This window comes from Bufo gargarizans, chromosome 3 (genome assembly GCF_014858855.1).
Source record: "Bufo gargarizans isolate SCDJY-AF-19 chromosome 3, ASM1485885v1, whole genome shotgun sequence".
In the NCBI taxonomy this organism is placed as follows: Eukaryota; Metazoa; Chordata; class Amphibia; order Anura; family Bufonidae; genus Bufo; species Bufo gargarizans.
The window spans coordinates 180,154-316,756 of NC_058082.1; the positions used below are offsets into that span (position 1 = coordinate 180,154).

A 136,603-nucleotide genomic window follows, 5' to 3' on the forward strand; every position below is an offset into this window, starting at 1 on the left:
TTACATAGCTCGCAGAGCCGTTCAAACTGAACCAGAGATACCTTCAGTCAGAAGATCAACCACAACCAATAAAGGTGCTTCAGCTGAACGTCTATCTTACATAGCTCGCAGAGCCGTTCAAACTGAACCAGAGATACCTTCAGTCAGCAGATCAACCACAACCAATATAGGTGTTCCAGCTGAACATCTATCTTACATAGCTCGCAGAGCCGTTCAAACTGAACCAGAGATACCTTCAGTCAGAAGATCAACCAGAACCAATAAAGGTGCTTCAGCTGAACGTCTATCTTACATAGCTCGCAGAGCCGTTCAAACTGAACCAGAGATACCTTCAGTCAGCAGATCAACCAGTAGCAATAAAGGTGTTCCAGCTGAACGTCTATCTTACATAGCCCGCAGAGCCGTTCAAACTGAACCAGAGATACCTTCAGTCAGAAGATCAACCAGAACCAATAAAGGTGTTCCAGCTGAACGTCTATCTTACATAGCTCGCAGAGCCGTTCAAACTGAACCAGAGATACCTTCAGTCAGAAGATCAACCACAACCAATAAAGGTGCTCCAGCTGAACGTCTATCTTACATAGCTCGCAGAGCCATTCAAACGGAACCAGAGATACCTTCAGTCAGAAGATCAACCAGAACCAATAAAGGTGTTCCAGCTGAACGTATCTTACATAGCTCGCAGAGCCGTTCAAACTGAACCAGAGATACCTTCAGTCAGAAGATCAACCACAACCAATAAAGGTGCTCCAGCTGAACGTCTATCTTACATAGCTCGCAGAGCCGTTCAAACTGAACCAGAGATACCTTCAGTCAGAAGATCAACCAGAAGCAATAAAGGTGCTCCAGCTGAACGTCTATCTTACATAGCTCGCAGAGCCATTCAAACGGAACCAGAGATACCTTCAGTCAGAAGATCAACCACAACCAATAAAGGTGCTCCAGCTGAACGTCTATCTTACATAGCTCGTAGAGCCGTTCAAACTGAACCAGAGCCAGAGATACCTTCAGTCAGAAGATCAACCAGAAGCAATAAAGGTGTTCCAGCTGAACGTTTATCTTACATAGCTCGCAGAGCCGTTCAAACTGAACCAGAGATACCTTCAGTCAGAAGATCAACCAGAACCAATAAAGGTGTTCCAGCTGAACGTCTATCTTACATAGCTCGCAGAGCCGTTCAAACTGAACCAGAGATACCTTCAGTCAGAAGATCAACCAGAAGCAATAAAGGTGCTCCAGCTGAACGTCTGTCTTGCATAGCTCACAGAGCCGTTCAAACTGAACCAGAGATACCTTCAGTCAGAAGATCAACCACAACCAGTATTAAGGCTGGTTACAGCCTGCATTTGTGGGAGGGGCTGCTGACTATATGTTCCCCACGCGTCCTCACCTTGAGGTCGGTTGCTTCATGCAGCTTCCTCGATCCGTCCCGTCACTTCCGGTTCGCAGCGCGTCACTTCCGGGGCTCCTCCGAGCGGCGGTCACGTGCTCCTTGCACTCTGGACCCGAGCGCTCTGCCTCCCCCACGCGTCGGCGGGACGGGTAGGGTCCGGCCTGCGGGCTACCCCCTCCTCTGGGTCTCACCCATCCTCTGGCTTGGGCGCTGTCCCAGGCCGGCGTGCGTTCCGGCGGGGGACGCGCGCCGGAGCTTCTCGGCCGGGCCTGGGCTTCCGGTCACGTGATCGGCGTGCGTTCCAGCTTGGAGCGCACGCCGGAATCCGGCCGGGCCCGGGCCCTCGGTCACCTGCTCGGAGTGCGTTCCGGCGTGGAGCGCGCGCCGGATCCCTCACTCAGGCCAGACGATTCCAGGGCAGCGGCCCCAGGGCAGGTAAGCTCTGTCCCCACCGGGTCCCTCCTCACCGCAACTCCCTGTCCGGGCCCCCTTCCGGGCTTCTTGTGGTCGGATAGGCGTGCGTTCCAGCGCGGAACGCACGCCGATACCTGCTCAAGCATGGTTTTATTATGCATACATACCATGTTCACAGGAAAGGCAATTATGGACGCGCTTGTAACCTCAGTTGGTCCCTGTGATGTGTGCCTAGTGAACTAATGTTTAGGAGACTGCAATATTTCATTAGAAAATAGTCACATGCCTACAATAGAGAGCACATTTTGAATGTTCTATCTGTACGTAGGGTTTTCCTTCCAGTGCCTGTGTTTACCAGAATGGTTAACTACAATATTGGCATGATGTTCCTGAAGAGAATTGCAATGATCCCTTATCAATATTTTACATCTGTACTTTCTTGCTGCCCAGAACTATCGAGTTGACATTGCTTCAAATAATCAATTATAGTGCAGCATAATCATGCTTCAACACTCCTCTAGTCCATATATCATATGCGTGATATACCCAGGATAACACGCGATACACATGATAGATACGTTCTATCCACTGCTTTTTCGAATTCCACCCTTGTTCCGTGCTCGTGCTTCTCACCATATGTCTTCCGCCCCCAACATCAGACAATGCTCCGCACTGTTTTTCATAGGTTGTCATTTTTTACAATGTTTGTTTCCACAATGTCCTCTGAGAGATGTGGATATTTTCTTAAGCAGGTGGCCCCGGTGCATTTGTTTATGGCGCAGCGGCGTTGGGGCCGCCGTCCTGTGCACACGGGTCTGGCGGCCGTGTCTGCCGCCCTCCTGGGCGCATGCGTCTGGCACCATCGTAGTGCCGTCCTCGCATGCTCAGGTTTGGCACGGCTGTCCCGTGCGGCCCTCCTGGGCACATGCGTGTGGCACCGCCGTGTTACACCTAGGTGCTGATTATTGCTTGTTGTCTATACTTGGGTCTGTTTTCCATGCTTCTTATCTCGCTCGCACACATCATCCGTAGTCTTCCTGGATCACCCAGGCTCGTTCCGCCTCTGTCATCCTGGATCGCCCAGGCCCGTTCCTGTCTCTGTCATCCTGGTTCGCCCAGGCCCTCTCTGCCTCTGTCATCCTGGATCACCCAGGCCCACACTGCCTCCGTTATCCTTCCTTGCTCCCCGCCCGGTCCTCCGGTCCCGCATCCTCTTTCTCTTCCCTGCTCTCCTAAAGCGATGTTTAAGAACAATGATAATATTAAAGCCAATTGGTATAAGTTCTTCTTTGGTACACCGGACCTGGGGGTATCTACAACTGTAATCAGGTATAATTGCATGTATTGTTTCATAATTGCATGTATTGTTTCTATGTTTCATTTATTTTGCAGTACATTCCAGCCGAGAAGCCGTGGTTAGCAGGCACGGGGCTGGCCGGTCTGTTTCTCCATTTCGATTAAAAAAAAAAAAAAAAAAAAGAGAGAAAAGAAGCTTCAGGAACGCAGCAGAGACCAGACGCCGGTGTGATCATTAAGGCGCTGCCTTGCGGTCGCTGCCGCAGGGGTCTGGAACTGCGATTCTGGTTCCCATCGTCTAGGCTACCGCTGGCCCAGGTTAAGTAAGTTCGAACCTCCAGTGGACCCCTATGCCCACAAAGGCCTTTTAATCCCTCCAGTGGACCCCTATTTCCACAAAGGCCTTTTAATCGCTGCACAATCGCTCTCTGCCTCCTCGACCGGAACCAGAAACTGCACCTTCCACTGCTGCTACCAGATGTGACACAGGTTATCCCCTCCGGGGTAGCTAACTCCATGGATGTCATTTTAGTCGTGGGGTTTTTGTTACTGTGCCATTTTTCCGGTTTCCTAATGTACCATTTTGGGCAATCTTTTCTATAACAAACAGGGCTGCGGTGCTGTCGTTTATTCAGCCCTCCCGATCAGAAGTAGCGGCTCATCAGCTTCCCGAATTCTTCAGGTATCAGGTATACGCCTTTTGTCTGTCTTCCCTGTCGTCCTGGATCACCCAGGCTCTCTCTGCTCCTGTCATCCTGGTTCGCCCAGGCTCTCTCTGCTCCTGTCGTCCTGGATCGCCCAGGCTCGCTCTGCTCCTATCGTCCTGGATCGCCCAGGCTCGCTCTGCTCCTGTCGCCCTGGATCGCCCAGGCTCGCTCTGCTCCTGTCGCCCTGGATCGCCCAGGCTCGCTCTGCTCCTGTCGCCCTGGATCGCCCAGGCTCGCTCTGCTCCTGTCGCCCTGGATCGCCCAGGCTCGCTCTGCTCCTGTCGCCCTGGATCGCCCAGGCTCGCTCTGCTCCTGTCGCCCTGGATCGCCCAGGCTCGCTCTGCTCCTGTCGCCCTGGATCGCCCAGGCTCGCTCTGCTCCTGTCGTCCTGGATCGCCCAGGCTCGCTCTGCTCCTGTCATCCTGGATCGCCCAGACTCGCTCTGCTCCTGTCTTCCTGGATCGCCCAGGCTCGCTCTGCTCCTGTCGTCCTGGATCGCCCAGGCTCGCTCTGCTCCTGTCGTCCTGGATCGCCCAGGCTCGCTCTGCTCCTGTCATCCTGGATCGCCCAGGCTCGCTCTGCTCCTGTCATCCTGGATCGCCCAGGCTCGCTCTGCTCCTGTCGTCCTGGATCGCCCAGGCTCGCTCTGCTCCTGTCATCCTGGATCGCCCAGGCTCGCTCTGCTCCTGTCGTCCTGGATCGCCCAGGCTCGCTCTGCTCCTGTCGTCCTGGATCGCCCAGGCTCGCTCTTCTCCTGTCGTCCTGGATCGCCCAGGCTCGCTCTGCTCCTGTCGTCCTGGATCGCCCAGGCTCGCTCTGCTCCTGTTATCCTGGATCTCCAGTCTCCCTGGATTGCCCAGGCTCGCTCTGCTCCTGTCATCCTGGATCTCCAGTCTCCCTGGATCGCCCAGACTCGCTCTGCTCCAGTCTCCCTGGATCTCCAGTCTCCCTGGATCGCCCAGACTCGCTCTGCTCCAGTCTCCCTGGATCGCCCAGGCTCGCTCTGCTCCAGTCTCCCCGGATCGCCCAGGCTCGCTCTGCTCCAGTCTCCCTGGATCGCCCAGGCTCGCTCTGCTCCAGTCTCCCTGGGTCGCCCAGGCTCGCTCTGCTCCAGTCTCCCTGGGTCGCCCAGGCTCGCTCTGCTCCTGTCTCCCTGGATCGCCCAGGCTCGATCTGCTCCTGTCTCCCTGGATCGCCCGGGCTCGCTCTGCTCCCCCTAGGCTCGCCCTACCCCGGTCATGCTGGATCGCCCAGGCTCGCTCTGTCTCTGTCATTCTGGATCACCTCTCTCATCCTGGGTCGCCCAGGCCCATGTTGCTTCTCACATCCTGAATCGCCCAGCTTGCTCTTCCGCCGTCACCTGGACCGTCACGTCACTAACTACCCACTGCCTTCCCGGTTCGCTCAGGTCATTTAACAGCCCAGCTCCGGCCTGAATCACTCGTGCCCTTGTTACCTCCCGTGTCGGTCGGTTCAATCAACATTTCCCTCCTACAGCGTGGGTAGTCTTCTTGCCCACTTATCCAGGCCTACCCCGCACTGGCTCCAGGCACAGTTCAGCCAGACTGATCTTGGAGGGTGATAGGCATCCCTCCCGGCTCCACGCCAATGTACACCTCAGCCCCTACCACAAGTATTAAGGCTGGTTACAGCCTGCATTTGTGGGAGGGGCTGCTGACTATATGTTCCCCACGCGTCCTCACCTTGAGGTCGGTTGCTTCATGCCCCACCCTCCCGACCCTTCTTTCTTTCATTCCACTCTCTTGGGTGGCCCACTTATCCAGGCCTACCCCGCACTGGCTCCAGGCACAGTTCAGCCAGACTGATCTTGGAGGGTGATAGGCATCCCTCCCGGCTCCACGCCAATGTACACCTCAGCCCCTACCACAAATAAAGGTGTTCCAGCTGAACATCTATCTTACATAGCTCGCCGAGCCGTTCAAACTGAACCAGAGATACCTTTAGTCAGAAGATCAACTACAACCAATAAAGGTGTTCCAGCTGAACATCTATCTTACATAGCTCGCAGAACCGTTCAAACTGAACCAGAGATACCTTCAGTCAGAAGATCAACCAGAAGCAATGAAGGTGTTCCAGATGAACGTCTATCTTACATAGCTCACAGAGCCGTTCAAACTGAACCAGAGATACCTTCAGTCAGAAGATCAACCAGAAGCAATAAAGGTGTTCCAGCTGAACATCTTTCTTCCATAGCTCGCCGAGCCGTTCAAACTGAACCAGAGATACCTTCAGTCAGAAGATCAACCACAACCAATAAAGGTGTTCCAGCTGAACGTCTATCTTACATAGCTCGCAGAGCCGTTCAAACTGAACCAGAGATAACTTCAGTCAGAAGATCAACCAAGACCAATAAAGGTGCTCCAGCTGAACGTCTATCTTACATAGCTCGCAGAGCCGTTCAAATTGAACCAGAGATACCTTCAGTCAGAAGATCAACCAGAAGCAATGAAGGTGTTCCAGATGAACGTCTATCTTACATAGCTCACAGAGCCGTTCAAACTGAACCAGAGATACCTTCAGTCAGAAGATCAACCAGAAGCAATGAAGGTGTTCCAGCTGAACGTTTATCTTACATAGCTCGCAGAGCCGTTCAAACTGAACCAGAGATACCTTCAGTCAGAAGATCAACCAGAAGCAATGAAGGTGTTCCAGCTGAACGTCTATCTTACATAGCCCGCAGAGCCGTTCAAACTGAACCAGAGATACCTTCAGTCAGAAGATCAACCACAACCAATAAAGGTGTTCCAGCTGAACATCTATCTTACATAGCCCGCAGAGCCGTTCAAACTGAACCAGAGATACCTTCAGTCAGAAGATCAACCAGAAGCAATAAAGGTGTTCCAGCTGAACGTATCTTACATAGCTCGCAGAGCCGTTCAAACTGAACCAGAGATACCTTCAGTCAGAAGATCAACCACAACCAATAAAGGTGCTTCAGCTGAACGTCTATCTTACATAGCTCGCAGAGCCGTTCAAACTGAACCAGAGATACCTTCAGTCAGCAGATCAACCACAACCAATAAAGGTGTTCCAGCTGAACATCTATCTTACATAGCTCGCAGAGCCGTTCAAACTGAACCAGAGATACCTTCAGTCAGAAGATCAACCAGAACCAATAAAGGTGCTTCAGCTGAACGTCTATCTTACATAGCTCGCAGAGCCGTTCAAACTGAACCAGAGATACCTTCAGTCAGCAGATCAACCAGTAGCAATAAAGGTGTTCCAGCTGAACGTCTATCTTACATAGCCCGCAGAGCCGTTCAAACTGAACCAGAGATACCTTCAGTCAGAAGATCAACCAGAACCAATAAAGGTGTTCCAGCTGAACGTCTATCTTACATAGCTCGCAGAGCCGTTCAAACTGAACCAGAGATACCTTCAGTCAGAAGATCAACCACAACCAATAAAGGTGCTCCAGCTGAACGTCTATCTTACATAGCTCGCAGAGCCATTCAAACGGAACCAGAGATACCTTCAGTCAGAAGATCAACCAGAACCAATAAAGGTGTTCCAGCTGAACGTATCTTACATAGCTCGCAGAGCCGTTCAAACTGAACCAGAGATACCTTCAGTCAGAAGATCAACCACAACCAATAAAGGTGCTCCAGCTGAACGTCTATCTTACATAGCTCGCAGAGCCGTTCAAACTGAACCAGAGATACCTTCAGTCAGAAGATCAACCAGAAGCAATAAAGGTGCTCCAGCTGAACGTCTATCTTACATAGCTCGCAGAGCCATTCAAACGGAACCAGAGATACCTTCAGTCAGAAGATCAACCACAACCAATAAAGGTGCTCCAGCTGAACGTCTATCTTACATAGCTCGTAGAGCCGTTCAAACTGAACCAGAGCCAGAGATACCTTCAGTCAGAAGATCAACCAGAAGCAATAAAGGTGTTCCAGCTGAACGTTTATCTTACATAGCTCGCAGAGCCGTTCAAACTGAACCAGAGATACCTTCAGTCAGAAGATCAACCAGAACCAATAAAGGTGTTCCAGCTGAACGTCTATCTTACATAGCTCGCAGAGCCGTTCAAACTGAACCAGAGATACCTTCAGTCAGAAGATCAACCAGAAGCAATAAAGGTGCTCCAGCTGAACGTCTGTCTTGCATAGCTCACAGAGCCGTTCAAACTGAACCAGAGATACCTTCAGTCAGAAGATCAACCACAACCAATAAAGGTGTTCCAGCTGAACATCTATCTTACATAGCTCGCCGAGCCGTTCAAACTGAACCAGAGATACCTTTAGTCAGAAGATCAACTACAACCAATAAAGGTGTTCCAGCTGAACATCTATCTTACATAGCTCGCAGAACCGTTCAAACTGAACCAGAGATACCTTCAGTCAGAAGATCAACCAGAAGCAATGAAGGTGTTCCAGATGAACGTCTATCTTACATAGCTCACAGAGCCGTTCAAACTGAACCAGAGATACCTTCAGTCAGAAGATCAACCAGAAGCAATAAAGGTGTTCCAGCTGAACATCTTTCTTCCATAGCTCGCCGAGCCGTTCAAACTGAACCAGAGATACCTTCAGTCAGAAGATCAACCACAACCAATAAAGGTGTTCCAGCTGAACGTCTATCTTACATAGCTCGCAGAGCCGTTCAAACTGAACCAGAGATAACTTCAGTCAGAAGATCAACCAAGACCAATAAAGGTGCTCCAGCTGAACGTCTATCTTACATAGCTCGCAGAGCCGTTCAAATTGAACCAGAGATACCTTCAGTCAGAAGATCAACCAGAAGCAATGAAGGTGTTCCAGATGAACGTCTATCTTACATAGCTCACAGAGCCGTTCAAACTGAACCAGAGATACCTTCAGTCAGAAGATCAACCAGAAGCAATGAAGGTGTTCCAGCTGAACGTTTATCTTACATAGCTCGCAGAGCCGTTCAAACTGAACCAGAGATACCTTCAGTCAGAAGATCAACCAGAAGCAATGAAGGTGTTCCAGCTGAACGTCTATCTTACATAGCTCACAGAGCCGTTCAAACTGAACCAGAGATACCTTCAGTCAGAAGATCAACCAGAAGCAATAAAGGTGTTCCAGCTGAACATCTATCTTACATAGCTCGCAGAGCCGTTCAAACTGAACCAGAGATACCTTCAGTCAGAAGATCAACCACAACCAATAAAGGTGCTCCAGCTGAACATCTATCTTACATAGCTCGCAGAGCCGTTCAAACTGAACCAGAGATACCTTCAGTCAGAAGATCAACCAGAAGCAATAAAGGTGCTCCAGCTGAACATCTATCTTACATAGCTCGCAGAGCCGTTCAAACTGAACCAGAGATACCTTCAGTCAGAAGATCAACCAGAAGCAATAAAGGTGCTCCAGCTGAACATCTATCTTACATAGCTCGCAGAGCCGTTCAAACTGAACCAGAGATACCTTCAGTCAGAAGATCAACCACAACCAATAAAGGTGTTCCAGCTGAACATCTATCTTACATAGCTCGCCGAGCCGTTCAAACTGAACCAGAGATACCTTCAGTCAGAAGATCAACCACAACCAATAAAGGTGTTCCAGCTGAACATCTATCTTACATAGCTCGCCGAGCCGTTCAAACTGAACCAGAGATACCTTCAGTCAGAAGATCAACCACAACCAATAAAGGTGTTCCAGCTGAACATCTATCTTACATAGCTCGCAGAGCCGTTCAAACTGAACCAGAGATACCTTCAGTCAGAAGATCAACCACAACCAATAAAGGTGTTCCAGCTGAACGTCTATCTTACATAGCTCGCAGAGCCGTTCAAACTGAACCAGAGATACCTTCAGTCAGAAGATCAACCACAACCAATAAAGGTGCTCCAGCTGAACGTCTATCTTACATAGCTCGCAGAGCCATTCAAACTGAACCAGAGATACCTTCAGTCAGAAGATCAACCACAACCAATAAAGGTGTTCCAGCTGAACGTCTATCTTACATAGCTCGCAGAGCCGTTCAAAGTGATCCAGAGATACCTTTAGTCAGAAGATCAACCAGAAGCAATAAAGGTGTTCCAGCTGAACGTCTATCTTACATAGCTCACAGAACCATTCAAACTGAACCAGAGATACCTTCAGTCAGAAGATCAACCAGAAGCAATAAAGGTGTTCCAGCTGAACGTCTATCTTACATAGCTTGCAGAGTCGTTCAAACTGAACCAGGTTCATGGAAAGAGATGCAGAAACTGCCAATGCATGAGAAACAAATGTGGAATAAAGCTGCTGATGAAGAAATGACATCACTCAATGATCTCCAGTCATGGACACTTTTAGAGCTCCCTCACGGTAAACATGCCATAGGATGTAAATGGGTTTTTAAAACCAAATGTAACTCTGAAGGGAAAGTCTGTCGGTACAAGGCAAGGCTGGCTGCTAAAGGTTACTCACAGACGTTCGGTGAGGACTATGATGCTACTTTTGCTCCAGTTGCTAAACAAAGTACTTTCAGAACACTTATGACAGTGGCTGCCATGCGTACAGTGATTGTGAGACATCACGATATTAAGACAGCTTTTCTTAATGTGATATTGAAGAAGACATTTACATGTCTCAGCCAGAAGGATATGTGAAAAAGGGACAAGAGCACCTTGTCTGCAGGTTGAAAAAAATCCCTTTACGGCCTTAAACAAAAAGCTCGAGCAAGGAACTTGAAGATTAATCAAGTTCTACTAGATGAAGGATTTACAAGAAGCAAAGCTGATCTGTGCCTATACGCTAAACAAGTAGACGCTGAATGGATGTATCTGCTAATTTATGTGGATGACCTGATCATTGCTCACAAGAACAGCGATGAAATTGCAAAGTTGACAGGAATACTCAATAAGCACTTCGAAACTAAAGACCTAGGTGAAGGGACATATTATCTTGGAATTGACATCCAGCGTGAGAAAGATGGACGTTTCCTGTTAAACCAGAGTGCAAAAATGGAATCTATTCTTCAGCAATTCAACATGACAGAGGCCAAAGGAACAAGCACACCTACGGATACAGCCTATCCAAAGTTAGAAGGAGAAGATGATCTTCTCACATCCAATGTACATACAAGCAGTGGGGGCACTTCTTTACATTGCCACCACTACACGTCCAGACATTGCAGCTGCCGTGTCTCTTCTATGCAGGCAAGTTGATAAACCACGTCAAAGAGATTGGAATGCAATTAAAAGAGTTATGAGATATCTGAAACAGACAAAAGACTTAAGTTTGAAACTGTCAGCAAGTGGTGACTTAAACCTCAAGGGATACATCTTCAAACCGCCCTCTTCTTGCATGCGCTGTGGGATTGGTACCTGCTACTGTTTCTCTGTTGGTGGAAATTCCTCTGCCAGCGCCTGCAACAGCAGAATGCAGCATATCTCGCAGCAAGGCCTGGAAATGCTGCATTCTGTCAGCCCTCTGTGATGCTGGTAACATGTCCACCATTTTGTGTTTGTACCGGGGGTCTAAGTACGTTGCCACCCAGTACTAGTCCTTGCTCTTTATGCTTTTTATACGGGGTCCCTCTTCAAAGACTGGAGCATGAAGACCCCCATTTGCACTAAATTAGAAGCGGTGGAGCGGCCTGGCTCCTGCTCATTGCCCAGGAGAATGTCTTCCTTGGTCTCCTCCCCATCCATGGGCAAGCCTGTTCTTCTTGATCCTCCTCTGATTCCTCTTCAGACTCCTGCTGACGTGTCTCAGATGGAGTAGCCCCCCTGGACCGCAATGTTCGGTAAGACCCGGTGTTTACGACATCTTCTGTACACCAGGTCTGCCTCAGAATCTTTGTATTGCAATATCTTTTCGGGTATTCACCCCAGAGATTTCATCTTCCCGCCATCCACTTCGTCCTAATGTCCCGCACACGTGCAAATTAAACATGGCGGAGGTATCGGCAGGATGGCGGGAGTTATCTGATTGCTCTTTGTTACTGAGCTGAGATCTTTTTGACTTTGATACTGAGAAAGCACGTGGACCAAATATGGATTAGGCCACGTATTTCTTTGATGTATATCGCAAAATAGGGGTTTCATGTGTGACCTCTGCTGGAGAGGATGCGAGCCTTCTCCTGACCCCTCTGATTCTGGTCTGTGTAAGGTTTGTGTCTGATCCTGGAGCTTTCTTCGGGTTTTATAAGGGACTCTGTGAAGTGGTTCCATCTTACTCATTTTATGGCTATTCTTGACCTAGCTTTGAGCAGGGGTCATAGATGAGGCAATGATCAGTACTGGAATATGAAGGGAGCCTACTCCTAAAAATAATTTTGATATCTGTATACCTCTATCACCACACCTCCCTTTAATACTGAGGCACAGTAATTCTACATATAAACGAACAGATTAATTGGGATGGTGTCAGCAGTAAAATGGAGATATATTAGACTGCACTTTAATACTGAGGCACAGTAATTCTATATATTAATTAACAGATTAACTGGGATTGTGTCAGCAGGTGAACAAGATGCACATGGCGATTACACTCAATCTGCACTGTCCCTGCATTCTCTCTATGCTCCCCCAACAATGTCCCTGCACTCTCCCTGCACTGTCCCTGCACTCTCCCTGCACTGTCCCTGCACTGTCCCTGCACTGTCCCTGCACTCTCCCTGCACTGTCCCTGCACTGTCCCTGCACTCTCCCTGCACTGTCCCTGCAGTCTCTTTATGCTCCCCCTGCACTGTCCCTGCACTGTCCCTGCACTGTCCCTGCACTGTCCCTGCACTGTCCCTGCACTCTCCCTGCACTGTCCCTGCAGTCTCTTTATGCTCCCCCAACACTGTCCCTGCACTGTCCCTGCACTGTCCCTGCACTGTCCCTGCACTCTCCCTGCACTGTCCCTGCACTCTCCCTGCACTGTCCCTGCAGTCTCTTTATGCTCCCCCAACACTGTCCCTGCACTGTCCCTGCACTGTCCCTGCACTCTCCCTGCACTGTCCCTGCACTGTCCCTGCACTGTCCCTGCACTCTCCCTGCACTCTCCCTCTCCAATATTTAACAATGAATAGCTTTCTGTAACGCTGTCCCTAGTGTATTAGCACTTGTTACCTCTCTCCTTATGCTCAGCTCACTGTGAAATGATGAGGCTTTTAAAGGGCTGTGACATCACAGGGGACGGCTATCTGCAGATTTGCTGGCTGCACGGTATTATGGGTCATATTGCATTCCCGGGCTTCTTACTTTCACTTCGTAACACATGCAGCAACCATTTTAGAAAAAATCCAATTCATTACAACGAAGCACGAGAAAATTCAGCTTTGTGGCCAATGGAATTTTTCCAAACTTCAGATCGAATTCCGCTTCAAATGTTTTGATTCGCTCAACACTAGTCATGATCAATTCTTTATTCATGTCTCTTGGTTGGTTCTTCACTTGTGTCTCTTGGTAAGTCCTTCACTGATGTCTCTTAGTTAGTCCTTCACTGATGTATCTTGGTTAGTCCTTCACTGATGTATCTTGGTTAGTTCTTTGCTCATGTCTCTTGGTTATCCTTCACTGGTGTCTCTTGGTTAGGCCTCATGCACACGACTGCATGCATTTTGCGGTCCGCAAAAAAACGGATCTGCAAAAAATATGGATGTGTAACAGGGTGCCGAAGGCGCACTCAGTCTCCCATCAGCCGCAGACCTGCTGCTTAGCTTTGGGAGCGAGGATCTGTGTTTGACCTCGTTCCCAGGGAGACTCCCTGCTCCTAGGTCTGCCTTAAGCGCCGAGCTGATCACTCGGTGCTCGACTGGTTGGTCTGTCGGTCATGTGATGCTGGCCCACGTCACATGACCCTCACTCCCCACTATAAATACAGGCAGCCTGCTGGCTACAGGTTGCCTGTTAATTCTAGGTTCCTGGCATTTTGTTGGACTACTGAATACTCGCCTGATCCTGTTCCCTGACGATCCTCGGCCTGCTCCTCCTCTACTGCGCGTCTCTCCTGATATTCTGACCCCGGCTTCCACCTGACGATTCTTTGCAGACTCCTGTTGTACTTCGTTTCTATCCTGGTATTTGACCTCGGCTTTTCCTGACTATTGTCTGCTCATTCCTTAGTACTGCGTAGCTCTCTAGGTATTGACCCGGTCCGTTCACGTTCCGTTATTTGTCTTGTCTGTCTTCCCAGCACGTATCCTAAGTTAGGGACGGCCGTCTAGTTGTCCTCTGTCATTAGGACTTGCAACATGTAGAAAAAGAGTAGCATCCCTCTGCGCAACGAACCAACCAAAGGCGGATGATGAATCTTCAGGAATTTTTATTGCAATCACACAACGCGTTTTGGGGAAAGGGTCCCCTTCATCAGGTGAAGAATATTGCATTAGGACTTGCGAGGCAAGTAGGCAGGGCCAGGGGTGAGGGTGGAGAACAGTGGTCACTATCCTCCCCCCTGTGTGTAGTGTACAGGATGACGTCTCTTGGTTAGTCCTTCGCTCGTGTCTCTTGGCTAGTCCTTCACTGGTATCTTTGGATTAGTCCCTCACTAATGTCTCTTGGTTAGTGCTTCACTGGTATCTCTTGGTTAGTCCTTCGTTCCTGTCTCTTGGTTAGTGCTTCACTGGTATCTCTTGGTTAGTCCTTCGTTCCTGTCTCTTGGTTAGTCCCTCACTGGGGTCGGTTGGTTAGTCCTTCACTGGCATCTCTTCTTTAGTACTCCGCTTGTGAATCTTGGTTAGCTCTTCACTCTTGTCTCTTGGTTAGTTCTTTCTTCTTGTCTCTTAATTAGTCCTTCATTTGCGTCTCCAGTTAAGTTCTTCACTTGTTTACCTTTGCAACTCCTTATCTGTTGTGTTTTGGACTCTTCACTCTTGTATGTTTATATTTCCTTCACTTTAGCACCCGGGTCACTACTTTATTCTTGTGACTTGCCGATTCCGGTTGGGGCAGTGACTTTGTCAAAGAATATAAATTAAACAATGACTGTGGTATGTTTTTACACAGAATCCATTTGTCTTTTCATAGGGTGTGGAATATGAAGTAGTAATACATGGTATATTATTTTTCACTACGCTCTCCCACACCGCAGGGATGTGCTTACAATATATACAGTCTATGAAGTTTCAAATAAGCCCAGTTGGTAAAGGTGGTCACATTCATAAGACATTATAGCTGTCTGAAGACATGAATTTCATGACTGCAATTACTGGAAGATCAGCAGCAGCATAAGGGCGTATGCTTTAATGAGAAAACGGAGAACAAGAGGTCTGTATACTGTTCATGTGCTGGGGCCCAGCAGGTAACAATAGTTAATGTCATTTTTTTTATTTCAGATTACATGTTATAACTACATTTACTGGGGGAGACATTCGCGGGTGCTCAGTGTGTCCACCCTTGTCATGATTATCTGATGTATAGTAAATCAACTCTTTCTATATAATAATTGGGCAGCCCTGCACTGTGTCCAGGATGTTGGCACCCAAGACTCTTCACCCAGGAAATTCGAGGAGGCCACTGCACACAACCAGGATGTCACACAATCAGTCAATCTTCCGCTTGGCACAGATTAATCTGAGTCGTGTTGTGTTCTGACTGTAGGAAGCTGAAGACTTCATTTGCATCTTAGATCTTCCTGAAGCTTCTTCTCTAGGTACATAAATATTCACAATCTCTTCCATCTGCACCCACAGACAGAGCGACCCAAAGACACCACAGCCTACAAGGTACAGTATATTCTTCTGTAGATGATGTGTGGTGGGGCAGAAGGTCAGGGTTATAGACATCACAGCCTATAAGATACAGTATATTCTTCTGTAGATGATGTGTGGTGGGGCAGAAGATTATGGTTAGAGACATTACAGCCTATAAGGTACAGTATATTCTACTGTAGATGGTGTGTAATGGGGCAGAAGGTCAGGGTTATAGACATCACAGCCTATAAGATACAGTATATTCTTCTGTAGATGATGTGTGGTGGTGCAGAAGGTCAGGGTTATAGACATCACAGCCTATAAGATACAGTATATTCTTCTGTAGATGATGTGTGGTGGGGCAGAAGGTCAGGGTTATAGACATCACAGCCTATAAGATACAGTATATTCTTCTGTAGATAATGTGTGGTGGGGCAGAAGGTCAGGGTTAGAGACATCACAGCCTATAAGATACAGTATATTCTTCTGTAGATGATGTGTGGTGGGGCAGAAGGTCAGGGTTAGAGACATCACAGCCTATAAGATACAGTATATTCTTCTGTAGATGGTGTGTGGTGGTGCAGAAGGTCAGGGTTATAGACATCACAGCCTATAAGATACAGTATATTCTTCTGTAGATGGTGTGTGGTGGGGCAGAAGGTCAGGGTTAGAGACATCACAGCCTATAAGATACAGTATATTCTTCTGTAGATGGTGTGTGGTGGTGCAGAAGGTCAGGGTTATAGACATCACAGCCTATAAGATACAGTATATTCTTCTGTAGATGGTGTGTGGTGGGGCAGAAGGTCAGGGTTAGAGACATCACAGCCTATAAGATACAGTATATTCTTCTGTAGATGGTGTGTAATGGGGCAGAAGATTAGGGTTATAGACATCACAGCCTATAAGGTACAGTATATTCTTCTGTAGATGGTGTGTGGTGGGGCAGAAGGTCAGGGTTATAGACATCACAGCCTATAAGGTACAGTATATTCTTCTGTAGATGATGTGTGGTGGGGCAGAAGGTCAGGGTTAGAGACATCACAGCCTATAAGATACAGTATATTCTTCTGTAGATGGTGTGTAATGGGGCAGAAGATTAGGGTTATAGACATCACAGCCTATAAGGTACAGTATATTCTTCTGTAGATGATGTGTGGTGGGGCAGAAGGTCAGGGTTAGAGACATCACAGCCTATAAGATACAGTATATTCTTCTGTAGATGGTGTGTGGTGGTGCAGAAGGTCAGGGTTATAGACATCACAGCCTATAAGATACAGTATATTCTTCTGTAGATGGTGTGTGGTGGGGCAGAAGGTCAGGGTTAGAGACATCACAGCCTATAAGATACAGTATATTCTTCTGTAGATGGTGTGTGGTGGTGCAGAAGGTCAGGGTTATAGACATCACAGCCTATAAGATACAGTATATTCTTCTGTAGATGGTGTGTGGTGGGGCAGAAGGTCAGGGTTAGAGACATCACAGCCTATAAGATACAGTATATTCTTCTGTAGATGGTGTGTAATGGGGCAGAAGATTAGGGTTATAGACATCACAGCCTATAAGGTACAGTATATTCTTCTGTAGATGGTGTGTGGTGGGGCAGAAGGTCAGGGTTATAGACATCACAGCCTATAAGGTACAGTATATTCTTCTGTAGATGATGTGTGGTGGGGCAGAAGGTCAGGGTTAGAGACATCACAGCCTATAAGATACAGTATATTCTTCTGTAGATGGTGTGTAATGGGGCAGAAGATTAGGGTTATAGACATCACAGCCTATAAGGTACAGTATATTCTTCTGTAGATGATGTGTGGTGGGGCAGAAGGTCAGGGTTAGAGACATCACAGCCTATAAGATACAGTATATTCTTCTGTAGATGATGTGTAATGGGGCAGAAGATTAGGGTTATAGACATCACAGCCTATAAGGTACAGTATATTCTTCTGTAGATGGTGTGTGGTGGGGCAGAAGGTCAGGGTTATAGACATCACAACCTATAAGGTACAGTATATTCTTCTGTAGATGGTGTGTGGTGGGGCAGAAGGTCAGGGTTATAGACATCACAACCTATAAGGTACAGTATACTCTTCTGTAGATGGTGTGTGGTGGGGCAGAAGGTCAGGGTTATAGACATCACAGCCTATAAGATACAGTATATTCTTCTGTAGATGGTGTGTGGTTGTGCAGAAGGTCAGGGTTAGAGACATCACAGCCTATAAGATACAGTATATTCTTCTGTAGATGATGTGTGGTGGGGCAGAAGGTCAGGGTTAGAGACATCACAGCCAATAAGATACAGTATATTCTTCTGTAGATGATGTGTGGTGGGGCAGAAGGTCAGGGTTAGAGACATCACAGCCTACAAGGTACAGTATATTCTTCTGTAGTTGATGTGTGGTGGGGCAGAAGGTCAGGGTTAGAGACATCACAGCCTATAAGGTACAGTATATTCTTCTGTAGATGATGTATGGTGGGGCAGAAGGTCAGGGTTAGAGACATCACAGCCTATAAGGTACATTATATTCTTCTGTAGATGGTGTGTGGTGGGGCAGAAGGTCAGGGTTATAGACATCACAGCCTATAAGATACATTATATTCTTCTGTAGATGGTGTGTGGTGGGGCAGAAGGTCAGGGTTATAGACATCACAGCCTATAAGGTACAGTATATTCTTCTGTAGATGATGTGTGGTGGGGCAGAAGGTCAGGGTTAGAGACATCACAGCCTATAAGATACAATATATTCTTCTGTAGATGGTGTGTGGTGGGGCAGAAGATTAGGGTTATAGACATCACAGCCTATAAGATACAGTATATTCTTCTGTAGATGGTGTGTGGTGGGGCAGAAGGTCAGGGTTATAGACATCACAGCCTATAAGATACAGTATATTCTTCTGTAGATGATGTGTGGTGGTGCAGAAGGTCAGGGTTTGAGACCTCACAGCCTATAAGATACAGTATATTCTTCTGTAGATGGTGTGTAATGGGGCAGAAGGTCAGGGTTATAGACATCACAGCCTATAAGATACAGTATATTCTTCTGTAGATGATGTGTGGTGGGGCAGAAGGTCAGGGTTATAGACATCACAGCATATAAGATACAGTATATTCTTCTGTAGATGATGTGTGGTGGGGCAGAAGATCAGGGTTTGAGACATCACAGCCTATAAGATACAGTATATTCTTCTATAGATGATGTGTGGTGGGGCAGAAGGTCAGGGTTAGAGACATTACAGCCTATAAGATACAGTATATTCTTCTGTAGATGGTGTGTGGTGGGGCAGAAGGTCAGGGTTATAGACATCACAGCCTATAAGATACAGTATATTCTTCTGTAGATGGTGTGTGGTGGGGCAGAAGGTCAGGGTTATAGACATCACAGCCTATAAGATACAGTATATTCTTCTGTAGATGGTGTGTGGTGGGGCAGAAGGTCAGGGTTAGAGACATCACAGCCTATAAGATACAGTATATTCTTCTGTAGATGGTGTGTGGTGGTGCAGAAGGTCAGGGTTATAGACATCACAGCCTATAAGATACAGTATATTCTTCTGTAGATGGTGTGTGGTGGGGCAGAAGGTCAGGGTTAGAGACATCACAGCCTATAAGATACAGTATATTCTTCTGTAGATGGTGTGTAATGGGGCAGAAGATTAGGGTTATAGACATCACAGCCTATAAGGTACAGTATATTCTTCTGTAGATGGTGTGTGGTGGGGCAGAAGGTCAGGGTTATAGACATCACAGCCTATAAGGTACAGTATATTCTTCTGTAGATGATGTGTGGTGGGGCAGAAGGTCAGGGTTAGAGACATCACAGCCTATAAGATACAGTATATTCTTCTGTAGATGGTGTGTAATGGGGCAGAAGATTAGGGTTATAGACATCACAGCCTATAAGGTACAGTATATTCTTCTGTAGATGATGTGTGGTGGGGCAGAAGGTCAGGGTTAGAGACATCACAGCCTATAAGATACAGTATATTCTTCTGTAGATGATGTGTAATGGGGCAGAAGATTAGGGTTATAGACATCACAGCCTATAAGGTACAGTATATTCTTCTGTAGATGGTGTGTGGTGGGGCAGAAGGTCAGGGTTATAGACATCACAACCTATAAGGTACAGTATATTCTTCTGTAGATGGTGTGTGGTGGGGCAGAAGGTCAGGGTTATAGACATCACAGCCTATAAGGTACAGTATATTCTTCTGTAGATGATGTGTGGTTGTGCAGAAGGTCAGGGTTAGAGACATCACAGCCTATAAGATACAGTATATTCTTCTGTAGATGATGTGTGGTGGGGCAGAAGGTCAGGGTTAGAGACATCACAGCCTATAAGATACAGTATATTCTTCTGTAGATGATGTGTGGTGGGGCAGAAGGTCAGGGTTAGAGACATCACAGCCTACAAGGTACAGTATATTCTTCTGTAGTTGATGTGTGGTGGGGCAGAAGGTCAGGGTTAGAGACATCACAGCCTATAAGGTACAGTATATTCTTCTGTAGATGATGTATGGTGGGGCAGAAGGTCAGGGTTAGAGACATCACAGCCTATAAGGTACATATATTCTTCTGTAGATGGTGTGTGGTGGGGCAGAAGGTCAGGGTTATAGACATCACAGCCTATAAGATACATTATATTCTTCTGTAGATGGTGTGTGGTGGGGCAGAAGGTCAGGGTTATAGACATCACAGCCTATAAGGTACAGTATATTTTTTGTATGGTGGGGCAGAAGGTCAGGGTTAGAGACATCACAGCCTATAAGATACAGTATATTCTTCTGTAGATGGTGTGTGGTGGGGCAGAAGATTAGGGTTATAGACATCACAGCCTATAAGATACAGTATATTCTTCTGTAGATGTGTGTGGTGGGGCAGAAGGTCAGGGTTATAGACATCACAGCCTATAAGATACAGTATATTCTTCTGTAGATGATGTGTGGTGGTGCAGAAGGTCAGGGTTGAGACCTCACAGCCTATAAGATACAGTATATTCTTCTGTAGATGGTGTGTAATGGGGCAGAAGGTCAGGGTTATAGACATCACAGCCTATAAGATACAGTATATTCTTCTGTAGATGATGTGTGGTGGGGCAGAAGGTCAGGGTTATAGACATCACAGCATATAAGATACAGTATATTCTTCTGTAGATGATGTGTGGTGGGGCAGAAGATCAGGGTTTGAGACATCACAGCCTATAAGATACAGTATATTCTTCTATAGATGATGTGTGGTGGGGCAGAAGGTCAGGGTTAGAGACATTACAGCCTATAAGATACAGTATATTCTTCTGTAGATGGTGTGTGGTGGGGCAGAAGGTCAGGGTTATAGACATCACAGCCTATAAGATACAGTATATTCTTCTGTAGATGGTGTGTGGTGGGGCAGAAGGTCAGGGTTATAGACATCACAGCCTATAAGATACAGTATATTCTTCTGTAGATGATGTGTGGTGGTGCAGAAGGTCAGGGTTTGAGACCTCACAGCCTATAAGATACAGTATATTCTTCTGTAGATGGTGTGTAATGGGGCAGAAGGTCAGGGTTATAGACATCACAGCCTATAAGATACAGTATATTCTTCTGTAGATGATGTGTGGTGGGGCAGAAGGTCAGGGTTATAGACATCACAGCATATAAGATACAGTATATTCTTCTGTAGATGATGTGTGGTGGGGCAGAAGATCAGGGTTTGAGACATCACAGCCTATAAGATACAGTATATTCTTCTATAGATGATGTGTGGTGGGGCAGAAGGTCAGGGTTAGAGACATTACAGCCTATAAGATACAGTATATTCTTCTGTAGATGGTGTGTGGTGGGGCAGAAGGTCAGGGTTATAGACATCACAGCCTATAAGATACAGTATATTCTTCTGTAGATGATGTGTGGTGGGGCAGAAGATTAGGGTTATAGACATCACAGCCTATAAGATACAGTATATTCTTCTATAGATTATGTGTGGTGGGGCAGAAGGTCAGGGTTATAGACATCACAGCCTATAAGATACAGTATATTCTTCTGTAGATAATGTGTGGTGGGGCAGAAGGTCAGGGTTATAGACATCACAGCCTATAAGATACAGTATATTCTACTCTAGATGATGTGTGGTTGTGCAGAAGGTCAGGGTTATAGACATCACAGCCTATAAGATACAGTATATTCTTCTGTAGATGGTGTGTGGTGGGGCAGAAGGTCAGGGTTATAAACATCACAGCCTATAAGGTACATTATATTCTTCTGTAGATGGTGTGTGGTGGGGCAGAAGGTCAGGGTTATAAACATCACAGCCTATAAGATACAGTATATTCTTCTGTAGATGATGTGTGGTGGGGCAGAAGGTCAGGGTTATAGACATCACAGCCTATAAGATACAGTATATTCTTCTGTAGATGGTGTGTGGTTGTGCAGAAGGTCAGGGTTTGAGACATCACAGCCTATAAGGTACAGTATATTCTTCTGTAGATGGTGTGTGGTGGGGCAGAAGGTCAGGGTTAGAGACATCACAGCCTATAAGGTACAGTATATTCTTCTGTAGATGATGTGTGGTGGGGCAGAAGGTCAGGGTTATAGACATCACAGCCTATAAGGTACAGTATATTCTTCTGTAGATGATGTGTGGTGGGGCAGAAGGTCAGGGTTAGACATCACAGCCTACAAGGTACAGTATATTCTTCTGTAGATGATGTGTGGTGGGGCAGAAGGTCAGGGTTATAGACATCACAGCCTATAAGGTACAGTATATTCTTCTCTAGATGGTGTGTGGTGGTGCAGAAGGTCAGGGTTTGAGACATTACAGCCTATAAGATACAGTATATTCTTCTGTAGATGGTGTGTAATGGGGCAGAAGGTCAGGGTTAGAGACATCACAGCCTATAAGATACAGTATATTCTTCTGTAGATGTGTGGTGGGGCAGAAGGTCAGGGTTAGACATCACAGCCTATAAGATACAGTATATTCTTCTGTAGATGGTGTGTGGTGGGGCAGAAGGTCAGGGTTATAGACATCACAGCATATAAGATACAGTATATTCTTCTGTAGATGATGTGTGGTGGGGCAGAAGGTCAGGGTTTGAGACATCACAGCCTATAAGATACAGTATATTCTTCTGTAGATGATGTGTAATGGGGCAGAAGGTCAGGGTTAGAGACATTACAGCCTATAAGGTACAGTATATTCTTCTGTAGATGATGTGTGGTGGGGCAGAAGGTCAGGGTTAGAGACATCACAGCCTATAAGATACAGTATATTCTTCTGTAGATGGTGTGTGGTGGGGCAGAAGGTCAGGGTTAGAGACATCACAGCCTATAAGATACAGTATATTCTTCTGTAGATGATGTGTGGTGGGGCAGAAGGTCAGGGTTAGAGACATCACAGCCTATAAGATACAGTATATTCTTCTGTAGATGATGTGTGGTGGGGCAGAAGGTCAGGGTTAGAGACATCACAGCCTATAAGGTACAGTATATTCTTCTGTAGATGATGTGTGGTGGGGCAGAAGGTCAGGGTTAGAGACATCACGGCCTATAAGATACAGTATATTCTTCTGTAGATGGTGTGTGGTGGGGCAGAAGGTCAGGGTTATAGACATCACAGCCTATAAGATACAGTATATTCTTCTGTAGATGATGTGTGGTGGGGCAGAAGGTCAGGGTTAGAGACATTACAGCCTATAAGATACAGTATATTCTTCTGTAGATGGTGTGTGGTGGGGCAGAAGGTCAGGGTTATAGACATCACAGCCTATAAGATACAGTATATTCTTCTGTAGATGATGTGTGGTGGGGCAGAAGGTCAGGGTTATAGACATCACAGCCTATAAGATACAGTATATTCTTCTGTAGATGGTGTGTGGTGGGGCAGAAGGTCAGGGTTATAGACATCACAGCCTATAAGGTACAGTATATTCTACTGTAGATGATGTGTGGTGGTGCAGAAGGTCAGGGTTATAAACATCACAGCCTATAAGGTACAGTATATTCTGTAGATGGTGTGTGGTTGTGCAGAAGGTCAGGGTTTGAGACATCACAGCCTATAAGGTACAGTATATTCTTCTGTAGATGATGTGTGGTGGGGCAGAAGGTCAGGGTTATAAACATCACAGCCTATAAGATACAGTATATTCTTCTGTAGATGGTGTGTGGTTGTGCAGAAGGTCAGGGTTAGAGACATCACAGCCTATAAGATACATTATATTCTTCTATAGATGGTGTGTGGTGGGGCAGAAGGTCAGGGTTATAGACACCACAGCCTACAAGATACAGTATATTCTTCTTTAGATGATGTGTGGTGGGGCAGAAGGTCAGGGTTATAGACATCACAGCCTATAAGATACAGTATATTCTTCTGTAGATGATGTGTGGTGGGGCAGAAGGTCAGGGTTTGAGACATCACAGCCTACAAGATACAGTATATTCTTCTGTAGATGATGTGTGGTGGGGCAGAAGGTCAGGGTTAGAGACATCACAGCCTACAAGGTACATTATATTCTTCTGTAGATGGTGTGTGGTGGGGCAGAAGGTCAGGGTTATAGACATCACAGCCTATAAGATACAGTATATTCTAATCTAGATGATGTGTGGTGGGGCAGAAGGTCAGGGTTAGAGACATCACAGCCTATAAGATACAGTATATTCTTCTGTAGATGATGTGTGGTGGGGCAGAAGGTCAGGGTTAGAGACATCACAGCCTATAAGATACAGTATACTCTTCTGTAGATGATGTGTGGTGGGGCAGAAGGTCAGGGTTATAAACATCACAGCCTATAAGGTACATTATATTCTTCTGTAGATGGTGTGTGGTGGGGCAGAAGGTCAGGGTTATAGACATCACAGCCTATAAGGTACATTATATTCTTCTGTAGATGGTGTGTGGTGGGGCAGAAGGTCAGGGTTATAAACATCACAGCCTATAAGGTACAGTATATTCTTCTGTAGATGATGTGTGGTGGGGCAGAAGGTCAGGGTTACAGACATCATCGCCTATAAGGTACACTATGTTCTTCTCTAGATGGTGTGTGATGGTGCAAAAAGTCAGGGTTAGAGACATCATAGCCTATAAGGTACAGCATATTCTTCTCTAGATGGTGTGTGATGGGGCAGAAGCTCAGGGTTAGAGCCATCACAGCCTATAAGGTACAGTCTGTTCTTCTGTAGATGATGTGTGGTGGGGCAGAAGGTCCGGGTTAGAGACATCACGGCCTATAAGATACAGTATATTCTTCTCTACATGGTGTGTGATGGACCAGAATGTCAGGGTTAGAGACATCACAACCTATAAGGTACACTATATTTTCAGTAGATGGCGTTTAGTGGGGCAGAAAGTCAGGGTAACAGACATCATAGCATATAAGGTACAGTATGTTCTTCTCTAGATGATGTGTGATGGGACAGAAGTTTAGGGTAGAGACATCACCGCCTATAACATACAGTATTTTCTTCTGTAGATGGTGTCTGATGGGGCAGAAAGTCAGGGTTATAGACATCACAGCCTATAAGGTACAGTATATTCTTCTGTAGATGATGTGTGGTGGGGCAGAAGGTCAGGGTTATAGACATCACAGCCTATAAGGTACAGTATATTCTTCTGTAGATGGTGTGTGGTTGTGCAGAAGGTCAGGGTTATAGACATCACAGCCTATAAGATACAGTATATTCTTCTGTAGATGGTGTGTGGTGGGGCAGAAGGTCAGGGTTATAAACATCACAGCCTATAAGGTACATTATATTCTTCTGTAGATGGTGTGTGGTGGGGCAGAAGGTCAGGGTTATAAACATCACAGCCTATAAGATACAGTATATTCTTCTGTAGATGATGTGTGGTGGGGCAGAAGGTCAGGGTTAGAGACATCACAGCCTATAAGATACAGTATATTCTAATCTAGATGATGTGTGGTGGGGCAGAAGGTCAGGGTTATAGACATCACAGCCTATAAGGTACATTATATTCTTCTGTAGATGGTGTGTGGTGGGGCAGAAGGTCAGGGTTATAGACATCACAGCCTATAAGATACAGTATATTCTTCTGAAGATGGTGTGTGGTGGGGCAGAAGGTCAGGGTTATAAACATCACAGCCTATAAGGTACAGTATATTCTTCTGTAGATGATGTGTGGTGGGGCAGAAGGTCAGGGTTACAGACATCATCGCCTATAAGGTACACTATGTTCTTCTCTAGATGGTGTGTGATGGTGCAAAAAGTCAGGGTTAGAGACATCATAGCCTATAAGGTACAGCATATTCTTCTCTAGATGGTGTGTGATGGGGCAGAAGCTCAGGGTTAGAGCCATCACAGCCTATAAGGTACAGTCTGTTCTTCTGTAGATGATGTGTGGTGGGGCAGAAGGTCCGGGTTAGAGACATCACGGCCTATAAGATACAGTATATTCTTCTCTACATGGTGTGTGATGGACCAGAATGTCAGGGTTAGAGACATCACAACCTATAAGGTACACTATATTTTCAGTAGATGGCGTTTAGTGGGGCAGAAAGTCAGGGTAACAGACATCATAGCATATAAGGTACAGTATGTTCTTCTCTAGATGGTGTGTGATGGTGCAAAAAGTCAGGGTTAGAGACATCATAGCCTATAAGGTACAGCATATTCTTCTCTAGATGGTGTGTGGTTGTGCAGAAGGTCAGGGTTTGAGACATCACAGCCTATAAGGTACAGTCTGTTCTTCTGTAGATGGTGTGTGGTGGGGCAGAAGGTCAGGGTTATAAACATCACAGCCTATAAGGTACATTATATTCTTCTGTAGATGGTGTGTGGTGGGGCAGAAGGTCAGGGTTAGAGACATCACAGCCTACAAGGTACAGTATATTCTTCTGTAGATGATGTGTGGTGGGGCAGAAGGTCAGGGTTATAGACATCACAGCCTACAAGGTACAGTATATTCTACTCTAGATGATGTGTGGTGGGGCAGAAGGTCAGGGTTATAAACATCACAGCCTATAAGATACAGTATATTCTTCTCTACATGGTGTGTGATGGACCAGAATGTCAGGGTTAGAGACATCACAACCTATAAGGTACAATATAGTTTCAGTAGATGGCGTTTAGTGGGGCAGAAAGTCAGGGTAACAGACATCATAGCATATAAGGTACAGTATGTTCTTCTCTAGATGATGTGTGATGGGACAGAAGTTTAGGGTAGAGACATCACCGCCTATAACATACAGTATTTTCTTCTGTAGATGGTGTCTGATGGGGCAGAAAGTCAGGGTTATAGACATCACAGCCTATAAGATAAGGTATGTTCTTCTGTAGATGATGTGTGATGGGGATAAAGTCAGGGTTAGAGACATCATAGCCTATAAGGTACAGTATGTTATTCTGTATCTTGTGGTCTGATGGGGCCAAAATTCAGGGTTAGATACACATTAAAGCCTATAAGGTACAGTATAGTCTTCTCTAGATGGTGTGTGGTGGCGTAGAAAGTCAGGGTTATAGACATCACAGCCTATAAGGCACAGTGTGTTCTTCTGTAGATGATGTGTGATGGGGGATAAAGTCAGGGTTAGAGAAATCACAATTTATAAGCTACAGTATGTTCTTCTGTAGATGATGTGTGAAGGGGCAGAAGGTCAGGGTTAGAGACACCACAACCTAGAAGGTACAGTATGTTCTTCTGTAGATGATGTGTGCTGGGGCAGAAGGTCAGGGTTATAGACATCACAACCTATAAGATACAGTATGTTCTTCTGTAGATGGTGTGTGATGGGGCAGAAAGTCAGGGTTAGATGTTCTTCTCTAGATGTTGTATCATTTACAAAATGTAACAAAGCTACTGGGTGCTGAGACAAGCAGGGGTTACATTGTGTATGAATGTACGAAAGCTGCATCACACAAGAAATTAGAGAATATAGAATAAAGAATGGAGGTAGGCCATAAGAGTTACAAACTACAAAGAGGGAGGAAGACAGACTAGTAGCAATGATGGTGTATACAGAGGTAGTGGAGAGGAGGTAGATGATAAGCGTGTCTGAAAAGATGGTAATAGTGAACAGATGTTGTTAACATGTCTGGAGAGATGGTGGTAGCAGAAAGGTGGTAAGTCCTAGGGTGCAAAATGTAGAGATACAAAAAGAGGATTACGGTACAATTTGAACTCCCTGGTCTTAAAAACGGACCAGGAGTCACAAAGTGAGTACCTAGAGTAGAGGTTATCAGAGGCGCCAGGGGGCGGAGGTGAGTTCTATGTATATAGGAGTTATGCTCGTCTGCAATTATGGAACAAGATAGGCAGCTCAAGTGTTTCAGAGGGATTACCCTTGCCCACGTTTAAAGAGATATAGGCGGTGTAGAGAGGACAAAGAAAGAGAAGCCCTTTACACCCGTGGAGAAAAAGTTTGAAACACGTACCAGGCGCCACATCACTTAGTCATTAGTCGTGATGAGGATACAGATTAGTTCTTATTTGTGTATAAGATATAGAGAAGACCTTCACCGGGGTCTGTTAAGAGATCTCAGAGTTTAGAAAAAACACCTCAGCTCTATAGCGGTGATGTTGGAGATCATAAAATAATGATAATATTAAAATCTAATTCACTCACTTCACAGGGGGGGCAGTCGCCAGGATAAGCTCAAGACACCTGGGACTATCCCCCCCGGCCAGGATCGCATGTAGAGATGTAAATAATTGAACGCCGCCTACACACGTGGCTTCTGGTCAATCATTTTATTAGTGGAACGCATCGCAAATAGAAACATTTAATTTGTTTTATAAAATAATGATTTTAGACTTAAAACAAGGGAACTAGGGACTACTATGGTTCTGTGGATTACAGACTAGATATCTATTAGATGACTCCAGAGGAAGATTTGATTCGATCCATACAAACAGGAAGTGGGAGGTTCCAGAGACCACAAACGAAACACACGTGCAAACCATAAATACTTCACTGGAATAATCCATCCCATTGACTCCCGACTGGTCTCAGAACCTGTTAAAACACTCCTGAAGGTGTGGAACAACCTAATCTTCTTTGGACGTATTATTATAGAAGTATACATCATTTTATTTTAGGCCTTTTCCATGTAGATTCTATGTATTAGCATTTTTTATCTATACCCGTGTTTTGGTTGGACAGCATAGATGTCTTCATCATTATACATATGAATATTTATATATCACCATCTAGTATTTATTATGTTTTATTTTCTGCAAAGGTCCCATTGGGTTTTTCTTTATTTATCATATTGGGGTATGTGTTCATATACTTTGAATAGACTTAATGTATATTATATATCATACATATACATATTTTTATGATTCATTCTATGTACTTAATGAAGAATTTCAGGAAAAGTACTCCTTATATAAAAGGGTTGTGTAGCTGTGTGTGTATACAGTTACGCATACTTAGGCCCCCTGAACACACGGCCGTGTTTCACAGCCGTGTGCGGGCCGTGGAACCGCGGCCTGGATCCCTCCTGAGAGCAGGAGCGCACGGCGTCACTGGTTGCTATGACGCCGTGCGCTCCCTGCTGCCGGCACAGTACAGTAATACACTGGTATAGATCATACCAGTGTATTACTGTATTGTGCCGGCAGCAGGGAGCGCACGGCGTCATAGCAACCAGTGACGCCGTGCGCTCCTGCTCTCAGGAGGGATCCAGGCCGCGGTTCCACGGCCCGCACACGGCTGTGAAACACGGCCGTGTGCAGGGGGCCTTAGACACATTTTTACATATATATGTACTTATACAACAACTGTAGAAATGTTTTATGTCATTTGTCATTTTATATTTTATTCTATTTTAGTTTATATATATATATATATATATATATATATATATATATAATTATATTTTTTTTTTCCTTTTTCTGTTGTAACCAAATTTATTTATTTCTCCTGAAGAAGAGGGCTTCAGACCCTCGAAACGCGTTAAGTCCTAGGGTGCTCATTGTGAAAATCAGAGAAACAGGGAAGCAGGGAGGGCAGATGCACATGTGATCATCATTACCCTCTATGAACAAGCAAATAGGAGAACAAAAACATGTTGTTAAGGTATCCAAAAGGAAGCCAACATTCAGAAACCAGAGTCAATGTCATCTCTAGGCATCGGGCTTGTGAGACTGGGCAGACAGATGGTTCTCGTAAGGATGGTTGCTGTAAGAGTGGCAAGATTATAATCAGGAAGCCAGATTTCCTAGACCAAAGGTGTAGATAAAGGAGAGAAATTAAAGGGCAGAGTCTTAAGGAACACCAACAGAACAAGAGAAGAAGAAGAGTGGAAATGAAACACCAGGACCAGGGGCGTAGCTATAGGGGGTGCAGAGGTAGCAGTCTCTACCGGGCCCAGGAGCCTGAGGGGCCCAAAGACCCTTGTGCCACATAAGAAGACACCGGTAATATAGAAAGTGCATGCTGGTCAAGTTAGACATCTGGCTGGAGGAAAGGGACTAGGTCAAGAATTTGGCATGGGGGGGGTGCCATTTAAATCTTTGACTCAGGCAGCATAAAGGGTATGTGCTTCCTTGCCCCTGGCCGCAAAGCACTTAGGGAAGGGGGGCCCAGGCTGAACTCTTGCACAAGGGCCCATGAGCATTTAGCTACGCCCCTGTGAAACACATAGTTGTAGAGGTGGATGAGATCCCTGACGCCGTTGCATCTGTAATACTGAGAGACAACATGATCAGTACTGAATGGTCCACAGCGTCAGGAACAGAGAACTGGTTTAGGAGGATGGAGTAGAGTCACGTGCTTGCAGCAGCTAGGAGATTGGGACTCGTCTTAGGGCAAATTTAGTGGAGTGGTGGGTTTTAAAGGGGCTGTCTGGGCTTTTAGTATTAGTGACCAATCCTCAGGATAGGTCATCAATATCAGATCGGCAGGGGTGCGATCCCCGGCACCCCCGCTGACCAGCTGTACTGGGAGATGGCGAGTGAAATGTGCACGTTCCGCCTCCCTTCTCCCTTCCTGTCAGTTGCTGTGGTCCCATAGACATACGGCAGATGTGAACAGGAAGGGAGAAGAGATGGCGGCACATGCACACTGTGCACGTCATCTGCCAGTATAGCTGGTCAGTGGCGGTACTAGGGGTCAGACCTCTGCTGATTTGATATTGATGACATTTACAGAGGATAGTTCACCAATACTAAAAGCCCGGACAACCCCTTTAAGATAGAGATAAATAAATCAGTTCTATTTTCAAATAAAGCCAACATTTTGGAGATTCGATTTGGATAAATTGCGCAAAACAATGTGCACCGTTTTCCATACCAAATTACGTAATGGGGAAACAGGGCAGAGAAGATGAAGACAGGATAAGATCAGCCCTGGCAGGACACTAGATACCAACAATGCCCCAGCCTCACAGCCAATCAGTGTAGGGTCCTTCAGGGACAAGACGGCCAGTGTAGGGTCCTGCAGGGACAAGACGGCCAGTGTAGGGTCCTGCAGGGACAAGACGGCCAGTGTAGGGTCCTGCAGGGACAAGACGGCCAGTGTAGGGTCCTGCAGGGACAAGACGGCCAATGTAGGGTCCTGCAGGGACAAGACGGACAGCGTAGGGTCCTGCAGGGACAAGACGGCCAATGTAGGGTCATGCAGGGACAAGACGGACAGCGTATGGTCCTGCAGGGACAAGACGGCCAGTGTAGGGTCCTGCAGGGACAAGACGGCCAATGTAGGGTCCTGCAGGGACAAGACGGACAGCGTAGGGTCCTGCAGGGACAAGACGGCCAGCGTAGGGTCCTGCAGGGACAAGACGGCCAGCGTAGGGTCCTGCAGGGACAAGACGGCCAGCGTAGGGTCCTGCAGGGACAAGACGGCCAATGTAGGGTCCTGCAGGGACAAGACGGACAGCGTAGGGTCCTGCAGGGACAAGACGGCCAGTGTAGGGTCCTGCAGGGACAAGACGGACAGCGTAGGGTCCTGCAGGGACAAGACGGACAGCGTAGGGTCCTGCAGGGACAAGACGGCCAGCGTAGGGTCCTGCAGGGACAAGACGGCCAGTGTAGGGTCCTGCAGGGACAAGACGGCCAACGTAGGGTCCTGCAGGGACAAGACGGACAGCGTAGGGTCCTGCAGGGACAAGACGGACAGCGTAGGGTCCTGCAGGGACAAGACGGCCAGCGTAGGGTCCTGCAGGGACAAGACGGCCAGTGTAGGGTCCTGCAGGGACAAGACGGCCAATGTAGGGTCCTGCAGGGACAAGACGGACAGCGTAGGGTCCTGCAGGGACAAGACGGCCAGCGTAGGGTCCTGCAGGGACAAGACGGCCAGCGTAGGGTCCTGCAGGGACAAGACGGCCAGCGTAGGGTCCTGCAGGGACAAGACGGCCAGCGTAGGGTCCTGCAGGGACAAGACGGCCAGCGTAGGGTCCTGCAGGGACAAGACGGCCAGCGTAGGGTCCTGCAGGGACAAGACGTCCAGCGTAGGGTCCTGCAGGGACAAGACGGCCAGCGTAGGGTCCTGCAGGGACAAGACGGCCAGCGTAGGGTCCTGCAGGGACAAGACGGCCAGCGTAGGGTCCTGCAGGGACAAGACGGCCAGCGTAGGGTCCTGCAGGGACAAGACGGCCAGCGTAGGGTCCTGCAGGGACAAGACGGCCAGCGTAGGGTCCTGCAGGGACAAGACGGCCAGCGTAGGGTCCTGCAGGGACAAGACGGCCAGCGTAGGGTCCTGCAGGGACAAGACGGCAAATGTAGGGTCCTGCAGGGACAAGACGGAAGACGGCCAGTGTAGGGTCCTGCAGGGACAAGACGGCCAGTGTAGGGTCCTGCAGGGACAAGACGGCCAGTGTAGGGTCCTGCAGGGACAAGACGGCCAGTGTAGGGTCCTGCAGGGACAAGACGGCCAGTGTAGGGTCCTGCAGGGATTGGAGGTTGATTGGAATTACTGAGTAGACACACAGGTTTTATCATTGGGGACAGGACGAGGGCAGTTAGTGTACTGTGTGTTGGGATACAGACTCTGCTGCACTGCACATCAGTTTTTAAAGAGACGATACTCATTTTTGAATTACAGGAGCTAGTTAGTAGCCCAATTACTATAAATAAAACAATATACGGGCTGATGATGTCTTAAGCATCATAATTACACTGGATATTGTGCATTTACACATTTTTTTTCAATAACCTGTTGCAAACCTTCTACAGTAAAAAAAAAATGTTCAACTGCGCATTTTTTATACATTCCCTACACAGCCTGTTATCTCCTATCTTGCCCATCAGGTTCAATACCATACTGCTACTACCACTACCCCTACATGGCCACACATCTCCTGCCTTGCCCATCAGGTTCCATACCATACTGCTACTACCACTACCCCTACATGGCCACACATCTCCAGCCTTGCCCATCAGGTTCCATACCGTACTGCTACTACCGCTACCCCTACATGGCCACACATCTCCTGCCTTGCCCATCAGGTTCCATACTGTTCTGCCACTACTACTACCTCTATGCTGCCGCACATCTTCTGCCTTGCGCATCAGGTTCCATGCTGGACTGCTGCTACTACTACTACTACCACTACCCCTAAATGGCCACACATCTCCTGCCTTGCCCATCAGGTGTTCCTGTGATATGTTTTATAAAACTGTATTTCTCTGCCTTTGATAATTATATTCGCCCTTGTGTTCAATAATCATCACCGGCAGAGGGGAGGATTTTGTGTGGGTGTGTTTCTATTGTCCCATTGTGTGTTTAAATGGTGATGTCTGTCTTGTTGTCTCCACATGTGCATTGGCGATCTCCCTTTGTCCTGAGAGATAATTGGATTGCCCTCGGTTGTCTCCGGGACAGAGAGGAGGAAACCATGATGCATTGTGGGGATGTGTTGTATCTGTCCTGTATTTGCAAACAACTGTAATAAAAACCAGGCTGGGTGTGCCAGAAATTCAGACCACTGCTTGACCCGCAACACGGAGCCTTGTCTCGTTATTGGGGGGATTCCCTGTATGCTGTTAGAGACTGATTGCCAGGAGTGTAAGCTGATTGTATGCTTTTCCTGTTCGTCTGCTAGCAGCTATTCGCGAGGTTCCAGTTTGGAGTGCTATTTTGTACCCAGTTCGGGAGTTTGGTGTTCTGCAGTAGCTGTGCCTGTCTCTCAGAAAGGGGCATATCGCCTAAACGGATCTTAACCCCTTGTCTGCTGAAACGGTCCGTTACAGTATCATTGTAATCGTACTGACGCAGAGAATAAAGATATTGTGTTACTTATGCTGAAAAAAGAACGACGTAAAAGTTATAACGTAAAAACACAGTGGCAGCATTGTTGTTTTTCCCATCTCCCTCCCAGTAAGAGTTAATAAAAGTTAATCATAAAGTTATGTCTACCCCAAAATGGCGCAATTAAAAACTACAACTTTTCATGCAAAAAAACAGCCCTCACACAGCTATATAGACGGAAAAATAAAAAAGTTATAAATATTGAAACAAGCCAGGACCATTACACAATATACAGCCCACCACACAGTATACAGCCCACCACACAGTATACAGCCCACCACACAGTATACAGGCCCCCACACAGTATACAGCCCCCCCCCACAGTATACAGCCCACCACACAATATACAGCCCACCACACAGTATACAGCACCCCACTATACAGTAGTTTACAGTATATTAACATAACAGCCCCTGTCACCTTTTTCTGATGTAATCTTTACACAACAAAGTTCCACAGTTAACTTCTGCAACACTCCTGATAGGACCTGTGATGACCTCATAGCCATAATTGCTAGGTTACTGGTCACATGGTGATGATGTCTTTAAGGTCCTAGATCACAACTCATTAAGGTCCTAGAATTAAGATCATTAACACAGTACGATCATGATGCCTGTGTAGCCGACAGCCTGACACCCGGGGCAGTAGCTAGCAGGGCTCAAGAGGCAGCTGCCTTGGGCCCCCCAGGAGCAACTGGGCCCAGGGCAGCTGCCCCTTTTGCCCCTTGGTAAAGACGGCCCTGTGCGCGGTGTGGGGTTTGTCCCCCAAACAGATACGTTTTAAAACTGCCTGCTGTCGTTTCCCCCTGGCTGTGCTGAAGTTGGTGGTGAAGGTGTTACGCTGACCGGATGAAGAGCCGGTAAAGGATGAGGAAGCGGAGTAGGAGGAGGAAGCAACAGGAGGCAAACTGAAGCGCCCTGCAATCCTTGGTGGTGGAAGGACATGCGCCAAACTGCTATCCGCCTCAGGCCCAGCCGCCACTGCATTTACCCAGTGTGCTGTTATGGAGATATAACGGCCCTGACCGTGCTTACTGGTCCACGTATCCGTAGTCAGGTGCACCTTGCCACAGATGGCGTTGCGCATTGCACACCTGATTTTGTCCTCTACTTGGTTGTGCAGGGAAGGGATGGCTCACCTGGAAAAGTAGTGGCGACTGGGCACGACGTACTGTGGGACAGCCACCGCCATAAGGTTTTTAAAACTCTCCGTCTCCACCAGACGGAATGACAGCATTTCAAAGGCCAGTAATTTAGAAATGCTGGCATTCAGGGCCAGGGATCGCGGGTGGGTAGGGGGGTACTTCCTCTTCCTCTCCAGCGTTTGAGAGATGAAGAGCTGAACGCTTCCATGGGACATTGTGGAGATGCTTGGTGACCCAGGTGTTGGTGTTGCTGGCAGATCCTCTGTTTGCGGGGTGGCAGGTGGCACTGTCACTCCAGAGGTCAATGAAGAGGCCGAGACTGCAGCAGAAGAGGAAGCAGGGGGAGCCAGAGACCTTTCTTGTTTTTTGAGGTGTCTACTCCACTGCAGCTCGTGCTTTGCACTTAGATGCCTGGTCATGCAGGTTGTGCTCAGGTTGAGAACGTTTATGCCTTGCTTCAGGCTCTGATTGCACAGCGTGAAAACCACTCGTGTCTTGTCATCAGCCCATTGTCTGAAGAACTGCCAAGCCAGGGAACTCCTTGGAGCTGGCTTTGGTGTGCTCGGTCCCTTGCTGCGGTAGGCAGTAGGAGACGTACTGTCTAGAGGACGGCCGCTCCAGTTTTGCACCCTGCTCCCTCTTCTGCTGTGCTGGTGGCTCTGTGTGACCACCGCCTCTTCCTCCGAACTACATAGTTCACTCACATGACCTTGATTCCATGTGGGGTCGAGGACCTCATTGTCCTCCACATCATCTTCCACCCAGTCTTCACCCCTGCCCTCCTTGTCGGTCTGCACACTGCAGATAGCCCCAGCAGTTGGCACCTGTGTTTCGTCATCAACCGAGATGTGCTGTGGTGGTCCTGGTGGCTACCCGACTGTTTATAGAGAGTAGACAGGGACTGGGGGTCCCCTTTGCCCCCCCCTTTCTAGTTTTCTTATAGGGCACTTACTGGCCCTGGTGCAGAGTTTAAGGGGTTAAGGATTTAGGTAGGGGTTAAATCTAGGTGGCAGGAAGTGGAGGCGGGCAGCAGGAGGGTACTTAGGGGCTGGTCCCGCCTATTCTCTCCCTCTTCATCGGAAGCGCGGTGCCCCTCCCTTCCCTTTTGGTTGTTATATTTGAAGGTTTCAGGTTATTTTATGTTTGGCAGAGTGTTATGCCCTGAAGTGGGGCAGTAGGCATGCTTCGGAAGAATTTTATAAGTCACAGCTGGCGGCAAGTTACTGCGAATGAAAAGTTGTTAATGAAGGGTTTGGCGGAACTGCCCGTTGGGAGTCCAGCGGCTGGAAGATCGCACGGTTTTTATACGGTTGCCGTTTTCTGAATAAAAATATAGCTGTGGCTGACTACCACCCAGCAATAAAGAAGTTAAAAGAAAGTATGTGGTCAGTCTCCTTATTTGGGGGGAACGGTTTGTAAGTGCGGGCCAGTGTGGGTAGGGGGTGCCCCCTTTCCCTCCCTATCCCTTTGTTACTACCAACAGTCTCCCATGTACTCATCTTGAAAGATAAGTGGTTGGGCGTCGGTGCACTCAATCTCTTCCACTTCTGGGGCAGGGCTAGGTGGATGGCCCTGGGAATGCAGCCAGCCAGTAGCGTAGGGGCAACACGTGAGGGGCCAAATAATAACACACAGTTCATCAGTTTACTCACGGTTAGCAGAAGCCTCGCTGGGCTGGCAGCACAGTGTTGAGGTGGACAGCACGAAATCCTCCGGGGCACGCTCTGTGGTAAGGAAGCATCAGCCAAGATGGAGGTCGAGGTGCCCTTGATGTTAGGGGTGCTTAGGGTTCTTGTTGCGGCTGAGTCCCTTGATGGTGTTTGTCGTGACGCCAGTACCGTTAATGGTGGTACAACCAATGGTAAGAATGAGGTAGACAGTGGTAAGATGCAACTCACAACTTTTACTGATGTTGGTTCCAGTTGCATCATTTACATCCAGACAGAATACAGTCTTCTGCAATTTAGAGGAATTCTGTTGATCCACTGTTAATAGGTTTGGCTGGGTTTAGCTTAGCTTGAAGGTTCTGTAGAAGTAATTCTGGTAGGTGACTCTGCTTCAGGTCCATAGTATTTGGTAAGGTAGCCTGTAATGCTTATTTGGTATGCTTAGTCCTTTTGTTTCTGTATCTTCCAAGCCCTTGAACAGGTAGCTAATCTGTATTCTTCAATATATATGGTGAGGCTGCCTGTAGCTAGATTGTCCTCCACCATGTGCAAAGGTGCCCATTAAGTCTTTAGTTATGGCTGTTATCACTAATGTCTCCCTTTAGCTTGGCTAACTTCTTCCAGGGACGAAAACGCTATCCTCTGGTTTCAGGATCTAGGATCTAAGAAGGTCACAGGAGGAAAACGCTCTCCTGCGCCTCATACCTTGGCTCTACCACATTTCTGCATTTGGCTTCACCCACTAATCTGTGGTGTGTAGCCCCAAAGTAACCACTGACTCTGCTCTTCACTAACCTCCTAATGACTTTAGAACCATCTCTCAACTAACCTATCCTACTAGGCCTGACCTAAGTATATATATATATGACCTAAGTACTATCCCCATCTAGTGGTGGGATGTATAAATTACACCAGACCAGCCTATGGACAGGGATACAACAGGTGTTGTAATACAAAATTGACATGCAATAGGATAATGCCGTTTAACAGTAATTTTGCAGTTCCCACGTGTCCTGAGTGGGATGCTGCATACCCCCATGGTAAAATATAAGTCGCCCTCAACGTTGGTAATATCTGAAGCTGTGGATCTCTAAGCCGTGTCCTGAAATACACCAAATATACACATGTGAATATAAACATTGCAATGCATTATCATGACTCTTCAATAACCTCCTGCAAATAAAGGGTTATGCACAAAAATACTTTATTAGGCAAATATATAAAATATATTACATACACTTTTTATTTTTCATGGTAGATGTGTTACGGCCAAAATTGGTGATTAAATTATGATCTCACGTGAGGGCAATAAAGTCCATGATATGGTTCAAAAGACAGAGTCCATACCTAAAATGGGGTATAAAACATGTATAAAACTTTTTAAAGTGCAAACATTTTGTATAAAAAGGATGAGCACAGAAAAGTCTTTCTGGGTAGAATACTTTAAACGTCACATCAACATAGTCCCTTGATAACCTGAAAATGGGGCAAAAAGGGGTTAAATAGCATAAAACATAAATAAAGTGCAACTGTGATTCTTCTTTGGATTCAGGTGGAGTCCATGATGGAGCCCTTGCTAATAGAACACAGAGAAGTCCTCTCCAACAAATGGCAGCTCCTGCTCCATATAAGTGATTCCATAACGGCCCACTTTAATTGTAGGGATCTGAACAAGATGACACATCCGTAGGGATTGGACTTCCAGAATCCCAGGAATCAGGGGAAGATCCTTCTGGCTGTCCCTCCGTTATCCGCTGTTTAGGTGTGGATGGCAAATTATGTTCCTTTTTCACCTTTTCAAAGATAGGGGGCTGCTCTTTTTTATCTTTAATACCAAAAGCAAAGAAGGGCCACACTCAAAAGGGCCACACTCAAAAGGGCCACACTCAAAAGGGGCACACTCAAAAGGGGCACACTCAAAAGAGACACACTCAAAAGGGGCACACTCAAAAGGGGCACACTCAAAAGGGGCACACTCAAAAGGGGCACACTCAAAAGGGGCACACTCAAAAGAGACACACTTGAAGGATCAATGATGCACAATTTATTCAACCTAAAAACATATCCCCTAAAATTGAATATACATAAAATGTAGGCTTGATATACATAAATGACCTCTATACTAATAGGAATGAGTCCCGCATATCGGTGCACCCGTCCCAAGGTAACTCCTATATCATATATACCGGCGTGCTGCCGCGTTGATCAATGAATAAATTAGTCCCATATACGCCAATTGTACGGTACTAGGAATATGGCATATATATCAATATGCCACAGCCAAATTCATGCAGATGTAATGGTTAAAGCTGTGTGGGACTATGTGCCAATACCTTCTGGTCGGCCACCGTAGGAGTCCAATTGATGTATGCGGCACTGGTAACAGTTGGTGGCACAGCAAAAAGTCACCTGGTACATTTAGGATGCCAGAATGGATGCTCCCCAGGAGCTGGGTCTTACCCGTCTTCACGGCCTCTTTGCAGCGCTGATTGCAGGAGGCCGCACACCGGCCCCGGCCGTAAGCACACTGTGGTCTTCAGAGAGCCTGATGAAGGGCAATTGTTAGCCCGAAACGTTGCAACTGATATACCACTTACTCCGGCTGAAATAAAACCATTAATTATCCTCACTTAAGGAGTGCTGTGTAAATATTTGTGTGGTCCCACGTGACCTGGTTACTTAGGAGACCGGGTGAAGCTGAGATGACGTCACTAGTAGGCGACCGGCGCTTACTCAGACTCCGGACCGAGATGATTCTCCTTTCTTTTCTTATTGCTGATTTCCATGCAACGCTCACTCCTTACGCCAGACGCGTTTCGAGGTACTATACCTCTTCCTCAGTGGCCAATAGAGTGAGCGTATCCTCTCTCTTATATATGGGACACCTGCTCCCATAATGCTTCACACTGTCATGCCTTTACTAATCTCCGGAGTGGACCAGGATCTTATTTCTTCTTCCTATCGTACTCCCTAACCGCCTAGTATAGCGATCATCTTATACACAAAGTCACAATATCGCCATAGATAAAACATATATATATATCTAGTACCGTACAATTGGCGTATATGGACTCATTTATTCATTGATCAACGCGGCAGCACACCGGTATATATGATATAGGAGTTACCTTGGGACGGCTGCACCGATATACGGGACTCATTCCTATTAGTATAGCGGTTATTTATGTATATCGAGCCTACATTTTATGTATATTCGATTTTAGGGGATTTTTTTTAGGTTGAATAAATTGTGCATCATTGATCCTTCAAGTGTGTCCCTTTTGAGTGTGTCCCTTTTGAATGTGTCCCTTTTGAGTGTGTCCCTTTTGAATGTGCCCCTTTTGAGTGTGTCCCTTTTGAGTGTGCCCCTTTTGAATGTGTCCCTTTTGAATGTGCCCCTTCTTTGCTTTTGGTATTTACGCATTAACTTTGGTCCTGAAGGGGGGACTTGTAGGTGAGCACCTTATTCATATGGTGAGAGGTTGAGCCGCTGAGCTTTCTGGTTATATTCTTTTTAAATCTTGCAATCCAGCCCAATTTCAGGGTCAGTCCTGGTTACAGGGTTTGATTCCTCCGGTGGATCTTTCATTAATGAAGAATTGGCTGGTTCACCTTTACAGGTTGGATAGGGAATCCCTGATGCTGCTGTACCGCCAGTTGCTGAAATAGAACTGCACGGTCCTCTACAGCTGTACTGAGGCTTTTTGGTTCGGGCCTTCTTCTCCTAACCCGTTCCCTCTGGGGTTTAGGTTCACTGACAGGGTCTTTGGTAACAATGGTGGGTTGCCATAGAATGTTGGTACCTGCAAATCCTGTGGCATACTGGTTTTGAGTGCTGGGTGGCACATACTTTGCAGCAGGCCGCACAGGGGCGGTAGAAGGTTCCTGCTCTAGATCCTCCTCAGACTCAGAGTCTTTGGCAAGCTCCTGGGTCTCCGTGGGCTGTCCTGGCTGACGTACTGCAGTAGCATAAGGTCCACGTGTACCTTCTGCAGGGGTTAACGCAACCACCTCATTAACATATAGGCTATGTAGCCAAGCAGGGAGCTCCTTCCTCTTCACGGAATGGCGATTTACATAATAATCACGGTTGGTGTCCATATCGCGAATAAATCCAAATCCTCGCTGCTTGCAAAAGTCGAGAACTCGGCCCAATTTCCGCACTGGAACCGGAACGTCCTTTACAGGTTCCGCCAGTAACTTACAAGTTAGACCCTCATTATACTTTTTACAAGCGTGGGTGCGCGGGAGTCGAGCTGACTTAATCTCCGTGGACAACTTAGCCCAAAGTGCTGTCTGTTCAGTAGTGGGCCACGCTATGGCGGAGGTATCAGCAACCAGACCGGACCTTTTGGCATACTTCTGAGGCCGGTTTCGCGACTACGTGCTGACCTGCACTGTAATCCGACGATTCAGTGTTGCGATCCACACTGCGTTCCCTCCAGTGGCGGTCCCACAAGTCTTGGACTCAAACCTGCAGTTGTGAAGTAATAGGCGTAGGGGTCCATGTCACAAGGTCCCGTCCGGATCCAATCTCTTGAGCAGCGCTCTCTCGCTTCTCCGCCATACTGCTTCGGCAATACACTCCTCTCTCCATGCAGCAATCAGCATCTCTCTTTTCAACGTGTGCACGCACGTCACGCTCTTCCTGAGTGCTAGGCCCGCCTCCCAGATCTGTATGACTGACAGGAGCGATGCAACCATTATCCACCATACAAGGGGCGGTCTCAGGGAATCGGGTGTCCGGAGCAACACTGGTCAGTATCCCACTGGGGTTTGGTGGATGGTGACACTAATAATGGAGCAGTCTTTTGTGCATTAATATATTCATAGGTGGCTGTGTTTCTGTTGCAACATTCAATTGGTGGGCACAGATGGTTCCACCCATTTTGTTTTTATGATAGAACTCTTTATTGGGTAAAGAAGGCGGTGCTGCATTTGCATATAGGTTCGGCCTCTCAGAGTTGATACAGTAAAGGTAGGATGGGCTTGACCAGACAATTTTTGCATAAAGGGCAGCACTAGATTTTCCCTCTCTTCAGGGGGTGTCACTAACTTATCCACAGTGATGGCGCAGTATTTTTTTTCAAACAAGAACTCCAGCGGCCATCTTAAATGCATAGAAACAGTCTATTAAATGACAGCAAGCCGTTTTAGTGACACACAAATGTCTGCTTTTCTAACTTTTAACACTGTGATTTTTATGCTGATGAGTTGACTAGTATAGCACCTCCATGCAATTTACAAACAGTTTAAACAGCCCAATACAGTGCGCAATAAGCAAAAGTCTCTCAACAAAGTAAGGGGCTTATTCACATGCGACAGTCTCTCAATATGGCGCAGAGGTTAATATCCTGTTCGTGACGCCAAGAAAAGATATGCAGCCAGCCAGTAGCGCAGGGGCAACACGTGAGGTGCACGGTGGGCCGATGAGGGGCCAAATAATAACACACAGTTCATCAGGTTACTCCCGGTTAGCAGAAAGCCTTCCCTGTTGAGGTGGACAGCACGAAATCCTCTGGGGCACGCTCTGTGGTAGGAAGCATCAGCCAAGATGGTGGTTGAGGTGCCCTTGATGTTAGGGGTGCTTGTTGTGGCTGAGTCCCTTGATGGTGTTTGTCGTGAAGCCAGTACCGGTAATGGTGGTACAACCAATTGTAAGAATGAAGTAGACAGTGGTAGGATACAACTCACAACTTTTACTGATGTTGGTTCCAGTTGCAGCATTTACATCCAGACAGAATACAGTCTGCTTATTTGGTATGCTTAGTCCTTTTGTTTCTGTATCTTCCAAGCCCTTGAACAGGTAGCTTATCTGTATTCTTCAATATATATGGTGAGGCTGCCTGTAGCTAGATTGTCCTCCACCATGTGCAAAGGTGCCTATTAAGTCTTTAGTTATGGCTGTTATCACTAATGTCTCCCTTTAGCTTGGTTAACTTCTTCCAGGGACGAAAACGCTATCCTCTGGTTTCAGGATCTAGGATCTAAGAAGGTCACAGGAGGAAAACGCTCTCCTGCGCCTCATACCTTGGCTCTACCTCATTTCTGCATTTGGCTTCACCCACTAATCTGTGGTGTGTAGCCCCAAAGTAACCACTGACTCTGCTCTTCACTAACCTCCTAATGACTTTAGAACCATCTCTCAACTAACCTATCCTACTAGGCCTGACCTAGGTATATATATATATGACCTAAGTACTATCCCCATCTAGTGGTCGGATGTATAAATTACACCAGACCAGCCTATGGACAGGGATACAACAGGTGTTCTAATACAAAATTGACATGCAATATGATAATGCCGTTTCACAGTAATTTTGCAGTTCCCACGTGTCCTGAGTGGGACGCTGCAGGAAACCCTGCTAACAGAGTCATCAAAAAGCAGAAGAGACTGCTGCATGACTTGGGGCTCAGACTGCTTGGCTGATTTGCAAGGGGGTGATGTGAAAGACTGATGGACATCGGCTGCAGGTGCCATCTGTGGTCTTTCAGCAGGAGACTGGGTGGGAGACAATGTGAAGGAACTGGAGCCACTGTCAGCAACCCAATCTACTATCGCCTGTACTTGTTCAGGCCTCACCATTCGTAGAGCCGCATTAGGCCCGACCAAATACCGCTGCAGGTTCTGTCGCCTACTCGCACCTGAGGAAGGGGTTTGACTTGTGCGTGTAGCTGGCACAGATCGACCACGTCCTCTCCCTGCAACAGGAGCTCCACCAGCAGCACCACGACCGGGGCCACGTCCCTTATTTGACGCTCTCCTCCTCATATTTCTCAAATTTGGGATCTTGCCCTAAATGGGTGTTTAATTAATAGCAGAATAGAACGACAGTATGTAAAGGGTGTATCTCACACTGACAGATGCAGAAAAGGATGCAATATTAAGTTCTTTGCCCAAAAAGAGTGTTTTTTTAATGACAGAATATGACAGCTGTATATAACGTTTGTCACGACGGGGAGTGGGGAAATCCCCCCCATCGCGCAATGTCCTTAGCTACCGGACTACAAAACAGGGAAAAGGGAGCTGGTGACCTCCTAAGAATTCCCTCAACAGGCCCTAGTCTCCTAGCTGTATGAGCCCTCTTCAAAGGTAAGGGGACTCATACCCACGTGCCTAGAAGTCTAAGTATCCCTGCACTGCCCTACAGCTGGTGACAGGGCAGAGAACGCCTGTTCATCCATGACACGGATGACAGGCGTTCTCCAGAGGCCCAGTAGCTGGCAGGGTGCAAGACTATAAACAGTACGGCAGGTAAATAGCACAACAACACCACAAATGCTATCAACTCTTACCTGCCGCAGCCGAGATGGAAGGACGGCACCAACACCCAGACCTCCCTGCGGCTACAAGAAACATGGAGGTTCCAGGCAGGGAAGAACACAGTCTTGCATATTGCTTAAACCCCTCCAGTGCAACATACACACACCAAAAGTGACACGTCAAGCAGCCATGCTGGTAATAACACCACAAATACCAGACATGGCACACCACACTGGACGTACAACAAAACCAGAGAGGAAGGGTATAGGAAACAGACACAAATAATAACAATGACAACTAAGGGTGGCTCACACAGCAGGACACATTCAGCCAGGGAGCCGAGCTCCAACACAGACTGACAACAAGCAAACTCAAAACTGACCTCAGGCTCCACCACACCAACATATAAGGAGGCCTGAGGTCACCACACTCCAACAGACACACCCAGTGTCTCACACACAGAAAGGGAGTTAACCCTTCCAACACATGGGAAGGGAAAACACCACTTAAAGGGGAAGTGCACACAACACATATAACACCCCGTGCACACTGATAAAAGGCACACCTATAAGGAGAGGTTGCCAGGTGCAACCGCATGCCTAGTGCAGCAAGCTGCCCAACACCGCTCAGGCTGCACTGCTGCCACATACCCAATGTCGCCAGCAGCAACCACAGGTGAGGCAACATACAATAGCCCTCACCTGTGATTGAACACAACACCAGGCAACTGCATGCGGCCACAAGAGTCACGACCATGACCAAGGGTCGTGACAACGTTTGAATTTCACACGTGCAGATGCAGCAAGGGCTGTAAAATTGTGTATTGTGCCCAAAAAGGGTGTTTTTTAAAACCCAGAAAATTATAGCTGTATTTCTAGCTTAAATTGCAGACTAACTAATCCTGCAGAGGCCCCAGATGTAGGGTCTTTTTTTCAAACCAGATTATTAGTGCAGTATTTCAAGCTTGGATTTGACTATCACAAATGCACAGATGCAGTGCTGGTGCACTGAGCTTGCATAAAATGGCCGCCGCCGCCGCCACCACCTAGCTAACAGACGGATAAAAGTTAGTTTTCTGTGTCACTGGGCTGAGGGCAGGGTAAAAAGATTGTGCCCTGCACCCACACAACTAAGTCTATGTAGATCCCTGAGATCAATTCGAGTTCTGATCACAGATTCTGTCCTTTTCTCTCCCTCACAGCAGCTGCATCCTCTCCCTACACTAGTAACAGCAGCAGCATCCTCTCCCTACACTAGTAACAGCAGCAGCATCCTCTCCCTACACTAGTAACAGCAGCAGCATCCTCTCCCTACACTAGTAACAGCAGCAGCATCCTCTCCCTACACTAGTAACAGCAGCAGCATCCTCTCCCTACACTAGTAACAGCAGCAGCATCCTCTCCCTACACTAGTAACAGCAGAGTGACGGGCGGTGCTGCCACCTCCTCCTACTCGGCTTCCTCCTCCTCTTCTTCCACCTGCTCATCCAGTCAGCCACACACCTTCACCACCAACTTCAGCACAGCCCGGGGTAAACGTCAGCAGGCCATTCTGAAACTTATATGTTTGGGGGACAGGCCCCACACCGCGCAGGAGTTGTGGCGGGGTATAGAACAACAGACCGACGAGTGGTTGCTGCCGGTGAGCCTCAAGCCCGGCCTGGTGGTGTGTGATAATGGGCGAAATCTCGTTGCAGCTCTGGGACTAGCCAGTTTGACGCACATCCCTTGCCTGGCGCATGTGCTGAATTTGGTGGTGCAGAAGTTCATTCACAACTACCCCGACATGTCAGAGCTGCTGCATAAAGTGCGGGCCGTCTGTGCGCGCTTCCGGCGTTCACATCCTGCCGCTGCTCGCCTGTCTGCGCTACAGCGTAACTTCGGCCTTCCCGCTCACCGCCTCATATGCGACGTGCCCACCAGGTGAACTCCACCTTGCACATGCTGGACAGACTGTGCGAGCAGCAGCAGGCCATAGTGGAGTTTCAGCTGCAGCACGCACGGGTCAGTCGCACTGCGGAACAGCACCACTTCACCACCAATGACTGGGCCTCCATGCGAGACCTGTGTGCCCTGTTGCGCTGTTTCGAGTACTCCACCAACATGGCCAGTGGCGATGACGCCGTTATCAGCGTTACAATACCACTTCTATGTCTCCTTGAGAAAACACTTAGGGCGATGATGCAAGAGGAGGTGGCCCAGGAGGAGGAGGAGGAGGAAGAGGGGTCATTTTTAGCACTTTCAGGCCAGTCTCTTCGAAGTGACTCAGAGGGAGGTTTTTTGCAACAGCAGAGGCCAGGTACAAATGTGGCCAGCCAGGGCCCACTACTGGAGGACGAGGAGGACGAGGATGAGGAGGAGGTGGAGGAGGATGAGGATGAAGCATGGTCACAGCGGGGTGGCACCCAACGCAGCTCGGGTCCATCACTGGTGCGTGGCTGGGGGGAAAGGCAGGACGATGACGATACGCCTCCCACAGAGGACAGCTTGTCCTTACCCCTGGGCAGCCTGGCACACATGAGCGACTACATGCTGCAGTGCCTGCGCAACGACAGCAGAGTTGCCCACATTTTAACCTGTGCGGACTACTGGGTTGCCACCCTGCTGGATCCATGCTACAAAGACAATGTGCCCACCTTACTTCCTGCACTGGAGCGTGATAGGAAGATGCGCGAGTACAAGCGCACGTTGGTAGACGCGCTACTGAGAGCATTCCCAAATGTCACAGGGGAACAAGTGGAAGCCCAAGGCCAAGGCAGAGGAGGAGCAAGATGTCGCCAAGGCAGCTGTGTCACGGCCAGCTCCTCTGAGGGCAGGGTTAGCATGGCAGAGATGTGGAAAACTTTTGTCAACACGCCACAGCTAACTGCACCACCACCTGATACGCAACGTGTTAGCAGGAGGCAACATTTCACTAACATGGTGGAACAGTACGTGTGCACACCCCTCCACGTACTGACTGATGGTTCGGCCCCATTCAACTTCTGGGTCTCTAAATTGTCCACGTGGCCAGAGCTAGCCTTTTATGCCTTGGAGGTGCTGGCCTGCCCGGCGGCCAGCGTTTTGTCTGAACGTGTATTCAGCACGGCAGGGGGCGTCATTACAGACAAACGCAGCCGCCTGTCTACAGCCAATGTGGACAAGCTGACGTTCATAAAAATGAACCAGGCATGGATCCCACAGGACCTGTCCGTCCCTTGTGCCAGATTAGACATTAACTACCTCCCCTTAACCATATATTATTGGACTCCAGGGCACTTCCTCATTCAATCCTATTTTTATTTTCATTTTACCATTATATTGCGAGGCTACCCAAAGTTGAATGAACCTCTCCTCTGTCTGGGTGCCGGGGCCTAAATATATGCCAATGGACTGTTCCAGTGTTGGGTGACGGGAAGCCTGATTCTCTGCTATGACATGAAGCCAGATCCTCTGTTACGGGACCTCTCTCCTCTGCCTGTGTGCTGGGCCTAAATATCTGACAATGGACTGTTCCAATGTTGGGTGACGTGAAGCCTGATTCTCTGTTACGGGACCTCTCTCCTCTGCCTGGGTGCTGGGCCTAAATTTATGACAATGGACTGTTACAGTGGTGGGTGACGTGAAGCCTGATTCTCTGCTATGATATGAAGACTGATTCTCTGGTGACATGAAGCCAGATTGTCTGTTACGGGACCTCTCTCCTCTGTCTGGGTGCTGGGCCTAAATTTATGACAATGGACTGTTACAGTGGTGGGTGACGTGAAGCCTGATTCTCTGCTATGATATGAAGACTGATTCTCTGGTGACATGAAGCCAGATTGTCTGTTACGGGACCTCTCTCCTCTGTCTGGGTGCTGGGCCTAAATTTATGACAATGGACTGTTACAGTGGTGGGTGACGTGAAGCCTGATTCTCTGCTATGATATGAAGACTGATTCTCTGGTGACATGAAGCCAGATTCTCTGTTACGGGACCTCTCTCCTCTGTCTGGGTGCTGGGCCTAAATTTATGAAAATGGACTGTTCCAGTGGTGGGTGATGTGAAGCCTGATTCTCTGCTATTACATGAAGACTGATTCTCTGCTGACATGAAGCCAGATTGTCTGTTACGGGACCTCTCTCCTCTGCCTGGGTGCTGGGCCTAAATATATGACAATGGACTGTTGCATTGGTGGCTGACGTGAAGACTGATTCTCTGCTGACATGAAGCCAGATTCTCTGTTACGGGACCTCTCTCCTCTGCCTGGGTGCCGGGGCCTAAATATCTGAGAATGGACTGTTCCAGTGGTGGGTGACGTGAAGCCAGATTCTCTGCTATGGGACCTCTCTCCAATTGATTTTGGTTAATTTTTATTTATTTAATTTTTATTTTTATTCATTTCCCTATCCACATTTGTTTGCAGGGGATTTACCTACATGTTGCTGCCTTTTGCAGCCCTCTAGCCCTTTCCTGGGCTGTTTTACAGCCTTTTTAGTGCCGAAAAGTTCGGGTCCCCATTGACTTCAATGGGGTTCGGGACGAAGTTCGGATCGAGTTCGGATCCCGAACCCGAACATTTTCAGGAAGTTCGGCCGAACTTCTCGAACCCGAACATCCAGGTGTCCGCTCAACTCTACAGGGCACCCATGTGCTATACCAGCATTTAGTAAACCTCGGGGGGCACAGGCAGGAGCTGCTCCGCTCACTAATCCTGGCACAGCACATTGTTACAGGGCACCCATGTGCTATGCCAGCATTTAGTAAACCTCGGGGGGCACAGGCAGGAGCCGCTCCGCTCACTAATCCTGGCACAGAACATTGTTACAGGGCACCCATGTGCTATACCAGCATTTAGTAAACCTCGGGGGGCACAGGCAGGAGCCGCTCCGCTCACTAATCCTGGCACAGCACATAGTTACAGGGCACCCATGTGCTATGCCAGCATTTAGTAAACCTTGTGAACCGTTGTTACAGGGCACTCATGATCATGCAGGACATCACAGGAAACTTAACAGAACTGGAAGACGTCTGCAAAGAAGAATGGAGGAAAATCCCTCAAACAAGAATCCTTCGGTTGCTACTAGAGTTGAGCGGACACCTGGATGTTCGGGTTCGGCAGGTTCGGACGACTTTCACAAAAAAGTTTGGGTTCGAGACCCGAACTTGACCCGAACTTGAACCCGAACCCCATTGAAGTCAATGGGGACCCGATCTTTTGGGCACTAATATGGCTCTAAAATAGTCCTGGAAAGAACTAGAGGGCTGCAAAAGGCATTCAAAATGTGCTTAAGAGCATGACAAGTGCTCTGCAAACAAATGTGGATAGGGAAATGACTTAAAAAAACATAAAAGACCTTAAAAAATAATAATTAGGAATGATGTAGGAGGAAGTGGTTGAGGAGGCAGTGGATGACGCTCAAGTGGAGGTCTAGGTGGAAGCGGCGGCGAAGGAGGAATAGGTAGCCAACACAGATGTGTGTTATTTTGCATTTTTACATAAGAGTATCCCCAAAAATATTGGGACATATATAAAAAAGAAAAAGGAATAAGTTCACTTGAGTACAAGGATGGATGGTTGAGGCTGTTAGAACTGTCTATTGTGCACAAGGTACGGACAAGTCCTGAGGGATCCAGGCCTGGTTCCTTTTAATGAACGTCACCTTGTCCACATTGGCTGTGGACAGGCGGCTGCGCTTGTCTGTGATGACGCCCCTGTCCGTGCTAAACACACGTTCAGACAATGCATCGACTGCAAAGCTCAGGCCATGTGCCCAATTTGGAGACCCAGAAGTTGAAGGGGGCAGACCCGTCATTCAGTCCATGTAGGCGTGTGCACACATACTGCTCCACCATGTTGGTGAAATGCTGCCTCCTGCTAAGACGTTCCATATCAGCCGGTGGTGCTGGTTGTTGTGGCATGCTGACAAATCTTTTCCACATGTCGGCCATGCTAACCCTGCCCTCAGAGGAGCTGGCCGTGACACAGCTGCCTTGGCGACCTCTTGCTCCTCCTCTGCCTTGGCCTTGGGCTTCCACTTGTTCCCCTGTGACATTTGGGAATGCTCTCAGTAGCGCGTCTACCAACGTGCGCTTGTACTCGCGCATCTTCCTATCACGCTCCAGTGCAGGAAGTAAGGTGGGCACATTGTCTTTGTACCGGGGATCCAGCAAGGTGGCAACCCAGTAGTCCGCACAGGTTAAAATGTGGGCAACTCTGCTGTCGTTGCGCAGGCACTGCAGCATGTAGTCGCTCATGTGTGCCAGGCTGCCCAGGGGTAAGGACAAGCTGTCCTCTGTGGGAGGCGTATCGTCATCGTCCTGCCTTTCCCCCCAGCCACGCACCAATGATGGGCCCGAGCTGCGTTGGGTGCCACCCCGCTGTGACCATGCTTCATCTTCATCCTCCTCCACCTCCTCCTCGTCCTCCTCGTCCTCCAGTGATGGGCCCGAGCTGCGTTGGGTGCCACCCTGCTGTGACCATGCTTCTCAAGGAGACATAGAAGTTGTATTGTAACGCTGATAACGGCGTCATCGCCACTGGCCATGTTGGTGGAGTACTCGAAACAGCGCAACAGGGCACACAGGTCTCGCATGGAGGCCCAGTCATTGGTGGTGAAGTGGTGCTGTTCTGTAGTGCGACTGACCCGTGCGCGCTGCAGCTGAAACTCCACTATGGCCTGCTGCTGCTCGCACAGTCTGTCCAGCATGTGCAAGGTGGAGTTCCACCTGGTGGGCACGTCGCATATGAGGCGGTGAGCGGGAAGGCCGAAGTTACGCTGTAGCGCAGACAGGCGAGCAGCGGCAGGATGTGAACGCCGGAAGCGCGAACAGACGGCCCGCACTTTATGCAGCAGCTCTGACATGTCGGGGTAGTTGTGAATGAACTTCTGCACCACCAAATTCAGCACATGCGCCAAGCAAGGGATGTGCGTCAAACCGGCTAGTCCCAGAGCTGCAACGAGATTTCGCCCATTATCACACACCACCAGGCCGGGCTTGAGGCTCACCGGCAGCAACCACTCGTCGGTCTGTTGTTCTATACCCCGCCACAACTCCTGTGCGGTGTGGGGCCTGTCCCCCAAACATATGAGTTTCAGAATGGCCTGCTGACGTTTACCCCGGGCTGTGCTGAAGTTGGTGGTGAAGGTGTGTGGCTGACTGGATGAGCAGGTGGAAGAAGAGGAGGAGGAAGCCGAGTAGGAGGAGGTGGCAACAGGAGGCAAAGAATGTTGCCCTGCGATCCTTGGCGGCGGAAGGACGTGCGCCAAACAGCTCTCCGCCTGGGGCCCAGCTGCCACTACATTTACCCAGTGTGCAGTTAGGGAGATATAGCGTCCCTGGCCGTGCTTACTGGTCCACGTATCTGTGGTTAGGTGGACCTTGCCACAGATGGCGTTGCGCAGTGCACACTTGATTTTATCGGATACTTGGTTGTGCAGGGAAGGCACGGCTCTCTTGGAGAAGTAGTGCCGGCTGGGAACAACATACTGTGGGACAGCAAGCGACATGAGCTGTTTGAAGCTGTCTGTGTCCACCAGCCTGAATGACAGCATTTCATAGGCCAGTAGTTTAGAAATGCTGGCATTCAGGGCCAGGGATCGAGGGTGGCTAGGTGGGAATTTACGCTTTCTCTCAAATGTTTGTGAGATGGAGAGCTGAACGCTGGCGTGTGACATGGTTGAGATGCTTGGTGACGGAGGTGGTGGTGGTGGTGTTGGTGGTACATCCCCTGTTTGCTGGGCGGCAGGTGCCAACGTTCCTCCAGAGGCGGAGGAAGAGGCCGAGGCGGCAGCAGCAGAATAGGCCGAGGCGGCAGCAGCAGAATAGGCCGAGGCGGCAGCAGCAGAAGAGGCCGAGGCGGCAGCAGAAGAGGCCGAGGCGGCAGCAGCAGAAGAGGCCGAGGCGGCAGCAGCAGAAGAGGTAGCAGGGGGAGCCTGAGTGACTTCCTTGGTTTTAAGGTGTTTACTCCACTGCAGTTCATGCTTTGCATGCAGGTGCCTGGTCATGCAGGTTGTGCTCAGGTTCAGAACGTTAATGCCTCGCTTCAGGCTCTGATGGCACAGCGTGCAAACCACTCGGGTCTTGTCGTCAGCACATTGTTTGAAGAAGTGCCATGCCAGGGAACTCCTTGAAGCTGCCTTTGGGGTGCTCGGTCCCAGATGGCGGCGGTCAGTAGCAGGCGGAGTCTCTTGGCGGCGGGTGTTCTGCTTTTGCCCACTGCTCCCTCTTTTGCTACGCTGTTGGCTCGGTCTCACCACTGCCTCTTCCTCCGAACTGTGAAAGTCAGTGGCACGACCTTCATTCCATGTGGGGTCTAGGACCTCATCGTCCCCTGCATCGTCTTCCACCCAGTCTTGATCCCTGACCTCCTGTTCAGGTCTGCACACTGCAGAAAGACGCAGCAGTTGGCACCTGTGTTCCGTCATCATCAGAGACAGTGCTGAGGTGGTATTCCCATGTCCTCATCATCAGGAAAGCATAAGTGGTTGTGCGTCAGTGCATTCTATGTCTTCCACCGCTGGGGAAGGGCTAGGGTGGATGCCCTTGGGAAACCCTGCCAGCGGAGTCTTCAAACAGCATAAGAGACTGCTGCATAACTTGAGGCTGAGACAGTTTCCCTGGTATGCATGGGGGTGATGTGACAGACTGATGGGGTTGGTTTTCAGGCGCCATCTGTGCGCTTTCTGCAGAAGACTGGGTGGGAGATAATGTGAACGTGCTGGATCCACTGTCGGCCACCCAATTGACTAATGCCTGTACCTGCTCAGGCCTTACCATCCTTAGAACGGCATTGGGCCCCACCAAATATCGCTGTAAATTCTGGCGGCTACTGGGACCTGAGGTAGTTGGTTCAGTAGGACGCGTAGCTGTGGCAGAACGGCCACGTCCTCTCACTGCACCAGAGGCTCCACCAACACCACCACCACGACCATGTCCACGTCCGCGTCCCTTACTAGATGTTTGCCTCATAGATAGCGTTCACCAAGCAAAGTAAAAAGTGGTTGAGGCCTCTTTCACACTTGCGTTGTCCGGATCCGGCGTGTACTCCACTTGCCGGAATTACACGCCGGATCCGGAAAAACGCAAGTAAACTGAAAGCATTTGAAGACGGATCCGTCTTCAAAATGCTTTCAGTGTTACTATGGCAGCCGGGACGCTATTAAAGTCCTGGTTGCCATAGTAGGAGCGGGGAGCGGGGGAGCGGTATACTTACAGTCCGTGCGGCTCCCGGGGCGCTCCAGAGTGAAGTCAGAGCGCCCCAGGCGCATGGATGACGTGTACATGCGATCACGTGATCCATGCGCCTGGGGCGCCCTGACGTCACTCTGGAGCGCCCCGGGAGCCGCACGGACGGTAAGTATGCTGCTCCCCGCTCCCCGCTACACTTTACCATGGCTGCCAGGACTTTAGCGTCCCGGCAGCCATGGTAACCATTGAGAAACAGCTAAACGTCGGATCCGGCAATGCACCGAAACAACGTTTAGCTTAAGGCCGGATCCGGATCAATGCCTTTCAATGGGCATTAATTCCGGATCCGGCCTTGCGGCAAGTCTTCAGGATTTTTGGCCGGAGCAAAAAGCGCAGCATGCTGCGGTATTTTCTCCGGCCAAAAAACGTTCCGGTCCGGAACTGAAGACATCCTGATGCATCCTGAATGGATTTCACTCCATTCAGAATGCATTAGGATAAAACTGATCAGGATTCTTCCGGCATAGAGCCCCGACGACGGAACTCTATGCCGGAACAGAACAACGCAGGTGTGAAAGAGCCTTAAAGGGAGTCTTTCACCTAATCTGAGCGTTTTAGACCGCTCAGATCAGGTTATAGACTCTTTAACCCTCATTACGATCATACCTTTGTCTTATGTGTCCCTCGCCCAGATAATGAAAATAACACTTTTTAAACGTATGTAAATTACCTTCTGAAGGTGCCCAGGGGCGGCGTTACTGGGCGATGTGCCCAGAAAAACACACCTCCAGCCGGCGGACGTCACGAGCGGCACCAGAGGACGGCGGGCTGGGAACTGGCCCGCACCTGCGCACTGCTCTGCCCATTATGGGCAGATGAACAGCTTTTCATATTGCGCATGCGCCGGCCAGGCTAAGTACTTAGTTGGCCGGCGCATGCGCAATATGAAAAGCTGTTCATCTGCCCATAATGGGCAGAGCAGTGCGCAGGTGCGGGCCAGTTCCCAGCCCGCCGTCCTCTGGTGCCGCTCGTGACGTCCGCCGGCTGGAGGTGTGTTTTTCTGGGCACATCGCCCAGTAACGCCGCCCCTGGGCACCTTCAGAAGGTAATTTACATACGTTTAAAAAGTGTTATTTTCATTATCTGGGCGAGGGACACATAAGACAAAGGTATGATCGTAATGAGGGTTAAAGAGTCTATAACCTGATCTGAGCGGTCTAAAACGCTCAGATTAGGTGAAAGACTCCCTTTAAGTCTTTTAAAAATAATTAACCGCCAATATAAACCCTGATGTAGGGTAATGCACTACATTTTATTTTTTTTTACTTTATATGACAGCGGTATTTGTGGCCTCAATGTGACAGTCACTTATACACGTCTTATCCCAGATGTGCAGTATATGAAACAGAGGGGTTTGTTTCACCCCAGTAACTAAAAAGCCGTATTTCTGGCCTAAAATGAACAGTCCCTTATGCACCTATAATCCTAGATGTGCACTATATGAAACAGATGTTTTTTTTCACCCCAGTATGCCCCAGTATGAGAAAGCCGTCCTTCTGGCCTAAATTTCACAGTCACTTATGCAGCCATAATCCTAGATGTGCAGTATATGAAACAGAGGTTTTTTTTTAACCCCAGTGTCTCAAAGCCGTATTTCTGGACTTGCAGACCCGCAGATAGCCTGTGCTGCTGCACTATCGCTGCATAAAATGGCTGCCGATCAGGTATTGATATTGACTAACTGAAGGAAAAAAGTTTGCTTTCAGCAGTAGTTGGCTCAGGGCAGGCTTAAAAACATTGTGCACTGCACCCACAAAACACTTTTTCTGTAGATCGCTGAGTCCATAAAGCAGTTCTTGATAAGATTTCTCCCTGATCTCTCCCTCACAGCTGCAGATCGATCTCTGAATGAAGTCCTTTGGAGGAGTTAATCTGCCTAATCTCGCCCTACTGTCGCAGCCGCAACCTCTCCCTACGCTAATCAGAGCAGAGTGACGGGCGGCGCTATGTGACTCCAGCTTAAATAGAGGCGGGGTCACATGGTGCTCTGGCCAATCACAGCCATGCCAATAGTAGGCATGGCTGTGATGGCCTCTTGGGGCAAGTAGTATGACGCTTGTTGATTGCCTGCTTTGCAGCCTTTCAAAAAGCACCATAAAAGTCGCCGAACACCAAACCCGAACTTTTATGTGAATGTTCGGGTTTGGGTCCGGGTGCCGAAAACCCTAAAGTTCGGTACGAACCTGAACTTTACAGTTCGGGTTTGCTCAACTCTAGTTGCTACAAAAAGCGTTTACAAACTGTGATTCTTGTCAAAGGGGGCGCAACTAGGTACTAACCAGGCAGGGTCTCAAAGTTCTGCTTCAAGCTCTCTTCCTTTTTTTAAAATTTAAAAAATGAAATAAAAAAATATGTTTTTACCTAAAATGCTATTGGAATGTGTCATCTGTCACTTTATGCTTTTTGGAGATATTTTCATTATCAACTTGCTTTTAACTATTTACAGTAACAGTAATTTTGACCAGGGGCGCCCAAACTTTTGCAAGCCACTGTATTTTCTTCATGTGTCCTTTTTGTCATGGTTTCTGGTGCCGTACTGCTACATCCCTTCCATAGCGTGAGCACAGTAGTACAGCCTGAGTCAGGACATTATGAGGGTGCACTGCATGATGCACAGCTTATGAGTTGGTTTGGAATGGACTAGTCTTCTTCAGATCAGGGTTCCACATGTTCAATTACTTTTCTCATCGCTTCCATGTCTTTGTCTTCCCAGCAGACGTATCATCCTGAGGATCCAGAGATGCTGTTCCTTAGTGTCTTCCTGCTTTTCCTGGTAGCTACAGATGCTGAGATTTTCCCCAAAGTTTGTATCCCTCCGGGAACCAAAAACTTTCCGGTCCCTTGCTGTCCTCTGTACAAAGGAACTCCTTGCGGATCGGGCGAGAATAGGGGCAGTTGTGTGTCTACAAGTCTTAGCCGGTCACTGCCACCACCAGATAATCTCAATGATGAGAGAGAAAACTTCCCTGCACGTTTTTTCAGTTCAATATGTCAATGCAAAGACAACTTTTATGGCATCAACTGTGGTAAATGTTTTGGTAACCGTTATGGAGATAACTGTGAAAACCAAAGAATCCTCATCAGGAGCGAATTCCGAGAGAAGAGTGAAACTGAACAACAATTATTCTTGGCTCAAATGGATTTCTGCAAATACGAAATTGATCCAGACTATTACATCCTCAGAGCAGGAGATCGTTTACGCAGCGGGACCTTCGAGTTCCTCAGTGCCTCTTATTATGACGTGTGGTGTTTTGGTCATTACTACGTTTCAAAGTCATTCCTTATCAATGGAACAGAAACCTCTAGAATCGACGGTGCACACCGCAGCACCGCATTCACGACCTGGCATCGACTCTTCTTAATTCATCTGGAAAAGCGAATGCAAGAATGCCTCAAAGATCCAACATTTGCTCTTGTATATTATGACTGGCGATCAGAGAAACATTGTGCCCTGTGCAATAATGATCTTCTGGGAGCGAGCGATGACCAGGGTTACCTCCATCCACAAAGTATCTTCGCAGAATGGAGGGTGAGTAACATGGTAGACGTTTGGGGTAAAATTGGGCGGATTTATCAAACCTAATGCAGGGAAGATTTGAGAGCAGACACCCAAGTCAAGCATGTTCTAAAATACTTCTATAAAAGATTTACTATGTCCAAATGATATGGTCCTTCAAGGAGGACCTGCCTCCAGCAGCAGAGACATAGACACCATGGTGTCACAGCGCGTATGTGTGTGAGCGCAGTGTTAACGGGATGTAGGAATTACGTGGATGTGGGAATTCTAGAGATGAGCAAAGCTCTTAATTTGATTCGGCTGCTTCACCAAATTTTACAAAAAGATTCTTTGTAAGTAGCGGGCACAATGGCGGGGAAGGGTGTTTTCACTGCCCCCCGTCATTGAACCCCTCAGATGTCGTGTTCATCACTGATCGCGGCATCTGAAATGAATAATAAGGCGTCTCACGGGTTCATCAGTTGAAACATTAACTTGCACTAACCTCATCCATTTAAGCAAGAAGAGGCGGCCGTGGCCATCGTGCTTGAAGATCCATTGTGTCATCGTGCACGGCGTGTGATGACGTTATCACGCTGGCTGGCGTCATACGTCACTGCACACGAGATTTTGCGTAGGATCTTTAAGCAAGATGCCCGCAGCGGCCTTTTCACTCTCAAATGGATGAGGTGATTTTTATTTTTACTGCCATGTCAGGGAAAATTGATTCATTAACACGAAGCACCAGGAAATTTGGCTTCGCGGTGAATGAAATTCTCCCTGTATCCACATCGGATACTCCGATTCGCTCAACAGTAGTGAAGGTATAGTGATAAGCTCATGGTTCCCAGTACGGGTGTACGTGTGTCTCTTACCTCCCAAGTTCAAAATTCCTCTGTCTGACTAGTCTGAAGAGATTGTCTTGCCCTAGTGTCCATTCACATGGGGAACCTTCCCGCCTACATGTCGAAACCGTTGGCCTATTTATGTCAGCCGTAAGATGGCTAGTCTGTCTGTCAATGTGAAATAAAGGAGACCAGTAAGAGGAGCGACAGCTGCAGCGACCATCAGTGACATGGTACGGATGCAAGAGTTGGAGGAGAGGGAGTCAGATGAGAAGCTGGGTCAGAATGGAGTTAGGAGGTTAGTGCTGCTGGGCCCGAAAAGGAGTCTGTGCCCGGGGAGGATTGGAGCAGCAGGAGAAGTGATGCCCCGGGAAAGTGAACCAGCTGCAGCCCATCACCAGTGGTCCTGTATTCAGGCACCAACACTAACACCAGCCTTTTATCCTTCACAGAATGCTAAAACCTTCAATATTCTTAAAGGGAGTGTCCACAGTCCTGTGAGATAATTACATAATTACTCTAACCCAAAATACAAACCGCTATAGCATACTAAGGCGACTTTCACAGTGGCGTCCTCACTGGCTCCGGCAGGGTTCAGCAAAAACGCTTCCGTTCCTGATAATACAACCGTCTGCATCCGTCATGAACTCCACAGAAAGTCAATGGCGGACGTATCCGTTTCCTATTGTGGCAGAGAAAACGGATCCGTCCCATTGACTCACATTGGGACTAATGCCGTATCCGTCTTACTCCGCATCCCAGGATGGAAAGCAAACTACAACATGCTGCGGTTTGCTCTCCGGTCTGGGAGCGAAACTCAACGGAATGGAATGCATTTTGGAGCGCTCCGTTCTGTTCAGTTCAGTTTTGTCCCCATTGACAATGAATGGGTCAAAACTGAAGCATTTTTTTCCGGTATTGAGCCCCTATGACAGAACTCTATACCGGAGAACGCTAGGGTGAAATAAGCCTTATTCTCCAGCTCTACTGTGAAAACGTGGCCAGTCATTCAAAACGGCAGCACAAAATAACACATGAAGTGTGGGCCCAATAAATGAAGATGTTGTCTCCAGGTGACGGAAGTCCTTTGGAGCTGAGGGACCTAATTTAGAGGGCTGTTTCCACCAGGCTCAAGGGAGCTACTTTTTGTCATAAGATACACATTTTTTTTATATCATTGATGTTTCTCAACTTTGAGTCCATAGAGAGTGCTGACAGATAGGATAAAAGAAATAGAAGTAGAACTCATGACTAAGAAAATCCCTGAACTGGATCAGGCTAAAAGTGCACTGAGGAATTATCTGATGGACAAGGCACAACAAAAAGTGTTTTTTGAGGGGGAACGATATTTCAGGGAATCTGGGAAGTCGGGGAGATTGCTGTCCACACTTATACAGAATCAAAGGGGGGGTAATAGGATTGATAGTGTTGAGAGGAGAGATGGGGGGATGGCATCCAGCCAGGGAGAGATAGAGCTCGAAATTTATTGAAGATTATGGGGGCCTCTACTCCTCGGAGGGAGGGGGGGGGGGGGCCTGAAGAATTCAGAATATTCCTGGAGGGAGTACCGATCCCCAGACTCTCGGAGGAGGAGAGGGACTGGTTGAACGGCCCCATTGAAGTTGAGGAATTACGGGAGACATTGAAAACTATTCAGGGGAATTCCAGTCCTGGGTTGGATGGCCTCCCTTTTGAGGTATATAGAAGATATGGAGATGTCATTCCTCCAGTGCTAGTGCAGGTCTTAAACGAGTCAATGGACAGTGGCGAACTCCCGTCCTCCCTCTCGGAAGCTGTAATAAGTCTGATAGGTAAAAAGGGTAAGGACGAGAAAAAGGTGGACTCATACCGCCCCATCTCTCTTCTCAACACTGATTTTAAAATATGTGCTAAATTACTCGCAAACCGTCTAAGAAAAGTTATTGAGAAGTTAATACACCCGGATCAATCAGGGTTTGTACCCAAACGCCAGGCTCAGACGAATATTCGACGGACATTACTGAACATGCAGATGGGTGGGGAGGGTGCTCATTCCATCCTGTCCCTGGACGCTGAGAAAGCGTTTGACAGGGTGGAATGGGCGTACCTCTGGAAGGTCATGTATGAGTTTAATTTGGGAGAAAAATTCATTAGATGGGTACAGCTTCTATATAATAACTCGAAAGTTAGGGTAAAAATCAAAGGAGTAATATCAGAGTCAATACCTTTGCAGAGGGGAACCCGTCAGGGGTGCCCACTCTCCCCATTACTGTTCGCCATATTTGTTGAGCCATTGGCCTGTAAGGTCCGAGCAGATGAAAAAATAAGGGGGTTTGGGGGAAATGGTGCACTGGATAAGATATGCCTTTACGCTGATGATATTTTGTTTTTTGTGGACGGGGGGGTACCAATGGTACTGCACCTGATGGAAATAGTAAATCAGTTTGGCCTTATCTCCGGCTTTAGGGTGAACTGGACAAAGTCGGTACTGCTCCCAATTGGCCAGGAAATTGGGTCGGAGGAAATTAACCACTTCAGCCCCGCTAGGTGAAACCCCCTTCATGACCAGAGCACTTTTTACACTTCGGCACTACACTACTTTCACCATTTATCGCTCGGTCATGCAACTTACCACCCAAATGAATTTTACCTCCTTTTCTTCCCACTAATGGAGCTTTCATTGGGTGGTATTTTATTGCTGCTGACATTTTTACTTTTTTTGTTATTAATCAAAATGTAACGATTTTTTTGCAAAAAAATGACATTTTTCACTTTCAGCTGTAAAATTTTGCAAAAAAAACGACATCCACATATTAATTTTTCGCCAAATTTATTGTTCTACATGTCTTTGATAAAAAAAAAATGTTTGGGCAAAAAAAAATGGTTTGGGTAAAAGTTATAGCATTTACAAACTATGGTACAAAAATGTGAATTTCCGCTTTTTGAAGCAGCTCTGACTTTCTGAGCACCTGTCATGTTTCCTGAGGTTCTACAATGCCCAAACAGTAGAAACACCCCACAAATGACCCCATTTAGGAAAGTAGACACCCTAAGGTATTCGCTGATGGGCATAGTGAGTTCATAGAACTTTTTATTTTTTGTCACAAGTTAGCGGAAAATGATGATGATTTAATTTTTTTTATTTTTTCTTACAAAGTCTCATATTCCACTAACTTGCGACAAAAAATAAAAAATTCTAGGAACTCACCATGCCCCTCACAGAATACCTTGGGGTGTCTTCTTTCCAAAATGGGGTCACTTGTGGCGTAGTTATACTGCCCTGGCAATTTAGGGGCCCAAATGCGTGAGAAGAACTTTGCAATCAAAATGTGTAAAAAATGACCGGTGAAATCCAAAAGGTGCACTTTGGAATATGTGCCCCTTTGCCCACCTTGGCAGCAAAAAAGTGTCACACATGTGGTATCGCCGTACTCAGGAGAAGTTGGGGAATGTGTTTTGGGGTGTCATTTTACATATACCCATGCTGGGTGAGAGAAATATCTTGGCAAAAGACAACTTTTCCCATTTTTTTTATACAAAGTTGGCATTTGACCAAGATATTTTTCTCACCCAGCATGGGTATATGTAAAATGACACCCCAAAACACATTGCCCAACTTCTCCTGAGTACGGCGATACCAGATGTGTCACACTTTTTTGCTGCCAAGGTGGGCAAAGGGGCACATATTCCAAAGTGCACCTTTCGGATTTCGCAGGCCATTTTTTACACATTTTGATTGCAAGGTACTTCTCACACATATGGGCCCCTAAATTGCCAGGGCAGTATAACTACGCCACAAGTGACCCCATTTTGGAAAGAAGACACCCCAAGGTATTCCGTGAGGGGCACGGCGAGTTCCTAGAATTTTTTATTTTTTGTCGCAAGTTAGTGGAATATGAGACTTTGTAAGGAAAAAAGAAAAAAAAAGAAAAATCATCATTTTCCGCTAACTTGTGACAAAAAATAAAAAATTCTAGGAACTCACTATGCCCCTCACGGAATACCTTGGGGTGTCTTCTTTCCAAAATGGGGTCACTTGTGGGGTAGTTATACTGCCCTGGCAATTTAGGGGCCCAAATGTGTAAGAAGTACCTTGCAATCAAAATGTGTAAAAAATGGCCTGCGAAATCCGAAAGGTGCACTTTGGAATATGTGCCCCTTTGCCCACCTTGGCTGCAAAAAAGTGTCACACATGTGGTATCGCCGTACTCAGGAGAAGTTGGGGAATGTGTTTTGGGGGGTCATTTTACATATACCCATGCTGGGTGAGAGAAATATCTTGGCAAAAGACAACTTTTCCAATTTTTTTATACAAAGTTGGTATTTGACCAAGATATTTTTCTCACCCAGCATGGGTATATGTAAAATGACACCCCAAAACACATTCCCCAACTTCTCCTGAGTACGGCGATACCAGATGTGTCACACTTTTTTGCAGCCTAGATGCGCAAAGGGGCCCAAATTCCTTTTAGGAGGGCATTTTTAGACATTTGGATCCCAGACTTCTTCTCACACTTTCGGGCCCCTAAAAAGCCAGGGCAGTATAAATACCCCACATGTGACCCCACTTTGGAAAGAAGACACCCCAAGGTATTCAATGAGGGGCATGGCGAGTTCCTAGATTTTTTATTTTTTTTGCATAAGTTAGCGGATATTGATTTTTTTTTGTTTTTTTCTCACAAAGTCTCACTTTCCGCTAACTTAGGACAAAAATTTCAATCTTTCATGGACTCAATATGCCCCTCACGGAATACCTTGGGGTGTCTTCTTTCCGAAATGGGGTCACATGTGGGGTATTTATACTGCCCTGGCATTTTAGGGGCCCTAAAGCGTGAGAAGAAGTCTGGAATATAAATGTCTAAAAATGTTTACGCATTTGGATTCCGTGAGGGGTATGGCGAGTCCATGTGAGATTTTATTTTTTGACACAAGTTAGTGGAATATGAGACTTTGTAAGAAAAAACAAAAACAAAAACAAACAAAAAATTTCCGCTAACTTGTGCCCAAAAAAATGTCTGAATGGAGCCTTACCAGGGGGGGGTGATCAATGACAGGGGGGGGGGGTGATCAATGACAGGGGGGTGATCAATGACAGGGGGGTGATCACCCATATAGACTCCCTGATCACCCCCCTGTCATTGATCACCCCCCTGTAAGGCTCCATTCAGACGTCCGTATAATTTTTACGGATCCATGGATCGGATCCGCAAAACACATGCGGACGTCTGAATGGAGCCTTACAGGGGGGTTATCAATGACAGGGGGTGATCAGGGTGATCAGGGTGATCACCCCCCTGTCACTGATCACCCCCCCTGTAAGGCTCCATTCAGACATCCGCATGATTTTTTACGGATCCATGGATAGGATCCACAAAACACATGCGGACGTCTGAATGGAGCCTTACAGGGGGTGATCAATGACAGGCGGGTGATCACCCATATAGACTCCCTGATCACCCCCCTGTCATTGATCACCCCCCTGTAAGGCTCCATTCAGACATCCGCATGATTTTTACGGATCCATGGATAGGATCCACAAAACACATGCGGACGTCTGAATGGAGCCTTACAGGGGGGTGATCAATGACAGGGGGTGATCAGGGAGTGTATATGGGTGATCACCCGCCTGTCATTGATCACCCCCCTGTAAGGCTCCATTCAGACGTCCGTATGCTTTTTGCGGATCCGATCCATGTATCCGTGGATCCGTAAAAATCATACGGACGTCTGAACGGAGCCTGACAGGGGGGTGATCAATGACAGGGCGGTGATCAATGACAGGGGGTGATCAGGGAGTTTATATGGGGTGATCATGGGTGATCAGGGGTTTATAAGTGACAGGGGGGGGGGGTGTAGTGTAGTGTGGTGTTTGGTGCGACTGTACTGACCTACCTGAGTCCTCTGGTGGTCGATCCTAACAAAAGGGACCACCAGAGGACCAGGTAGCAGGTATATTAGACGCTGTTATGAAAACAGCGTCTAATATACCTGTTAGGGGTTAAAAAATTTGGATCTCCAGCCTGCCAGCGATCGATCGCCGCTGGCAGGCTGGAGATCCACTCGCTTACCTTCCGTTCCTGTGAGCGCGCGCGCCTGTGTGCGCGCGTTCACAGGAAATCTCGCGTCTCGCGAGATGACGCGTATATGTGTCCAGGAGGAGTAAAGCAACCACCTCCCGGACGCATATCTGCGTACAGCGGTCGGGAGGTGGTTAATGTTAAAATTTTGAAACCCACGGAGTCGTTTGAATACCTGGGTATTAAAGTTAGTTCGAAGATACAGGAGTATCTAGAACTCAATATTGACCCTCTTTTAAAAAGGGTTAAGGAAAAAACAAGTACTTGGCAAAAATTGTTGATCCGACAAGTGGACCGAATTGCGATAATAAAGATGGTTCTGCTGCCGCAGATTTTGTATGTTATTTCCTCCTGCCCAGTCTGGATAGGGGACCATTTTTTCAACGCACTAGAAGCAGTGATAAATGACCTTATTTGGGGGAGAAAAAGGGTCAGGCTGAAACAAAAATACCTATGGCTAGATGAGGAAGATGGCGGCCTGTCCGTTCCATGTTTTCGGGGTTATTATTATGCATCCCAGCTCCAGTGGTTAATGATGGAGGATAACAGACTGCGTCGCTTTTTGGAAGGGGAACTGGGAGGTCTCCAATATAATATCATTAGCACTCTAGAAGCTGGAGTGATAAAAATAAAGGGTAGGCAGTGCCCAATTAGTAAGATGATACACTTAGTTTGGGTTAATGTTAAAAAACTACTAGGAATAAATCATTCACTAAAGTTTTCTCCCATTTGGGGAAATCTAAATTTAAAAGAATTTTGGAAGTTTGAAGATTTTGTATTTTGGGATAAAAGGGGTATTAGGTTTGTGCCCCAGTTGGTGGTGGAAGGAAAGTTGAAGACACCAGAGGAAATGGGTCTAAGTATAGATAAAGATTGCCTCACATGGTTTAGATATGCCAGATTAAAACATGCCTTTGATAAAACGGAGAATAGAGAATATTTTATTACGAAACACTCAGATTTTGCAGAATTCTGTTATCAGGGAATAGGGAGTAAAGTTTCAATCTCACAGATTTACAAAAAAATAAAGAAGGGGTTGGGGGGGGTGATTAGATTTAATAGTGAAAAGAAATGGGCACAAGAGGTGGAACCCTCAACTCTGGATTGGAGAAGTATTTATAAAAATATAAAAAGGAGTACTATCTCCAGTGGCTTCCGACTGACGCAGTTTTTTATCCTCCACCGGACCTATATTACCCCCAGGGTGCTGAGTAAGATGTACAAAACAGGGGAGGCAAAATGCTGGAAGTGTGGAGAGGAGAGGGCCGATTTTGTGCATTTGATTTGGTTGTGTCCGATTGTACAGGGGTACTGGACTCAAGTTTTCCAGGACCTCGGGAGAGAGATTGGGAAATCTGCACCTCTGGAGATCAGTATAGCAGTGCTGGGAGACACTAGAAGAATTGGGGCGGATAGAGAAAGTGAAAGGAAATGGGAAAAAGAGCTGATGCTGGCACGTGTTGTCCTGGCTAGAAGATGGGGAGCGGACAGTCCGCCAAGTGTGGTAGAATGGAAAAACCTATGTGAAAGGGTGCATAGATATGAGAAAGCCAGGCAGGTGAAACCGGTGGGTAAATAAGGAGTAAAAAGGGGAGAATATAAGTTTTTGAAAAGAGGGCATGGAAAGGAAAAAACCGTGAGGATACTCCCAAGACAACCAAGAGGGTGGAGGGGAGGGTGGAGGTGAGGGTGGGGGATAGGGGAGGGTGGGGGATGGGGATGGGAGGGGGGGGGAAAGCTCTTCCTTTTTCTGGGTCTTTGTAGTTATTGCGAAGCAAAAGTAATAAGGATGGGGAAAAATTGGTATGGTACACCTGTGTAATTTATGACGGTGTATATTGGTATTCTTGTAATGTCTATTCCCTATCTATGTCTTGTTTTAAAGAGAAGAAGAAAATGATAAATAAATATAAATAAAAAATAAAAAAAGTCGTGTAAAAGAGAGAAGAAGAGAAAGGGGGAGGAAGCTCAAACAAAGTGTTCGTGAATACGTATGTAGGGTGGTATATCTATAGTGTGGATCAGAGTCAGTCACTGACAATATAGACCCCAGGAATAAAACAAGGGGAAAGGAAAAACGAGCGCCAATCCCTGTTAGGACCCAAAGTCGTGGGGAAAAGGAAGGACAGGGGTGGGGAATAAGACGTAGGATTTACGGATAGTCCGTGGTACTATAAGTGAACACAGCCATATAAAGGAAGGACAGGGGTGGGGAAAAAGACGTAGGATTTACGGATAGTCCGTGGTACTATAAGTGAACACAGCCATATAAAGGAAGGACAGGGGTGGGGAATGAGACGTAGGATTTACGGATAGTCCGTGGTACTATAAGTGAACACAGCCATATAAAGGAAGGACAGGGGTGGGGAATGAGACGTAGGATTTACGGATAGTCCGTGGTACTGTAAGTGAACACAGCCATATAAAGGAAGGATAGGGGTGGGGAATGAGACGTAGGATTTACGGATAGTCCGTGGTACTATAAGTGAACACAGCCATATAAAGGAAGGACAGGGGTGGGGAAAAAGACGTAGGATTTACGGATAGTCCGTGGTACTATAAGTGAACACAGCCATATAAAGGAAGGACAGGGGTGGGGAATGAGACGTAGCATTTACGGATAGTCCGTGGTACTGTAAGTGAACACAGCCATATAAAGGAAGGATAGGGGTGGGGAAAAAGACGTAGGATTTACGGATAGTCCGTGGTACTGTAAGTGAACACAGCCATATAAAGGAAGGATATAGATGTATTGATAAATGGATAGTATCATTAATAATAAAAATAATGATACAAATTTATGATAGAAGTTAATGATAGTAATAAATAATAATAATAATATAAATGGTGAAATGCCCAACAGGGCAGCTTCACACAAGTGGCATAAACTTACACTAATAAAACTGGTATAAAATATATAAAAGAAATGCCCCTTCACTGGGGGGTAGTCATCAGGAGAAGCACATGACACCTGTGACTAAACCCCCCGGCCAGGATCGCAGGTAGAGTCGTGGTGATGGAAGGCCGCAGGAATCCAGGGCTTCGGATCAATCACCTTTAATACACATCTGTGGCTCAACGCGTTTCGGGGATAACAATTCCCCTTCCTCAGGAGCATTACATACATCCTGCCGCCCCCTTTATTATTAATGATACTATCCATCAATCAATACATCTATATCCTTCCTTTATATTTGCTGTGTTCACTTATAGTACCACGAACTATCCGTAAATCCTACGTCTTATTCCCCACCCCTGTCCTTCCTTTATATTTGCTGTGTTCACTTATAGTACCACGAACTATCCGTAAATCCTACGTCTTATTCCCCACCCCTGTCTTTCCTTTATATGGCTGTGTTCACTTATAGTACCACGGACTATCCGTAAATCCTACGTCTTATTCCCCACCCCTGTCCTTCCTTTATATGGCTGTGTTCACTTATAGTACCACGGACTATCCGTAAATCCTACGTCTCATTCCCCACCCCTGTCCTTCCTTTATATTTGCTGTGTTCACTTACAGTACCACGGACTATCCGTAAATCCTACGTCTCATTCCCCACCCCTGTCCTTCCTTTATATTTGCTGTGTTCACTTACAGTACCACGGACTATCCGTAAATCCTACGTCTTATTCCCCACCCCTGTCTTTCCTTTATATGGCTGTGTTCACTTATAGTACCACGGACTATCCGTAAATCCTACGTCTCATTCCCCACCCCTGTCCTTCCTTTATATGGCTGTGTTCACTTATAGTACCACGGACTATCCGTAAATCCTACGTCTTATTCCCCACCCCTGTCCTTCCTTTATATGGCTGTGTTCACTTATAGTACCACGGACTATCCGTAAATCCTACGTCTTTTTCCCCACCCCTGTCTTTCCTTTATATGGCTGTGTTCACTTACAGTACCACGGACTATCCGTAAATCCTACGTCTTTTTCCCCACCCCTGTCTTTCCTTTATATGGCTGTGTTCACTTATAGTACCACGGACTATCCGTAAATCCTACGTCTTATTCCCCACCCCTGTCCTTCCTTTATATGGCTGTGTTCACTTATAGTACCACGGACTATCCGTAAATCCTACGTCTCATTCCCCACCCCTGTCTTTCCTTTATATGGCTGTGTTCACTTATAGTACCACGGACTATCCGTAAATCCTACGTCTTATTCCCCACCCCTGTCTTTCCTTTATATGGCTGTGTTCACTTACAGTACCACGGACTATCCGTAAATCCTACGTCTCATTCCCCACCCCTGTCTTTCCTTTATATGGCTGTGTTCACTTATAGTACCACGGACTATCCGTAAATCCTACGTCTTATTCCCCACCCCTGTCTTTCCTTTTCCCCACGACTTTGGGTCCTAATGGGGATTGGCGCTCGTTTTTCCTTTTCCCTTCTTTTATTCCTGGGGTCTATATTGTCAGTGACTGACTCTGTTCCACACTATAGATATACCACCCTACATACGTATTCACGATAAGGGAAAATAACACAGTGAATAGACTTTCATCCTAGCAACCATGCTTGAAAATCGCACCGCATCCGCACTTGCTTGCGATTTTCACGCAGCCCCATATGCGTGAAAAACGCAGAATATAGAGCATGCTGCGATTTTCACGCAACGCACAAGTGATGCTTGAAAATCACCGCTCACTGCACAGCCCCATAGAAGTGAAGGGGTCCGGACTCAGTGCGGGTGCAATGCGTTAACCTCACGCATTGCACCCGCGCAGAAATCTCGCCCATGTGAAAGGGGCCAAAGGGTGAACAGGAGAAGGGTTCCAGCCCCTAAGGGGGCTAATAGTGAGTAAGAAAAAATAATAACACAAACACTAGGCTACTTTCACACTTGCGGCAGTGTGATCCGGCGGGCAGTTCCGTTGTCAGAACTGCCCACCGGATCCGCTGATCTGGATGTGACTGAAAGCATTTGTGAGACGCATCCGGATGCGGATACATCTCACAAATACATTGCAAGAACGGATCCGTCTCTTCGCTTGTCATGCGTCTTGTATATTTTTACACATTTTTACCGGTCTGCGCATGCCGGTATTTTGAAGGCCAGATCCGGCACTAATAGATTCCTATGGGGAAAAATGCCGGATCCGGCATTCAGGCAAGTCTTCCGATTTTTCGCCGGAGATAAAACCGTAGCGCGCTGAACTGAAGACGTCCTGCATCCTGAACGGATTACTCTCCATTCAGAATGCACGGGGATACGCCTGATCAGTTATTTTCCAGTATAGAGCCCCTGTGACGGAACTCGGTGCCGGAAAAGAAAACCGCTAGTGTGAAAGTAGCCTAAAATATCAAGTTTAAATCCCCCCTTTCCCAATTTTACATATGAAATATATAAACAATAAATAAATAAACATATTACACAGCGCTGCGTCCGAAAAGTCCAAACTATTCAATTATTTAAAAATATCTCCTATGCGGTGAGCGCCGTAACAGAAATAAATAAATAAAAACCATGCGATTCGCCATTTGTTAGTCACCTTGTCGCCCCAAAAAATAGGATAGGAATGTTCTATTATGGGCCGAATGTTTTATAAAATGCACGCAGCTTTTTTTAGTGTTTTTTTTTTTTTTTGCGTGGTATTGAGTATCGCAATACTTTTTTATGGTGACGAAAGCAAATCTAAATTTTGGTATCAAAACAATCCTACGCCAATCTGATCGGCGTAGCGTTGTCACGATACCAACATATTAATTAGGTTTCAATTTGGCTCCTAAATTTTTCAGTTTGGGAGCCAATGGCTACTAGGTATTTTTTTTTTGTCTGGAGCCCTGCTATTAGTGACAGTGACCCCTCCAGTACTGACCCCTGAGGTACCCCACTAGTGACAGTGACCCCTCCAGTACTGACCCCTGAGGTACCCCACTAGTGACAGTTACCCCTCCAGTACTGACCCCTGAGGTACCCCACTAGTGACAGTTACCCCTCCAGTACTGACCCCTGAGGTACCCCACTAGTGACAGTGACCCCTCCAGTACTGACCCATGTGGTACACCACTAGTGACAGTGACCCCTCCAGTACTGACCCCTGAGGTACCCCACTAGTGACAGTTACCCCTCCAGTACTGACCCCTGAGGTACCCCACTAGTGACAGTTACCCCTCCAGTACTGACCCCTGAGGTACACCACTAGTGACAGTGACCCCTCCAGTACTGACCCCCTGAGGTACCCCACTAGTGACAGTGACCCCTCCAGTACTGACCCCTGAGGTACCCCACTAGTGACAGTGACCCTCCAGTACTGACCCCCTGAGGTACCCCACTAGTGACAGTGACCCCTCCAGTACTGACCCCCTGAGGTACCCCACTAGTGACAGTGACCCCTCCAGTACTGACCCCTGAGGTACCCCACTAGTGACAGTGACCCCTCCAGTACTGACCCCTGAGGTACCCCACTAGTGACAGTGACCCCTCCAGTACTGACCCCTGTGGTACACCACTAGTGACAGTGACCCCTCCAGTACTGACCCCTGAGGTACCCCACTAGTGACAGTGACCCCTCCAGTACTGACCCCTGAGGTACCCCACTAGTGACAGTGACCCCTCCAGTACTGACCCCTGAGGTACCCCACTAGTGACAGTGACCCCTCCAGTACTGACCCCTGAGGTACCCCACTAGTGACAGTGACCCCTCCAGTACTGACCCCTGAGGTACCCTACTAGTGACAGTGACCCCTCCAGTACTGACTCCCTGAGGTACCCCACTAGTGACAGTGACCCCTCCAGTACTGACCCCTGAGGTACACCACTAGTGACAGTGACCCCTCCAGTACTGACCCCTGAGGTACCCCACTAGTGACAGTGACCCCTCCAGTACTGACCCCTGAGGTACCCCTACTAGTGACAGTGACCCCTCCAGTACTGACCCCTGAGGTACCCCACTAGTGACAGTGACCCCTCCAGTACTGACCCCTGTGGTACGCCACTAGTGACAGTGACCCCTCCAGTACTGACCCCTGTGGTACCCCACTAGTGACAGGTGACCCACTCCAGTAATGACCCCTGAGGTACCCCACTAGTGACAGTACCACTCCAGTACTGACCCCTGAGGTACCCCACTAGTGCAGTGAACCCCTCCAGTACTGACCCTGAGGTACCCCACTAGTGACAGTTAACCCTCCAGTACTGACCCCTGAGGTACTCCACTAGTGACAGTGACCCCTCCAGTACTGACCCCTGAGGTACCCACTAGTGACAGTGACCCTCCAGTACTGACCCCTGAGGTACCCCACTAGTGCAGTGACTACCTCCATAACTGACCCCTGATGTACCCCACTATTGACAGTGACCACTCCAGTACTGACCCCTGAGGTACCCCACTAGTGACAGTGGACCCTCCAGTACTGACCCCTGAGGTACCCCACTAGTGACAGTGGCCCCTCCAGTACTAACCCCTGAGGTACCCCACTAGTGACAGTGAACCCTCCAGTACTGACCCCTGGGTACCCCACTAGTGACATGACTCCTCCAGTACTGACCCCATGTGGTACCCCACTAGTGACAGTGTGACGATGACTCCTCCAGTACTGACCCCTGTGGTACCCCACTAGTGACAGTGACCCCTCCAGTACTGACCCCTGTGGTACCCCACTAGTGACGATGACTCCTCCAGTACTGACCCCCGAGGTACCCCACTAGTGACAGTTACCCAATCTGAGTGTGTACCGTTAATAACCACCCTCTGTTTTCTATCCCTCACCCAGTTACTTAGCCACATACAGACGTTTTCTCCCAGTCCGAGCATTCTCATTTTATATACTAACCTTTTATGTGGTTCAGTGTCAGATGCTTTGGAGAAGTCCAGATACACGACATCCATTGAGTCGCAGTGGTCAAGAACTTTCCTCCTCATAGAAACTGATTAAATTAGTCTGACATGACCGATCCCTCACAAAGCCATGCCGATATGGCGTTATTTGCTTATCTTCATTGAGATCCTCCAAGATAGCATCTCTTAGAAAACCTTCAAACAGTTTACCCACAACAGATATTACACTTACCGGCCTATAGTTTCCAGGTTCTGTTTTTGGACCCTTTTTGAATATTGACACCACATTTGCTATGCGCCATCCTGTGGGACATTCCCTGTCAGTATAGAGTCCGCAAATATCAGAAATAAGGGTCTGACTATGACATTACTTAATTCCCTTAGGATACGGGGGTGTATGCCATCTGGTCCTGGCGATTTGTCTATTTTAATCTTTTCAAGTTGCTGTTGTACTTCCTGGGTCCTTAAAATGACTTTTGTGGCCCTATTAGCCAGCGTTTCGTGTTCCTAACAGTCTGTCCTTGCTCCACACAGCAACCTCTCCCTACACTGGCAAAAGACTGAATGTAAAATGGCGGCCAGATCAGGTTTATTTATAAGGTAGGGAGTGTGTCCATGTGCTGAAACGTCTCCATTGGCCGTCCTGTACCACCTGATGGACGTGCCATGGGTCAGAGTTCTTCACAATGGAAAAGAACAAGCAAACCGCCGGGCGAACCGCACGGCCATCTCTAGTTACTAGACTCTAGACAACCTCAAAGCTCAGGCAAGGAGGTGGATCCAGCTAAATAGGGGGCTGATCAGCACCTGGGCAGGGAGAAAGGGATTAACTCTCGCAGGGCTGAAGTAAAATTCACTGAGCATTAGTCCCGATTCACACAGGGAGAGTACAGCAGCATCTGTGCCTGCCCGGAACAGGAAGACATCGGTGAGCATGGACTTCCGGTGTGACATTATGGCGCTCTCTGCCTGAGGAGGTGGTGATGGTGAGTTCACTATAAGAGTTCAGGATGGGCCTGGATGTATTTCTGTAGTGTAATAATATTACAGGCTATAGCTTCTAGAGAGGGGTCGTTGATCCAGGGAGTTATTCTGATGGAGTCGGGAAGGAATTTTTTTCCCCCTGACAGCTGACTCTTAAAAGGCCAGCTGGCCTCAGTAGGTGTCGCGGTACCCGCAGCGTGGTGTGGATTAAAACCAAGAACTTAACCTTCTTATGCGGTACCCGCACCACGGTGTGGATTAAACACCAGAACTTGACCTTCTTATGCGGTACCCGCACCGCGGTGTGGATTAAACACCAGAACTTGACCTTCTTATGCGGTACCCGCACCGCGGTGTGGATTAAACACCAGAACTTAACCTTCTTATGCGGTACCCGCACCACGGTGTGGATTAAACACCAGAACTTGACCTTCTTATGCGGTACCCGCACCGCGGTGTGGATTAAACACCAGAACTTGACCTTCTTATGCGGTACCCGCACCGCGGTGTGGATTAAACACCAGAACTTGACCTTCTTATGCGGTACCCGCACCACGGTGTGGATTAAACACCAGAACTTAACCTTCTTATGCGGTACCCGCAGCGCCGTGTGAATTAAAAACAAGAACTTGACCTTCTTACGCGGTACCCGAGCACGGTGTGGATTAAACACCAGAACTTAACCTTCTTATGCGGTACCCGCAGCGCCGTGTGAATTAAAAACAAGAACTTGACCTTCTTACGCGGTACCCGCAGCGTGGTGTGAACTGAACACCAGGACTTAAAACCTAAGGTGACTTTTTGTTTTTGTTAACCTGCCCTGTGTGAATAAACACTGAACTTGTGGTTAAGAAGTGTTTGGTGCCTCCGTTCTGCGTCCGCTCAGCCGGCCTACCAGAGCGAAGCCCCACACAGTGGTATTATGTTGTTTGTAGGCAGAGTTGTACTTTGTAAAGGCACTTTCCTATACTGTAAAAAATATATATTTGTGAGGTGGAATAGAAAAAATGCTCCATTCCAACTCCATATTTCTGGTTGTTTTTTGCCAGCATTCACCACCCCGAAAGCTGTCGTCTGTATGATAAAAGCCGTACCAAAACTATAGAGATTTTGTGGCACTTTATAGGCGTCTTGTGTTCTCACCTGGTTCTGGCGCTGGGTTAGGATGTGCCGCGCTGCACCAGGGAGTCCCGTCTTCGCTATTTGCTGATTCTGGGCCAATAGAAGCCTGGGTGTAAGGAGCTCCTAACATCCGATTGGAGGAATGGGCAGTGTGTGAGTGCCGAGCGCTCGGCATGTCGGGGGCAGCAGGGGTCATGGTGGCCCATGCTGAGGTGCGACGTTTCTCTGCTTCCATGCCTTCCTTCCTCAATGTCTGCCATTGGGGACAGTTTTGGGGGGATTATTTATGTTAAAACAAAAGGTTTATTGGTTACAGGTCATTTGATCTGTGTTGTCCTTCATGACAACACCTCCCAGGGCCCCACTGCTCATGTTTCAGATGTAGAAAATGCCTGGAAAGGTTGTCTCAGCCCATCATTGGCTGCAGTGGTGAGTTCCCTGTCTGTCAAGGGATCAGTGGGGGCAGTGTAGAGCGGCAGCCATGGGGTATTGATGGGGGTGTTCCTTCTTTCATGTTTTAAGCCACTATCAGAATGTTGCCACCAAGTTTTAAGGTGCTGGAAAACCCCTTTAAGGTTTGAGTCTTCATTTGGAGCAACATCTTGAAGATAACCATTGATCATGTGCTGGTGTCCTTTGGCTTTCTTTGTGATTTCTATTGACAAAGGGCATGCACCATAGACAGGGCGGCGATGTAGACCTCAGAGGCATCTATGGAATCTCTTCATCTCTAACAATCCTTCCATGAAGCTATATTTAGGGTTAGAGTTCCCATCATAGCAGTTTCAAACCTTTATCTGTAGTCAGGAGAATGCAGAAGTGATAGACTGTCACCTCAGAGGTGACAATTGGAGATAAGCGAATCGAATCAGACCAAGTGGAATTCGATCCAAATTTCAGGAAAAATTTGATTTGCGACGCATGCAAATTTCCTCACACTTAGTGGTAACGAATCACATCTTTTCCTAAAATGGTGGCTACACGTGTGAGGACATGGGGCAAGGAACTCTGGGAAGGCGGGCTGACCGATAATGCCATGCATGCAGCCAATCAGCAGCCAGCCAGCCCTGTGATGTCACAGCCCTATAAGTACGGCGGCCATCTTAGAGTCAGACGTTTTCCAGTGTTCAGAGTCCAGGGACAGACGTGTGAAAGCGCTAAGGACAGCAATAGGAAAAACGATTGTGGAAAAAAACCTGAAAAAGGATTCATAAGTGCAGGGAAAGGACAGGGAGGAATCATTTCACAGCATCTTAGTGCAGGGAGACGCCAGAAGGCGCTAGGGACAGTGATAGGAAAGCGATTTACAAGTGCAGGAAACGATTATTCAGGGATCCAAATGGCCATTATACAGCTCCTTGTTATTGGGCTGCACGTGTCATGTTGGAAAGCCTAAGGCCTCTTTCACACGGGCGTCATTTTTTTTGCCCGGATAAGAGCCGGGTGCGTTGCGGGAAAATGCGCGATTTTTTCTGCGCAAGTGCAAAACATTGTCATGCGTTGCACTCGCGTGAGAAAAATCGCGCATGTTTGGTACCCAAACCCGAACTTCTTCATAGAAGTTCGGGCTTGGGATTGATGTTCTGAAGATTGTATTATTTTCCCTTATAACATGGTTATAAGCGAAAATAATAGCATTCTGAATACAGAATGCATAGTAAACCAGCGCTAGAGGGGTTAAAAAAAATAAAAAATAATTTAACTCACCTTAGTCCACTTGCTCGCGAAGCCGGCATCTCCTTCTGTCTCCGCTGCTGATGAACAGGACCTGGGGTGAGCTGCTCCATTAAATACAAGTTAAGGACCTTCGATGACGTCACTCCGGTCATCACATGGTACGTCACATGATCTTTTACCATGGTGATTCACCATGGTAAAAGATCATGTGATGACCGGAGTGACGTCATCGAAGGTCCTTAAGCTCTATTTAATGGAGCAGCTCACCCCAGGTCCTGTTCATCAGCTGCGGAGACACAAGGAGATGCCGGGCTTCGCGAGCAAGTGGACTAAGGTGAGTTAAATTATTTTTTTTATTTTTTTTTAACCCCTCTAGCGCTGGTTTACTATGCATTCTGTATTCAGAATGCTATTATTTTCCCTTATAACCATGTTATAAGGGAAAATAATAATGATCGGGTCTCCATCCCGATCGTCTCCTAGCAACCATGCGTGCAAATCGCACGGCATCCGTACTTGCTTGCGGATGCCATCCGATTTTCACACACCCCATTCATTTCTATGGGGCCTGCGTCACGTTGAAATCGGACAATATAGAGCATGCTGCGATTTCAACTGAACGCACAAGTGATTCGTTAAAAACATCGCTCATGTGCACAGCCCCATAGAAATGAATGGGTCAGGATTTAGTGCGGGTGCCATACGTTCGCCGCACGGATCGCACCCGCACGGAAAACTCGCCCGTGTGAAAGGGGCCTTAGAGGCGTCTATCTGTGGAAAAAGAAAACAATATTCTCAGTCCACGTCTGCAGTTTTATGTGTTGAAAGCGTACAAAGAAAAAAATATACGCACTTCACTGGTGCAGTTATTTGTGGCAAAAGCGTTTAGTGGCCTATTTCAGTACAGAAAGAAAAATATATTCTCAGTTCACGGAGGAGGCGGTTATATGTGTTGAAAGCATGGCTGGTGGTCAGCAGGGTGGCAGCAGTGGGAGGTCGGGAGCCAAATGTGCCCAGGGTAGAACACCTGCTTTGCAGCAGCCTACCTACCTGGGAAGTAGCAGGGGTTCACGGAAGCAGTGGCGGTAGCAGTCAGTGCGGACTGTTGGGGAGAAATCACCTACTTGGCAGATTGGCAGTTTTTTGTTAATCCGCCAGAGGAGGTTAACATGGCCATATGTAGAATCTGTGGGCAGAAGGTGAATCGTAGCCAGAATGCCAATGTTGGCACCACAGACCTGCGTCAACATATGCAGCGTCGCCATATGTGGTCTCCTGATGCTGCTGCTGTTACTGCCATCTGCACACTATGTCACCTTGCCACTATGTGGTATCCTGATGCTGCCATCTCCACACTATGTCACCTTGCCACTATGTGGTATCCTGATGCTGCCATCTCCACACTATGTCACCTTGCCACTCTGTGGTGTCCTGATGCTGCTGCCATCTCCACACTATGTAACCTTGCCACTCTGTGGTATCCTGATGCTGCCATCTCCACACTATGTCACCTTGCCACTATGTGGTATCCTGATGCTGCTGCCATCTCCACACTATGTCACCTTGCCACTATGTGGTCTCCTGATGCTGCTGCCATCTCCACACTATGTCACCTTGCCACTCTGTGGTGTCCTGATGCTGCTGCCATCTCCACACTATGTAACCTTGCCACTCTGTGGTATCCTGATGCTGCCATCTCCACACTATGTCACCTTGCCACTCTGTGGTTTCCTGATGCTGCTGCCATCTCCACACTATGTCACCTTGCCACTCTGTGGTATCCTGATGCTGCTGCCATCTCCACACTATGTCACCTTGCCACTCTGTGGTATCCTGATGCTGCTGCCATCTCCACACTATGTCACCTTGCCACTCTGTGGTATCCTGATGCTGCTGCCATCTCCACACTATGTAACCTTGCCACTCTGTGGTATCCTGATGCTGCCATCTCCACACTATGTCACCTTGCCACTATGTGGTATCCTGATGCTGCTGCCATCTCCACACTATGTCACCTTGCCACTATGTGGTCTCCTGATGCTGCTGCCATCTCCACACTATGTCACCTTGCCACTCTGTGGTGTCCTGATGCTGCTGCCATCTCCACACTATGTAACCTTGCCACTCTGTGGTATCCTGATGCTGCTGCCATCTCCACACTATGTCACCTTGCCACTTTGTAGTATCCTGATGCTGCTGCCATCTCCACACTATGTCACCTTGCCACTCTGTGGTATCCTGATGCTGCCATCTCCACACTATGTCACCTTGCCACTCTGTGGTATCCTGATGCTGCCATCTCCACACTATGTCACCTTGCCACTATGTGGTGTCCTGATGCTGCCATCTCCACACTATGTCACCTTGCCACTCTGTGGTATCCTGATGCTGCCATCTCCACACTATGTCACCTTGCCACTATGTGGTATCCTGATGCTGCTGCCATCTCCACACTATGTCACCTTGCCACTCTGTGGTATCCTGATGCTGCTGCCATCTCCACACTATGTCACCTTGCCACTTTGTAGTATCCTGATGCTGCTGCCATCTCCACACTATGTCACCTTGCCACTCTGTGGTATCCTGATGCTGCCATCTCCACACTATGTCACCTTGCCACTCTGTGGTATCCTGATGCTGCCATCTCCACACTATGTCACCTTGCCACTATGTGGTATCCTGATGCTGCCATCTCCACACTATGTCACCTTGCCACTATGTGGTATCCTGATGCTGCCATCTCCACACTATGTCACCTTGCCACTATGTGGTATCCTGATGCTGCTGCCATCTCCACACTATGTCACCTTGCCACTCTGTGGTATCCTGATATTGCTTCTGCCATATCCATACCATGTCACCTTGCCACTCTGTGGTATCCTGATGCTGCTGCTGTTACTGCCATCTCCACACTATGTCACCTTGCCACTATGTGGTATCCTGATGCTGCTGCTGTTACTGCCATTTCCACACTATGTCACCTTGCCACTCTGTGGTATCCTCCCGATTCTGGTGCTGTCGCCACCTCCACACTGTCATTGTGTCACTCAGCAACCTCCTTATACTGCTGCCAACTCCTTACTTGGTCATTGTACCACTTGGTGGCCTCCTCATACTGCTGCCAACTCTAGACTCAGTCATTGTGCCACTCCGTGGCCTCCTCATGCTGCTGCCATCTCCAGAACCTGTCATTGGGCCATTCTATGGTCTCCTCATGCTGCTTCCACCTCACCACTATGTCATAGGGCCACTCTGTGGACTTCTCCTACTGTTCCCACCCTCCCCACTTTATGACTGGGCCAGTATTTTGCCTTTCGGCCTGGCTGACATCATCATTTATTTGACCCTTCTTCTGATCTGTCAGAGGGAAGGTAAAATGAGACGCACAACGGATCCTGTCTGTGTCGCAGCTGTCAGGTCCCAGCAGAATTACCTTGTGATTTGCTAGACAAAAGCAGCAGTGGGTACTAAACACAGGAGACATGCAAATATTCCATTCACGTGTCATCTCTGTTTTGGATCCACTCCTGTTTTTTTGGCATTAGCAATACTGATGGATTACTGACCAAATACTGACCGAGTGACGGCGGAGGCTCCACAGACAGGATCCGTTTTTTGGGGGTTATTGTTCTGACGGATCAGAGGAAGGGCAAAATAATCAGTGCCGTCCCCACAAACTTACTGTTGACCCCCTCTCCACTCTGTCGGGGGCTCTACTTGTATAAGGGGTTAATAGAACAGGTTCTGTAGACATCTATGTGGAATCAGCTGACGACGGTGTAAAAGGAGTGCGCTTCTTCTTGGCGCTAACATCGACCTGTAAGGCTGAATTCACACTGGAGTTACTTGGTCAGTTTTGGCCCCGTGACTGCCCAAATAAGTGAGGTGTGCAGTGATTCTAAGAGCGTCGCCTGTCATCTGCATGTCATACGGACTCACAGTATTATCTCACTACCACAGCAGACTCCCTATGTGTGTTACTGCAAGGCACAGTGTTCTACACCGCTATACAGGCACAGTTCTCTACACCGCTATACAGGCACAGTGTTCTACACCGCTATACAGGCACAGTGCTCTACACCGCTATACAGGCACAGTGTTCTACACCGCTATACAGGCACAGTGTTCTACACCACTATACAGGCACAGTGTTCTACACCCCTATACAGGCACAGTGTTCTACACCGCTATACAGGCACAGTGTTCTACACCACTATACAGGCACAGTGTTCTACACCGCTATACAGGCACAGTGCTCTACACCGCTATACAGGCACAGTGTTCTACACCCCTATACAGGCACAGTGCTCTACACCACTATACAGGCACAGTGTTCTACACCCCTATACAGGCACAGTGCTCTACACCGCTATACAGGCACAGTGTTCTACACCGCTATACAGACACAGTGTTCTACACCGCTATACAGGCACAGTGTTTCTACACCGCTATACAGACACAGTGTTCTACACCGCTATGCAGGCACAGTGTTCTACACCGCTATACAGGCACAGTGCTCTACACCGCTATACAGGCACAGTGCTCTACACCACTATACAGGCACAGTGCTCTACACCGCTATACAGGCACAGTGCTCTACACCGCTATACAGGCACAGTGTTCTACACCGCTATACAGGCACAGTGTTCTACACCGCTATACAGGCACAGTGTACTACACCGCTATACAGGCACAGTGTTCTACACTGCTATACAGGCACAGTGTTCTACACCGCTATACAGGCACAGTGCTCTACACCGCTATACAGGCACAGTGTTCTACACCACTATACAGGCACAGTGTTCTACACCGCTATACAGGCACAGTGCTCTACACCGCTATACAGGCACAGTGTTCTACACCGCTATACAGGCACAGTGTTCTACACCGCTATACAGGCACGGTGTTCTACACCTCTATACAGGCACAGTGCTCTACACCGCTATACAGGCACAGTGCTCTACACCGCTATACAGGCACAGTGTTCTACACCACTATACAGGCACAGTGCTCTACACCGCTATACAGGCACAGTGTTCTACACCCCTATACAGGCACAGTGTTCTACACCTCTATACAGGCACAGTGCTCTACACCGCTATACAGGCACAGTGTTCTACACCGCTATACAGGCACAGTGCTCTACACCGCTATACAGGCACAGTGTTCTACAATCGCTATACAGGCACAGTGCTCTACACCACTATACAGGCACAGTGTTCTACACCGCTATACAGGCACAGTGCTCTACACCGCTATACAGACACAGTGTTCTACACCACTATACAGGCACAGTGTTCTACACCACTATACAGGCACAGTGCTCTACACCGCTATACAGGCACAGTGTTCTACACCCCTATACAGGCACAGTGTTCTACACCCCTATACAGGCACAGTGTTCTACACCGCTATACAGGCACAGGCTCTACACCGCTATACAGGCACAGTGTTCTACACCGCTATACAGGCACAGTGTTCTACACCGCTATACAGGCACAGTGCTCTACACCGCTATACAGGCACAGTGTTCTACACCGCTATACAGGCACAGTGCTCTACACAGCGCTATACAGGCACAGTGCTCTACACCGCTATACAGGCACAGTGCTCTACACCGCTATACAGGCACAGTGTTCTACACCGCTATACAGGCACAGTGTTCTACACCGCTATACAGGCACAGTGCTCTACACCTCTATTCAGGCACAGTGCTCTACACCGCTATACAGGCACAGTGTTCTACACCGCTATACAGGCACAGTGTTCTACACCACTATAAAGGCTCTCTGCAGCCAGGAAATAGCCTATTTTTAAACTTGATTTGCAGCGAATAAATTCGGATCAAACCAAATTTTTCCATAAAAATTTAGCGAACCGGCGAATCAAATTTTTGAAAATTTCCCTCATCTCTAGTGACAATACCAATTTCAAGCTAGGACCATAAAGTCTGTCATCCTGGCTCTTGAACAAATCAAAGGAAATAATCTTAAAGGTGCATATACACATACTAAGGAGCAGCAGGACGCGTTCCATCCCAACATTCGGCTGCTCGCTCAGTGCCAGTGAAGCGGTGTATTTACATGCAGCGATCACCTCCACGGTATAAGAATGAGGGGTCAGTATTGTGACTGATCGTCCTCATCCAGCTGCATAGTTCTGCTGCCCAGAAACAATAATTTACATGCCTGCAAAAATGACAGTTTTGCCTGATGACCAAACTTTTCGCTCATTCATCGGTTACACGGGCAGATTCTCAGGAACGAGGCTTCACAGGATAGTCCCCGATTAAATGCACTGTGTAAATTTACTTTTAGCCTAAGCTCTAAACTGTCCGAGAGTTATTCATAAGCATAAAAACAAAAACATGCCTCCAGTGAAAATCCTGAGGACTCTGTCCCTTCATAGTTCAGATGCTTCAGTCCTTTCCTTTCTTCCAGTTCACTAACAGAAAGATGATCATTGTCTGTGCATTCCGTGTACTGCGGAGCAGGATCCTGCTCACCGGTCAATGCCTTTATAAGCTTCCTAACTTACATTATAGTACCTTCCTCCCTTGTTAATAGACACATATAGACAGGTTGACTCAGTGCAGAGGCTGCTGTGATTACAGGACTTGAATATCTAGGACGGTCCCTCGAGAGACACTCAGGCAGCTTCTATGCATTTCCTATTATTTACTCAAGGTTGCAAAAGTCAAACACACTGACAAACAAACAAAGAAATCTAAAAACAATGAGGCTGTAGAAATAGTAGAGATTAAATAATATTTTCTTCTCTTTTTTAGATGATTTGTGCAAGTTATAGATATGGCTCAACATATTGCCTAATGTCCGACTGCATTTGTGAACGACCAAAGATTACCCGACGACCCGGAGCAGCAGTATCCTCTAGCATACCAACCATAGAGGATATAGACTACTGCCTGAACCTTCCAAATTTTGACACCGAACCTTACACTACCAGTTCAAGAAGAAGTGCTCGAAACTGCATTGAAGGTAAAAAAGAAATCTCACCAGTCATGTCCGGTCCAAATGTAAATGAAAAAGACATGGCATTATACAATTAATGAGCATTACTTTAGACAATTAGAGGGTCATTTTGTCTACTAGTGTTGAGCGCGAATATTCGAATAGCTAATTTTTTTCTCGAATATCGGGACTTCGAGATTTCGAGAATATTTAAAATATAGTTCTATAAATTCGCGAAATCGAATATTTTTATTTATTTTTTGTTATATTTTTTTTCTTTCCCACTTCCCTAAAGTTGTTCTTACCTGTCCTTTGGATTGCTGGCTTCCTGGCTGCTCCAGTCAGGACCCGTTGCCGCTTCTGCCGACTTCCGTGCTCATGGAGCGTCCCCATCACCATGGGAACGTCTCCATATACTAGAATGTACTGTGATTTCAACTTGGACCTGGTTTACTATGGTTGGCTTGGTAGAATTAGCGAATATGACGAATGTATTCGTCATATTCCACAAAACGAAGATAATGAAGTATTCTGCATCTTCGTTTTAGCTCCATATTCATCAACTTCGCGAATTCTAGCAATCATATAGGAAAGTTGACTATAGAGACAGCTAAGTTTAATTCGCTATGCGATTATATTACTTTGCTTTTTTTTTAAAATAAATAGAATAATTATAATACCTGATAATTATTATAATTATTCTATTTATAAAAAAAAAAGCTAAGTAATATAATCGCATAGCGAATTAAACGTAGCTGTCTCTATAGTAAACTTTCCTATATGATTGCTAGAATTAGCAAAGTTGATGAATATGGAGCTAAAAACTAAGATGGAGAATACTTCATTATCTTCGTTTTGTGGAATATGACGAATATATTCGTCATCTTCGCTAATTCTAGATATCAAACCATTGAAACCAATAGGAAAGTACTAGCCTTAAGTTAAAAATCGCAATACGCGTTTATTTAAATCGCATATTAATCGCGATAAATGAAATAATTACGAATATTCGATTTCAACGAATATAATACGAATATTCAATCGAATATTCGCGAAATATCGCAAAATCGAATATTGCACCTCCCGCTCATCACTATTGTCTACATGTAAGCCAAATTCTACGCCTAAAACAGAGGCAGAAAATGATGAATGAGACAGGCCAGCTAACCCTTCCTCTTCGCCGCCCGTACCATTACAGCTCATTGGCCACGTTACTGCTCCCGCCTGCGAGGTCCTTGTCCTAAATGTGAAAATTAAGCATTTGCCATAGTCCTGTGTCATCAGCAAAAAGTTACGCTTTACTCTCAAGCCCATCCACAAGAGCATTCATAAAGAGAACTGGGTCGAACACATATCCTTGTAGCCTCCACGGCCCAATTACAGATCCTTGTGGTCACCACTGCTCCCAGTACAGATTCAGTGGTTTCCATGGCTTCTGGTACAGATCCTTTTGGTCTCATCTGCTCCCAATGCAGTTCCTTGTGCTCTCCACCTCTCCCAGTACAGATCCTTGTGGTCTCCACTTCTCCCGTACAGATCCTTTTGGTCTCATCTGCTCCCAGTACAGATCCTTGTGGTCTCCATTGCTCCCAATGTAGTTCCTTGGCCTCTCCACCTCTCCCAGTAGAGATCCTTGTGGTCTCCACTACTCCCAATGCAGTTCCTTGGTCTCTCCACCTCTCCTAGTACAGATCATAGTGGTCTTCACTGTACCCAGTACAGATCCCTGTGGTCTCCACTGCTCCCAGTGCAGATTCTTGTGGTCTCCACTGCTCTCAGTGGAGATCCTTGTAGTATCCACCTCTCCCATTACTGATCCTTGTGGTCTCCACTGCTCCTAGTGCAGGTCCTTGTGATCTTTACTGCTCCTGGTACAGATCCTTGTGGTCTCCACTACTCCCAATGCAGTTCCTTGGGCTCTCCACTTCTCCTAGTACAGATCATAGTGGTCTCCACTGCGCCCAGTACAGATCCTTGTGGTCTCCACTGCTCCCAGTGCAGATTCCTGTGGTCTCCACTGCTCCTGCGACAGATCCTTGTGATCTTCAATGCTCATGGGACAGATCCTTGTGTTCTCCACTACTCCCAATGCAGTTCCTTGTGCTCTCCACCTCTCTCAGTACAGATCCTTGTGGTCTCCACTGCTCCCAATGTAGTTCCTTGGACTCTCCTCCTCTCCCAGTAGAGATCCTTGTAGTATCCACCTCTCCCATTACTGATCCTTGTGGTCTCCACTGCTCCCAGTGTAGATCCTTGTGATCTTTACTACTTCTGGGACAGATCATTGTGGTCTCCACTACTCCCAATGCAGTTCCTTGGGCTCTCCACCTCTCCTAGTACGGATCATAGTGATCTCCACTGTGCCCAGTACAGATCCCTGTGGTCTCCACTGCTCCCAGTGCAGATTCTTGTGGCCTCCACTGCTCTCAGTGGAGATCCTTGTAGTATCCACCTCTTCCTTTACTGATCCTTGTGGTCTCCACTGCTCCCAGTGCAGATCCTTGTGATCTTCACTGCTCCTGGGACAGATCCTTGTGTTCTCCACTACTCCCAACACTACTCCTAATGCAGTTCCTTGTGCTCTCCACCTCTCCCAGTACAGATTTTTGTGGTCTCCACTGCTCCCAATGTAGTTCCTTGGACTCTCCTCCTCTCCCAGTATAGATCCTTGTGGTCTCCACTACTCCCAATGCAGTTCCTTGGTCTCTCCACCTCTCCTAGTACAGATCATAGTGGTCTCCACTGTGCCCAGTACAGATCCCTGTGGTCTTGACTGCTCCCAGTGCAGATTCTTGTGGTCTTCACTGCTCTCAGTGGAGATCCTTGTAGTATCCACCCCTCCCATTACTGATCCTTGTTGCCTCCACTGCTCCCAGTGCAGATCCTTGTGATCTTCACTGCTCCTGGTACAGATCCTTGTGGTCTCCACCTCTCACAATACAGATAATTTCCGGCTGTACTGCTCCCAGTGCAGATCCTTGAGCAAGTTGAAAAAAGGAAGCATGCGCTCACCAACTCAACCGCAATACATTAACTCATAGACATCGACAGCATCCAAAAACCGCGGACCAGCGGCAATGCGTCCCAAAACTTCCAAAAATGTATAGCTTTAGAAAACTATAAGTCTTTATTGATTCATCATGTTAAATACAGGGATGTTTCAAAAACCTATTTGTTTCAGGCTACACAAGATCCCTTGTTCACAGTATGTAGGTTTTTGAACTATCGCTGTATTTTTTAACATGAGGAATTAATAAAGACTTATAGTATTTTAAAGCTCCAAATTTTTGGGGACGTTTTTTGGTAGATCCTTGTGTTCTCCATTCTGAGTATATACCATCTACAATAACTCTTTTGGGGTCATTTATCAAATTGGTGTAAAGTAGAACTGGCTTAGTCCCCTATAGCAACCAGTGAGATTCCACCTTTCCTTTTGGATAGCTCCTTTGGATTATGAAAGGATCAATCTGATTGGTTGCTATGGGCAACTAAGACATTTCTTCTTTAAACCAGTTTGATAAATGACCACATTTGTGTTTTCTATCCTGCAAACAGTCCTTCACCCATGTGCATACATTGTCCCCATTCCCCTGCATTTGTAACTTCTGCACAAGGCTCTTGTGTGGTAATCTATCAATGCTTCAGCAAGATTCAGATATACCCCATCTGCCTCATGACCAGCATCCAGATTTGCACTTGCCTCATCATAGAAACCCTGGTTAGACCTGCTGGTTATCAGTTATTTATTTATTTGTCAGCTCATCTCTTAGAATATCTTCAAATATTTTAGTATCACAGATGTCAGACTTACTGGACCATAGTTACTCTGTTCCATCTTGTTACTTTTCAGTCCTGAGGCTCTGATCCTGTAACAAGTGAGTCTAAGAAGAGTAGATAAAATGGTCTATCAATTACTGAGCTCAATTCCCTCAGTACCCATGAGTGAATGTAATCTAGACCAAGAGCTTTATCAATATTTCATGTGTTCAGACACAGCTGTTCTTCTTCTTGTGTTAAGCGATATCTGATGGAGGACCTTGATGAGGTTAATATCTCTGCCTTCCTTGGTCCTCTACAGTTACATTCCTTTGATCATCTTTTAGAGGGCGAAGATTACTACATTTTTTTATTTTGGCATTTATATTTTTGAAAGTTTTGGGGATTTTAATGTTGTTATTAGAGATGAACAAATTAATTCTAAACCAATCATAATTGTTTAGAATTTCCTAAAAATGTATCTTCCAAATGAAGCCAAAGTTTTTCATGTTTGTATCATACGAATAACTTAAAATGGCATCTGTCATTTTACACATCACAGTACAGTAGTGAGCCCAGCAGGGAAGGTCAAGATGGAGAATCCCATACCCACAGGTGGGGCCCCAGCCTGCGGGATCACCTATGATGCCCTGCAGTCCGCCTTAGCTAAAAAGGAGGGACAATATAGAGATATGTCACAGGCACTATGATCCCAAACAAGGAAATGCACTATAAGAAGCGCCTATGTTTTACAGGAGGAAAATAAGAAAAAAATATTTTTCCTCAGACCTCAATTCAAGCCCACAGTCTTCATCAGACCCCCAAACTTGACCCTCAATATTCATTAAACCTCAGATCAGACTCCCAAATCAGACCCCCATTCCTCATGAGACCCCCAGATCGCAACCCCACTCCTCATCACACCCCCATTCCTCATTAGATCTCAGATCAAACCCCCATCAGACCTCGGGTCAGAGCTCAGGTCAGACCCCCATCAGACTTCAGATCAGACCTCTATCAGACCTCAGATAAGACCCCCATTCCTCATCAGACCTCAGATCCGACTCACATGAGACCTTAGATTCTTATCAGACCCCCATTGCTCATGAGACCTTAGATCAAAACACCACTGCTCATTAGACCCCCATTCCTGATCAGGTTAGATCTCCATCAAATTTCAGATCAGACCCCTATCACTCCTCAGATAAGACCCCCATTAATCATTAGACCCCCATTAGACCTCAGATCACACTGCCATCATACCTCCATTGCTCATCAGACCTCAGATCAGACCCCCAATCCTCATCAGACCCTAGATCAAACCCCCATCAGGCCTTAGATCAGATCCCCATTAGACCTCAGTTAAGACCCCCATTCCTCATCATACCGCAGATCACAACACCACACATCAGGACTACATTTCTCATCAGACCTCCGATCAGACCTCCATTCCTCATCAAACCTCAGATCACAATCAAACTCCTCATCAGACCCCCATTTCCCATCATACCTCAGATCAGACCCCCCTTCCTCATCAGACCCCATCAGACTTCAGATCAGACTCCCATGAAATCTCAGGTAATATCCCCATTAAACCTAAAAATACAACCCCATTACTGATCAGACCTCAGATCATTCCACTATTCCTCATCAGATTTTAGGTAAGACCCCCATCAGGCTTTAGAGCACATCCCCATCAAACCTAACATCAGACCCCTATCAGACCTCAGATAAGACCCCATTCCTCATTAGACCCCCATTAGACCTCAGATCACACCACCATCATATCTCCATTGCTCATCAGACCTCAGATCAGACCCCCAATCCTCATCAGACCCTAGATTAAACCCTCATCAGGCCTTAGATCAGATCCATATTAGACCCTAGTTAAGACCTCTATTCCTCATCATACTGCAGATCAGACTCCCATCAGACCACAGATAAGACCCCCATTCCTTATAAGACCCCCCATTCCTCATCAGACCTCAGATCAAACCCCCATCAGACTACAATACCATCAGACCTCAGATCAGATCCCCATCAAACCTCAGATCAGATCCCCACCAAACCTCAGATCAGACCTCAGATCAGATCCCCATCAAACCTCAGATCAGATCCCCACCAAACCTCAGATCAGACCTCAGATCAGATCCCCATCAAATCTCAGATCAGAAGTCAACCGGAGGACCTGATGTTATATACAGAGTACAGACAATGAATGAAAGACCTGTTGTTATATTGTATACAGAGGATGGACAGTGACCGGAGGACCTGATGTTATACAGGGAGTGCAGAATTATTAGGCAAGTTGTATTTTTGAGGATTAATTTTATTATTGAACAACAACCATGTTCTCAATAAACCCAAAAAACTCATTAATATCAAAGCTGAATATTTTTGGAAGTAGTTTTTAGTTTGTTTTTAGTTTTAGCTATTTTAGGAGGATATCTGTGTGTGCAGGTGACTATTACTGTACATAATTATTAGGCAACTTAACAAAAAACAAATATATACCCATTTCAATTATTTATTTTTACCAGTGAAACCAATATAACATCTCAACATTCACAAATATACATTTCTGACATTCAAAAACAAAAACAAATCAGTGACCAATATAGCCACCTTTCTTTGCAAGGACACTCAAAAGCCGCCATCCATGGATTCTGTCAGTGTTTTGATCTGTTCACCATCAACATTGCGTGCAGCAGCAACCACAGCCTCCCAGACACTGTTCAGAGAGGTGGACTGTTTTCCCTCCTTGTAAATCTCACATTTGATGATGGACCACAGGTTCTCAATGGGGTTCAGATCAGGTGAACAAGGAGGCCATGTCATTAGATTTTCTTCTTTTATACCCTTTCTTGCCAGCCACGCTGTGGAGTACTTGGACGCGTGTGATGGAGCATTGTCCTGCATGAAAATCATGTTTTTCTTACCTTGCAGACTTCTTCCTGTACCACTGCTTGAAGAAGGTGTCTTCCAGAAACTGGCAGTAGGACTGGGAGTTGAGCTTGACTCCATCCTCAACCCGAAAAGGCCCCACAAGCTCATCTTTGATGATACCAGCCCAAACCAGTACTCCACCTCCACCTTGCTGGCGTCTGAGTCGGACTGGAGCTCTCTGCCCTTTACCAATCCAGCCATCTGGCCCATCAAGACTCACTCTCATTTCATCAGTCCATAAAACCTTAGAAAAATCAGTCTTGAGATATTTCTTGGCCCAGTCTTGACGTTTCAGCTTGTGTGTCTTGTTCAGTGGTGGTCGTCTTTCAGCCTTTCTTACCTTGGCCATGTCTCTAAGTATTGCACACCTTGTGCTTTTGGGCACTCCAGTGATGTTGCAGCTCTGAAATATGGCCAAACTGGTGGCAAGTGGCATCTTGGCAGCTGCACGCTTGACTTTTCTCAGTTTATGGGCAGTTATTTTGCGCCTTGGTTTTTCCACACGCTTCTTGTGACCCTGTTGACTATTTTGAATGAAACGCTTGATTGTTCGATGATCACGCTTCAGAAGCTTTGCAATTTTAAAAGTGCTGTATCCCTCTGCAAGATATCTCACTATTTTTGACTTTTCTGAGCCTGTCAAGTCCTTCTTTTGACCCATTTTGCCAAAGGAAAGGAAGTTGCCTAATAATTTTGCACACCTGATATAGGGTTTTGATGTCATTAGACCACACCCCTTCTCATTACAGAGATGCACATCACCTAATATGCTTAATTGGTAGTAGGCTTTCGAGCCTATACAGCTTGGAGTAAGACAACATGCATAAAGAGGATGATGTGGTCAAAATACTCATTTGCCTAATAATTCTGCACGTAGTGTATACAGAGGACAGACAACGACCGAAAGACCTTTTGTTATATACAGAGGATGGACAGTGACCGGAGGACCTGATGTTATATACAGAGGACGGACAGTGACCGGAGGACCTGATGTTATATACAGAGGACGGACAGTGACCGGAGGACCTGATGTTATATACAGAGGACGGACAGTGACCGGAGGACCTGATGTTATATACAGAGGACGGACAGTGACCGGAGGACCTGATGTTATATACAGAGGACAGACAATGAGCGGAGGACCTGATGTTATATACAGAGGACGGACAGTGACCGGAGGACCTGATGTTATATACAGAGGACAGACAATGAGCGGAGGACCTGATGTTATATACAGAGGACGGACAGTGACCGGAGGACCTGATGTTATATACAGAGGACGGACAGTGACCGGAGGACCTGATGTTATATACAGAGGACGGACAGTGACTGAAGGACCTGATGTTATATACAGAGGACAGACAATGAGCAGAGGACCTGATGTTATATACAGAGAATGGACAGTAACCTGAGGACCTGATGTTATATACAGAGAATGGACAGTGACCGGAGGACCTGATGTTATATACAGAGGACGGACAGTGACCGGAGGACCCGATGTTATATACAGAGAATGGACAGTAACCTGAGGACCTGATGTTATATACAGAGAATGGACAGTGACCGGAGGACCTGATGTTATATACAGAGGACAGACAGTGACCGGAGGACCTGATGTTATATACAGAGGACGGACAGTGACCGGAGGACCTGATGTTATATACAGAGGACGGACAGTGACCGGAGGATCTGATGTTATATACAGAGGACGGACAGTGACCGGAGGACCTGATGTTATATACAGAGGACGGACAGTGACCGGAGGACCTGATGTTATATACAGAGGACAGACAATGAGCGGAGGACCTGCTGTTATATACAGAGGACGGACAGTGACCGGAGGACCTGATGTTATATACAGAGAATGGACAGTAACCTGAGGACCTGATGTTATATACAGAGAATGGACAGTGACCGGAGGACCTGATGTTATATACAGAGGACGGACAGTGACCGGAGGATCTGATGTTATATACAGAGGACGGACAGTGACCGGAGGGCCTGATGTTATATACAGAGGACGGACAGTGACCGGAGGACCTGATGTTATATACAGAGGACGGACAGTGACCGGAGGACCTGATGTTATATACAGAGGACGGACAGTGACCGGAGGACCTGATGTTATATACAGAGGACGGACAGTGACCGGAGGACCTGATGTTATATACAGAGGACGGACAGTGACCGGAGGACCTGATGTTATATACAGAGGACGGACAGTGACCGGAGGACCTGATGTTATATACAGAGGACGGACAGTGACCGGAGGACCTGATGTTATATACAGAGGACGGACAGTGACCGGAGGACCTGATGTTATATACAGAGGACGGACAGTGACCCGAGGACCTGATGTTATATACAGAGGACGGACAGTGACCGGAGGACCTGATGTTATATACAGAGGACAGACAGTGACCGGAGGACCTGATGTTATATACAGAGGACAGACAGTGACCGGAGGACCTGATGTTATATATAGTGATGTCCCGAACTATTCGCCGGCGACTAGTTCCCGCCGAACATAGGTTGTTTGCATTCGCCGCGGCGGGTGAACATATGCGATGTTCGGTCCGCCCCCTATACATCATCATTGAGTAAACTTTGACCCTGTACCTCACAGTCAGCAGACACATTCCAGCCAATCAGCAGCAGACCCTCCCTCCCGGACCCTCCCACCTCCTGGACAGCAGCCATTTTAGATTCATTCGGAAGCTGCAGTCTCAGTGAGAGGAGGGACAGTGCGGCTGCTGCTGATTCAATAGGGAAAGCGTTAGCTAGGGCAGTGTTCTGTGTCCACAGACTCATCTGCTCAGTGGCGTAGGGATCCCCCCTTTCAGAAAAACCATAGCAGTGGCTATGGGGCCCTACGCCACTGGGGGCCCGACCGGACCGCATCCTTTTTTTTTTTTTATTAATACACTGAGTCTGACACAGGCAGCCAGCAGCCAGGCCCGACCGCCCGCCCAGTGTAGTGGGCGGGGCGCGGGCGGTCCGGGGCTCGAGCCTGGCTGGGGGGAAGGCGGAAGCTAAGGAAGGAGGAGACAGGAGAGGACAGTGAGTGGCACTGCCGGAACATGAGGTAGGCGGACGCGGTGGAGGGGGCCGGAACGGGGGCGTAGCGGAGGTGGAGCCAGGCTGGCACCAGCGCCGCAGACCGCACTGCACTTGCCTCTGTGGAAATTGAAGAGAAGCGCCGTAATCTCGCACAGGCGCACCGGCAGAGGCATCGAAGTGCGCATGCACCGTCTTCCTGGCCTCTGCCAGTGCGCCTGTGCGAGATTACGGCGCTTCTCTTCAATTTCCACAGAGGCAAGTAAGTGCAGTTAACAAATTAGGTAGGAAGCGGCTCTCGGTGGGGGGGTGGCATCTGTGGAGGACACTGAAGGGGGGGATCTGTGGAGGACACTGAAGGGGGGGATCTGTGGAGGACACTGAAGGGGGGGATCTGTGGAGGACACTGAAGGGGGGGGATCTGTGGAGGACACTGAAGGGGGGGGATCTGTGGAGGACACTGAAGGGGGGGGATCTGTGGAGGACACTGAAGGGGGGGATCTGTGGAGGACACTGAAGGGGGGGATCTGTGGAGGACACTGAAGGGGGGATCTGTGGAGGACACTGAAGGGGGGAACTGTGGAGGACACTGAAGGGGGGGGATCTGTGGAGGACACTGAAGGGGGGGGATCTGTGGAGGACACTGAAGGGGGGGGTCTGTGGAGGACACTGAAGGGGGGGTCTGTGGAGGACACTGAAGGGGGGAACTGTGGAGGACACTGAAGGGGGGGGATCTGTGGAGGACACTGAAGGGGGGATCTGTGGAGGACACTGAAGGGGGGGTCTGTGGAGGACACTGAAGGGAGGATCTGTGGAGGACACTGAAGGGGGGATCTGTGGAGGACACTGAAGGGGAGATCTGTGGAGGACACTGAAGGGGGGATCTGTGGAGGACACTGAAGGGGGGATCTGTGGAGGACACTGAAGGGGGGGTCTGTGGAGGACACTGAAGGGGGGATCTGTGGAGGACACTGAAGGGGGGGGTCTGTGGACGACACTGAAGGGGGGGATCTGTGGACGACACTTAGGGGGATGTTCGGGTGGGAGGTCCTGGAGGGGTGTTTGGGTGGGAGCTCTGGAAGGGGTGGGAGGTCCGATAGGTATGTGGGGGTGGGAGATCTGGGAGGGGGGGCCCATAATTTTTTTTGCTATGGGGCCCAGTCATTTCTAGCTACGCCCCTGCATCTGCTGTAAGGACAGCGTCCAGACAGCACCCCAAAAAGCCCTTTTCAGGGCTGGTACATCAGTCTTCTTTTCATATATATATACTGCAGTTGCCTGGCTGCCGGTGTGTGAGAGGCTGCAGCTCAGTCACAGACAGCACTGTGTGCACCATTCATACAGGGGGTGACAGAAAATACCTCACAGATAAAAAAAATTATATTTAATATTTTTCTGTGACATAATCACATTTGCAAGCCCGTGTGTGTCAGGCCCCCACAGACTGTACTGTGCCCACTGGCTAGTGGCTAGGCCTGCACTCACACCGTTACGGGGTGTCACTCACCCAAATACCTTTCAGAAAAAAAAAAAACTATTTTAAATTTAACTGTGATCTAATCCCAGTTGCAAGCCCGTGTGTGTCAGGCCCACACAGACTGTACTGTGCCCACTGCCCACCACTTATATAGGGTGGCACAGTACCTTGCACGCATAGTAACACTTATCTAAAAAAAATGACAGGAAGAGGCAGGCCACGCCGCAGGGGCCGTCGTGGTCGTGGTGCTGTGATTTCCACTGGCCCTGGAATAATGCCCAGTGTTCAGAGGCCACGTACCCTGAACCAAAAAAATTCGGAGAAAATAGTTGACTGGCTTACACAGGACACCCAATCTTCAACAGCTTCCGCTAAGAACCTTGACGCACCATCCTCCTCCAGCTTAGCTTCGGGCACCTCTCAAGTTACCACTCTCCTGCTTGCCGCCGCCGCCACCACCACCACTACCACCACAGCCGCTTCACTTGATCCCTCAGAGGAGTTATTTACACATGAGTTGGATGGAATTAGTGATGCACGACCATTATTGCCAGAGGATGTAGATAACAGGGATATGTCTCAGTCAGGCAGCATTACACACATGGACGTACAGTGTGATGATGATGATGATGTTGTACCCGCTGCTGCTTCCTTTGCTGAGTTGTCAGATACAAGTGAAGCGGTTGATGATGACGATGTGTCCGTGGATGCCACGTGGGTGCCCGCTCGAAGAGAAGAAGAAGAGGGGGAAAGTTCAGAAGGGGAGACAGAGCGGAGGAGGAGATGAGTTGGAAGCAGGGGGAGGTCGTCACAAGGAGCTAGTGGCACAGTCAGACAGCATGTATCGGCCCCCGGGGTCAGCCAGACAGCACGCCAATCAACGCATGCTGCTGCCACCACCAGAATGCCGTCATTGCAAAGCTCAGCAGTGTGGCATTTTTTTTGTGTGTCTGCCTCTGACAACAGCGATGCCATTTGCAACCTGTGCCAAAAGAAACTGAGTCGTGGGAAAACCAACACCCACCTCGGTACAACTGCTTTGCGAAGGCACATGATTGCACATCACAAACGCCTATGGGATCAACACATGAGTACAAGCAGCGCACAAGCTCAAAGCCACCATCCTGCTCCTGGTCCAGCATCTTCAGCCACGTCAACCACTGCTGTCCTCCTTGCCCCCTCTCAACCACCCGCCACTCCGCCTCTCGCCTTGAGCAGTTCCTGCTCATCTGCCCACAGTCAGGTGTCTTTTAAGGAAATGTTTGAGCGTAAGAAGCCAATGTCACAGAGTTACCCCCTTGCCCGGCGTCTGACAGCTGGCTTGTCAGAACTCTTAGCCCGCCAGCTTTTACCATACCAGCTGGTGGAGTCTGAGGCCTTCAAAAAATTTGTTTCTATTGGGACACCACAGTCTAAGGTACCCGGACGAATTTTTTTTTCTAATATAAGGCAATCCCAAACCTCTACTCAGTGATTGAAAAGGAAGTCATGGCATCTGTGGCATACAGTGTTGGGGCAAGGGTCCATCTGACCACTGATACCTGGTCTGCAAAGAACGGTCAGGGCAGGTATATCACCTACACTGCGCATTGGGTCAACCTGCTGACGGCTGCCAAGCATGGAATGCATGGCTCTGCAGTGGAGTTGGTGACACCGCCACAACTTGCAGGCAGGCCTACTGCCACCTCCTCTACTCCTCCTACTCCATCCTCTTCCATAACCTCCTCGGCTGAGTCCTCTTCTGCTGCGGCGTCTGGCTGCACATCAACTGAACCCCCCCAGCTCCCCAGGGGCTATTCCACATCCCGGATACGACAGTGTCACGCTGTCATGGGGTTGACTTGCCTGAAAGCAGAGAGCCACACCGGACCAGCACTCCTGTCCGCCCTGAACGCACAGGTGGATCAGTGGCTGACCCCGCACTAACTGGAGATCGTAAAAGTGGTGTGTGACAATGGAAGGAATTTGTTGGCGGCATTGAATTTGGGCAAGTTGTCACATGTGCCATGCATGGCACATGTGTTGAATCTCATCGTACAACGCTTTGTGTCTAAGTACCCAGGCTTACAGGATGTCCTCAAGCAGGCCAGGAAGGTGTGTGGCCATTTCAGGCGTTCCTACACGGCCATGGCGCACTTTTCAGACATTCAGCGCCGAAACAACATGCCAGTGAGGCGCTTGATTTGCGACAGCCCGACACGTTGGAATTCAACACTCCTAATGTTCGACCGCCTGCTCCAACAAGAAAAAGCCGTCAATGAGTATTTGTATGACCGGGGTGCTAGGACAGCCTCTGCGGAGCTGGAATTTTTTTTGCCACCTTACTGGACGCTCATGCGCAATGCCTGTAGGCTCATGCGTCCTTTTGAGGAGGTGACAAACCTAGTCAGTCGCACTGAAGGCACCATCAGCGACCTCATCCCATTTGTTTTCTTCCTGGAGCGTGCCCTGCAAAGAGTGCTGGATCAGGTTGTAGATGAGCGTGAAGAGGAAGAGTTGTGGTCACCATCACCACCAGAAACAGCCTTGTCATCATCGCTTGCCGGACCTTCGGCAACGCTGGAAGAGGAGTATGAGGAAGAGGAGTCAGAGGAGGAATGTGGCTTTGAGGAGGAGGAAGACCAACCACAGCAGGCATCCCAGGGTGCTCGTTGTTGTCACCTATCTGGGACCCGTGGTGTTGTACGTGGCTGGGGAGGAAGAACAGACCTTCAGTGACATCAGTGAGGAGGAGGAACGGGAAATTAGTAGCTCGGCATCCAACCTTGTGCAAATGGGGTCTTTCATGCTGTCATGTCTGTTGAGGGACCCTCGTATAAAAAGGATGAAGGAGAACGACCTGTACTGGGTGGCCACACTACTAGACCCCCGGTATTAGCAGAAAGTGGTGGAAATGTTACCAAATTACAGGAAGTCAGAAAGGATGCATCAGTTCAAAACCAAACTAAAAAATATGCTTTACACAGCTTATAAGCGGGATGTCACAGCACAACGGGAATCTAACAGGGGAAGAGGTGAAAGTAATCCTCCTCCTAACACGACCACGGCGGCAAGGACAGGGCGCTTTACAGATGTGTTGTTGATGGAGGACATGCAGAGCTTTTTCAGTCCTACACATCGCCACAGCCCTTCGGGATCCAGCCTTAGAGAACGACTCGACCGACAGGTGGCAGACTACCTCGCCTTAACTGCAGATATCGACACTCTGAGGAGCGATGAACCCCTTGACTACTGGGTGTGCAGGCTTGACCTGTGGCCTGAGCTATCCCAGTTTGCGGTAGAACTTTTGGCCTGCCCCGCTTCAAGTGTCCTGTCAGAAAGGACCTTCAGTGCAGCAGGAGGCATTGTCAATGACAAAAGAAGTCGCCTCGGTCAAAAAAGTGTTGATTACCTCACCTTCATTAAGATGAATGAGGCATGGATCCCGAAGGGACTGACAGTGGGCGATACGTTTGACTAACAAAAGGCCTGATGACATGCCTTGGTCTCAAAATGGTCCCCACGCTGCTGTATTTAATGTCTGCATACCGGATGACTTTCGTGAATTCACCGCCACCAACTAGGGTTCAAGCCGCAATGTTTTAGTCACCTTTCTGCCTGGAAAACATCCATTTTTCTGGCCGCTGCTACAACAGCGGCTGCAACAATAACGTTGTTTTTCAGGCATGTGTACATGCCTAATTTTTCTGGCCTCTGGTGCTGCACTGTGGCTGCAAAAAACAAACAAAAAAAAGGCACATACAAGTGTCAAGTCCCCTTTCGTGATCGTTACCTTGTTGTGGTGAAAGGGCTTGCGTATCACAATGAAGCGATCATCACCTCTATGAGTGTGTTGGCAATGTTGCCACACCCCAGATAAGGTCTGTGGCGAAACCAACCTCGCCACTGGGTTTTGGAGGGGGCTGTTTAAACGCCTCTTGCCTCAGGATTATGTCCCATACTAACTTTTAAACCCCTGAACCTATTTCAGGGAATTTTGGATAGGTTTGTCCCCAAGTTATACTGTTTAAATTGATGTAAGTTATATGTATGGACAATGTAACCCCACAAAGTTGTAACAATTTATAATAAGTGTAACTTGTCAGCTTGGGAGGAATATGCTGGGTGTGTTTCTATTATCCCATTGTGCCATTGTCCCATTGTGTGTTTAAATGGTGATGTCTGTCCTGTTGTCTCCACATGTGTATTGGCGATCTCCCTTTGTCCTGAGAGATAATTGGATTGCCCTCGGTTGTCTCCGGGACAGAGAGGAGGAAACCATGATGCATTGTGGGGATGTGTTGTATCTGTTCTGTGTCGCAGTCTCCCTTCTGGTCCTCTAGGGGGCGTGAACGATTGGTTGCTGTACTTGCATTGTGTGTGTTGTAAGATATTGATTGGTTGGATTTCAAAACCATGTGGGCAGTACTATGTTTGTTTTTTATGAATAAAAGAGGCTGCACCTGAGGTACAGTCAGACCACTGCTTGACCCTCAACACGGAGCCTTGTCTCGTTATTGGGGGGATTCCCTGTATGCTGTTAGAGACTGATTGCCAGGAGTGTAAGCTGATTGTATGCTTTTCCTGTTCGTCTGCTAGCAGCTATTCGCGAGGTTCCAGTTTGGAGTGCCATTGTGTATCCAGTTCGGGAGTTTGGTGTTCTGCAGTAGCTGTGCCTGTCTCTCAGAAAGGGGCATATCGCCTAAACGGATTTTAACCCCTTGTCTGCTGAAACGGTCCGTTACAAGGTCGTTGCTTCATTATGATCAGACCAAAAGCGATCGGGACGGCTGGATGTTTTTTCATAGAAAAAACTAAAAAAAAATTATTTATCTTTTTTTAAGTTGTATGGGTGGGTTTTTAATACATAAAATAAAAAAAATCATAATAAAGTCTCTTAATAGTTTATTAGAAATAATGCAGACAATTTAAAAAATCCCCAACAATTCCAATACAAATCAAGTACAAAGCTCAGAACTAAATTATTGCAGGATGTCATAATGGTTCGTTAATTCGACAATGGGTAATCAATTCGACACATGTCCCCGGATAGGGGACGTAACAGGGTACAGGGATTAAACTGATAGGAATAGTACTAGTTAAAGCACCACTCTTATAGGGTGTCACAGCACATTGCTCCGTGCACGCGCAGTGCCCCAACTTGGGAGTAAGAGGACCGACCAAGCTGCTTTTCCATCTCCCGGTTCCTATAATCAATTCAGTTTGGTGTATCAGAGTTTGGTCTGTCACTGTGAAGGCAGTAGAAGATACCCGGCCTAAATTTCCTTTCACAAAAGGCAATCCCACCCCGATATGGGACGTAACAGGGATTAAACTGATGAGAATAGTACTACAGAAAATACCACTCATATCGGGTGTGACAGTAAATTGCACGGCGCAGACGCAGTGACCGTGGATTCAAACAAAGGGGAGGGAGCCAGCGTTTTTTTAACCATCTCCCCATTCGAAAAAAAATCTATTCAATTCACCTTTCGGGGACGCTTGGTGTTGTACGTGGCTGGTGGAGGAAGAGACCTTCAATGACATCAACGGGACATGGCTAGCTTGGTATCCAACCTTGTGCAAATGGGAAGTTTGCGGTTGGGCAAATGGACTGTTTGCGGTGGTTTGCGGTGCATTAAAAAAGGAGAGTTTGGTCTGTCAATGTCTGTGAAGCGGGTGTAACCCTTACACTACTTGATCGGTACAACATCATACCTGATCGTATACACACACTGGATGTTTTAAACCAGGTTGTTCAAAAAAAAATTTGGATTGTTAGGTGATTTATGCCCTTTATAGATTAAAACCCAACTCTGCGTCAACTATGTAATTTTCCATGGGAGTTTTGCCATGGACCCCCCTCCGGCATGCCACACTCCAGGTGTTAGTCCCCTTCAAACAACTTTTCCATCACTATTGTGGACAGAAAGAGTCCCTGTGGGTTTTAAAATTTGCCTGCCCATTGGAGTCAATGGCGGTTCACCCGGTTCGCCCGTTCGAGAACATTTGCGAAAACTTGCGTTCGCTGTTCGCGAACGGAAAATTTTATGTTCGCGACATCTCTAGTTTATATACAGAGGACTGAGAGTGACCAAAGGACCTTATGTTATATACAGATGATGGACAGTGACCGGAGGACCTTGTGTTTTATACAGAGGACGGACAGTGACCAGAGGACCTGCTGTTATATACAGAGGACGGACAGTGGCCGGAGGACCTGATGTTATATACAGAGGACGGACAGTGGCCGGAGGACCTGATGTTATATACAGAGGACAGACAGTGACCGGAGGACCTGATGTTATATACAGAGGACGGACAGTGACCGGAGGACCTGATGTTATATACAGAGGACGGACAGTGACCGGAGGACCTGATGTTATATACAGAGGACGGACAGTGACCGGAGGACCTGATGTTATATACAGAGGACGGACAGTGACCGGAGGACCTGATGTTATATACAGATGACGGACAGTGACCGGAGGACCTGATGTTGTATACAGAGGACAGACAGTGACCGGAGGACCTGCTGTTATATACAGAGGATGGACAGTGACCGGAGGACCTGATGTTATATACAGAGGACGGACAGTGACCAGAGGACCTGCTGTTATATACAGAGGACGGACAGTGACCGGAGGACCTGATGTTGTATACAGAGGACAGACAGTGACCGGAGGACCTGCTGTTATATACAGAGGATGGACAGTGACCAGAGGACCTGCTGTTATATACAGAGGACGGACAGTGACCGGAGGACCTGATGTTATATACAGAGGACGGACAGTGACCAGAGGACCTGCTGTTATATACAGAGGACGGACAGTGACCGGAGGACCTGATGTTATATACAGAGGACGGACAGTGACCGGAGGACCTGATGTTATATACAGAGGACGGACAGTGACCGGAGGACCTGATGTTATATACAGAGGAGGACAGTGACCGGAGGACCTGATGTTATATACAGAGGACGGACAGTGACCGGAGGACCTGATGTTATATACAGAGGACGGACAGTGACCGGAGGACCTGATGTTATATACAGAGGACGGACAGTGACCGGAGGACCTGATGTTATATACAGAGGACGGACAGTGACCGGAGGACCTGATGTTATATACAGAGGACGGACAGTGACCGGAGGACCTGATGTTATATACAGAGGACGGACAGTGACCGGAGGACCCTGATGTTATATACAGAGGACGGACAGTGACCGGAGGACCTGATGTTATATACAGAGGACGGACAGTGACCGGAGGACCTGATGTTATATACAGAGGACGGACAGTGACCGGAGGACCTGATGTTATATACAGAGGACGGACAGTGACCGGAGGACCTGATGTTATATACAGAGGACGGACAGTGACCGGAGGACCTGATGTTATATACAGAGGACGGACAGTGACCGGAGGACCTGATGTTATATACAGAGGACGGACAGTGACCGGAGGACCTGATGTTATATACAGAGGACGGACAGTGACCGGAGGACCTGATGTTATATACAGAGGACGGACAGTGACCGGAGGACCTGATGTTATATACAGAGGACGGACAGTGACCGGAGGACCTGATGTTATATACAGAGGACGGACAGTGACCGGAGGACCTGATGTTATATACAGAGGACGGACAGTGACCGGAGGACCTGATGTTATATACAGAGGACGGACAGTGACCGGAGGACCTGATGTTATATACAGAGGACGGACAGTGACCGGAGGACCTGATGTTATATACAGAGGACGGACAGTGACCGGAGGACCTGATGTTATATACAGAGGACGGACAGTGACCGGAGGACCTGATGTTATATACAGAGGACGGACAGTGACCGGAGGACCTGATGTTATATACAGAGGACGGACAGTGACCGGAGGACCTGATGTTATATACAGAGGACGGACAGTGACCGGAGGACCTGATGTTATATACAGAGGACGGACAGTGACCGGAGGACCTGATGTTATATACAGAGGACGGACAGTGACCGGAGGACCTGATGTTATATACAGAGGACGGACAGTGACCGGAGGACCTGATGTTATATACAGAGGACGGACAGTGACGGAGGACCTGATGTTATATACAGAGGACGGACAGTGACCGGAGGACCTGATGTTATATACAGAGGAGGACAGTGACCGGAGGACCTGATGTTATATACAGAGGACGGACAGTGACCGGAGGACCTGATGTTATATACAGAGGACGGACAGTGACCGGAGGACCCTGATGGTATATACAGAGGACGGACAGTGACGGAGGACCGATGTTATATACAGAGGACGGACAGTGACCGGAGACCCGATGTTATATACAGAGGACGGACAGTGACGGAGGACCCGATGTTATATACAGAGGACGGACAGTGACCGGAGGACCCGATGTTATATACAGAGGACGGACAGTGACCGGAGGACCCGATGTATATACAGAGGACGGACAGTGACCGGAGGACCTGATGTTATATACAGAGGACGGACAGTGACCGGAGGACCCGATGTTATATACAGAGGACGGACAGTGACCGGAGGACCTGATGTTATATACAGAGGACGGACAGTGACCGGAGGCTCCCGATGTTATATACAGAGGACGGACAGTGCCTGGAGAACCCGATGTTATATACAGAGGACGGACAGTGACCGGAGGACCTGATGGTATATACAGAGGGCAGACAGTGACCGGAGGACCCGATGTTATATACAGAGGACGGACAGTGACCGGAGGACCTGATGGTATATACAGAGGGCGGACAGTGACCGGAGGACCTGATGTTATATACAGAGGACAGACAATGACCGGAGGACCTGATGTTATATACAGAGGACGGACAGTGACCGGAGGACCTGATGTTATATACAGAGGACTGGACAGTGACCGGAGGACCTGATGTTATATACAGAGGACGGACAGTGAACGGAGGACCTGATGGTATATACAGAGGCGGACAGTGACCGGAGGACCTGATGTTATATACAGAGGATGGACAGTGACCGGAGGACCTGATGTTATATACAGAGGACGGACAGTGACCGGAGGACCTGATGTTATATACAGAGGACGGACAGTGACGGAGGACCTGATGTTATATACAGAGGACGGACAGTGACCGGAGACCTGATGTTATATACAGAGGACGGACAGTGACCGGAGACTGATGTTATATACAGAGGACGGACAGTGACCGGAGGACCTGATGTTATATACAGAGGACGGACAGTGACCGGAGGACCTGATGTTATATAAAGAGGACAGGACAGTGACCGGAGGACCTGATGTATATACAGAGGAGGGACAGTGACCGGAGGACCTGATGTTATATACAGAGGACAGGACAGTGACGGAGGACCTGATGTTATATACAGAGGATGGGACAGTGACCGGAGGACTGATGTTATATACAGAGGGACGGACAGTGACGGAGGACCTGATGTTATATACAGAGGACTGGACAGTGACCGGAGGACCTGATGTTATATACAGAGGACGGACAGTGACCGGAGGACCTGATGTTATATACAGAGGACAGACAGTGACCGGAGGACCTGATGTTATATACAGAGGACGGACAGTGACCAGAGGACCTGATGTTATATACAGAGGACAGACAGTGACCGGAGGACCTGATGTTATATACAGAGGACGGACAGTGACGGAGGACCTGATGTTATACAGAGGACAGGACAGTGACGGAGGACCCGATGTTATATACAGAGGACGGACAGTGACCGGGAGGACCCGATGTTATATACAGAGGACGGACAGTGACAGGAGGACCCGATGTTTATATACAGAGGAGGACAGTGACCGGAGGACCTGATGTTATATACAGAGGACGGACAGTGACCGGAGGACCTGATGTTATATACAGAGGATGGACAGTGACCGGAGGACCTGATGTTATATACAGAGGAGGGACAGTGACCGGAGGACCTGATGTTATATACAGAGGACGGACCAGTGACCGGAGGACCTGATGTTATATACAGAGGACGGACAGTGACCGGAGGACCTGATGTTATATACAGAGGACGGACAGTGACCGGAGGACCCGATGTTATATACAGAGGACGGACAGTGACCGGAGACCCGATGTTATATACAGAGGACGGACAGTGACCGGAGGACCCGATGTTATATACAGAGGACGGACAGTGACCGGAGGACCCGATGTTATATACAGAGGACGGACAGTGACCGGAGGACCCGATGTTATATACAGAGGACGGACAGTGACCGGAGGACCCGATGTTATATACAGAGGACGGACAGTGACCGTTGGACCTGATGTTATATACAGAGGACGGACAGTGACCGGAGGACCTGATGTTATATACAGAGGATGGACAGTGACCGGAGGACCTGATGTTATATACAGAGGATGGACAGTGACCGGAGGACCTGATGTTATATACAGAGGACGGACAGTGACCGGAGGACCTGATGTTATATACAGAGGATGGACAGTGACCGGAGGACCTGCTGTTATATACAGAGGGCGGACAGTGACCGGAGGACCTGATGTTATATACAGAGGACGGACAGTGACCGGAGGACCTGATGTTATATACAGAGGACGGACAGTGACCGGAGGACCTGATGTTATATACAGAGGACGGACAGTGACCGGAGGACCTGATGTTATATACAGAGGACGGACAGTGACCGGAGGACCTGATGTTATATACAGAGGACGGACAGTGACCGGAGGACCTGATGTTATATACAGAGGACGGACAGTGACAGGAGGACCTGATGTTATATACAGAGGACGGACAGTGACAGGAGGACCTGATGTTATATACAGAGGACGGACAGTGACAGGAGGACCTGATGTTATATACAGAGGACGGACAGTGACAGGAGGACCTGATGTTATATACAGAGGACGGACAGTGACCGGAAGACCTGATGTTATATACAGAGGACGGACAGTGACCGGAAGACCTGATGTTATATACAGAGGACGGACAGTGACAGGAGGACCTGATGTTATATACAGAGGATGGACAGTGACCGGAGGACCTGATGTTATATACAGAGGACGGACAGTGACCGGAGGACCTGATGTTATATACAGAGGACGGACAGTGACCGGAGGACCTGATGGTATATACAGAGGGCGGACAGTGACCGGAGGACCTGATGTTATATACAGAGGATGGACAGTGACCGGAGGACCTGCTGTTATATACAGAGGACGGACAGTGACCGGAGGACCTGATGTTATATACAGAGGACGGACAGTGACCGGAGGACCTGATGTTATATACAGAGGGCGGACAGTGACCGGAGGACCTGATGTTATATACAGAGGATGGACAGTGACCGGAGGACCTGCTGTTATATACAGAGGATGGACAGTGACCGGAGGACCTGATGTTATATACAGAGGACGGACAGTGACCGGAGGACCTGATGTTATATACAGAGGACGGACAGTGACCGGAGGACCCGATGTTATATACAGAGGACGGACAGTGACCGGAGGATCTGATGTTATATACAGAGGACGGACAGTGACCGGAGGACCTGATGTTATATACAGAGGACGGACAGTGACCGGAGGACCTGATGTTATATACAGAGGACGGAGAGTGACCGGAGAACCTGCTTTTATATACAGAGGGCGGACAGTGACCGGAGGACCTGATGTTATATACAGAGGACGGACAATGACCGGAGGACCTGATGTTATATACAGAGGACGGACAGTGACCGGAGGACCTGATGTTATATACAGAGGACGGACAGTGACTGGAGGACCTGATGTTATATACAGAGGACGGACAGTGACCGGAGGACCTGATGTTATATACAAAGGATGAACAGTGACCGGAGGACCTGATGTTATATACAGAGGACGGACAGTGACCGGAGGACCTGATGTTATATACAGAGGACGGACAGTGACCGGAGGACCCGATGTTATATACAGAGGACGGACAGTGGCCGGAGGACCTGATGGTATATACAGAGGACAGACAATGACCGGAGGACCTGATGTTATATACAGAGGACGGACAGTGACCGGAGGACCTGATGTTATATACAGAGGACGGACAGTGACCGGAGTACCTGATGTTATATACAGAGGACGGACAGTGACCGGAGGACCTGATGTTATATACAGAGGACGGACAGTGACCGGAGGACCTGATGTTATATACAGAGGACGGACAGTGACCGGAGGACCTGATGGTGTTGTATTCTACAAATGTCTCACTTGACTTGGATTGTGCTGCTGTTTTCTTGATTTCCCCTTACCCTTGACAGCACCCTTGCGACTAAGACCTCCTATCCAGGGGAAACAGGGGAATCATGGCAAACTGTGATTCAGTATTGGGACAACCGATGGTATAACAATCACTCATCCCCGTACTGAGGAGAGATCACTGCATGTAATAACAGTGGTCTCCTCCACTAGCAAGCAGATGATTGCCGTGAAGAAATGCTTCATTCCCGCCAATGGCCGGCTTCATCTGCTGGTGTAGTAGGGCCCTTTTATGTTTTGTAGGTAACATAAACACCTAAGGGTACGTTCACACTAGCGGTTTTCTTTTCCGGCACTGAGTTCCGTCCTAGGGGCTCTATACCGGAAAAGAACTGATCAGGCAGATCCCCATGCATTCTGAATGGAGAGTTATCCGTTCAGGATGCATCAGGACGTCTTCAGTTCAGTCATTTTGACAGCATGCTACGGTTTTATCTCCGGCGAAAAAAACTCAAGATTTGCCTAAATGCTGCATAGGAATGTGATAGTGCCGGATCCGGCATTCAAAATACAGGAATGCCGGATCCGTCCTTCCGGTCTGCGCATGCGCAGACCGGTAAAAATGTAAAAAAAAGATACAAGACGGATCCGTCAGTCCGCATGACAAGCGGAGAGACGGATCCGTTCTCACAATGCATTTGTGAGACGGATCCGGATGCGTCTCACAAATGCTTTAAGTAACATCCAGATCGGCGGATCCGGCGGGCAGTTCTGACGGCGGAGCTGCCCGCCGGATCACACTGCCGCAAGTGTGAAAGTAGCCTAAAAAGGCGCCTGGCATATCTGAACCTAAGGAATGTGGTGGATGTAGGGCATCATTGCCAGTATCTCCTGTTAGACCATTATCTCACGCTTGTGTGGATGAGTTGGCGTTGGAGGAGTCACACAATATGCCTAAAAGTATTGAAGCAATGGGGAGGTTGGAAGTGAAAGTGTCATTTGAGTCCTTTAAGCAAAGTCTACCTCAAACTTCTGAGTCTTCTGGTGAAGACAATTATGAATTAGCTTCTAGCCAACATTATTCTGGTGATTATTCTTCATCAGATGCAGACACAGTGATAAGGGCTCTGTTTCTGTCCGAGGATACAGAACTTCTGTTAAAAGCGATCAGAACAATTATGCAGCTAGAAGATGTCAAACAGTCCAGCTCTATAGCAGACCAGGTCTTTGAAGGGTTAGACCCAGGACATCACAGGGTGTTTTCGGTGCTAAACAAGAAAGCCCTTATCAAAAAAGAATGGAAAAATCCAGATAGGAAGTTCTTTATCCCTATGATGGTTAAGAGGGAATATTTCTTTGAGGAATCGGCATCTGCTATGTGGGATAGAGCTCCCACAGAGGACACTCCAGTAGCAAAAACCGCAAAGAAATCTGTGCTTCCCTTTGAAAACCTGGGCTGTCTAGAAGATCCTTTAGTTAAAAGGCAGACGTGAACCTTAAGAGGTCATGGAAATCAGCATCCACTAGTCTTAGACTTAGCATGTCTGATGGCTTTCTAGATCCCTGAAATTGTGGTTGGGAAAATTTGAATCCCACATAAAAGATGAGGCGCCAGGGGAAGAATAATTAGTATCTTTCCCTACATTTCAAAAAGCAGCCAATTTTCTTGCAGATGTATCTTTGGATGCAGTCCATTTTGTAACTAGACGAGGGATGTCGGAGCGAAGGCTAGATTCGGTGCTATTCCCTGTGAGGAAACCAGGTTCATTCTTAGATGATATACTGGAAAAAGCCTCAGACAAAAAGAAGACGTTCCCAGTGCCCCAAAAGTTACCTTTGTTTGTAGGCCCCAGCCTTCTTTATTAATAGTAATAGGAGAGATAAGTTCCCAAAAAGGTCAGGTTTTATTCAGCTTCACCACAAGGTTGAATTCCTCACACTTCGTGGTAAGGAATCTGATTTTTTCTAAAACGACTGCTGCACATGTTACAACGTGAAAGTGAGAAGCCTGGGAACGCGATATGACCCATAATGCTGTGCAGACAGCCATCCCCTATGATGTCACAGCCCTATAAAAAGCCTCATCCTGCACAGTCTCCGGCATTTCACAGTGAGCTGAGCATGGGCAGAGACGTGGCAAGCACTTATCAGCTAGGGACAGCTGAAAGCTTTAAAATGTAGAATATTGGAGAGTGAGAGTGCAGGGACAATATAGGGAGATTATAGGGAGAGCATAGGGAGACTGCAGGGACAGTGCAGGTTGAGTGTGATTGCCATGTGCATCTTATTCAAATGCTGACACAATCTCCGTTAATCTTTTAGTTTATACTGTATAGAGTTATTTTGCCTCAGTATTAAAGAGCGGTATAATATATTACCGTCTGCATCTTGTTCAACTGCTGCCACATTCTTAGTCTTCTGTTACATTACTGGTAAAGTTATTGTGCACTATGACCAACAGACAGCTGTCTGGGGCATCCATAGGAACTGCTGCATCTGCCACCCGCACCGCAGTCAGGGCTCGTCAAGGAGAAGGAAGCTGTCTTTTCTTCACATTGACATCAATGTCATCTTTAGCAGTGATCAGCTTCAGGGGCAATATTCGAATTTGCAATATTTTGCGAATATTTGGGCCAGTATCCGTCATATATTTCGCAAATTTGAGAATTCGTGATCTCCAGTCATTATTTTATTGATTGCGAAAATCGGCAATCGGAAAATTCGCAATAAAAATTTGCGATCAAGACTACTCCTAAAGTCAAAGATATTGCAGCCTCCCCATTGGCCCACAAGCAAGAAGCAGTGAGGGATCATGGGTACTGATAAAAAAATCTAGAATATTCGTGATTGTGAAGATATAGCATTATATTCTAGATATTCGCGAATTCTTGAAGTGCCAATATTCGCAATAAAAATTAGCGATTAGAATATTCGCGATCAACACTAGTCTTTAGCTCCTGATGCTCCTCCTCCTACTCCTCATCACGAATTTTGTCAGCAATCGATCACCGAGGTGACTGCAAAGAGACAACAGTATGTGTGCACTCATCCAACAGAGCAGAAGCTGAACGTGCTCCTGGTCACGTTGCTGGTACTAAAGTCCCTCCCTTTCCACGTGGTTGACTATGGAAGTAGTATGTAGTAGAATATGGAAATCATTCCTTTTTATGTACCCCTTAGGGGTCCAGGTCTCAATGATGACCATCCTCATCTTTTGCTGGCTTTACTTCTTCTAATTGAAAGTCTCCATGTCCTAAAAAAGTCAGCAAAATGCAGAGAGAGGAGGAGCTCCTGATGACATAGTCTCATCGATATTAGATGATGTGGAAAAGGAGGAAAAGCAGACGGCAGAAGAAGGGCTTCCACCTGTGGGCAGCTTTCTTCTTGTGTCACTCTGGGAATGCCCCATGACCGTTTTTAGCAGTTCGTTGTATCCAACTGCCGGTCACCTGCTGCCCCACAAGGTGTTCTTCATATGTACTTTCAGGATGCAAGGGTTAAAGGTACCATAAGTGTAACTTTTAATTATTAGGTAAAATGTTATTTGGCCCCATGGGGCCCCTTTCTGTAATTCTCATACAAAGTGGCGATTTCAGGAGATTGCAGCCACGACAGCAATAATTGGAATCTTGTGCCCCCACCCAACCAGCCAAACCCCAGACCAGCAGCAGCCCCTGTTTGGCCATCATATTATATGGCAGCTACTGGTTTTCAGGCTCCTGCCCCTTACGGCAATAATCCTGCCGCGTGATTGATCCATCCGCCATCTGGTATTAACCGTAAAACATGTTGAAAGTGAAATCCCATCCGGGTCACAGCAGATATTTGTAGAGTTTTTGATTTTACACTTGGAATATGGAAATCATTCTTTCCTAAAGGGATTCGTGTCTCGAGCATTAATCATTTCTGTTCTTCCCGCAGTTTTCCATGTATATATATCCATGCATTATAATATAATCTGTACATTTAATATTTCTTCTCAGTCCGTTTCTGAAAGTTCTTCATTGTTTGTGTTGGTTTCAGAGTGTAGAGTACGGGGCCTATTTCTGGTTTTGCATTTGGTTTTTTCACATTTTCCATTCATATCGCTGTATCAGGGCTTATTTTTGGGGGGATAAGTTGTATTATTTAAGGGATCCATTGTAGGGTTAAATTGAAAAAAAATAATCAGCGCACAGGAAATTTTTATTAATATTTTAATAGTTCGGACATTTTCAAACAAGGTGATACCTAATGTGTTTTTTTGTTTCTATATTTTTATACATAAAATTAGGGGGGGTGATTTAAACTTTTTTTTTTTTACTTTTACAGTAACTTTGAATCCCCTTGGGGATCTTTTAATCCCTTGTCCTCTTCACCCTAATTGCCGTTCCCCATCATTGCAGCCAGGTGTCTGCAGTGTGATGCAGCCGGCACCCACTGCTCAATGTAGCCGCCCGACCCATACATTCCCTCAGCCGCCATGAAGTACTGGTATACCTGATTTATATTACTTGTTGAAGTTTGGTGAATCGAGCAAATCAAACTTTTCAAAAGCTTATTACTAGGTTTTATGTTTAAATCCCCCCAAGAAAATAAATCGAAGGACAAGCAACATTGATGCCAGAAGTTGGGTGTCTGGAGGTAGTAAGCCAGAGTTATTCCACCCCTCCACAGGGTCTTTTTCTTCAAAGTGCCCCAAAGTTCAGGAGAAGAGGGGAATTTGGAGTCAGAGGTTCTCAAACTATTGAGTAAAGCTTGTACAGTTCCCAGGGAGGAAAAGAGAGAAGGGCTTCTCTTCCCCCTTATTTTTAGTGAGAAAACCGAATGGATTTTTTTAGGTGATATTAAACCTAAAGAGATTGAACAAGTCTCTGACGTACAAATCCACAATAAATCTGCTCTTCCAAAATTGGTGTATGGTGAGCTTGGAAGATGCTTACAACCATGTACCAATACATGCTTCTTCAGAAATCAGAAGAACATTTTTTAATCTCAACAAAGAGACCCAGAAATTCAAAAAGAATGTCATTAATAAGGTTCTGGAAAGCTGCTGGGACATTACACAACCCAAAGGGCATTACTAGGTGTCATGACACACCAAGTACAGTACAGACCAAAAGTTTGGACACACCTGCTCATTCAAAGAGTTTTCTTTATTTTTATGACTATGAAAATTGTAGATTCACACTGAAGGCATCAAAACTATGAATTATCACATGTGGAATTATATACATAACAAAAAAGTGTGAAACAACTGAAAATATGTCATATTCTAGGTTCTTCAAAGTAGCCACCTTCTGCTTTCATTACTGCTTTGCACACACTTGGCATTCTCTTGATGAGCTTCAAGAGGTAGTCACCTGAAATGGTCTTCCAACAGTCTTGAAGGAGTTCCCAGAGATGCTTAGCACTTGTTGGCCCTTTTGCCTTCACTCTGCGTCCAGCTCACCCCAAACCATCTCGATTGGGTTCAGGTCCGGTGACTGTGGAGGCCAGGTCATCTGGCACAGCACCCTATCACTCTCCTTCATGGTCAAATAGCCCTTACACAGCCTGGAGGTATGTTTGGGGTCATTGTCCTGTTGAAAAATAAATGATGGTCCAACTAAACGCAAACCGGATGGAATAGCATGCCGCTGCAAGATGCTGTGGTAGCCATGCTGGTTCAGTATGCCTTCAATTCTGAATAAATCCCCAACAGTGTCACCAGCAAAGCCCCCCCACACCATCACACCTCCTCCTCCATGCTTCACGGTGGGAACCAGGCATGTAGAGTCCATCCGTTCACCTTTTCTGCGTCGCACAAAGACACGGTGGTTGGAACCAAAGATCTCAAATTCGGACTCATCAGACCAAAGCACAGATTTCCACTGGTCTAATGTCCGTTCCTTGTGTTCTTTAGCCCAAACAAGTCTCTTCTGCTTGTTGCCTGTCCTTAGCAGTGGTTTCCTAGCAGATCTTCTACCATGAAGGCCTGATTCACACAGTCTCCTCTTACCAGTTGTTCTAGAGATGTGTCTGCTGCTAGAACTCTGGGTGGCATTGACCTGGTCTCTAATCTGAGCTGCTGGTAACCTGCGATTTCTGAGGCTGGTGACTCGGATGAACTTCTCCTCCGCAGCAGAGGTGACTCTTGGTCTTCCTTTCCTGGGGCGGTCCGCATGTGAGCCAGTTTCTTTGTAGCGCTTGATGGTTTTTGTGACTGCACTTGGGGACACTTTCAAAGTTTTCCCAATTTTTCGGACTGACTGACCTTCATTTCTTAAAGTAATGGTGGCCACTCGTTTTTCTTTACTTAGCTGCTTTTTTCTTGCCATAATACAAATTCTAACAGTCTCTTCAGTAGGACTATCAGCTGTGTGTCCACCTGACTTCTCCACAACGCAACTGATGGTCCCAACCCCATTTATAAGGCAAGAAATCCCACTTATTACACCTGACAGGGCACACCTGTGAAGTGAAGACCATTTCAGGTGACTACCTCTGGAAGCTCATCAAGAGAATGCCAAGAGTGTGCAAAGCAGTAATCAAAGCAAAAGATGGCTACTGTGAAGAACCTAGAATATGACATATTTTCAGTTGTTTCACACTTTTTTGTTATGTATATAATTCCACATGTGATAATTCATAGTTTTGATGCCTTCAGTGTGAATCTACAATTGTCATAGTCATGAAAATAAAGAAAACTCTTTGAATGAGAAGGTGTGTCCAAACTTTTGGTCTGTACTGTAGGTAAAGGGGTTAACGCCGCCAAAGCTGTTCCTGTCCCCAAATATGACGTCAGCTACGAACACTCCTAGGCGTCGAACAGGAATCATACGAATTATCCCCCCCCCCCCCCAAGTACGAGACGAGGCTCTGTATTTAGAGTAAAACAGGAACACTTTAACGGGGCTACATGTCAGCCTTTTTATGCAGGTCTTCCAGCAAGAGACACTCCCAGCAAATGTACACAACCCCCCCTTCCCCCCTCTGCCCGTGATGCCATTAACAAACACAATGCGCTAGTTTAATCGCTCTGACACACACATTTTTCTCAAACATAGAAAACACCCCAAAACCCCACATATCCCCATAAACTACACATCCCTGGAGAGCTCTGATCTGGGCAAACAACCAGCAACCACTGAACAAACAGACGAATCAGGTTTTATATAGTAATCCAAAGGCAGAGAGCTCTGCCACACTAGGTGTTCAAAACGCCCTTCCATTTATCCCTCTTCCAGATTCTGATCAAGTTGGAGGCTCCTCTGAGGTCAATCTTTAAAACCACTGAGCCCCAACAATTTGATTAAAAATATCAGGGATAAGAGGAAGAGGACACTGGTTCCTGACAGTGATACCATTTCATTCCCTAGAGTCCACACAAGGGAGTAGTCCAACGACAAAGACCCCAACTCCCACAGGGGATGCAGATGGCCGATCCTTTATATAATCTTTCATAGACTGTCTCTCGGGTCCAGAAAGCTTATAATTAGAGATGAGAAAAGCGGCTTCAGATGCAAAATCTGAAGCCGTTTCGCTAAAAAATTGGTTATAATACTGTACGGAGATTCTTTACAGCATTAGAATGTGTGGGCTCGGATGAGCCGCAGTCAGTTATTCACGATTTTGCACAAGACTTCATTAAATAACTTCAGTAATTGATTATTACAGTGAAAAACCACTTCAAAACCTGGAACCGAACTCAGCATCTTGGCGCGACTTCGTGAATAATGAACTTCGGCTCATTCTAGCCCATACATTCTAATACTGTAAGGAGACGAATGTCCGTACAGTATTATAACACATTTTTTATCGAAGCGGCTTCGGATGTAGGATCTGAAGTCACTTTGCTCATCTCTAATTATAAATATTGCCCTTAGGGAATTAATCATTGGCTATTAGTTCCACAGCACAGTCATAATGAGGGTGCGGGTTATCCGATATCTAAACTATCCCCCCCCCCCAATGCCCAGGCCCCTTTTCAGGATTATGCTTACCTGCTCCCCTCACCCGCGTCGCTCAGGATCCCTGTTGTAAGATAATAGTTAGGCCCATTCCAACCTTTTTACCTAAATAGTTTAGAATTTTTACAGGAACCAAGATGTTGTGTTACCATTTGTGTTGGTCGAGCACCATAGTGCTCGGGGGCACGGGCCGAATACTTGGGATGCTCAGGTGATCTACCGAGCACCCGGGTATAATGGAAGTTAATGGGAGAACCCGAGCCTTACACCAGGCAGCCCCTGCTCTGAAGAGGGGAGGGCGTCTGGTTCATAGGAAAAGGTCAGAAATTTATAGAAACACCACAGAAATGGTTCGGGAACAGCATGGGGAGGACGTCTGGATGCATCTTGGACTCCCAGGTCGCTGCTGGGAACCATGTTGTCCGAGTAGTACGCCACTTACAGACTGACAAAAATACGCACAAAACCGAAGATAAAATCAATTTTACAGGACAAATTGTTAGGACACATTCTTTCCTGTATATTGACTTGTATATAAAGTGCAAGTGCTGCCAAACATTACAAGGAAGAGGCTCCGATACAACCTGTATATCACATAAGGGAGGGCCTCATTCACATCGTGGTACAATAGTTCAGGTAGTGGGACTCCGACACTCATAAAGCCTATGCACTAAGGGAAAGGGCTGCCAAAAATTACAAGGAACCGGCGCTGCAATACACCCTGTATATCACATAAAGATTATGATTGATGGCCTGCTGGTGACCCTCAAAAACATTAGGGGCAAGGGCCTGCTGCTGATCTGACCCTCTAGAACATTAGGGGTGAGGGCCTGCTGATCTGACCATCTAAAACATTAGGGGTGAGGGTCTGCTGCTGACCTAACCCTCTAAAACATTAGGGGCAAGGGCCTGTTGGTGACCCTCAAAAACATTATAAACGAGGGCCTGCTGGTGACCCTCAAAAACATTATGGGCGAGGGCCTGCTAATGACTCTCTAAAACATTATGGGCGAGGGTCTGCTGGTGACCCTCTAAAACATTATGGGTGAGGATGGGCAGGCTGGTGACCCGAAAAACAATATGGGTAAGGGTATGCTGCTGATCTGACCATCTAAAACATTAGGGGCCAGTGCCTGCTATTGATTTGACCCTCTAAAACATTATGGATGAGGGCCAGCTGGTGACCCTCTAAAACATTATGGGTGAGGGTGGGCAGGCTGGTGACCCGAAAAACAATATGGGTGAGGGCCTGCTGCTGATCTGACCATCTAAAACATTAGAGGCAATAGCCTTTAAAAAATTGAATATTGATATTTCTCTCCCTTCTGCTCTTCAGCTCTCCCTGACTAATACTGAGCAGAACACGTGTCATCGGGCGCTATATGACGTGATGACGCGTTCCGGCCAGCCAATCACTGTAATGCCAGTAACCAACATGGCTACGGCATTACAGTGAGGGCAGTACTTACCTGCGTAGAGCCAACAAATGTGCGGGAGGAGACTCGAACATCGCCCTCGAGCACACACTGTGTTCGGCCGAATACCGCCATGTGCTGCCGAGCATCGCGATGCGCAAGTGGAATTAGTGTTCGGCCGAGCATGTTACCTAGCTACTATCATCCTGTCCAAACCCGATGAATCATTTAGAAAAGAAGTTCCACTGCCCAGACGTCAGGAGAATCCACGGCGGCCAGGAGGGTGGACAAATTGCTTTTATTGCAGTTATTGCAGTTTCAGGGCAAATTCAAAGGTCACAAAGCTTCTACAGCTCCTATTGCTCGATGGGTGAAGAATACGATCTCCTATTTATCTTTACGTTTGTCTCCGCCGGGGCGGTGCGGAGCTCATTCTACCAGGGCAATAGCTGCTTCATGAGCAGAAAAAGCAGATGCTTCCCTTTCTCAAATTTGTAGAGCAGCCACACGGCGCTCTCCACATAGAAACCTAGAATGTGTCGGCAGATAAGACCCATGTGGCCCATCTAGTCTGCCCAATATACTGAATACTATGGATAGCCCCCGGCCCTATCTTATATGAAGGATGGCCTTATGCCTATCCCATGCATGCTTAAACTCCTCCACTGTATTTGCAGCTACCACTTCTGCAGGAAGGCTATTCCCTGCATCCACTACTCTCTCAGTAAGGTAATACTTCCTGATATTACTGTTAACCCTTTGCCCCTCTAATGTAACACTATGTCCTCTTGTAGCAGTTTTCCTTCTTGTAAATCTTCTCTCCTCTTTTCCCTTGTTGATTCCCTTTATGTATTTAGCCGTCTCTCTCATCTCCCCTCTGTCTCGTCTTTCTTCCAAGCTCTACATGTTAAGGTCCTTTCATCTTTCCTGGTAAGTTTTATCCTGCAATCCATGGACCAGTTTAGTAGCTCTTCTCTGAACTCTCTCTAGAGTATCAGTATCCTTCTGGAGATATGGTCTCCAGTACTGAGCACAATACTCCAGATGAGGTCTCACTAGTGCTCTGTAGAGCGGCATGAGCGCCCCCTCTGTCTACTGGTAATGCCTCTCCCTATACACCCCAGCATTCTGCTAGCATCTCCTGCTGCTCTATGACAAGGTCTGCCTACCTATCCTTCTGGAGATATGGTCTCCAGTACTGCGCACAATACTCCAGATGAGGTCTCACCAGTGCTCTGTACAGTGGCACGAGCGCCTCCGATACATGCCTTAAGCACTATAGGTTGCATCTAAGTTCTGATGTGGCCTTTGGGATGAAAATACTACAAACAGTCCCCGCCTAATTTTTGGTTTCATAGTTTAGTCTCGCATGGGTGCATTCATGGGTGATGGGAAGACATAAATTGCTCTTACCAGTAATTGTTTTTCTCGAAACCCATGACGGTACCCTTGCGACTCAGACCTCCCATCCTGGACAGGACATTTGTGTTCAGAACCCTAGATTTGGACCCTGCCCTTGACTTTGCTTAATCCTCTTCTGGATGTGACATATGCAGTGCACCACGGGTGAGACGTCAGCCACTGGGCCCTTTAAGATGTTATCAGTGCTTAAAAGTTTTTGTCGTGAAACCAGTTGCAGTTTAACAATGAAGGACTAGGTCCCTCTAAGTAGATGGTGTTGGTGGAACCCAAGTGTAGGAATGCCAGAGTCGTTTAAGGGTAGCCTATAGTGTCCCTTTAAGTGCGGCTTCTGCACTTGTCACGGTGCTCCTACCTGGATATCCTGAACCCCGGGCGTCGTTGTCAGCAGCGGAGCAACTGAAATGGTTAGATGGTAAGGATGAGGGTGAAATAACTTCAGTCCAGACTTGTATTAACATTGAAAACAGCTTAAAGTTTCATCAGGGGACAATCTTCCAAACTTTATCTTGGCTACCAGCAGCTTTTGGCTGGCAAACACATTCGGCTCTGCTACGTCTGAACTCTTCAGCTCTGTATGCTAACTAAATTAAATAGGAACTTTTTCTCTTGCTTTTTGCTGCAACTTCTCTCTGTCTGACTCTTATCTTAGGCTTATCCCAGGAATCTTTCCTCCTGGCTCTGAGGCTCTTTACTTCTCTTTCTTTGGGCCTAGCCTAGCAGAAGGTGCTCTGCAGGCTGGCACACAGCCTTCCCCATGCAGGGGCTGATCTGAACTCTACTCACAAGGAGGGGAAGGTTAGACTGACCTCCACTAACTAAAACTCCTCCCTCTCTAGAGTTCCATTCTAGGCAAACTAGCTCTGCCTTAGATGCCGCCATCTGCTGGTAAACCAGGCACATTGCACTTTAACAGTTGCAAAATAGGAAATACATATTGTAACGGACCGTTTCCGCAGACAAGGGGTTAAAATCCGTTTAGGCGATATGCCCTTTTTCTGAGAGACAGGCACAGCTACTGCAGAACACCAACCTCCCGAACTGGATACAAAATAGCACTCCAAACTGGAACCTCACGAATAGCTGCTGGCAGACGAACAGGAAAAGCATACAGTCCGCTTACACTCCTGGCAATCAGTCTCCAACAGCATACAGGGAATCCCCCCAATAACGAGACAAGGCTCCGTGTTGAGGGTCAGCAGTGGTCTGACGTACTGGCACACCCAGCCTGGTTTTTATTACAGTTGTTGCAAATACAGGTCCACCCAAAGGGTTTTGAAATACGACCAATCAGTAATTCACAACACATACAATGTAAATACAGCAACCAATCGTTCATGCCCCCAGAGGACCAGAAGGGAGACTGCAACACAGGACAGATACAACACATCCCCACAATGCATCATGGTTTCCTCCTCTCTGTCCCGGAGACAACCGAAGGCAATCCAATTATCACTCAGGACAAAGGGAGATCGCCAATACACATGTGGAGACAACAGGACAGACATCACCATTTAAACACACAATGGCACACCCCCACAGCAAACACAGACATTTAACATATCCCCAGATAGCTCAAGTCTGAGTGCATATCATTAGGTGAATGGCACTCAGAATACACGAATACAATAATATTAGCTATCTGGGTGCCCTCACAGAACATACAATTTAACCGAACGCATAATACCGCTCTGCCCAAATGCCAGCTCTTCAGCTGGGGTGAGGGGGGTACAAGCCAGTCCTGTAACAAGGGGGTCGGTGGAGAAGAGGCTAGCGGCTCTCTGCCCTGATGCCAGCTCTTCCACTGGGAAGGGATCAATGGGTATTGCAGGCTCATCCCCTTCCCCCAGAACTCGGTTGGGAAGTAGCTGGGAAGGGGAGGGCTCGCTTACCTCCTCCTCGTGGTATCCCTGCGGAGATGGCTGGAGATCTGGTTGTTTGAGGGGGAGACCGACTGTCTCCTCTTTGGCTAAACAGCCCTTTTGCTGGGGGACAGGACCGACTGTCCCTACCCCTTGTGCTGTAAGTGCAGAGACCACGGTCCCATCTGCACAGTTGTGGGGCTTACTGTCTCCCCCTGGTGCGTTAAGCTGCCGCTGGGGAATGGAGACTCGGCTCCCAGTTCCCAACAAATCATGCTGCTGCTGGGGGGCAGGAACAACTACCTCTGCCCCCTGTAACTCAGCCTGCCGCTGGGGAGGGAGGACATGGCTTTCCTCTCCCTGCATTTCACACTGCCCTCCCGGCATATCACTCTGCTGCTGGGGGGCAGGAACAACTACCTCTGCCCCCTGTAACTCAGCCTGCCGCTGGGGAGGGAGGACGTTGCTCTCCTCTCCCTGAATTACACACTGCCTTCCCGGCATATCACTCTGCTGCTGGGGGGCAGGAACAACTACCTCTGCCCCCTGTAACTCAGCCTGCCGCTGGGGAGGGAGGACGTTGCTCTCCTCTCCCTACACTTCACACTGCCTTCCCGGTGTCACAACCAGACAGCTGAGAAGCTCTGACAGAGGCCTTTCAGAACCTCCCCCTTGAGTTTCTTTGTTGTGGTATTCAGTTACTCATCTCGTTAGCCTCTCTCAGCTGTCATGTGTTGGACTAATTGCTTCCCTTTAAATTCCTCCCCAGAATGCTTTTCTGGGCGGCCTATACTTCTTCCTGGAGTGTGTGTGCATGCCCATCTGGTTCTCCTCTCTTCTACAAAGTTAAGTGTGGAACATTTATCTGTTATTTTCTGTTTGCTGGATCCCAGGTGACCCTGACTCCCTCCGTATCTTGTGTAGGGAGCTGGTGGTCGTGTCCCCTCACTATTGTAGGGTGCTCAGGGGTTATATAGTCAAGGTACGTGGATATGCAAACCTCCACCATTCGGATCTTTGCATAGGCTGAGCAGCCAGGGAAAGTGCCAGGTCTTCTGCAGGGGTCTCCCTTTTGTTCCTTAGCTTTTGGATCCAGCGACTCATTTATGCATGTTGTTTTGCCTTGTTTCCTGTACACCGTCCATGACACCCGGCATATAACTCTGCTGCTGGGGGGCAGGAACAACTACCTCTGCCCCCTGTAACTTAGCCTGCCACTGGGGAGGGAGGCCGCTGCTCTCCTCTCCCTGCACTTCACACTGCCGCTGGGGAATGGAGACTGGGCTCCCTCTGTCCTGCAACTGTAACTTCCAATGGAGGTCCACCCAACGTGGCAGCTGACCGTCATCTTCTGCCCGGTATAGTAGGGTCTTGAACACTAGACGCCTCACGAACTTCACGTATTTCTCAGCTGGATTGGGTCCAAAGAAGTTCAGCCGCAACCACATCATACGGTCAAATTCCTCCACAGAGTATCTGTACTCCACTGCTGGTTCCATTATGGTGCTTTTAGGGTCGCTGTACTGAGACATGCGTTGCCCTTAAGTTGTAAAATCCAAAGAAATGGTGTCTCCTGTAGCTGTCCTTCTGGCTGTAGGAACGATCCCACTGCTGCCACCAATGTAACGGACCGTTTCCGCAGACAAGGGGTTAAAATCAGTTTAGGCGATATGCCCCTTTCTGAGAGACAGGCACAGCTACTGCAGAACACCAACCTCCCGAACTGGATACAAAATAGCACTCCAAACTGGAACCTTGCGAATAGCTGCCGGCAGACGAACAGGAAAAGCGTATCCGTCAGCTTACACTCCTGGCAATCAGTCTCCAACAGCATACATGGAATCCCCCCAATAACGAGACAAGGCTCCGTGTTGAGGGTCAGCAGTGGTCTGACGTGCTGGCACACCCAGCCTGGTTTTTATTACAGTTGTTGCAAATACAGGTCCGCCCACAGGGTTTTGAAATACGACCAATCAGTAATTTACAACACATACAATGTAAATACAGCAACCAATCGTTCACGCCCCCAGAGGACCAGAAGGGAGACTGCGACACAGGACCGATACAACATATCCCCACAATGCATCATGGTTTCCTCCTCTCTGTCCCGGAGACAACCGAAGGCAATCCAATTATCTCTCAGGACAAAGGGAGATCGCCAATACACATGTGGAGACAACAGGACAGACATCACCATTTAAACACACAATGGCACACCCCCACAGCAAACACAGACATTTAACATATCCCCAGATAGCTCCAGTCTGAGTGCATATCATTAGGTGAATGGCACTCAGAATACACGAATACAATAATATTAGCTATCTGGGTGCCCTCACATAACATACAATTTAACCGAACGCATAATAACATAAAATACAATTCTACAGACAGATTTAAGCTGTGCGGCCGGTCTGTCTTCTCCTTTACAGTTACTATGGGCCATAATCCTGAGGCAAGAGGCTTTTAAACAGCCCCTCCAAAACACCGTGGCGAGGTTGGTTTCGCCACACACACCTCACACACATATACACATTATGCAGGCCATGGAAATAAATATGTAAGATGACACAGGATCAAACATAGGAGATGGTGCAAAAAGGTGGTAATGCCCCCTAGTGGGGCGTTACACGTGCTATCTTGGTATTGACCCCTGGCTATTCCTAATTTCTGCCTTCTGGTTCTGATCTGATTCTCCAGGCATTGACCTCGGCTTGGTACGTTTCTGGATTTGACTTCTGTCTTCTGCGTATTTCTGTCGTTTGTTATTTTGTCTCCCTTGTACTTCTCCCTATTCGAACCCTGCACTTATATAGGAAGGGACTGACGACCAGTTGGGGCCACTGTTCAGGGCGGATCGTGCATTCCTAGGCAGGAGATCACGGCTCACGTGCGTCACCTTCTCCTCCTTGCCTGTTCTTAGTAGAAATGTAGAGTAGTGGGAACAGTGGGATACGCGCTGATCGCAGTTTTATAATGGTATAAATACGTTTATTACAGATTTACTATGAATTCTTGGGGTCCTGACTCTACATCTTCCCCTGTATGCACCAGGCAATGTTACCTCTGATATGACCTTCTTATTCTCCCGCAGGCTTCGTGAATCGGTTTGAGCTTCCAGGCACAGCTGCACACAATATGTTCCACGTGTACTGTGGAGGAACAATGAGTCAAGTCCCCATCTCCTGCAGTGACCCCATATTTGTACTTCACCACACAATGATCGACAAGTAAGTGAGAAGACACCATTATAGACCGCCTCATCCACTCACTGACCCCCAATGTTTATTACCTCGCTATCAGGTCCTTCACTTATATATCGGTTTTAAGAGCGGAAAGACAAAGACCAGAAATACTGTTCTGAAATGTGGTCGTCTCACTGTGATTGGTTGGGGTCCTACTGATGCGATGAGGATGGGGAGTTCCAGAGTCCTCCAAGTAAACGGAACCATGGTCAAGCCTGCTGGGACTGCGGAGCTATCCCAGGACTGGACCATAGTGAGAGCTCAGTCCTATAGGGCACACCGGATGTGATGTTGGCTCCATTCACTCACAAGCCTCCAGAACATCTGCCATCTCTTCACATGATCAGTACCAGCAGCTCCACTCGCCAAAGTAACCAGTCAAAAAATGGTGATTTCGAAACACCAGTTTTACTGGAGCAAAGGTGCAGGCGTACACTGAGGCTACCACATGCAGGTGTACACTGAGGCTACCACATGGCAGTGCCGTACACTGAGGCTACCACATGCAGGCGTACACTGAGGCGTACCACATGCAGGCGTACACTGAGGCCGACCACATGCAGGCGTACACGGAGGCTACCACATTCAGGCGTCACTGAGGCTTACCACAATTGCAGGCGTACACCGGAGGCTACCACATGCAGGGCTTAACACCGAGGCTACCACATGGCAAGGAGTACACGGAGGCTACCCCAGCAGGGCGTAACACCGAGGCTACCACATGCAGGAGTAACACTGAGGCTACCACATGCAAGGCGTACAGCTGAGGCTACCACATGCAGGCGTACACCGAGGCTACCACATGCAGGCGTACACCGAGGCTACCACATGCATTGGCGTACACTGAGGCTAACACATGCAGGCGTACACTGAGGCTACCACATGCAGGCGTACAACGGAGACTACCACATGCAGGCGTACACTGAGCTACCAGCATGCAGGCGTAACACTGGGGGGGGAGGACCTAGCCACATGCAGGGCCGTACACTGATGCTTACCACAATGCAGGCGTACGACTGAGACTACCACATGCAGGCGTACACTGAGGCTACCACATGCAGGCGTACACTGAGCTACCACATGCAGGCGTACACTGAGGACTACCACATGCAGGCGTACACTGAGGCTACCACATGCAGGAGTACACTGAGGCTACCACATGCAGGCGTACACTGAGGCTACCACATGCAGGCGTACACTGAGGCTACCACATGCAGGTACACTGAGGCTACCACATGCAGGCGTACACTGAGGCTACCACATGCAGGCGTACACTGAGGCTACCACATGCAGGCGTACACTGAGGCTACCCATGCAGGCGTACACTGAGGCTACCACATGCAGGGTACACTGAGGCTACCACATGCAGGCGTACACTGAGGCTACCACATGCAGGAGTACACTGAGGCTACCACATGCAGGCGTACACTGAGGCTACCACATGCAGGCGTACACTGAGGCTACCACATGCAGGCGTACACTGAGGCTACCACATGCAGGCGTACACTGAGGCTACCACATGCAGGAGTACACTGAGGCTACCACATGCAGGCGTACACTGAGGCTACCACATGCAGGCGTACACTGAGGCTACCACATGCAGGCGTACACTGAGGCTACCACATGCAGGCGTACACTGAGGCTACCACATGCAGGCGTACACTGAGGACTACCACATGCAGGAGTACACTGAGGCTACCACATGCAGGCGTACACTGAGGCTACCACATGCAGGCGTACACTGAGACTACCACATGCAGGCGTACACTGAGGCTACCACATGCAGGCGTACACTGAGGCTACCACATGCAGGGTACACTGAGGCTACCACATGCAGGCGTACACTGAGGACTACCACATGCAGGCGTACATGAGGCTACCACATGCAGGTGTACACTGAGGCTACCACATGCAGGCGTACACTGGACTACCACATGCAGGAGTACACTGAGGCTACCACATGCAGGCGTACACTGAGACTACCACATGCAGGCGTACACTGAGGCTACCACATGCAGGCGTACACTGAGGCTATCACATACAGGCGTAAACTGAGGCTATCACATGCAGGCGTACACTGAGGCTACCACATGCAGGCGTACACTGAGGCTACCAACATGCAGGCGTACACTGAGGCTACCACATGCAGGCGTACACTGAGCTATCACATGCAGGCGGTACACTGAGACTACCACATGCAGGCGTACACTGAGACTACCACATGCAGGCGTACACTGAGGCTACCACATGCAGGCGTACACTGAGGCTACCACATGCAGGCGTACACTGAGGCTATCACATGCAGGCGTACATGAGACTACCACATGCAGGCGTACACTGAGGCTACCACCATGCAGGAGTACACTGAGACTACCACATGCAGGTGTACACTGAGGCTACCACATGCAGGCGTACACTGAGGCTACCACATGCAGGCGTACACTGAGGCTACCACATGCAGGTGTACACTGAGGCTACCACATGCAGGTGTACACTGAGGCTATCACATGCAGGCGTACACTGAGGCTACCACATGCAGGCGTACACTGAGGCTACCACATGCAGGAGTACACTGAGGCTACCACATGCAGGCGTACACTGAGGCTACACATGCAGGCGTACACTGAGGCTACCACATGCAGGCGTACACTGAGGCTACCACATGCAGGCGTACACTGAGGCTACCACATGCAGGCGTACACTGAGGCTACCACATGCAGGCGTACACTGAGGCTACCACATGCAGGCGTACACTGAGGCTACCACATGCAGGTGTACACTGAGGCTACCACATGCAGGTGTACACTGAGGCTACCACATGCAGGCGTTCACAGAGGCTACCACATGCAGGCGTACACCGAGGCTACCACATGCAGGCGTACACTGAGGCTACCACATGCAGGCGTACACTGAGACTACCACATGCAGGAGTACACTGAGGCTACCACATGCAGGCGTACACTGAGGCTACCACATGCAGGCGTACACTGAGGCTACCACATGCAGGCGTACACTGAGGCTACCACATGCAGGCGTACACGAGGCTACCATGCAGGCGTACACTGAGGCTACCACATGCAGGCGTACACTGAGGCTACCACATGCAGGCGTACACTGAGACTACCACATGCAGGAGTACACTGAGGCTACCACATGCAGGCGTACACTGAGGCTACCACATGCAGGCGTACACTGAGACTACCACATGCAGGCGTACACTGAGGCTACCACATGCAGGCGTACACTGAGGCTACCACATGCAGGCGTACACTGAGGCTACCACATGCAGGAGTACACTGAGACTACCACATGCAGGAGTACACTGAGACTACCACATGCAGGCGTACACTGAGGCTGCCACATGCAGGCGTACACCGAGGCTACCACATGCAGGCGTACAATGAGACTATCACATGCAGGAGTACACTGAGACTACCACATGCAGGCGTACACCGAGGCTACCACATGCAGGCGTACACTGAGGCTACCACATGCAGGAGTACACTGAGACTACCACATGCAGGCGTACACTGAGACTATCACATGCAGGAGTACACTGAGGCTACCACATGCAGGCGTACACTGAGGCTACCACATGCAGGCGTACACTGAGGCTACCACATGCAGGTGTACACTGAGGCTACCACATGCAGGCGTACACTGAGGCTACCACATGCAGGCGTACACTGAGGCTACCACATGCAGGCGTACACTGAGGCTACCACATGCAGGCGTACACTGAGGCTACCACATGCAGGCGTACACTGAGGCTACCACATGCAGGCGTACACTGAGGCTACCACATGCAGGCGTACACTGAGACTACCACATGCAGGAGTACACTGAGGCTACCCAAGCAGGCGTACACTGAGGCACCACATGCAGGCGTACACTGAGGCTACCACATGCAGGCGTACACTGAGGCTACCACATGCAGGCGTACACTGAGGCTACCACATGCAGGCGTACACTGAGGCTACCACATGCAGGCGTACACTGAGGCTACCACATGCAGGCGTACACTGAGACTACCACATGCAGGCGTACACTGAGGCTACCACATGCAGCGTACACTGAGGCTACCACATGCAGGCGTACACTGAGGCTACCAATCAGGCGTACACTGAGGCTACCCATGCAGGAGTACACTGAGACTACCACATGCAGGAGTACACTGAGACTACCACATGCAGGCGTACACTGAGGCTACCACATGGCAGGAGTACACTGAGACTACCACATGCAGGTGTACACTGAGACTACCACATGCAGGCGTACACTGAGGCTACCACATGCAGGCGTACACTGAGGCTACCACATGCAGGCGTACACTGAGACTATCACATGCAGGAGTACACTGAGGCTACCACATGCAGGCGTACACTGAGGCTACCACATGCAGGCGTACACTGAGGCTACCACATGCAGGCGTACACTGAGGCTACCACATGCAGGCGTACACTGAGGCTACCACATGCAGGCGTACACTGAGGCTACCACATGCAGGCGTACACTGAGACTACCACATGCAGGCGTACACTGAGGCTACCACATGCAGGCGTACACTGAGGCTACCACATGCAGGCGTACACTGAGGCTACCACATGCAGGCGTACACCGAGGCTACCACATGCAGGCGTACACTGAGGCTACCACATGCAGGCGTACACCGAGGCTACCACATGCAGGCGTACACTGAGACTACCACATGCAGGCGTACACTGAGGCTACCACATGCAGGAGTACACTGAGACTACCACATGCAGGAGTACACTGAGACTACCACATGCAGGCGTACACTGAGGCTACCACATGCAGGAGTACACTGAGACTACCACATGCAGGTGTACACTGAGGCTACCACATGCAGGCGTACACTGAGGCTACCACATGCAGGCGTACACTGAGGCTACCACATGCAGGCGTACACTGAGGCTACCACATGCAGGCGTACACTGAGGCTACCACATGCAGGCGTACACTGAAGACTACCACATGCAGGCGTACACTGAGGCTACCACATGCAGGTGTACACTGAGACTACCACATGCAGGCGTACACTGAGGCTATCACATGCAGGAGTACACTGAGGCTACCACATGCAGGCGTACACTGAGGCTACCACATGCAGGCGTACACTGAGGCTACCACATGCAGGCGTACACTGAAGACTACCACATGCAGGCGTACACCGAGGCTACCACATGCAGGCGTACACTGAGGCTACCACATGCAGGCGTACACTGAGGCTACCACATGCAGGCGTACACTGAGGCTACCACATGCAGGCGTACACTGAGGCTACCACATGCAGGCGTACACTGAGGCTACCACATGCAGGCGTACACTGAGGCTACTACATGCAGGTGTACACTGAGACTACCACATGCAGGCGTACACTGAGGCTACCACATGCAGGCGTACACTGAGGCTACCACATGCAGGCGTACACCGAGGCTACCACATGCAGGAGTACACTGAGGGCTACCACATGCAGGCGTACACTGAGGCTACCACATGCAGGCGTACACTGAGGCTACCACATGCAGGCGTACACTGAGGCTACCACATGCAGGCGTACACTGAGGCTACCACATGCAGGAGTACACTGAGGCTACCACATGCCGGGTTACACTGAGGCTACCACATGCAGGCGTACACCGAGGCTACCACATGCAGGCGTACACTGAGGCTACCACATGCAGGCGTACACTGAGGCTACCACATGCAGGTGTACACTGAGGCTACCACATGCAGGCGTACACCGAGGCTACCACATGCAGGCGTACACCGAGGCTACCACATGCAGGCGTACACTGAGGCTACCACATGCAGGCGTACACTGATTCTACCACATGCAGGCGTACACTGAGGCTACCACATGCAGGCGTACACCGAGGCTACCACATGCAGGCGTACACTGAGGCTACCACATGCAGGCGTACACTGAGGCTATCACATGCAGGCGTACACTGAGACTACAACATGCAGGCGTACACTGAGGCTACCACATGCAGGCGTACACTGAGGCTACCACATGCAGGCGTACACTGAGACTACCACATGCAGGCGTACACTGAGGCTACCACATGCAGGCGTACACTGAGGCTACCACATGCAGGTGTACACTGAGGCTACCACATGCAGGCGTACACTGAGGCTACCACATGCAGGTGTACACTGAGGCTACCACATGCAGGCGTACACTGAGGCTACCACATGCAGGCGTACACTGAGGCTACCACATGCAGGCGTACACCGAGGCTACCACATGCAGGCGTACACTGAGGCTACCACATGCAGGAGTACACTGAGGCTACCACATGCAGGCGTACACTGAGGCTACCACATGCAGGCGTACACTGAGGCTACCACATGCAGGCGTACACTGAGGCTACCACATGCAGGAGTACACTGAGGCTACCACATGCAGGCGTACACTGAGGCTACCACATGCAGGCGTACACTGAGGCTACCACATGCAGGCGTACACTGAGGCTACCACATGCAGGCGTACACTGAGGCTACCACATGCAGGAGTACACTGAGGCTACCACATGCCGGGTTACACTGAGGCTACCACATGCAGGCGTACACTGAGGCTACCACATGCAGGCGTACACTGAGACTACCACATGCAGGCGTACACTGAGGCTACCACATGCAGGCGTACACTGAGACTACCACATGCAGGCGTACACTGAGACTACCACATGCAGGCGTACACTGAGGCTACCACATGCAGGCGTACACTGAGGCTACCACATGCAGGTGTACACTGAGACTACCACATGCAGGCGTACACTGAGGCTATCACATGCAGGAGTACACTGAGGCTACCACATGCAGGCGTACACTGAGGCTACCACATGCAGGCGTACACTGAGGCTACCACATGCAGGCGTACACTGAAGACTACCACATGCAGGCGTACACCGAGGCTACCACATGCAGGCGTACACTGAGGCTACCACATGCAGGCGTACACTGAGGCTACCACATGCAGGCGTACACTGAGGCTACCACATGCAGGCGTACACTGAGGCTACCACATGCAGGCGTACACTGAGGCTACCACATGCAGGCGTACACTGAGGCTACTACATGCAGGTGTACACTGAGACTACCACATGCAGGCGTACACTGAGGCTACCACATGCAGGCGTACACTGAGGCTACCACATGCAGGCGTACACCGAGGCTACCACATGCAGGAGTACACTGAGGCTACCACATGCAGGCGTACACTGAGGCTACCACATGCAGGCGTACACTGAGGCTACCACATGCAGGCGTACACTGAGGCTACCACATGCAGGCGTACACTGAGGCTACCACATGCAGGAGTACACTGAGGCTACCACATGCCGGGTTACACTGAGGCTACCACATGCAGGCGTACACCGAGGCTACCACATGCAGGCGTACACTGAGGCTACCACATGCAGGCGTACACTGAGGCTACCACATGCAGGTGTACACTGAGGCTACCACATGCAGGCGTACACCGAGGCTACCACATGCAGGCGTACACCGAGGCTACCACATGCAGGCATACACTGAGGCTACCACATGCAGGCGTACACTGATTCTACCACATGCAGGCGTACACTGAGGCTACCACATGCAGGCGTACACCGAGGCTACCACATGCAGGCGTACACTGAGGCTACCACATGCAGGCGTACACTGAGGCTATCACATGCAGGCGTACACTGAGACTACAACATGCAGGCGTACACTGAGGCTACCACATGCAGGCGTACACTGAGGCTACCACATGCAGGCGTACACTGAGGCTACCACATGCAGGCGTACACTGAGACTACCACATGCAGGCGTACACTGAGGCTACCACATGCAGGCGTACACTGAGGCTACCACATGCAGGTGTACACTGAGGCTACCACATGCAGGCGTACACTGAGGCTACCACATGCAGGTGTACACTGAGGCTACCACATGCAGGCGTACACTGAGGCTACCACATGCAGGCGTACACTGAGGCTACCACATGCAGGCGTACACCGAGGCTACCACATGCAGGCGTACACTGAGGCTACCACATGCAGGAGTACACTGAGGCTACCACATGCAGGCGTACACTGAGGCTACCCAATGCAGGCGTACACTGAGGCTACCACATGCAGGCGTACACTGAGGCTACCACATGCAGGCGTACACTGAGGCTACCACATGCAGGCGTACACTGAGGCTACCACATGCAGGCGTACACTGAGGCTACCACATGCAGGCGTACACTGAGGCTACCACATGCAGGAGTACACTGAGGCTACCACATGCCGGGTTACACTGAGGCTACCACATGCAGGCGTACACTGAGGCTACCACATGCAGGCGTACACTGAGACTACCACATGCAGGCGTACACTGAGGCTACCACATGCAGGCGTACACTGAGACTACCACATGCAGGCGTACACTGAGACTACCACATGCAGGCGTACACTGAGGCTACCACATGCAGGCGTACACTGAGGCTACCACATGCAGGCGTACACCGAGGCTACCACATGCAGGAGTACACTGAGACTACCACATGCAGGCGTACACTGAGGCTACCACATGCAGGAGTACACTGAGGCTACCACATGCCGGGTTACACTGAGGCTACCACATGCAGGCGTACACTGAGGCTACCACATGCAGGAGTACACTGAGGCTACCACATGCCGGGTTACACTGAGGCTACCACATGCAGGCGTACACTGAGGCTACCACATGCAGGCGTACACTGAGACTACCACATGCAGGCGTACACCGAGGCTACCACATGCAGGAGTTACACCGAGGCTACCACATGCAGGAGTACACCGAGGCTACCACATGCAGGCGTACACTGAGGCTACCACATGCAGGAGTACACTGAGACTACCACATGCAGGCGTACACTGAGGCTACCACATGCAGGCGTACACTGAGGCTACCACATGCAGGCGTACACTGAGGCTACCACATGCAGGCGTACACTGAGGCTACCACATGCAGGCGTACACTGAGGCTACACATGCAGGCGTACACTGAGACTACCACATGCAGGCGTACACTGAGGCTACCACATGCAGGCGTACACTGAGGCTACCACATGCAGGCGTACACTGAGGCTACCACATGCAGGCGTACACTGAGGCTACCACATGCAGGCGTACACTGAGGCTACCACATGCAGGAGTACACTGAGACTACCACATGCAGGCGTACACCGAGGCTACCACATGCAGGCGTACACTGAGGCTACCACATGCAGGCGTACACTGAGGCTACCACATGCAGGCGTACACTGAGGCTACCACATGCAGGCGTACACTGAGGCTACCACATGCAGGCGTACACTGAGGCTACCACATGCAGGCGTACACTGAGGCTACCACATGCAGGCGTACACTGAGGCTAACATACAGTTGTACAGTAATAAAGAAGCAGTTATAATTGGACAGTTTGGGGTTTAGTTTTTGTGCAGTTAAAATGTCAGCAGTGTTTGATTCAGGTTCCCACCATGTTGAAAGTCTTTGTTTGCTGTTGGTGAATGGTATCACTCATGGTACAGAAAATGTAGGAGCTGGACTTCTAGTCTGCACAAAGTTTAAACAAACCCTTACAGTAGTTCACACAAAAAAAAAAATATATATAAACAAATGCAGCCTATAATACAGAAACCGCCTCACACTCAGTTAAATGCACCGCTGTTCATGCAGCCGTGAGCAAATCAATAAAGCATAAGTATTGTCTTAGTGTCCACTCATGAGCACATGGATTCTCTTGGTGTCCGCTCATGAGCACATGTATTCTCTTAGTGTCCGCTCATGAGCACATGTATTCTCTAGGAGTGGTGTCCACTCATGAGCACATGTATTCTCTAGGTGTGGTGTCCGCTAATGAGCACATGTATTCTCTAGGTGTGGTGTCTACTAATGAGCACATGGATTCTCTAGGTGTGGTGTCCACTCATGAGCACATGTATTCTCTAGGTGTGGTGTCTACTAATGAGCACATGGATTCTCTTGCTGTGGTTCACTCTCATGAGCACATTGATTCTCTTGGTGTAATGTCCACTTATGAGCACATGTACTCTCTAGGTGTGATGTCCACTCATGAGCACATGTATTCTCTAGGTGTGGTGTCCACTCATGAGCACATGTACTCTCTAGGTGTGATGTCCACTCATGAGCACATGTATTTTCTTGGTATGGTGTCCGCTCATGAGCACATGTATTCTCTAGGTGTGGTGTCCACTCATGAGCACATGTATTTTCTTGGTATGGTGTCCACTCATGAGCACATGTATTCTCTAGGTGTGGTGTCCACTCATGAGCACATATATTCTTTAGGTGTGGTGTCCGCTCATGAGCACATGTATTCTCTAGGTGTGGTGTCCGCTCATGAGCACATGTATTCTCTAGGTGTGGTGTCCACTCATGAGCACATATATTCTTTAGGTGTGGTGTCCACTCATGAGCATATGAATTCTCTAGGTGTGGTGTCCACTCATAAGCACATGCATTCTTTTGATGTGGTATCCACTCATGAGCAAATGTATTTTCTTGGTGTGGTGTCTACTCATGAGCACATGTATTCTCTTGGTGTGGATCACTCTCATGAGCACATGGATTCTCCTGGAGTGGTGTTCACTCATGAGCACATGAACTCTCTTGGTGTGGTGTCCACTCATGAGCACATGAATTCTCTTCTCTTGGTGTGATGTCCACTCATGAGCACATGAATTCTCTTCTCTTGGTGTGATGTCCATTCATGAGCACATATATTTTCTTGGTGTGATGTCCATTCATGAGCACATATATTTTCTTGGTGTGATGTCCACTCATGAGTATATGTATTTGCTTGGTGTAATGTCCACTCATGAGCACATACATTTTCTTGGTGTGGTGTTCACTCATGAGCACATGTACTCTCTTGGTGTGGTGTCCACACATGAGCACATGTATTCTCTAGGTGTGGTGTCCGCTCATGAGCACATGTATTCTCTAGGTGTGGTGTCCACTCATGAGCACATGTATTCTCTAGGTGTGGTGTCCATTTATGGGCACATGTATTCTCTTGGTGTGGTGTCCACTCGTGAACATATGTATTCTCTTGGTGTGATATCCACTCATGAGCACATGTATTCTCTTTGTGTGGTTCACTCTCATGAGCACATGTATTCTCTAGGTGTGGTGTCCACACATGAGCACATGTATTCTCTAGGTGTGGTGTCCAATCATGAGCACATGTATTCTCTAGGTGTGGTGTCCGCTCATGAGCACATGGATTCTCTAGGTGTGGTGTCCGCTCATGAGCACATGGATTCTCTAGGTGTGGTGTCCGCTCATGAGCACATGGATTCTCTAGGTGTGGTGTCCGCTCATGAGCACATGTATTCTCTAGGTGTGGTGTCCGCTCATGAGCACATGTATTCTCTAGGTGTGGTGTCCACACATGAGCACATGTATTCTCTAGGTGTGGTGTCCACACATGAGCACATGTATTCTCTAGGTGTGGTGTCCGCTCATGAGCACATGGATTCTCTAGGTGTGGTGTCCACTAATGAGCACATGTATTCTCTAGGTGTGGTGACCACTCATGAGCACATGTATTTTCTTGGTGTGGTGTCCACTTATGAGCATATGTATTCTGTTGGTGTGGTGTCCACTCATAAGCATATGTATTCTCTTGGTGTCCGCTCATCAGCACATGGATTCTCTTTGTGTGGTGCCAACATATGAGCATATGTATTCTCCATGTAGTGTTCACTCAGGAGCACATGTACTCTCATAGTGTGGTGTCCGCTCATGAGCACATTTATTCTCTAGGTGTGGTGTCCACTCATGAGCATATGTATTCTCTTGGTGTGGTATCCACTCATTAGCATATGTATTCTCTTGGTGTGGATCACTCTCATGATCACATGGATTCTCTTGGTGTGGTGTCCACTTATGAGCATATGCATTATCTAGGTGTGGTGTCCACTCATGAGCACATGGATTCTCTAGGTGTGGTGTCCGCTCATGAGCACATGAACTCTCTTGGTGTGGTGTCCACTCATGAGCATATGTATTCTCTTGGTGTGGTGTCCACTCGTGAGCACATGTATTCTCTTGGTGTGGTGTCCACTCATGAGCATATGTATTATCTTGGTGTGGTTCACTCTCATGAGCACATGGATTCTCTTGGTGTGGTGTCCATTCATAAGCACATGTATTCTCTTGGTGTGGTTCACTTTCATGAGCACATGTATTCTCTAGGTGTGGTGTCCACTCATGAGCACATGTATTCTCTAGGTGTGGTGTCCACTCATGAGCATATGTATTATCTTGGTGTGATGTCCAGTCATGATCACATGGATTCTCTTGGTGTGGTGTCCACTCATGTACATATGTATTTTCTTGGTGTGATGCCAAGTTATGAGCACATGTATTTGCTTGGTGTAATGTTCACTCATGAGCACATACATTTTCTTGGTGTGGTGTTCACTCATGAGCACATGTATTTTCTTAGTGTGGTGTCCACTGATGAGCACATGTATTCTCTAGGTGTGGTGTCCACTCATAAGCACATGTATTCTTTTGGTGTAATATCCACTCATGAGCACATGTATTCTCTAGGTGTGATGTCTACTCATGAGCACAAGTATTCTTTTGGTTTGGTTTCCACTCATGAGCACATGTATTCTCTTGTTGTGGTGTCCAGTCATGAGCACATGTATTCTCTTGTTGTGGTGTCCGCTCATGAGCATGGATTCTCTAGGTGTGGTGTCCACTCATGAGCACAAGTAGTTTCTTGGTATGGTGTCCGCTCATGAGCACATGTATTCTCTTGCTGTGGTTCACTCTCATGAGCACATTGATTCTCTTGGTGTAATGTCCACTTATGAGCACATGTACTCTCTAGGTGTGATGTCCACTCATGAGCACATGTATTTTCTTGGTATGGTGTCCGCTCATGAGCACATGTACTCTCTAGGTGTGATGTCCACTCATGAGCACATGTATTTTCTTGGTATGGTGTCCACTCATGAGCACATGTATTCTCTAGGTGTGGTGTCCACTCATGAGCACATATATTCTTTAGGTGTGGTGTCCACTCATGAGCATATGAATTCTCTAGGTGTGGTGTCCACTCATAAGCACATGCATTCTTTTGATGTGGTATCCACTCATGAGCAAATGTATTTTCTTGGTGTGGTGTCTACTCATGAGCACATGTATTCTCTTGGTGTGGATCACTCTCATGAGCACATGGATTCTCCTGGTGTGGTGTTCACTCATGAGCACATGAACTCTCTTGGTGTGGTGTCCACTCATGAGCACATGAATTCTCTTCTCTTGGTGTGATGTCCATTCATGAGCACATATATTTTCTTGGTGTGATGTCCATTCATGAGCACATATATTTTCTTGGTGTGATGTCCACTTATGAGCACATATATTTTCTTGGTGTGATGTCCACTCATGAGTATATGTATTTGCTTGGTGTAATGTTTACTCATTAGCACATGTATTCTCTTGGTATGGTGTCCACTGATGAGCACATGTATTCTCTAGGAGTGGTATCCACTCATGAGCATATGTATTCTCTTAGTGTGGTGTCCGCTCATGAGCACATGTATTCTCTAGGTGTGGTGTCCACTCATGAGCACATGTATTCTCTAGGTGTGGTGTCCATTTATGGGCACATGTATTCTCTTGGTGTGGTGTCCACTCGTGAACATATGTATTCTCTTGGTGTGATATCCACTCATGAGCAAATGTATTTTCTTGGTGTGGTGTCCACTCATGAGCACATGTATTCTCTTTGTGTGGTTTCACTCTCATGAGCACATGTATTCTCTAGGTGTGGTGGTCCAATCAGGAGCCATGTATTCTCTAGGTGTGGTGTCTGCTCATGAGCAACATGTATTCTCTAGGTGTGGTGGCCAATCATGAGCACATGTATTCTCTAGGGTTGGTGTCCGCTCATGAGCACATGGATTCTCTAGGTGTGGTGTCCGCTCATGAGCACATGGATTCTCTAGGTGTGGTGTCCGCTCATGAGCACATGTATTCTCTAGGTGTGGTGTCCGCTCATGAGACATGGATTCTCTAGGTGTGGTGTCCACATGAGCACATGTATTCTCTAGGTGTGGTGAACACTCATGAGCACATGTATTCTCTAGGTGTGGTGTCCACACATGAGCACATGTATTCATCTAGGTGTGGTGTCCGCTCATGAGCACATGGATTCTCTAGGTGTGGTGACCACTCATGAGCCATGTATTCTCTAGGTGTGGTGTCCACACATGAGCACAGTATTCTCTAGGTGTGGTGTCCGCTCATGAGCAAATGGATTCTCTAGGTGTGGTGTCCAATCATGAGCACATGTATTCTCTAGGTGTGGTGTCCGCTCATGAGCACATGTATTCTCTAGGTGTGGTGTCCACTCATGAGCACATGGATTCTCTAGGTGTGGTGTCCGCTCATGAGCACATGTATTCTCTAGGTGTGGTGTCTGCTCATGAGCACATGTATTCTCTAGGTGTGGTGTCCACACATGAGCATATGTATTCTCTAGGTGTGGTGTCCACACATGAGCACATGTATTCTCTAGGTGTGGTGTCCGCTCATGAGCACATGTATTCTCTAGGTGTGGTGTCCGCTCATGAGCAAATGGATTCTCTAGGTGTGGTGTCCAATCATGAGCACATGTATTCTCTAGGTGTGGTGTCGCTCATGAGCACATGGATTCTCTTGGTCTGGTGTCCACTTACCAGCACATGTATTTTATTGTTGTGATTCACTCTCATGAGCACATGTATTCTCTAGGTGTAGTGTCCACTCATGAGCACATGTATTCTCTAGGTGTAGTGTCCACTCATGAGCACATGTATTCTCTAGGTGTAGTGTCCACTCATGAGCACATGGACTCTCTTGGTGTAATATCCACTCATAAGCACATGTATTCTCTTGGTGTGGTGTCCACTCATATGCACATTTATTTTCTTTGTTTGGTGTCCACTCATGAGCATATGTATTTGCTTGGTGTGGTGTTAACTCATGAGCACATGAATTTTCTTGGTGTGGTGTTCACTCATGAGCACATGTATTCTTTTGATGTGGTGTCCACATCATGAGCATATGTATTCCCTTGGTGTGGTGTCCACTTATGAGCATATGTATTCTGTTGGTGTGGTGTCCACTCATGAGCATATGTATTCTCTTAGTGTCCGCTCATCAGCACATGGATTCTCTTTGTTTGGTGTCCACTCATGAGCACATGAATTTTCTTGGTGTGGTGTTCACTCATGAGCACATGTATTCCCTTGGTGTGGTGTCCACTTATGAGCATATGTATTCTGTTGGTGTGGTGTCCACTGATAAGCATATGTATTCTCTTAGTGTCCGCTCATCAGCACATGGATGCTCTTTGTGTTGGTGCCACATATGAGCATATGTTTCTCCATGTTGT

At 48.0% G+C, this 136,603-nt stretch overlaps 1 protein-coding gene across 1 annotated transcript; it reads left to right on the forward strand.

The window, feature by feature from the left end:
• Positions 1-15,303: 15,303 nt before the first annotated feature.
• On the forward strand, positions 15,304-121,133 carry LOC122932707 (tyrosinase-like). Its single transcript, XM_044287283.1, has 4 exons — positions 15,304-15,444; positions 55,594-56,406; positions 81,639-81,849; positions 120,994-121,133. Exons 2-4 carry the CDS (start codon positions 55,618-55,620, stop codon positions 121,131-121,133), a joined length of 1,140 nt encoding a protein of 379 aa, XP_044143218.1. The 5' UTR covers positions 15,304-15,444; positions 55,594-55,617.
• Positions 121,134-136,603: the final 15,470 nt, after the last annotated feature.

What these genes read in the sequence shown, in the direction of transcription:
- LOC122932707 (XM_044287283.1), top strand. Translation starts at nt 55,618, where the DNA reads ATGCTGTTCCTTAGTGTCTTCCTGCTTTTCCTGGTAGCTACAGATGCT. An exon ending in GTATCTTCGCAGAATGGAGG is followed by an intron (nt 56,407 to 81,638) that starts GTGAGTAACATG and finishes TCTCTTTTTTAG; the next exon opens with ATGATTTGTGCAAGTTATAG. An exon ending in TGCTCGAAACTGCATTGAAG is followed by an intron (nt 81,850 to 120,993) that starts GTAAAAAAGAAA and finishes ATTCTCCCGCAG; the next exon opens with GCTTCGTGAATCGGTTTGAG.